At 35.0% G+C, this 144,179-nt stretch overlaps 6 protein-coding genes and 4 long non-coding RNA genes across 10 annotated transcripts in view; 6 read left to right on the top strand and 4 right to left on the bottom strand.

The window, feature by feature from the left end:
- Positions 1–3,995: 3,995 nt before the first annotated feature.
- On the top strand, positions 3,996–4,331 carry LOC138337443 (uncharacterized). The gene has a single exon (XM_069287354.1). The coding sequence runs from the start codon at positions 3,996–3,998 to the stop codon at positions 4,329–4,331; it is 336 nt and encodes a 111-aa protein (XP_069143455.1).
- Positions 4,332–64,793: 60,462 nt separating this feature from the next.
- LOC112941827 (uncharacterized) lies at positions 64,794–68,567 on the top strand. Its single transcript, XR_003247453.2, has 2 exons — positions 64,794–65,429; positions 66,658–68,567. It is a non-coding gene; the product is annotated as an uncharacterized lncRNA (long non-coding RNA).
- A 1,251-nt stretch (positions 68,568–69,818) lies between these two features.
- On the bottom strand, positions 69,819–73,207 carry LOC104648351 (uncharacterized). Its single transcript, XR_742364.4, has 5 exons — positions 73,082–73,207; positions 71,310–71,650; positions 70,838–71,047; positions 70,124–70,734; positions 69,819–70,024 (listed from the first exon to the last, which is right to left on the bottom strand). It is a non-coding gene; the product is annotated as an uncharacterized lncRNA (long non-coding RNA).
- Positions 73,208–74,642: 1,435 nt separating this feature from the next.
- Positions 74,643–79,806, top strand: LOC101244012 (aspartate aminotransferase, cytoplasmic). The gene is made up of 12 exons (NM_001321334.1): positions 74,643–74,878; positions 75,050–75,121; positions 76,108–76,169; positions 76,261–76,344; positions 77,045–77,144; positions 77,232–77,352; positions 77,625–77,788; positions 77,927–78,064; positions 78,386–78,507; positions 78,599–78,693; positions 78,845–78,965; positions 79,397–79,806. Exons 1-12 carry the CDS (start codon positions 74,822–74,824, stop codon positions 79,479–79,481), a joined length of 1,221 nt encoding a protein of 406 aa, NP_001308263.1. The 5' UTR covers positions 74,643–74,821; the 3' UTR covers positions 79,482–79,806.
- LOC101243725 (rho guanine nucleotide exchange factor 8-like) lies at positions 79,457–82,150 on the bottom strand. Its single transcript, XM_010325287.4, has 8 exons — positions 81,998–82,150; positions 81,617–81,862; positions 81,396–81,512; positions 81,165–81,319; positions 81,007–81,081; positions 80,656–80,922; positions 80,269–80,589; positions 79,457–80,191 (listed from the first exon to the last, which is right to left on the bottom strand). The coding sequence occupies exons 2-8, from the start codon at positions 81,843–81,845 to the stop codon at positions 79,865–79,867; spliced, it is 1,491 nt and encodes a 496-aa protein (XP_010323589.1). The 5' UTR covers positions 81,846–81,862; positions 81,998–82,150; the 3' UTR covers positions 79,457–79,864.
- A 2,893-nt stretch (positions 82,151–85,043) lies between these two features.
- On the top strand, positions 85,044–86,916 carry LOC104648367 (uncharacterized). Its single transcript, XM_010325286.1, has 5 exons — positions 85,044–85,392; positions 85,797–86,186; positions 86,268–86,386; positions 86,468–86,616; positions 86,730–86,916. The coding sequence occupies exons 1-5, from the start codon at positions 85,044–85,046 to the stop codon at positions 86,914–86,916; spliced, it is 1,194 nt and encodes a 397-aa protein (XP_010323588.1).
- A 180-nt stretch (positions 86,917–87,096) lies between these two features.
- LOC138337442 (uncharacterized) lies at positions 87,097–95,856 on the bottom strand. The gene is made up of 2 exons (XM_069287353.1): positions 95,352–95,856; positions 87,097–87,194 (listed from the first exon to the last, which is right to left on the bottom strand). The coding sequence occupies exons 1-2, from the start codon at positions 95,854–95,856 to the stop codon at positions 87,097–87,099; spliced, it is 603 nt and encodes a 200-aa protein (XP_069143454.1).
- A 23,536-nt stretch (positions 95,857–119,392) lies between these two features.
- Positions 119,393–123,747, top strand: TRM30/34A (TONNEAU1 recruiting motif 30/34a). The gene is made up of 3 exons (XM_004243108.5): positions 119,393–121,486; positions 121,686–121,830; positions 122,672–123,747. Exons 1-3 carry the CDS (start codon positions 119,771–119,773, stop codon positions 123,316–123,318), a joined length of 2,508 nt encoding a protein of 835 aa, XP_004243156.1. The 5' UTR covers positions 119,393–119,770; the 3' UTR covers positions 123,319–123,747.
- A 4,618-nt stretch (positions 123,748–128,365) lies between these two features.
- LOC104648350 (uncharacterized) lies at positions 128,366–131,125 on the bottom strand. Its single transcript, XR_742363.4, has 2 exons — positions 130,594–131,125; positions 128,366–128,658 (listed from the first exon to the last, which is right to left on the bottom strand). It is a non-coding gene; the product is annotated as an uncharacterized lncRNA (long non-coding RNA).
- A 10,070-nt stretch (positions 131,126–141,195) lies between these two features.
- The window catches only part of LOC138337605 (uncharacterized), a 6,299-nt gene continuing 3,315 nt past the window's right edge, over positions 141,196–144,179 (top strand). Inside the window, exons 1-2 of the long non-coding RNA XR_011210941.1 lie at positions 141,196–142,110; positions 142,189–142,295. This is a non-coding gene — a long non-coding RNA (uncharacterized lncRNA). The remainder of the gene's footprint in view (positions 142,111–142,188; positions 142,296–144,179) is intronic.

The following is a 144,179-nucleotide window of genomic DNA, read 5'->3' as shown; positions in this document are numbered from 1 at the left end:
CATCCAGATCACGCATATATCGATTTCCAATCTCCAGTTAGCAGATTTAGTGGTGAGTCCTCATTCTCCGAGGACAACAGTCAGGAGTTTCTTTTCTGTAATTAGCCTTTTAGTTTCAATTTTTTCTAGATTTAGCTGGGGGCTTGTACCAGTATTTCACGTCCAGTTTAAAGGCTTATTTCAGACATAGTTAGTTTCAACTTAGTATTAAGTTAGTAACTTCATTGTATTAAACTCATCAGTCTTCACATATATCAGCTTTAGCATATCGGTATTCCCCATCTTTTTATTATAAATTATGATTTAGATTCCGCATTAGTTTATTTTATATAGTATGCTCATGATTGTGCCAGTAGAGTTAGCTTGGGATCACTTATGGTCCTAGATTCCGTGTTCACGTCTCAGGGGTAGCTCGGGGCATGACAAAACTTGGTATCCGAGCACTAGGTTCAACATTTCTAGAATGTCTAAAAAAACGACCCTAATTAGAGTCCTTTTCATGGGTGTGAAGTGCACCACATCTAATGAGAGGGAGGCTATAAAGTGTTCTAGGAAAAACTTCACTTTCTTGTTAGTCTTATCGTGAGTAAGGTATGATCAAATTCCATTCTAACTTGACGTTTGGTGCTTAAGATTGGGCCTTGTCATAGAGCTTAGGCATGGAATGCTAATGGATGTAATGCTAACGCAGTTCCTCTAGCACCAGATTAGGAATTTCAAATAAAGAGTTTCAGAATGCCAATTCAGCTATTCGGCTCAGAGTATGACCAACCAGAACAATCAGCAGGTTCTAGTTCCTACTAATAGAAATGACCGATTTAGTGGCAGCAAGAGTTTGTAATTTTGTTAGGATGAACCTGCCTATGTTTTTAGGGTCGTAAGTTGGTTAGGACCCACAAAAATTCATAGATGAGATCAAGAAAATATTTGGTGTGATGCAAGTAAATGATAGTGATAGGTGAACATGGCCTTCTACCAGCTTAAGGATGTGACTCTCATATGGTTCACTCAATGTAAAGAAAATAGAGACTACTTTGTATTTTGTAACTCAATATAGCACTAAACTTAAATATTATTCCATAAACTCTCTTAGAACCTTTCTTAATCTCTACTCCAGTCGGTGACCCAGTTATAGCTAGACGGGTATACAAAAATTACCTTGTCACAGTATCTTAGAAATTCACCTCAGCAGATCTAGAATAGTTATAAATAATAGACTTTGATGTCATTCTAGTCATTGATTGGTTACATTCATGTTAAGCCTCAGTCGATTGTAGAAATAGAATTGTTCATTTTCAGTTTCTAGACGAACCAATCTTAGAAAGGAAGGTAGTAGCTTAGCGCCTATGGGTTGATTTATTTCTTACCTTGATTTATTTCTTGCATTAAGGCCAGAAAGATGATATCTAAGGTTTATCTATATCATCTAGTCCGGGTTAAGGATTCTAGCCTTGAAACCCCAACTCTTGAGTCAGTTTATTGTAATCTGTGAATTTCCAGAAGTATCTCCAGAAGATATTCCTGGAGTCCCTCCCGAAAGGGAAATCGACTTTGGAATTGATATCCTTCCAGATACCCAACCTATTTCTATTCCTCTTTATAGAATGGCTCCAGCAGAGCTTAAGGAATTCAGACCTAGTATTTCACCATGGGGTGCACTAGTTTTGTTCGTAAGGAAGGAAGATGCTTCCCTCAGAATAAGCATTAACTATAGATAGTTGAACAAGGTCACAATCAATAATAAGTATCCCATCCCAAGGATTGACGACTTGTTTGACCAACTTCTTGGTGCTAGCCATTTTTCAAGGATAGAGTCATAGATAGTGACATTCCGAAAATATCCTTTAGAACTCGATATGGTCATTATGAATTTGTAGTTATGTCGTCTGGACTAACCAATGCTCTTACAACTTTCATTGATTTGATGAACAGAGTTTTCAAATAGTACTTGGACTTGTTCGTTATCGTCTTCACTAATGATATCCTCATTTACTCTAGGAATGAGGAAGAACATGCTAGTCATTTGGGAATTGTTTTACAGAATCTCAAGGATCGCCAGTTATTCGCTAAGTTTAGCAAATGTGAGTTTTGGTTGCAATTAATTGCTTTCCTTGGTCACATTGTATCTAGCGAATGGATCCGAATAGATTCAAAAAAGATAAAAGCAGTGAAACAATGGCCCAGACCTACCTCTGCTATAGATATCAGAAATTTCTTAGGTCTAGCAGGTTATTACAGAAAGTTTGTGGAATGATTTTCATCCATAGCATCACCATTGACTAGGTCTACTCAGAAGATGGTCAAGTTTCAATGCTCAGATGATTGTGGGAAAAGCTTTGCAGAATTGAAAACACGATTGACTATAGCTCCTGTCTTTAATCTACCAGAGTGTTCAGATGGTTATGTGATCTATTGTGATGCATCTAGAGTTGGCCTAGGTTGTGTGTTGATGGAACGAGGTAAGGTAATATCTTATGCCTCTAGACAACTTAAGGTTCATGAGAAGAACTATCCAACTCATGACCTCGAGCTTGCAGCAGTGGTGTTTGCACTCAAGATCTGGAGACACTACTTGTATGGTGTTCACGTAGATGTGTTCATTGACCATAATAGTCTTCAGTATGTGTTCACCCAGAAAGAGTTGAATCTTCGCCAGGAGATGGCTAGAGTTCCTTAAGGATTATGATATGAGTGCACATTACCATCCTGGTAAGGCGAATGTAGTAGCAGATGCTCTTAGTAGATTATCTAGGGGTAGTGTAGCCCATGTTGAGGAATAAAGGAAGGAGCTAGTGAAGGATGTTCACAGGCTTTCTCGCTTGGGAGTTCACCTTATGAGCATATCAGATAGTTATGCAACAATTCAGAATGTGGAAGAATCTTCTTTGGTAGTCGAGGTTAAAGAAAATAAAGACAATGATCCAATTTTGGTTGAACTTAAGAATGTACTCCACAATCAGAAAGTGGAGGTTTTCTCCTAAAGGGGAGATGGTGTACTTCGCTGCCAGGGTAGATTGTGTCTTCCTAATGTGGTCGAGTTGAGGAAACATATTCTTGAATAATCCCATAACTTTAGGTATTCTTTTCATCCAGGTGCCACTAAGATGTATCGCGATTTGCGGGAAGTATATTAGTGGAATGGCATGAAGATAGATATAGCAGACATCGTGAGTAAGTTCCCTAATTTCCAGTAAGTCAAGGTAGAACATAAGAAACCAGGGGGTATGACTCAAGAGATCGACATTCCTACTTGGAAGTGGGAAGTGATCAATATGGATTTCATCACAGGGTTACCGCGTACTCGCAGACAACATGACTCCATTTGGGTGATAGTTAATAGGATGACTTAGTGTTCTCGCTTTTTGGCGGTCAAGACTACATATTCGACAGAGGACTATGCCAAGCTTTACATTAATGAAATTGTGAGGTTGCATGGGGTTCCTTTGTCTATCATTTCATATAGAGGTCCTCAGTTTACCTCTCATTTGTGGAAGTCCTTTCAGAAGGGTCTTGGTACTCAAGTTAACCTTAGTACAAAATTTCATCCACAGACGAATGGGCAGGCAGAGCATACCATTCAATCCTTCGAAGATATGTTGAGAGCTTGTGTTATCGATTTCAAAAGGTAGTTGGGATGATCACCTTTCTCTTATTGAGTTCGCGTACAACAATAGCTACCATTCCAGCATTCAGATGGCCCCTTATGAGGCTTTATATGGGCGTAGATTTAGATCTCCTGTTGGTTGGTTTGAAGTAGGTGAATCAGCTTTGATAGGGACAAACTCAGTCATTTGTGCTATGGGGAAAGTGCAACTCATTAGAGATAGACTTAAGACAGCCAAAGTCGTCAGAAATCTTTTGCAGATATAAGAAGAAGGGAACTAGAGTTCCGAGTTGATGATTGGGTTTTTCTAAAAATCTCACCTATGAAAGGGGTTAAGAGATTTGGGCAGAAAGGGAAGATCATTCCTAGATATGTAGGCCCTTAAAAGATCATGAAAAGGGTTGACAAGGTGGCATATGAGTTAGAGTTGCCAGCAGTATTAGCAGCAGTGCATTCGGTCTTCCACATCTTACTCTTGAAGAAGTGTGTGGGTGATCCAGCCTCTATAGTGCCATTGGAGAGTGTGGTGGTGAAAGATAGTCTTTCTTGTGAGGATGTACCAGTTGAGATTCTTGACCGTCAGTTCAGAAAGTTGAGAAACAAAGAAGTCGCTTCAGTTAAGGTTTTGTGCAGGAGTCAGTCCGTAGAGGGAGCTACTTGGGAAGAAAAAGCAGCCATGAAAGCCAAGTATCCTCACCTCTTTCCTTCCGATTCCACTCCATCTTGAGGTACTAGTTCTTCTTCGGTTTTCCAGTCATTCATATGTAAATTCAATGTTAGAATCGTGTTCCCTCAGTTTGTACTTGCATTTTCAGCATATTTGCATGTACTCAAAACTCAATTCAGTTAGAAACTCATTTCTTCATGTTTAGTAGTGGGGTTTACAACTCTCTCCCTTTATTTCAGTTAGATTAGTCTTCATTCGAGGACAAATGTTCCCAAGGGGGAGATAATGTAACACTCTGTAGCTAAAACAAAGAAAAAATCAGTTTTTCAGAAAATCTGCAGGTGAACAAGCGAGACCATCGACATATTGTAGCCTGACCCACGGTTCATCCTACACAACCGTCGATGGGATCAGACACTCCCAAAAACTCAGCCAGGAAAAAATTGGTAAGTCTTGATCGACAGACGGACCTACGGTCCATAGGTTAGACGACGGTCCGTAGTCCGTGACCGTCAATCGAGACCCCTATTCACCCACTCTTTGATAAGAGCTATTGATGATCAACACGGTCCGTAGGTGGAAAATTTGCATATAGTTAAGGGAAAATTAAGTTGGGTGAACTTCAAATGGTCATAACTCTTAGCACAAAATTAATGAGGTATCCCATTACCTACCCACAGATAGATAATTGAATTATCTTTCCATAGAAACCAAACTTGATAAAATCATACCTCCAAGTAAAAAGTTATGTTCATTTTAGTAAAGTCTTGTCGAACAGGCCCAGTCAACGGACCCAACGACGAGGCGTCGGTCAAACGATAGACCGTCAGTCCTGGCCGTCGTTTTGTCCGACAGTAAATTTTCCAGGGATCTTTTTGACCTTTCCCACTTCATTTTAACCTTAAGATACGTCGTTTTGACCCTCATTATATTTTAGTCATTTTAAGCCTAGAAACATAACTAAAACATATTTAAGTCAAATCATTATATCAAAACATAGAAAATTAAAAGGAAGAGAGGAGAAAAAGCTCAAGAACCCTAGTTAAAAAACACAGTTTCCAGCAGTTCCAGCCCGAAAACTTGAGTATTTTTTCGTGGATCATCACCAGGTATGTGGGATTTCACTAGTGGGTTCCTTTCACCCACTGGGTCCCTAGTTTTCAGTCAGATTCTTGATTCCCATATCATGATTAGATCTAGGGCTTCTAAAACTTCAACAGAACTTTATGAATTTATTAGTTTTATGTTCCAAATCAGATTATCATGTTATTATTCAGTTTATTGCATGAATTTTAAAACCCTAGCTTTGTATTTCTTTAGTTCTTGAATTGCACATGCTAGGTTAGATATTTCATACACTTCAGATATACTTGCCTCAGTTATAAATATATAGTTACCATATTAATTGTTGCATACCCAGTTTGCAAATTTAGTTTTGATCTATCCAGTATTTACAGAAACTCAGACATAATTAGTAAATTTATAGAATTCATGGGAGTAGCATAATACCGAGTTAGGCTAGTGTTCAGCGTACCCAATTAGTCCAAGAACTACTAGCAAGTAGGTTGTAAGTCCCCTCTGTCGGCAATCAGTATAGTGATTACACCAGCATCCCTTTATACCTTTGTCAGGGTATATTGGGTCCTTTCAATGGAGCGTATACATCGGACTCCACATTTAACTTATATGGTTTTATTATCGATTATTAGTGGCTCCCACAGATCAGTCAGACTCTCTGTATTGACCATTTATCATTATATTCAATATTCAGTTTTAGCATGTTATAGATTGGTTATTGCATCTAGTTAACTCAGAATTCAATGTATCATATCAAATTATTATACTTGCTTTTATGCTTGTTCAATTATGTTTTATTTCAGCTTTACTCTATCCTACATGCTGAGTACCTTTCAAGTACTGACACATACGTGCGCTACATCTTCCCATGATGTAGGTCAGGTTCTCAGCATCCAGATCACGCATATATCGATTTCCGATCTCCAGTTTAGCAGATTCACGGGTGAGTCCTCATTCTCCGAGGACAATAGCCAGGAGTTTCTTTTTTGTATTTAGCCTTTTAGTTTCAGTTTTTTCTAGATTTAGTTGGGGGCTTGTCACGTCCAGTTTAAAGGCTTATTTCAGACATAGTTAGTTTCAGCTTAGTATTAAGTTAGTAACTTCATTGTATTAAACTCATCAGTCTTCATATATATCAGCTTTAGCATATCGCTATTCCCCATCATTTCATTATAAGTTATCATGTAGATTCCGCATTAGTTTATTTTCTATAGTGTGCTCATGATTGTGCCAGCAGAGTTAGCTTGGGATCGCTTGTGGTCCTAAGTTTTGTGTCCGCGTCTCGGGTGTAGCTCGGGGCGTGACAGTATTTATCTTTTTATAATGTCTAGCTAAAACCTCAATTATTGGGGTGTTATAATGTTTATGGGTTTATTTAGCTTATGGGTACTGCTAATTGTTAGTTTAATGCTATTTAAAAGAATGTTTAACCATTAATTGTGGTTTAATATAAGAACTGTAGTTGCAAATGAAGTTCTATATTTGTGTTCTTGGTTTGCTTGAAAGAGAGATTTTAGAACTATGGTTTTTGATTGATGGTTTGTGGGTATAGGGTTGATATGGGTTTAGCTTGAGAGAGTAAATCCTAAACCTAATCTCACACATTTAGCTCGAGAGAGTGAATGAATTAAGATGTGGGCTGATCTTAATTTGCATGCACGTTTATTTTTGAGAGAAATCACCTGATTCGGGGTAATTGTTTGGGAGAAAATTCCCACCCACCCATTCTAGTCTAGCCTATCACTAATATCTAGCTATTTACAAATAGTTGCAATTATCGATATGTATATATTTGTCTATAATCGATCATATCCCAAGAAAATATCTCCCTATTATTATTTCATAGTTTTGTGACTGCTTCTAGGTATTAATCTAAACAAAAAAAAACTATATATCATATATGTCACTCCTTATATTTGATGTATCTTTTCCCGATAATGTTTATTCTTATGGCCTAATTGATCGCATTTATATTTCCTGATCAAATTTGAAACACGTACCACTCCGAGTGGGATTCGACCCTAACTCATTTAGTTGGATTTTATACTTATTTACGATCGTTGAACACCAAGAATTGGATTGGGTGTTCTTGAAATGTTTAGTCGGGGATATAATCCTAGTCGTTGAACACTTACATATCTGAAAAAACAAGGTTCTTAGTACTGCCCCGAGCCTACACCCTGTCGGGACTGGCACTCAAGAACCATTGTTTGCTCAAAACGAACCCTTGGCCTTGCTAGACTCTCAGCGGAAGACTATACGCATTAATGAAGAAATCAAATGCACTTAAATCAACTGTCTTAAAATAACACAGAATATTTTACATATAAACATTCGACTTAGTCAAACTGGCAAAGCAAGTCTTAGAACAAATAACTAAAAATGGAACGACTAGAGAGCTATAACTATCCGTCTATGAAGCCTTTAAAACTATGAGGGATGCCGAGAAAATACCGTCGATCATCCTAACAAATGAAATAACAAAGCAATAAAAAGGGGATCCTCTAGAAAGCAAAGAGGCTCACCAATTGACTTTGAGTTCTTAACTAGATCAACGAGGTGCTGGATGTTGATCCTGATTACATGTATATGCATCATAAAATGGAGCAAGCCAAATGACATCAATATATTGAATGTAAGAGCATGTGAGGGGAAAACTAAGCACGGCATAAGCTTGAGCTGAATTCTGAAAGAAACACTTAGCTCGGCTCAACTCATGGATACTCAACTCAAATGCAGAATTAAACAAAAGTTAAGGTGCAGTTTATATAAAGCATTTAAACAGTAAATAACAACTCAATGTATTTATGTTATAAATAAATATAGTTTTGTGGGAGTTTCTCTAATAAAAAATCATCTTTATGATATGTGTGATGATACAAAATCTCGCTCACGCTGCCAGAACATTCCTATAACTTGCATGGGTATAGAACGCCTCAACTAAGTGGATCGACTAGTCTATGCTAAAAAGTATTATGGAATAACCTAAAAAGTATGACCCGTTCTACCCATGTTAACTACATGATTTATAGAGAATTGAGTTATTATGAATTTATCCCCGTATCAGGCTCAATACTACTCCTAAAATACTCACCTGATATGTCTAAAAACATAAGTTTTTCTCTGTAATTTAAGGTTACTTCCCAAAAAGCTTATCTCATAAAAGATATTGAACTCAACGCTACTCATGAAAACTCATTTAAAAATCGGTGTTCTCTCATCTTAAATGTGAAAATATTTTCTTTTTGGGTGTACTTAGTCCCCATACTCATTTCTTAACTCTTTTAAAACAAGTTTAAAATGATTATAGAAGACTTTGAAAAGATTTAAGAACTCTCTTAACTTGATCCTTAACTTTACCTGGAATTTAATTTATGGATTCAAAGGTCATAATCTCATGTCAAAGATGACTTGGCGTCCCTGGCGCTCTGAGTGGCGCGGCTCCCCATGCCTTTTCCAAGATTTTTGATGAATTTTCTCGGTTGTTTTTCAACTATAAACTCTCTAACTTCAACACAATCCATCAAGAACTCAATTTCTATACTTTCAAGAACATAATTTCGCTGAATTAAATCATCATTGGTGTGTAGGTGAACTAACCTAATGCTATGTGATGTCACATACCTCGTAGGGATCAACCCTTGGAGGAATCCACAAGCTTAACTTAAAGAACGCGATGAATCCTTGCTTTCTTCCTCTCTTTTCTCCTCATCTTTTCTCTTCTCTCAAAATCTTAACTTAATATTGTGAAGCATTAAATGAACCACTACAATTTAGACCCCAACTTAATTATCAAAAACGAATTTAGTTAATTGGATAAGGAAAAGACCATAATCCACTTCTAACATTTGGTTTTACCTATCCTTATCTAGATATCCCCACTTCATATGGGCATATCTCCCTCATACAAACTTGAAAATGAGACATTTTGGTGGCGTTGGAAAGATAATCCAAATACCATACCTACGGTATCTTGTAGCACACCTAACTAATCATGTGCTAGGAGTTATGGTCATTTGAAGTTGATCCAAAACTCATACTTTTCTTAACTTTGTCAAACTTTCCAAATTTGACTATTTTCAAAAAATGATTTCTTTCTAGTTCTTTTAAACAATGAGGTGTCACATTATTAAAGAATTTTGAAGAAGAACTTCATTAGAAGCCTTGAAATCTTTACTTGAAGGTAAATAATCAAGATTTTTTTTTGAGATTCTTGAATTGGTTTCTTGAAATCTCAGTGTCTAAGAATTATGATTTTCGTTAGCGATTCATAATTTTATGGATCAATTTGAGTTGGAAAGAATGGAATTCTTGGAGAAAGACATATCTTGAAGAAGAATCTTGAAAAAGATTAAAAGAATTTTGAAACAGATTGAAAAAATCTAAATGGAATCTTATACTTTTGATTTTTCCATAGTGTTTTGCCTTAGGGTTTGAGATAGAAGAGATTAATGAACTAACAGATGAAAATCTGATTGTTTTGGGTCTATAATTAGTCAAGAGATTCGTTTAGGGTCTTTAGAGGTAAAAAGACACAAAAAAAACCTTTTCAATGTTTTGCCATCGATAAATTCGCCGCTGCACTATATCATGTTACTAAAATGATCATAACATTTTACTCGAAACTATGATTAATGAAATTGGTGGCATTCGAAAGAAGATTTGAATACTTAATTTGATAGACTATGGTCCACGTAACTCCTTGTAATCTAAGAGATATGGTAGTTTAAAGTTTACTCAAATAAACTCTTACATCAGAACTTAATCGGTAAGGAAACTTTCAACTAAACTTTGTGCTAAGAGTTTTCACGGACATTAATTGATATTCAAAATCATTCCCATAATAAAGAATTTATCTTTAACAATATGATCAATTTAAGAATAACCCGGTATATGCAAACAAAAAGTAGCTAGGGCCTTAGCTTAAAGCATTCCGGGGTGTTACACTAACTTTCAGAATCAGAGCACAAAAGAAGCAATTTCCCTTTGATCATATGATTACCACGACATTTTTCTACTGTTGGAATCGACTCATAACCTACTATTACAACATAATAAAAGAGATATATAGAAATAGAGACACATCGAGTTAACTAAATAAAAATCTACATACAACAATAATCTAACAGAATCTGAATAAGAACTTGCGTAAAGTAAGTACTCACATATAAAATATGTACAAAAGCATATTTTTTTTAAAAAAAAAGTCAGTGAAAGCATTAAGTTTAGTACGATTCAGTGAGCAGAAATTTGCATCAAAAACATAGTACTATAAACAAAAGTTGCTGAAGATAAAGTAGCACATTTCATATACTAGTCTGTGTCTATTTTGAATCCCTCATCGTCCTCCTATTCAGTTTCATCATTCCTTTCGCCTTCATCTTCTCTAGAGTCTTCTTCTAATTCATGGTGCTCTAACAACAAATTATCATACGTTGGCTCAACCATTTCATTTGCCTCCCAATTTGAATCACACAGAGGTATATTCTCATCAACAATAACATTCAAATCTATCTCATGGACTTCAAATTTTACAACTTGGAATGGGAGATTTGATTCAGCTATCATAATCCCTCACTTATCAAGTGATTCGATAACATCTCGAGGTTTGACTCTTAATACAGCTAACCAATCAGTTGTGCCCCTCTTTGTCCTAAGATAAGGCATATAACACACTTGCATTGCAAGAATAAAAGGTTCATATTTTTAAAATCGGTGACGATGATTAACATATACCAATTTATATCGATCGTGCTCCTTAAAACCAACATTCATTGTTGGATCATACCATTCACACTTGAATAATATAGCTTGCTTTAAAGATGCTATATGATATTCCAATTGTGTAATTTCGTGTATCCTTCCATAGTAATCAACAAAATTTGGATATGAAATACAAACTCCACTGTTCGTTGTTAATCTTATACTACCGTGATGTATTGTATGAAACTTGAATCCATTGACAAAATGCATTGGATAAGCACATGCACTTATTAATGATCCATGAGCAAGACTACTCAAATATTTTTTTTTGATATGGTTGGATCGAACCTAGTTAAAATACTATAAAATTTAGTCTAAATTCACAAGATAATTTTAAAAAATCATTTTATTAAAGAATAATGATTGTTTGAGGCTTACATATTCCTTGAACCGTATAGAAAAATATGATTCGGAACTCTCATCTATTTGATCTTGAGGTAGATTCGGAAAGTCTTCTTGCAAACGTTGTATGTACATGCTTCATAGCAACAAAATAAGCTATATAGAAAATCATAATGTATGATCAATTTTTTTTAAATCTTAAACAGGTACAATCTTAAATTGTCAACTTACAAACGGCTCAACATGTTGACAGTTTAGTAGAATATAAGTTTGGGCAGCCTTAAGTTCTTCAACGGATAAATCTCATTTATTTTTCCTTCGTCCGATTGCTTGGATGGGTGAATATGGATAAATTTCCTTCAAACATCTTTCATAGCACCAATATCATCACTATGGGTCACAATATAATGACGTGCCATAAGATGAGGTTAAAAATAATGAGAAAACAATTGTGTTGACTCTACCGTCAAGTATGCTTCACAAACACTAGCATTGTTTTAAATCATATTTTAAGAGTTCGGAGGTACCTTAAATTATAATGTTATTGTTATGCCGTAATTTTACTATCTTTAGAAAAATTACTTTTTGAAATGTTCTAAATATAAAACAATTGAGAAAAATACTTAAAAAAAGAGTTGACACTTAATTTTTTTACAAAACAATTAAGAAAACTTAATTTAAAGGACTTCAAGTGATTCAGTCTTCACGAATTTAGAGAAAATAGGCAAGTGATTCACATTTTCACTTTAAAATGGTTTTTAAAAATATTTAAAGTGTCCGCTAACAAGCGATTATCCAATAACTTGACTACAAAAATATGATTTTTTTTTTAGAAATTGACGATGTTCATTTATTGTACTTTTTGAGTCTTTAGAAAAGGGATGAAATATAACTTAAACCTTTGAAATAAATTAGAGGTGATTAAACTATTCTAAAAGAATAACTCTTTTTTTTAAAAAAAAAATAACGTTCAAACTAAATATAATAAACTATAACTTTAATAATAGACTCTGTAGGAAAAATGTCTGAAATATATCCAAACTTTGATCAAAGTTTCGCACAATACCTTTAAATGACATTTTACCTCTCTGCACTACTTAATAGTACATTATAAAGGTATATATATGTGCCCACGTGGATAACATAAATGTTGCTTAATTATAAATAATAATGTGTTCACGTGGACACATATATACCCTTAAAATACACTATTAAATAGTTTAGAGGGTAAAAGATCCTCCATAAAGTTTGATATTAACAACAATTTCGACCAAAGTTAGAGTAATTTTTCAGACCCTTTTCCCTAAAAATTTTGCGAAATCATTATAAAAGTAATAACCTCAACTAATTTAGTCAAATAAAGACAAGAAACTATCTTGAGTTAATTAAAAACAAGTGAAGATTTCGATTAAGAATTTTGATTAAGTAAATAAAGAAGGATAAAATTACATGGATTGGTACCTTTTAATAAATGATTATCAATTTTAGTGATATTTTTTATTTATTACCATTTACAGCAATGTATAACAATAATATGTTAAATCTGCAATGTGTATTAAAAATGAATAATGCATGCAATATATATGTATTACAACAGTTTTTAAAATATATTATGCTTCTTTGGTAAAAAATTGACACATTGAATTATAAGTGTATTAAAATGTGTAATAAATGTATTATCCATCAATAAAACTTGTATTATATGTGAATAATAAATTGTAATTTGTAATATGTATAAAAGTTATATTATAAATGTATTAAAGGTTATCAAATGAAACAAAATATTATTGCTATAAATAATAAATATTTTCTTGATATAGTATATTTATGCAAGTTTCTCAGTAAAGAAGAAAGAGTTGATAAAATAGAATGTGTTACAGTATACCAACATAAAGAAAACAGTTCATATTTTGGGAAATTCTATGAAGTTAATTAACAATTCTAAAGTTAGAGTTAAAAATTAAATAATAAATAATTTAAGGGTAAAGGAGAAATTAAATTTGGACATAGGCCCCAATTAGGCGTTTGAAATCCTGCATATACACCAAGTGTATACAGTTGTATATGGTTCGTGTCTTGACGAGAGTTCCTATATATTGAACCGTATACCAACTGTAGACCGTCCACTTTGAGCCCTGAAACCTGTATCTTCATTTTTAGCCACGTATTTATTGCACTAGATCTGTATACCAGTGTATACTTTGAGTATACACACTGTTTAGAGCTTTCCGAAGTGTATTTCAGTTTCCTTGTCCTGTATTTCAGCTTCCAACGAACTAAATAAAAGAGAGGCTGACTCGAGACAACAAGTGAATAAATAAAATAGTAGATATTTGAAATAGGACTCGACCAAACAAACACCGACTGAGCTAAATCGATATGACATGAATCAAGCGAGTTTGCCAAACTACACACGAATGCATTTAGAAGTTAACACCGTAATGCATTAAAATCATAACCAAAGATACTCTTGAGAGCATCGCTAGTGGAAGCTTAACAATCATCCATGGAACAAAGGAAATAACCAGAGAAGAGAGAATGCATTTGGGGAAAATCTATTAACTGATTTTCATTATGAGATCACATGTATTTATACAGGGAAATAAAAAAATTATCTACACTACAGAAATAACAGAATTCAAGCTACGCTAACTACCTACTCTAACTAATTGATCTAGCTGGCTAAGCTAACTAACCGGCTGAAGTAGTTAACTAACTATAATTAGGATTAATTGATCTCAACACCACCCCTATCAAGTGAGACGTGTGGAAAACATTGACAACTTGCTCAATGTTGCAGAATGTTTTTATGTCAGTTAGTTTTTTGGTCAATATCTGCTAATTGATTGTCTGAGCTTATGCGATGCAATGCAATGAGTCCTTCCTGGAAAAAATTTCTCACAAAGTTACAATCAACTTTAATGTGTTTGGTGTGTTCTTGAAACACTTGATTCCTAGCAATATGAAGGGCTGATTGACTCTCACAATACACCTCCATAGGGGTTGACATTGACGTTGTAAGCTGCACCAATAATCTATTGAGTAAAATCAATTTTCCTGTAACTTTTTTGAGTGCTCTATACGCTACCTCTGCTTAAAATAAAGATATAGTCTCTTGTTTCTTGGATTTCCAGCTGAGGGGACTATTGCCAAGCAACACAATATATGCACTCACTAATTTTCTAGAATCAGGACATGCAGTCCAATCAGAATAACAATAGGCTTTCGCATTGTATGATGGATCATGTGACATGAAAATGCCTAGAGTAGGATCTGTCTTGATGTATCTCAATAAGTGGAATGCAGCTTGGAAGTGTGGTTCTCTAGGATCTTGCATAAATAAACCAAAGTCTCATACACTGTATGATATGTCCATTCTAATATTGGTCAGAAAATTCAACTTGCCAATGAGCTTTCTATAAAATAAAGGATCTGATAAAAGAGCTCTTCTTTGGCATGAAGCTTCACTGCATGGTCTAGTGGGTATGTGCAGTTGTTCATGTTTGCAACATTGTAGGCTTTCAACATGTCAAGAATAAACTTCCTTTGTGATATGATGAGTCCATTGATGAGTCCATGATTCGGACTCACTAAAGGCTATATTTTGGTAGATTTAGTGTACTCAAATGCATATATTAACTTTAATAACGTTATTGAAATTTAGTCAACTATTCCGTGATTTTACTTTTCTTTTTTGTTTTTGTTTCTCTCGGTTCTAAATCTAGTGTAAGTACACGGAGCCAAAGAGAACCACTCACTCCATACGATCCTGAACTCAATCGAATTTTAAGACGAATGGAGAATCAATGTGTTCTAGCTAACCCTAACAAAGGGAATCTAGGTGATGGAGAAAGTCGTCAACCTCCTTTACCAGTTGAGGCAAACCACCAGGCACACGTTGAAAATCAGTTAGGTGATGCCTTGTGGGTGCAACCTCCAGCAGCCCCATGACTTCAGGATTACAATAGGGCCAATATGAACATTGCAGACTCCAGTTGACCTCTTATCCTACCCCCACTCCCCCTGTGCACACTTACGTGGTGACGAGTAGCTTGATGCATATGCTCACAGCGAGAGGCTTGTTCTCGGGACTGCCATCGAAAGACCCACATGCCCATATCGCTAAAGTGAGGTCTGTGTGCAAAAGTTGTGTTGGTAGAGCGGACCTTGATATGAACATCATCGGGTTGCGAGTGTTTCCTCTATCACTGACAGGAGATGTTGCTATATGGTTCACTAATATGCCTTACAAGTCTATCTATTCTTGGGATCAGTTGAGCGATGTGTTCTTAGCGAGGTATTATCCAGTTCCCGAGAAGCTCAACCACAAGGATAAAGTGAACAACCTTGTGGCATTACCTGGTGAGTCACTGAGTATCTCTTGGGACAAATTTACTGTGTTCGTGATAGACGTCCCAAACCACCACATTGATGATGAGTCACTAAAAAAGTACTTCTACATAGGCTAAGATGATAACAACAAGGCAGTGCTCGACACCATTGCTGGTGGCTCCCATAGGGAATGCACATATGTTGAGATTGCAGAGAAGTTGGAGAAGATATCTCGAGACAACAAAGCTTGGAGCACTAGAAAGTCGGAAACAAGGCAAGACACCTTCGCGATACAAGTGACAAGCAACTCAGTCACTAATCAAATCCGGGAAGAGATGACGCAGATGAGAACGTAATTAAGGTTGCTCTTGAAGCATGTGAGCGGAGGCATAGAAAAAGTGAATGTGGTGAAGTATTTGCCTAAACCACCAACACTGACAGATGCGTACTACTATGAAGAGGATACATATGCAGTCAATGATCAGATGGGGGGTTTCTGATGAAACACCTAAGGCTCCAATCAGGATAATTGGCGTCAACGGCTAGGTAACCAAGGTCGGAGCTATGGTAATTACAAACAAGGTGGTCACTATGTCCGAGATGGGAACTATAACCGCGACAACAACTTCAACTAGAACAACTATGGTAACAAGAATGAAAGGGGTGGTCCATATGTTCCACCTCAAAATAGGAAAGTTGCACCTAGGGACGGTAGAGGTAATATGGAGGGGGTTGAGGATATGTGGTAGAAGATGATGACGAGGTTTGATGCAACTGATGATAATGTCAAGGAGGTAAGAGGTGAACTATAAGGCATTGGACAAAACATGGATGCACATGCAGTCTCAATAAAGCACCTTGAGCTACAGATGAATCAATTGTCTACTACTGTGAACTCACGACAACCTGGCACTCTCCCAAGCAACACTATCTTGAATCCTAAAAATAATGGGCATTGCATGACAGTCACTACTCGAAGAGGTAAACAGACTATTGATCTACCCATGTCGTCTATAGATGAAGGAGATGTTAGAAAAGAAGATGAGGTTATAGAAGCTAGTGGAGAGTTGGGTGATGCACCGTCAAAATAAGCAGAATTATCTCGGAAACTGGTACCCATCCCTAGACCTCCACCACCATTCTCATAGAGATAAGAATAGAAGAGGGTAAATACCAGCAGTTTATCACTATGTTAAAACAACTTTCCATAAATGTCCTGTTGATAGAGGCTTTGGAGCAAATGTGCGGTTATGCTAAGTTTATGAAGGATATGGTGACAAAGAAGAGGTCGTTGAGTTTTTAAGATGATGACATAATGCAGCGTTGTAGTTATATTGCTACGAGGTCACTTATGAAAAAGAAAGAGGATACGGATGCTTTCACTATTCCATGTACTATAGAGTTGCTCCACTTTGCTAAGGCACCATGTGATCTTGGAGCGAGCATAAATCTCATGTCATTGTCCATTTATAAGAAGTTGGATTTGGGAGGCCCAAAACCTACTACGATGCGGTTATTTATGGTCGATCGAACTATGAAGAGGCCCTTAGATATACTCCATGATGTGCTTATGATAGTGGAGTCATTCATTTTTCTGGTCGATTTTGTGATTCTTGACTTTGAGATCCCCATCATTCTAGGAAAACCATTCCTTGCCACTAGGTGTGCACTAGTTGATATTGAAAAGAGGCAGATGACGTTTAGGCTGAATAATGAAGAAGCAACTTTCAACATTTTGTAGGTCCATGATGCAGAGTAGTGAACTGCAAACCGTATCTGTTATATCCTACAATGTTGAGAGTGTATGAGGTTCCAATCGGAGAGCGACTAGGTGTTGAGGCACTAGGAAGGGCCATCATGAATTTTGAGAGTTATGGTATTGAAAAGTATAATTCTTTGGTGGCTGCATTTGAATGAAACGACTATCGATCAAAGCCGAAGAAATTGGAGTTAGATATGAAGCATCCAGAGTCTCCGCCTTTAAGACCATTTATTATGGAGGCCCCAAAATTAGAGCTTAAAGCTCTACCACCTCATCTGAGGTATGTGTTCTTGATTACAGATGATACATTATCGTAATAATTGCATCAAAGTTAAATGGACAACAAGTAGAGTGCTTAGTGGCGATGTTGCAGAGGTTCAAGCGAGCCATTGGTTGGACTATTGCGGATATTATTGGGATCCCTCCCGGTATTTCTTTCCAAAAAATCCAACTCATGCTAGATCACAAACCGAGTATTAAGCACTAAAGAAGGTTGAATCCACCTATGCAATATGTAGTGAAAAAGGAGATCATCAAGTGGTTGGATGTGGGAGTCATTTATCCTATTGCAGACAGCAATTAGGTATGTCCTGTTCAGTGTGTGCCTAAAAAGGGTGGGATTATTGTGGTACCTAATGAATGGAACGAGTTTGTTCTGATGCGGACAATGACCATTTGGAGAGTTTTCATGGACTACCCAAAGTTGAATGCTTAGACTAAAAAGGACCATTTTCCTATGCCCTTCATGGATCAGATGTTAGACAGAATTGCAGTCAAGGGTTGGTATTGCCTTCTTGATATCTATTCGGGCTATAATCAGATCTGTATCGCTCTGGAAGATCAAGAAAAGACCACCTTCACTTGTCCCTATGGGACTTTTTAATTCAAAAAGATGTCATTGGGTTATGTAATGCACCGGCGACCTTCCACCGTCGTATGATGTCGATATTTTCTGATATGATGGAGGACACTATTGAGGTGCTCCTTGTTGATTTTTATGTAGTAGGCAACTCCTTTGATCGGTGCTTAAATAATTTGGTTGAGGTGCTCAAGAGATGTTTGGATTGTAATTTGGTGCTAAATTGGGAGAAATGTCACATTATGGTAAAAGAAAGTATAGTGTTTGGCCAACGCATCTCAGAGAAGAGGATAGAGGTTGATCGAGCCAATATGGAGTTGATAGAGAGGCTTCCTCCACCAATCTCTATTAAAGGTGTCTGGAGTTTTATTGGGCATGCTGGCTTTTATTAGAGGTTCATTAAGGATTTTTTGAAAATTGCACACCCTTTGTTTGAATTGCTCGAGAAGGAATGTAAGTTCTATTTTGATGAATCCTGTCCGAAAGCATTTGGAGAGTTGAAACAGAAGTTGGTGTCTACACCCATTATTATTTCACCATATTTGAGTGACACATTTAAGGTAATGTGTGATGCGAGTAAGGTTGCACTTGGTGTGGTATTGGGTAAGAGAAGGGACAAAATTCTTCCCATCTACTATGCAAGTAAAGCCCTTAATGAAGCGCAGAAGAACTACACATTAACAGAACAAGAACTTCTTGCGGTGGTGTTTGCATTCGAAAAATTTCGCTTCCTATCTGCTTGGCACGAGGGTCATAGTGCATACAAACTATTCTGTTTTGAGGTAAATGGCAAAGAAGGATGCGAAGCGAAGGTTGATCAGATGAGTATTGTTGCTGTAAGAGTTTGATTTTTAGGTGAAATATAGAAAGGGGACTGAGAATCAAGTTGTCGACCACTTGTCCAGATTAGAGGATGAAGCTATGTGTGAATTAGGAGAAAAAGCTGAAATTGATGATGCATTCCATATGAAAATGTATTAGCCGCTTCTCAAGATTTAATCCCATGGTTCTTGAATTTGTAAACAATCTTGGAAGTGATGTGGTTCCATCAGATCTTACCTTCCACAAAAGGAAAAAGTTCATGCATGATGTCAAAAAGTTCTTTGGGGATGAGCCTTATTTATATCGGAGTTGTGCTGATGGTATAATTCACCGTAGTGTACCTTAGGTTGAGAATTGAGTGTTTTGCAGGCATTTCACTCCTCGCCTGTTGGTGGGCACCTAGTGGTATCCGAACTGTGCATAAACTCATGTAGTGTGGGTATTATTGGTCAACCATTCACCAGTATGCTCACGATTTTGCCAAATCATGTGATCGATGACAAAAAGATGGAGGAATTTCAAAGAGACAAGATCTCCACTTGAATCCCATTGGTGATAGAGTTATTTAATGTATGGAGAACTAACTTCATGGGCCCATTTGTGACTTCTCTTGGGATGAAATATATACTTGTGGAGCTTAACGACGTGTAGAAAAGGGTGGAAGCAATTGCGCTCCCCAATAATGAAGGAAAGAGTTTCACCTCATTCCTTAAGAAGAATATATTCTCAAGATTTCGTACACCTAGGGCCATTATTAGTGATGGCAGCTTGTATTTTTGTGATAGAATGTTCAAAGGGTTGCTGGAAAAATATGGTGTTCGTCTTAATGTGGATACACCTTACCACCGACAGACTAGAGTGTGTCCAATCGGGAGATCAAACAGATTTTGGCAAAACCGGTGAATGGTAATAGAACAGACTGGTCAAGGAGGTTAGATGATGTTATTTGGCCTACTGACTTCATATAAGGATCCTATAGGTATGTCTCCATACAAACTTTTATATGGGAAGGCTTGTCACTTACCGGTCGAGCTAGAGCTGAGAGGATGTGGGCAATGAAAAAACTGAAGTTAAATTGGACCGGAGCATCAAAACAAAGACTCAATGAGTTGAATGAGCTTGAAGAGTTTCTCCTAAAGGCCTATGAACAAGGAGAAGATGAACAAGTACCACGACCAAAAAATTGAAAAGCGAGGATTTAGGATCGGTGATTTTGTGCTTCTGATGAACTCTACGTTGTGCTTGTTTCTGGGCAAACTCAAGTCCAAGTGAACTGGGCCATTTCTCATTACCAAAGTGTGTTAAAATGCATGTTTAACTTAATTGTGTAAAAAGGGGTCACTAAAGAAACTAAAAATTGAACATGAAAAAAAGTCCTGAATTCTGTATCAGGCCGACAGTACGAGACCCCGTCTACGGACCGTCAATCAGTCGACGGGCCATCGATGGGTCCATTGATTGAAACACGTATAAAAAATGCTTGCTTAAGTCGAAAACGACGGAAGTAGAATATGGTCCGTCGATTGATCAACAGCCCGTTTTGCACGTCTGTCGTTTTCATCAGAGATTTTGATTTTATCCCATTCTAAAATAAGTCTAAGTGTTAGACGACAGAAGTGGACTACGGTTTATTGATTCATCGATGGTTTGTTCTGCATGACAGTTGTTTCCATCAGAGAAGTCTTTTTTCCACCCATCCTTGAATAATTCTAAGTTTCAGACTATAGATTCTAAGGACCATCGATTGATCTATGGTTCATCGATGGTGTATGTCGATCTAACTCAGTAGAAATGATTTGTGTTCTAGATTTCCAAGTTTCATTTTTCTTGCAACTATGTTGTTATGTTTCTACAATACTAATAACTACTCACTGGTACCGATCGCTCCCAAAAAGGATATGTCTATGCCAAAAAGGGAAAATCTAAATCGGTCGCCCTCTATCTTCGGTTGATAAATGAAGACACGGATATTGATCAACATGCCGCTTATGTCCCTCCAGGTTCTGCAATGCCAACAACATCAGCGTAAGTCAATAGGGAAACACCCCCTTGGAAGGTGACTTCGGACGTAGTCACTGCTATGTGTGGCAGCGGAACCAGTACCTACCGGTTCCCGGTCCGGTACCGGTTCGGTACCGGTTAGTACCTGTTAGGACCCGAGTTTTCCAGTTTCGGGACAGGAACCGGGACGGAATTAGGTAAAATTTGGATTTTACCGGTTCCGGTAATTACCAGTCCTGTCCGGTTTAAATTTTTTTTAATAGAGTCGTTACTAGCCGTTGGGTAACGGCTAGTGGGCCCCCCAACGACTAGTTGAAGAGAAATTCATCCAATAGGGCCCCTACCCCACCCCTAAATTTTTTAATACCCTAAAGTTTTAAAAATTACACTTTAACCCATTTTTTTACTTATAAATATCCCTAAATTTCATTCTTTTAAATCACAATATCATCTATTCATCTTCTACTCTCTCAGCTCTCTACTCTCTATCTCTAATCTCTAATTCTATAATATATAATATCTTAAATTTTGGTGTTGCCTTACGTGGCCTTTGGAAATTAGATTTGGAGATTCAAAATTCAATTTTCAACTTTCCACGTTCGGCTTTCGGTGGTCATAAACGTCTAATTTTTGTAAGTAGACGTTCGGTACATTCGTTCTAACTTTTATTTACGTTTCATTTATATTTAAATAATTATTTATTTATTTGTGATTTATTATTTGCATAATTGCATAACATTTTTCTTATTATATTTAATCTCACGTTTAATTTTTTAATATGGATTTCGGAAAATGTTCAAAAAGGAAAGGGGAAAAAAGTGCATTAGAGCGTGTAAGAAATGTTTGTAACTTTACATCCTCCGATAATGCAAATACCGGTAGTTCTTCTAAATCAAAAACAAAAAAATCTACTATATTAAGAATAAATACGGATGATTATACACATGTTGATGATACGGTTTTTAATATTGATAGTAATTCAGGATTAGATCCTTATCATGAACATTTACAACGTCGCTTTGGTAATTTTGATGAGGATTTGCCTAGTGATAATGATAATGATAATGATATTGATAATTATACTGATACGCCTATTTTTGATGATGATGATGATGAAACTCAGCCACCTACGGCTACTACTACTCCTAGTCCCGCTCCCTTTCGTTGTCTTGCCCCAGTTCCCCAGTACATCCTAGGCCTAAGGTAGAACGTGTTAAAAAATCGGTTGTTTGGCAATTTATGACACAAAACGAAGATAAAACACAAGCTATTTGTAATAAATGTAAACATATATTAAATCATAAAACTGTGGGCAAATCTGGCGGGACGGAACATTTGAGTAGTCATTTAATGTCTAGTTGTAAAAATGAATTTTTGCATGCTAAAGCGGTAGCGGAAGCTAAAAAAAGGTACCCCCTTCCTGAAAATATAGGAGTAGGCGGCTCTAAAATGGTACAAACACAATTAAATCCGTCTAATGTTTCTGGCTCTAGTTTACTACCTTCATATAGTAGAGAAAAAGATCTTGAAGAACTTGCTGAAATGAAATGTGTTATGGGTTTGCCATTTAGTTTTGCTAAAAATCCCGGTTTTATATATTAAATTCAAATTGTATATAATCCAAATTTTAAAGGTTTTGCTAGAAATACAATAAAAAGGATGTATTTGATTATAATGCACAACATTTTCAATATCTTCGTTGTTTATTTTATTATAATACTTGTAAAATAGCTATTACTTCTGATATGGGTCGTAGTGTAAATGGTAACGATTATTTGATTGTTACTGCACATTGGATTGATGAAAATTTTTATATGCAAAAAAGAATTTTAGGTTATAAATGTTGTCAAATGCAAAAAAACCGGTAGTTATATTGCTTAAACTATTTTAGATATTTTACAAAGTTATGGAATATGTGATAAAATAAGTAGTATAACCTTAGATAATGCTTCAAGTAATAATTCTGTTGTTCAATATTTAAAAACTACACTTTGTCCTTTTTATGGTGATAATTATCATATTAAGTGTACTGCACATATATATAATTTGATAGTTAGAGATGGTGTAAATATGTATGATAACGGATGTACGAAAGTTGAAAATGCATGTCATTTTATATTTAAATGTCAAGTTAAGTTTCGGCGTAAAGATTTTCAAAATCGTTGTTTTGAAAATAATCTTCCACCTAGAAAAATTCCAAAAACAGTGGCTACTAGATGGAATACTTTATATGAAATGCTTGTAGTCGCTTATGAATATCGAATACCCTTACAAATGGTTTGGGATGCTCATAATTCTGACATGACATATAGATTAGATGATAATGATTGGCGTGATATAAATGAACTTATAGATTTCCTAAAAGTTTTTTACTTAACTACAAAAAGAATTTCTGTACTTTATAGTCCATCAATTTGTACTGTTTTGCCTGATATTTGTATGATTTCTTCTAAATTATATAAATTTAAAAATAAACCAAGATTTCAACAAATCATTGAAAAAATGATTATAAAATTTAAAAAATATTATATTCCTATTCCTCAAATTTATTTAACTACATGTTTGTTACATCCTAAGTATAAAGATTTTGGTTCATCAAGAATGGTTGAAAAAATATATTTTAACTTAGATATTAATGATGAATTAGAAGAAATTCCTAGTTGTCAACAAGTTAAAGATAGCTTAAAAATTGAAGCAAGAAAATTGTATGATTTATATAATGCTAATAAAAATTTATCAAGTGAAAATGAACCTGAAAGCTCTAGGGTTAGATTTGATGACAATAATATTGATAATTATTTAGAGGACTATCTTGAACTTTCTCACGATAATAGCAATGATTTTGATGCATATATTAATCAAATTACAGAACCTACTGAAGATGTTCTCAAATGGTGGAGAGAGCGCACCAAGGATTTTCAAAACTAGTACCGATGGTTCGAGATATATTAGCAATGCAAGCGTCGTCGGTAGCTTCGGAAGGCGTCTTTAGTGCAGCAAGGTTTCAACTTGGAGAACATAGGCATTCACTAGCAGATATCAGTATTATTTCGAGATTGGATTAATGCCGAGAGAAGAAATTTGGGTCGTGAACCACTACCGACCAAATTTCAAGATGACGTTGATGAAGTAATGCAGGATTATAGTGACGACAGGATTGAAGCAATGGAAGATCTTTCTATTCAACCTATTCCCGAATATGTTACTAAAGAAATGTTGAATGATTTACGAAGGGATTTATATGGTGGCACCAACTATTAATTCAAACTAATATTTTTGTAAATGTAATTGTAATATCAAAAATATATTAATAAAAATATAGGCTATTTGTAACGACCTGTTTAGTCGTTTTGAGCAGCAGATTTTATTCTGGAAAAACAGGCTGAGGCGACGGACCCAACGACGAACCGTCATGGGCACGACGGACCGTCGCAGGGTCTCGTTTCAAAACACTTAGAAAATTTGAAATTGGGTACTGAAAATCGACTTTCTGAACTTCGTAACGGAATGGCAGGACGGACCGTCACAGGCGTGACGGACCGTCGCAGGCGTGACGGACCGTCACAGATTATTCAGTGGAAATTGAGTCTCTGACCCTTGCGACGACCTGCAGAACGGACCGTCGCAGGCACGACGGGCCGTCGCAGGTTGCGCAATCCCAGTCTGGGTCGGATTTCTTGATACGTTTTAAGGGACGTTTTTTACTATTCTTGCCTTAATAATAAAGTTAGTGGGTTAATGTTAATAAGTCTAATTACTTGGGGGTTAAAAGAGGTAACCTTAAGTTAATTAGTGGGGTATTATTGCCATCTTTTATTCTTAATTATATACTAATTTTGGTAAAAGAAAGAGGATTTGAATAAGAAAACAGAAAGAACAAGAAGGGAGAGAGAGAAACAATCAAACGAAGAGGAAAACACAAAGCTTTGGGAATTTGCTTGCTTGATCACTAGTCTTCGGTGGAGGTAGGTTATGGTTTTCATGCTATTCGTAGTAAACTCTTAATAGTGAATGATATGTGTTAGTAGTATTGTAAACCCTTCTATATGCTTAATTGTATGCTTGCATGAATGATGTGATTATGTAATTATGAATAAATAAGCATAATGAAGCTATTGAATCCCAAATCTTGAAAAGAAACCCTAATCTACTTTGTTAATGATGATGCCTTGATATAAAAGAAGGCTTGATGAACGAAAGTGGTGAGATTAGGGGATCGGGTGCCACGTTCCGGTACCAGGATAGAATACAGATCGGGTGTCACGTTCCGACACCAGGATAGAATATGGATCGGGTGCCACGTTCCAGTTCCAGGATAGAATATGGATCGGGTGTCACGTTCCGACACCAGGATAGAATATGGATCGGGTGCCACGTTTCGGTACCAGGATAGAATATAAGGATCGGAGTGTCACGTTCCGACACAAGGATAGAATATGTATCGGGTGCCACGTTCCGGTACCAGGATAGAATATGAGGATCGGAGTGTCACGTTCCGACACCAGGATAGAATATGGATTGGGTGCCACGTTCCGGTACCAGGATAGAATGAGGATCAGAGTGTCACGTTCCGACACCAGGATAGTATATTGAGGAGCGGAGTGTCACGTACCGACACGAGGGGAATAATGATAATGAATCTTGAAATATGTTAATATATCCAATCTAATGAACTAAATTCCCAAATGAGTATGATGAGGAGGTGTGAGTCCTCATTGATGTACTTGGTGTTGTAACCAAGGGTTATGGTAACTGTAAATGCTGCATGCTAAGGATATTGGTTGATTTTATGATATTGCTTAATACATACTGTTTTCTATTTTGAGTTGGCCGATGATATCTACTCAGTACCCGTGTTTTGTACTGACCCCTACCTTTATTGTTTTCTTCTTGTTTATTTGTGGAGTGCAGCAAACGTGCCGTCATCTTTGACTCAACAGTAACTCAAGCCAGTCTTACTACATCGGAAATTCAGGGTGAGCTAATGCTTCTAGCTTGGACTGGATCTTCTTCTTCAAGTCTTGATGCCTTGAACTTCCGGCATGGACTAGCTTCTTATGTATTTTTAGCTTCTTAGAATACTCTTAGTTTAGTAATTTGATTATAGATGTTCTTGTGATGATGACTTCCAGATTTGGGGAATAATAATAGTTATTAATTTTATTAATGAGTTTAAGTCTTCCGCATTACTTTATGTTGATATTAACTTGAAATGTTAAGGTTTAGATGGGTTGGTTCGCTCACATAGGAGGGTAAGTGTGGGTGCCAGTCGCGGCCCGCATTTGGGTCGTGACAAACTTGGTATCAGAGCATTAGGTTCGTTGGTCTCATCACACAAGAACTAGTAGAGTCTTAAGGAACGGTAGGGGGACACCTTTACTTTTCCTTCAGAGGCTATAAGACTTTAGGAAAATTTCACTCTTTCATTCTTTCTTTCGTGCTACTACTTGAGTCCAATTGGTATCTAGGCGATACGAATTGTTATCTGACCATCTTCACTCTCTTTCGCAGATGGTTAGAACTAGAGCAACGACTACGCCAACACCAACACCGACCAGACAAGAAACAACTGAGCCAGCCACTGGGGCTGTGGCTCGAGGAAGAACAGCGGCAAGGGGCCGTGGTAGAGGTCGTGGGAGGACGTCCTCTAGGGGAAGAGGAAGAGCGCCTAGCCCATCTGATACTAGGGCAGTGACTCCTCCACCGACTGAGGAAGTAATAAGAGAAGGGGAGGATGGGGAAACTAAACAAGTGCAGAATGAGGGATTGCCACCCCAACCTACCCCAGAGATGATCAATCAGGTTCTGGCTTATCTTAGCGGGTTATCTGATCAGGGCCAGACACCCCCAGTGTTTTCTGCACCAGCACCTCAGGCTCCAGAGGTACAACATGCGGCTACTATGGCTCCCCGCATGGATGTTCCATTGGAAATAGGCACGTTTCCACGTCTGACTACTGGGCCTATAATGACAAATGATCAGCATGAACTTTTCAGTAAGTTCTTGAAATTGAAACCTCCGATCTTCAAGGGTGCTGAATCGGAGGATGCTTATGATTTTCTGGTTGACTGTCACGAGCTACTACACAAGATGGGTATCGTAGAACAGTTTGGTGTTGAGTTCGTGAGTTATCAGTTTCAAGGGAACGCCAAAATGTGGTGGCGGTCACATATTGAGTGTCAACCAACAGAGGCACCACCTATGACTTGGGCCTCATTCTCTAGCTTGTTTATGGAGAAGTATATCCCCCGAACTTTGAGGGATAGGAAAAGGGATGAGTTCTTGAGCCTAGAGCAAGGTAGGATGTCGGTCAATGCATATGAGGCTAAGTTTCGTGCATTATCCCGGTATGCCACCCAACTGTGTTTCAGTCCACAAGAGCGAATTCGCCGATTTGTAAAGGGGTTGAGGTCAGAATTGCGGATTTCGGCCTTACAGATAGCGGCAACGGCAAAATCCTTCCAAGAGGTGGTAGACTTTGTGATAGAAGTGGAAGGAGTGAAGCCAGACGACTTCACCCCGACATCGACATCAAAAAGGTTTCGAAAGGGAGGTGAGTTTAATTGTGCTTACACTAGAGGATAGAGTTCGGGAAGATACTCAGTCCGACCAATTCAATCTTCACTACAGACTGTAGTTGGGGGTCCACCTCCGACCGGTCAACACTTCTCTGAGAGACCTATGCATGAACCCAGAGAGTGCTATGGATGTGGGGAGATTGGACATATTAAGAGATATTGTCCAAAAAAGAGTTACAGACCTCCAAATGTTAGAGGTAGAGGTGGTCATGGCAGAGGCCGTTATTCTGGAGGACGTGGTGGTCGAGGAAATGGTGGTCACCAAAACGGCCGAGGTGATGGGCAAACTGGAGCCACTACATCACAACAAGGTAGGGGCAATGGACAGACGAACGATAGGGCCCATTGTTACGCTTTCCCTGGGCGGTCTGAAGCGGAGGCATCTGATGCTGTCATCACAGGTAATCTTTTGGTTTGTGATTGCATGGCTTCTGTATTGTTTGATCCTGGATCCACATTTTCTTATGTATCTTCCTCATTTGCTAATGGTCTAAATTTACATTGTGAATTACTTGATATGCCTATTCGTGTTTCTACTCCGGTGGGTGAGTCTGTGGTAGTTGAAAAGGTGTATAGGTCTTGTTTGGTGAACTTTGTGGGGAGCAACACTTATGTAGATTTGGTTATCTTAGAAATGGATGGTTTTGATGTAATTCTGGGTATGACTTGGCTTTCTCCACAATTTGCGATCTTGGATTGTAATGCTAAAACGGTGACGTTAGCCAAGCCTGGGACAGATCCGTTAGTGTGGGAGGGTGACTACACTTCCAATCCGGTGCGTATCATCTCCTTTCTTCGTGCTAAGAAAATGGTTAGTAAAGGGTGTTTAGCTTTATTGGCACATCTCAAGGATGACACTACCCAAGTGTCTTCGATTGAGTCGGTTTCAGTAGTCCGTGAGTTTCTGGATGTGTTCCCTGCAGATCTTCCTGGTATGCCACCAGATAGGGATATTGACTTCTGTATCGATCTCGAACCGGGCACACGCCCCATTTCTATACCCCCTTATAGAATGGCTCCCGCAGAGTTAAGAGAGTTAAAGGCACAACTTCAAGAGTTATTGAACAAAGGCTTTATTAGACCAAGTGCATCTCCTTGGGGTGCTCCGGTTTTTTTTGTAAAGAAGAAGGATGGGAGTTTTCGAATGTGTATAGACTACAGACAACTAAACAAGGTAACCATAAAGAACAAGTATCCTCTTCCCCGCATTGATGACTTGTTCGATCAGTTACAAGGTGCTTGTGTCTTCTCTAAGATTGACTTGAGATCCGATTATCATCAATAGAAAATACGGGCAACGGATGTGCCAAAGACTGCTTTTCGAACGAGGTATGGGCATTACGAATTTGTAGTGATGTCTTTTGGTCTTACGAATGCCCCTGCTGCGTTCATGAGCTTGATGAACGGGATTTTTAAGCCATATTTGGACCTCTTCGTGATCGTATTTATTGATGATATATTGGTATACTCAAAGAGCAAGAAGGAACATGAAGAGCATTTGAGAATGGTATTGGAAATGTTGAGGGAGAAAAAGCTTTATGCCAAGTTCTCTAAGTGTGAGTTTTGGCTAGATGCAGTGTCCTTCTTGGGGCACGTGGTTTCTAAGGATGGAGTGATGGTGGATCCTTCTAAGATTGAGACAGTGAAGAATCGGGTAAGACCTACTAATGTATCAGAAATAAGGAGCTTTGTTGGGTTAGCTAGCTACTACCGCCGATTCGTCAAGGGATTCTCTTCTATTGCTTCCCAACTGACAAACTTGACTAAGCAAAATGTTCCATTTGTATGGTCGGATGAGTGCGAGGAAAGCTTTCAGAAGCTCAAGACCTTGTTGACTACCGCACCTATCCTTACCTTGCCAGTAGAGGGTAAGAACTTCATTGTTTATTGTGATGCATCCTATTCTTGTTTGGGTGCAGTACTAATGCAAGAGAAGAGTGTGATTGCTTATGCTTCAAGGCAATTAAAGGTGCATGAACGTAACTATCCAACTCATGATTTGGAATTGGCTGCGATAGTGTTTGCATTAAAGCAATGGAGACACTATTTATATGGGGTTAAGTGTGAGATCTATACGGATCATCGTAGCCTACAGTATGTCTTTACTCAGAAAGATTTGAACTTGAGACAGAGGAGATGGATGGAGCTACTAAAGGACTACGATATCACTATCTTGTATCATCCGGGAAAGGCGAATGTTGTAGCGGATGCTTTAAGTAGAAAAGCGGGAAGCATGGGAAGTCTAGCTCACTTGCACGCCTCTAGACGCCCATTAGCTAGAGAGGTTCAGACTCTAGCTAACGACTTGATGAGATTAGAAGTAAATGAGAAGGGAGGATTGTTGGCTTGTGTAGAGGCAAGATCTTTCTTTCTTGACAAGATTAAGGGAAAACAGTTTGATGATGAGAAACTGCGCAGAATTCAAGATAAAGTATTGCGAGGAGAGGCTAAGGAAGCACAAATTGATGAGGAAGGTGTTTTGAGGATCAAGGGAAGGGTATGTGTACCCCGCGTCGATGATTTGATCGACACTATTCTGACAGAGGCTCATAGTTCAAGGTATTCTATACATCCGGGTGCAACCAAGATGTATCGTGACCTAAAGCAACACTTTTGGTGGAGTAGAATGAAGCGTGATGTTGTTGACTTTATTGCCAAGTGTCCAAACTGTCAACAAGTAAAGTATGAACACCAGAGGCCCAGAGGAACACTTCAGAGAATGCCCATTCCTGAATGGAAGTGGGAGAGAATTGCAATGGACTTTGTGGTTGGTCTTCCCAAGACATTGGGAAAGTTTGATTCTATTTGGGTAATTGTTGATAGGTTAACTAAGTCTGCTCACTTCATTCCGGTTAAGGTGACTTACAATGCCGAGAAGTTAGCCAAGATCTATATCTCAGAAATCGTTCGATTGCATGGGGTTCCACTATCCATCATATCAGATAGAGGTACGCAGTTTACTTCTAAGTTTTGGAAAACATTGCATGCGGAATTGGGTACTAGGTTGGACCTTAGTACTGTGTTCCATCCTCAGACCGATGGTCAGTCTGAGCGAACGATTCAAGTGTTGGAGGATATGCTTCGTGCATGTGTGATAGAGTTTGGTGGCCATTGGGATAGCTTCCTACCCTTAGTGGAGTTTTCATACAATAATAGCTATCACTCCAGTATTGATATGGCCCCATTTAAAGCATTGTATGGGAGGAGATGTAGGTCTCCCATTGGTTGGTTTGATGCATTCGAGGTTAGACCTTGGGGTACTGTCCTTTTGAGGGATTCGATAGAGAAAGTGAAGTCTATTCAAGAAAAGCTTCTAGCGACGCAAAGTAGACAAAAAGAATAAGCAGATCGAAAGGTTAGAGACTTAGAGTTCATGGAAGGTGAACAAGTCTTGTTGAAGGTTTTGCCCATTAAAAGGGTGATGCGGTTTGGAAAAAGGGGTAAGCTAAGTCCAAGGTACATTGGTCCCTTTGAAATACTTAAGCGAGTAGGAGAGGTGGCTTATGAGTTAGCCTTGCCTCCAGGGCTGTCTGGAGTACATCCGGTATTCCATGTGTCGATGTTGAAAAGATACCATGGGGATGGAAACTACATTATCCGTTGAGATTCAGTTTTGCTTGATGAGATACCATGGGGATGGAAACTACATTGGGTTCTCTACTTAATAACGATTGCTTATGCTTCTTTAGGAAGATATAATTTGAATGTAACAGTATGAAGAAAAACATAGGTGAGTTTGTGGCTAAGTGCCAAAACTGCCAACATGTAAAGTATGAGCACGAAAGTCTGGCAGGTTTGCTTGAGCGAATGTCAATTCCTGAATGAAAGTTGGAAAAGATATCTATGAATTTCGTGGTTGGTCTTCCCAAGACCTTAGGAAGTTTGACTCCATTTGGGTGGTGGTTGACAGACTGACTAAGTCACCTACTTCATTCCAATTAGAGTATACTATAATACTCAGCCATTGGCTAAGGTTTATATGTTAAAGATACTGAGGCTCTAAGGGGTGCCCCTTTTCATCATCTTGGACCTTGGTATGCAGGTCACATCCAAAGTTTTAGGGAATATTTCATGAGGAATTGGGTAATCAACTCACTTTTAGCACAACCTTCCATCCACAGACGGAGGACATGATGAAGGCCTTGGTGATTGACTTTGGAGGGCATTGGGATTATCTCCTACCTTTGTGTGAGTTCTCCTATAATAATAGTTACCACTCCAACATTGACATTGCACCGTTCGAGGAACTTTATGGGAGGGGATGTAGATCATCAGGGTTGTTTGAGACTGGAGATGTGAAACCTTTAGGGGTTGATTTGGTGAATGATGCTAATGAAAAGGTGAGAAGCATCCAAGATAAGCTTTTCACAGCCCAGAGTCGACATAAAAAGTATGTGGACCGTAAGATAAGGAACATGACATTTCAAATTGGTTAGGAAGTTCTTCTAAAAGTGTCATCCATAAAAGGGGTGATGAGATTTGGCAAGAAGGGTCAACTTAGTCCTTGATACATCGGGTCATTTGAGATTCTTGGTTGTGTATGGATAGTGACTTATGGGTTGGCTTTACCGCGTAACCTATCTAGAGTCACAAGTGTTTTATGTGTCCATATTGAAGAAGTATCACGGGGACAGAGATTACATCATAAAGACCTTGAGTATGAGAACAAACCAGCTGCAATTCTTGATCGCGATGTTCGGAATCTTAGGGACAAGTAGATAAAGTCTGTGAAATTTCAACGGAAACATTGTACGGTTGAGGAAGCTACTTGGGAAACTGAGAAGGACATGTGAGACAAGTATCCCCAGTTATTTGATGATTCTGGTACTACTCTATTCTAAAATAAAAGTCACCCTGAGATAATTATATCACTCTCACTTGCCACATCATAGTCATGTAAGTGCCACAACTTAATCATATCAGCACCATGTTATTAATTATTTTTTTTAAAATTATTTTCACTATATTTTCTTTAACACTTCTTAAAAATAATTTACACTAAGTAATTAATTACAAATTTTCTAAAATTAAAATTTAAAATGTGGATCCATTTTATTCCCTCATACAACCCCCACCCACACCCTTTTTATGCCCCCCTACCCAGCCCCCACCCACCTCCTTAACTTCTTTCTTCTTCACCATTTCTACCTCTTAATTGTTCATTTTTTTCCTCTTCATATTTTTCAATGAGTTCAACCACACCTCTTGTATATCTTCCTTTCTTCGTCTTATTCGGTGAAACATAATTTTTTTAGCTCTGATGAGTACCAATAAAATTTATATGTGTGAAATTGATGCCAATAATACGATGTTGATGTTTGATTTTGTGGATTACTAAAGAGATAGTGAAATTGAAGTAGTTACTAGAGTTGAAGATGAAGATGGAGGAAAAAAATGTGGAGAAGAAGCTTATTAGGAAAGACAATAAAATGAATAGAAAAAAATTAAAAGTTTTATGTCAATGAGAAAATTTATATCTAGTTTTATAAAAGAAATGTATTAAGAAAATAATACTTAAAATATAATCATATATTGACCTATAAAACATAGCATGTGTATCATTATATTTTTAAAAAAATCTTTTTTTAACTCCTTCTCACTCTATCAGGTGAGTGAACCCACTCTCTTTGTCAAACCACCCCTTTGGGTTGCATTTAGTTCACTTCAAAGATGTTAAGGGAGATACTTAAATGTCTGTGTAGGTTAAGGGGGGTTTATGATTTTTTCTAGTTTAAATATGTCATCGTTATACTTTTGGTCCAAAAATATCCTTGTTGTTATATTTTGGACCACATATATCCCTCTCCAAGAAATATTTGAATCTCGGTCTTAAAATAGACAAGTGGAGGGTTGGGATTAATTTGAAGTATCTATATCCTTTCTGTCCAAACCAACACCCAAAATAACCACTTAAACACTTTTTTGCCCAACCCCATTTACAAGAAAACAAAAAGCACAATCAATTGTTTGTCAAAAACATTACTACTTGGTTAGCTTCACGTAGTACATGAATTTGGTTTTAATCACTGTTATTTCTATTTGTTTTGTCAATCAAAAATACAAAATCTTGAAAAAAAAATTTAAACTTTTTAAAAATAGTTCATTGTATGTTGTTCTTATTAAGTTCATTGTCTGGATTTAATTCTGAAATTTTTTAAAGCTCAACTGATATGACGTTTGAGAATTCATTGGTTCGATTCAGCCGCTAAAATTATAAGGCACATTGGGTGGACAAGTTGGTGACAAAATTGTTGGGTCTTTGAATCGACATTCATCATATTTATGGCCGAATTACTTCTAAAATTTGTGAATGGAAGTTGCTGTAAATCAATGAAATATTGGAAATTATTATTTTCTTAGCTGAGATTTTCTCTTGCCTGGTAGTATTGAGCTAAATTCAGTTTTAGCCTTTTGGGTTCTTTAAATTTGGTAATAGCTTTAAAAAATTCAAAGTTCTTCAATAGTTTTTCACCGTTAACTCATCAAAATTTTCAAGTGGTTAAGATTTTCAAATGAATGTGTGTATTTAGATGTTGAGAATCATCAACTTAGATGAATAAAGTTATTATTGAAGGGGTCAAAATTGAATTGAATATTGTTATTTTTGTGGCATTACTCCATTGTTGTTTGTTGATATTAGATTCTTTATTTGGGTTAGGTTTTGAGCTATTTTGGGTGTTGGCAAGTACAAAAACGATATGGGTCCTTTGAGTTAATCTCAACTCTCCACTTGTCTATTTTAAGATTGAGATTTAAAGAGGGGTATATATTTGTCTCAAAGTATAATTATAATGATATATTTGGACTAAATGTATAATGAAAAACGTATTTTTAAATTATTTTTAATAGTATAGAGCTAAACATGATCTTTTTCAGTAAAATAAAACAACGCAAGAGAAGCAAAAAAAATGACCAACCGAAGAAACAAAAGAATGAGAATAAGAAACATGTAAATAAAATAATCTCAAAATAATTTTTTATAACATGATTTTAAGAAGTTATAAATTTGTATATTAAATAATTTGAAGGTAAGATATATGAAAGATAGGAGTTATAGACACTACTAAATTAGTTAAGAGCTGAATTCATGTAATTGAAGAGGCGTGGATTAAAAAGAAGATTTATAATATAAATTATTGAAAAAATTAGAGAAAACGTCAAAAACAAATAGAACTTTTGGCCATTAAGAGAGGTGTGACATTTACTTCCTCTATCTATCTATCTATCTATCTATCTATCTATCTATCTATCTATCTATCTATCTATCTATATATATATATATATATATATATATATATATATATATATATATATATATATATATATATATATATATATATATATATATATATATATATATATATATATATATATATATATATATATATATATATATATATATATATATATATATATATCATGTTATGAAATATAAGTTGTGATTAAATGTTAATATCTTCCCTATTTATTTATTTATTTATTTATTTATTTTTATCATTATGTATAGTAATACCCACATCTTCACCCAGGGGCGAACCTACTTGGTCTCGACGGGGTTCATCCGTAACCGCTCGATATATATATATATATATATCATGTTATGAAATATAAGTTGTGATTAAATGTTAATATCTTCCCTATTTATTTATTTATTTATTTATTTTTATCATTATGTATAGTAATACCCACATCTTCACCCAGGGGCGAACCTACTTGGTCTCGACGGGGTTCATCCGTAACCGCTCGATAAAAAATTACATTATATATAAGATAATATTTTTTGAATTTGTGTAGATATAATAATTTTGAACCTCTTGTAACCAAGATTTAGTTATAGAGCCTGTTTGGCTCAGCTTAAAAGCTGGTCAAACTGACTTAAAAGCTGGTTTTTGACTTATTTAGCTGTTTGGCAATACTCAAAATAACTTATTTTAAGTTAAAAAAAAAAACTTATTTTAAGCCAAAAGTTAGAAGCTGGGGTAGGGGTGTTTTTTTTTTTTATCTTATAAGCTGTTTTAAGTTGACCACATTTTTATGTTTTTGCCCTTAATATTTTTATACAATCTCCAAATTACCCATATAACCCTAACTTTTGTTTCTTCCATTTTTTCCTTTTCACGTTTGACAAAACAACTTCAGCACTTTTATCCAAACACATAACTGCTTATTTTAAAAATAAATTTCAACACTTTTAAAAGTATTTTTTTAAAGCTGCTTTTATTAAGCCCATCCAAACGGGCCAGCATAGCGGTAGGTTTCTTTTTAAATTAGTCCTCACATCTAGGGTTTGAATGCCATTGTGGTCATTTTATATTCTTTTACCTCTTCTTCATTTAGTTCCATGACCACTTTTTCACATATTTTATTTTTTAAAAAGATAAGATTTAAACCCAAAAAAAATTAAACATTCTTGCTTATTCAAACACTTATATTTTAATTTTTTGAATCCCTGAATGAAAATCTTAGAGCTGTCACTATCTGAATTAAGGCTGGCAATTGGGCAGGACCAGATCAACAGGATGATTTTTATCGGATCTTTTTATCGGAATCGAGTCTTATCGATAAATCCCAAAGGTTATACCCAGTTCCTTAGTAAGCGGATAGAAACCGGATCAGATCGGACTAGACCGGAACTGGGTCTTACCGGTTCAACCGATACCGGTAATTTTTTTTATTAACTTTAATTATTGTATAATATTATAATATTAAAAACTTCACTTCAAAACTTTAAACTTTAAAGTAAATTTAAAGTTTAAAGTTTATATTGAATTTAAAGTTTGAAATTGACTTTAAAGTTTATATTGAATTTAAAGTCTAAACTTTAAATCTTAAAATTCAATTCTATATTAATATTTAAACTTTAGACTAATATTAAGATAATTGACAATTAAATTTGTAAAATAACTTGAATTAAATAGAAGAGACTATTTTAAAAGAAAATCAGGGCGAATAGCCGTATATTTATTTAAATAAATAAATTGTATAATACAAATATTATAAAGAGATAAAGAGTACATAATCTAGGTATTGAATACTACTTATTGTGCTAACAATTGCATTTTTTAAATTCTTTTCGTAAATTTTGTATCATTCGAAAAGAAAGATTTTTGGAACTTGTATTTTTTGTTCTTCTTTCATTTGCTTCCATGTAATCATCACTATTTTCACCAAATATTTCATCTATTTGGACTTCTATTTAGCTACTTAATAGAGGTAGTCCGATATTTCTTCTTTCGGCATTGACCCATCTCGAAACAACACCGATATTTCCAAACTATCCTTTGCTAATGGATATCGATGGTCTCCAATCATAAGTCTCGCCGCACTAAATCTTGCTCTGAAGCGACCGATGATGCTTGAGTCGCTAGCTAGCACATCTCAAAGAATCCTAACAAGTGTCGAAAATTGATTTTCACGATTCTTCCACCATACTGATGTAGGTTGAAGTTGTCCTTCTTTTTCTGGTGACTGATTGGAATATAAATCAAAATCATCATTAGTTTTTAATGCTCATCTAGTGATACTTCTTATGAAACTTTTCTATATACAAGTCCACATTCTTTACAACGATTTTTAAATTCTATAATTCTAACTTTTACTTTAGCTTTAAATATCCAATTACAAGCACGTATAATTTTTTCACAAGAAACTCTAAATTGAGAAATATACCAGCTTTTACCATTGTATTATACACATGTGCAACACACTTAATATGAAAAGAACCATTATCAATTGGACAAAGTCTACATTTAAAATAATCAACTTCTTTTAAATTATTAGAAGCATTATCTAAAGTGACACTCATTATTTTATCACATATTCCATAATATTGTAAAATAGAGCTTACTTTTGTTGCTACATAAGAACCAATTTTAGTTTCTTCAACATATTTATACGCTAATATTCGTGTTTACATGTTCCATTCATGGTCAATCCAATTAACAATAAGTGTAAAATAATCATTACCATTAGAACTATGTCTCATATCAGAAGTAATAGATAAATTATCATCATAATAAGCAAATAAACAACAAAGAAAATGACAACATTCTTTTTGATATTTAAAAGATCACTTTTAATTATATTTCTTGGAATATCTTCATAATCTGGATTATATAATTCTCGAATACAATGAACAAAACTAGGATGTGAAGGGAATGAAAAAGACAAACTACAAACATCAACCATTTTAGCTAATTCTCTACAATCTTTTTCTTTACTATATGTGCAGTGTGTACTTCGACTATCCGGGTTAGACATATTTAATACACCTTGAACCATATTAGAACCTCCAACTCCCATAGAATTTTCGGTTATGCGTGTTTTATTTCTATTAGCTCTTTTCTATATCATCTAGGCGAGCAAATTCTCTATTATACTTTCGTAAATGTGTTCTTAGTCGTCCCGTTCCCCTTGTGTACTCGTAGTTACATGTTTCATGATCAATTTACGTTTAGTGCAAGTAACAGTTTTCGTCATTTTGTATCAAAAATTTCCATATTAAAGATCTTTTAACACGTAGGACGACGACATTTGAAAAAGTAGGTAAAGGAGGGACTTCATCTTGTTCCAGTAATTCAGTAACCAAACTAGTAGGGGTAGGAGTCTCTTCATCTTCCTCATTTGTTTCTACTTCATCTAATTCTTCCTCAAAATTAGTAAAACATCTATTAAAAATCTCATGATCTACTTCATTTACGGAGTTAAATTCAACAGGTCCTGGTGATATAAAACAAGTTCCATTAACATGAGTATAATTATTAGTATTAACTCTAAATCTAGGTGACAAATTTTTAGAACTAGAACTACTTACTCCTCCCCTATTATTTTTTCTTTTCAATATTGGTATTTTACCACTATTTCTTTCCAAATTCATGTTCAAGTTTAAAATAATTAAATATTATGAAAAAAAAAGCAAGATAATATGATAAAAAAACCAACAATGTAATATATAAACAAATAAAAAATTAAAGTTGGAAAGAATGTACCAAACGCCTACGTAAAAGTAGACGTATAGCCAAAGCTGGAATTGAGAGATGCCAATTGAAACTTCCGATTTACTTCAAATAAATCTCCAAAATCCAAACCTCAAGTCAATATCACAAAATAATAGTAATGAATTTATGAGAGATTTAAAATTGAGAGACTGTATAAGATGTTAATGAAAGAGTTTGTGAATTTGTGTAACGACACGTTTAGTCGTTTTGAGCAGCAGATTTTATTTCTGGAAAAACAGGCTGAGGCGACGGACCCCACGACGGACCGTCATGGGCACGACGGACCGTCGCAGGGTCTCGTTCCATAACACTTAGAAATTCTAAAATTGGGTACTGAAAATCGACTCTCTGAACTTCGTAACGGAATGGCAGGACGGACCGTCACAGGTGTGACGGACCGTCGTGAGCCCCCGTTTCAAAACACTTCAACTCTTGAGAATTTGGTACAGGGAACGATTCTCTGAACGTCGTGACGGAAGTGCAGGACGGACCGTCGTAGGCACGACGGGCCGTCACAGACTCCTTAAACAAATTGAGTCCATGACGAACCTGCATGACGGACCGTCGCAGGCACGACGGGCCGTCACTGGTTGCTTAATCCCAGTCTGGGTCGGATTTCTTTACACGTTTTAAGGGACGTTTTGGACTATTCCTACTTTAATTATAAAGTTAGAGGGTTAATGTTAATAAGTCTAATTACTTGGGGGTTAAAAGAGGTAACCTTAAGTTAATTAGTGGGTTATTATTGCCATCTTTTATTCTTAATTATATATTAATAGGGTAAAAGAAAGAGGATTTGAATAAGAAAATAGAAAGAACAAGAGAGAGAGAGAGAATTGAACGATAGAGAGGAGAAACGACGAGGATAAACACAAAGCTTGGGAATTTCTTGCTTGATCACTAGTCTTCGGTGGAGGTAGGTTATGGTTTTTATGCTATTCGTAGTAAACTCTTAATAGCGAATTGTATGTATTGATAGTATTGTAAACCCCTCTATATGCTTAATTGTATGCTTGCATGAATATGATTATGTAATTGTGAATAAATAAGCATGATGAAGTTATTGAATCTCAAATCTTGAAAAGAAACCCTAATTCACTTGTTAATGATGATGCCTTAGTATAAAAGAAGGCTTGATAAATTATATAATAAGATTGATGATGCCTTGGTACAAAAGAAGGCTTGATAAATTATATAATGAGATTGACGATGCCTTGGTGTAAAAGAAGGCTTGATGAATTAGGGGATCGGGTGCCAAGTTCCGGTACCAGGATAGAAATAGAGGATCGGGTGCCACGTTCCGGTACCAGGATAGAATGAGGATCGGAGTGTCACGTTCTGACACCAGGATAGAATATGGATCGGGTGCCACGTTCCGGTACCAGGATAATATATGAGGATCGGAGTGTCACGTTCCGACACCAGGATAGTATATGGATCGGGTGCCACGTTCCGGTACCAGGATAGAATATGGATTGAGTGTCACGTTCCGACACCAGGATAGAATGAGGATCGGAGTGTCACGTTCCGACACCAGGATAGTATATGTGGAGCGGAGTGTCACGTACCGACACGAGGGGAATAAAGATAATGAATCTTGAAAGATGATAATATATTGAATCTAATGAACATAATTCCCAAATGAGTATGGTATTGAGGCTTGAGTCCTCATGTGTGAACTTGACGGTAATTGTTAATGATATAGTACTTGCTGTTGCTACATGCTGAGTATCATAGTTGATTTTATGATATTACTTGATATATATTGATTTCTATTTTGAGTTGGCCGATGATATCTACTCAGTACCCATGTTTTGTACTGACCCCTACTTTTATGTTTTCTTCTTGTTATTTGTGGAGTGCAGCAAACGTGCCATCGTCTTCAACTCAACAATAATTCAAGCCAGTCTTACTACATCGGAAATTCAGGGTGAGCTAATGCTTCTAGCTTGGACTGGATCTTCTTCTTTAAGTCTTGATGCCTTGAACTTCCGGCATGGACTAGCTTCTTATGTACTTTTAGCTTCTTAGACATTTTTTAGTTAGTAAATTGATCATAGATGTTCTTGTGATGATGACTTCCAGATTTTGGGAATAATGATAATTTTTGAGTTATAGAAGTTGATTATTGATTTTACTTATGAGTTAAGTCTTCCGCATTATTTTCTGTTGATATATGTTGAAATGATAAGGGTTAGATTGGTTGGTTCACTCACATAGGTGGGTAAATGTGGGTGCCAGTCGCGGCTCCGATTTTGGGTCGTGACAATTTGTGATTTAAATGAAAGAAAGTAGTATATTTATAGTTTAAAGGGTTAGAGAGAGCTTGAGAATTTTTTGATCCGTTTTTGGCCCCAGCCCAACGGCTACAAGGGCCTAACGGTATAATCAAACAGTAACATTTAAAAAATTTAAAAAACCCGCTGAACCGATTTTTACCGAAGAGGACCGGACCGGACCGGAACCGGATCAACCGAATAAAAATTCGGGTTCCATTTTGGTACATGATCCGGTAACCTACAAGACCGGTTCCTTATCGGTTCAATCGGTACCGGATGAACCGATACGAAAAGCGAACCGAAGTCAGATTTCTACCATAAGTTTAAACTGAAAAACTTTTGGAAGGATAACGACCTTTTAAAATTGGAACTCGTTACTTCGTTTCGTCATTTCTGACTGCTTCAGAACTGTCAAAAACGACCATTCCCAAATTTTATTTTTATTTAGTTGAGTTTGACTAGTATACCAAATTTTCATGGGGGGTTGAGTGTTTTAAACTAACACTTAAAGCGTGCAGCCGTAAGTTTCAAAAAAAATCCTTCATCATTCAAGTTTAACCAGTTACATATAGCATTGCAAGTATGGTTTTATGAGTGTTGTCATCCATTTGACAACACAGTTGCTATCCATGCTTCAGATCGCACACCGCATATCGTGAATTGGAAGACAACAAATGATGTTATCTATTTTAATGATTTGAAGAAAATGATATTTAGAACACATGACGATTAGGTAATTTTTTAGTGAATGTTAGTAAAGTAATTATAAATTATTACACATTCTCATATTTTTCTTTTTGCAGAATAAATTCAAAAATATGGTTTTTACTAAAGAAGAGTTAAATGTCATGGATGGAACCATTTTTAATCAATCTCCAAGTCACCATGATTCTGAAGAGCAAGAAACCTCGAAAAAGCATCACGTTGATTTTGACAAAATTATGTAGAGTTGAATGCAGAAATTGCAAAAGTATAAATAAAAATTACAATTAAAATAGTTTTAAGATACTACGTTATACATATCAAACTTCTTACTGTTTAATGAACAGATTAAGGCGGAGTTGAAAGAGCTCAAAGTTAATATTAGTTTCAATCACATTTAAATTAACTAATATCATTACTGTATGTTTATTTTATTCTTCTAATATATATTTTTTCATATATTGATAAGGTTAACAAGCACATGAATGAAATAAAAACTTACGTCGATAACTCGACTGAGTTGACAGTTGAAGAAATTAGATTGTCAAGAGGTCAACCAACATCAAATGCACAACAACAGATATGGATTAATGTGTTTTCTGTGTATGAATGTTGTTGGATCATAGTATGTATTTGTATTTCTGTTATGTTTTATGATTCAGTATACGAATTTTATACGATTAATAGAAAAAAATTCATATATGTATTAATATTATAAAAATGTTGTATTAATTATGTATTGAACTGTGTTTTCATACATATATGAATAATGTATGAATATTGTATTAGAAATGTATGACACTTTGTTTTTCATATATGTATGAATAATGTAAAATGTTATAATAGAAATGTATGAAACTTTATTTTTATTATATGTATGAATATTGTATAAATGTTATATTAATTATCGTGAAACTGTATACTAATGAAAATGTTTTAATGTTTTGCGTTATTTTACATTTAGTTTAATTATTGTATAAATTAATGTGAAATTGTATACTAATGAAACTTTTATACTAATGTTAATTTAATTCATACAAAATATATTGACGTCGTCTGAAAATAAATATTAGGACGACATCACTCAAAAGGTTGCACAATATGATAAAACTCCATCGGATCAGCCTTCTGTTTCAATGAGTGAATACGTCCACATTTCAAACACCGATGGTATGATATAAACACTATTATGACATTTGTTTCCATTTACGAATTTGTTTTGACCTTACGATTTTTTTCTTATGTAGATAAAGCTCAAAAGTTAACTGGTGATTTTTTCAACGTTGACGTACCTAGATCATCAACTTCAAAACCACCAATTTTGGATGATTATTCTGATTTTACTATGACACAAGTCATTGTAATTGATCCAATTGTAAATGCTACCACAACTCCAGACGTGCAATCAAGATATAGGAATCCCATCAAATATGAATCTTCTCCTTATATTCAACTGTCGAAAGGCGAAATCAGTTCAAAGTGAGTTCTTATTTTCTTCCCACTCAAACATCCATTTGAAAGTCACAATGATTTTGAGGTTCTAGCTGATTTCATCGACGAGTTCAACCAATGGGTTATCAAAGAATTTTCAACAAGGCGTGGCAGGTATAAATGTCAATAAAGCAATTTAGTTTATTTGAATTTCAAAATATCAAATTTATACAATCTATTTTGCAATATTCACAGGAAAGCAACATATTAAAAGGTGAAAAATACCTTTCAACCTCAAATGGACTTTGGCGTAGTCAAAATCGCATAAATTTTTTTTTCATATACTGAGTTAACCAAGCCGACCTTGGGAGGATGGGGTAAGAAATACTTTAAATCAATATTGATTGATTTGTATATAACATACGAACAATTCTATATTGTAGGTTAGTATTTGTCTGAATTCTATGTTAATTGATGCATGCATTGTTGTATTTTAGTATTATATGATTAATGTATGCATTGATGTATATATTGAAGTATTAATAGACATAGTTTTCAGTAAAATGTTCTATGTATGTGAGTATGATTTCTTAGTTGTAAAGTCACAATGTATATTTTTTTATAACCATATTTTGTATTAGTATTTACTTGAATTTTATGTTATTTATGTATGAAATATTATTTTTGGTATTGTATGATTATGTATATTAATTGATATACAAATTAAAGTAGAGAAAAGACATAAAGTCATCACTGATGTTGTCTCGGATTTGTAAAAAAGACACCATAACTTTGCTACTGTCCTATTACCCCATTAAACAATTTTGAACATATATTATAATGTCATTTTTCGAGCAGCCCCAAGTTTTAAGAAGCAAGTGTGTTCACACACCAATTATTATATGACACAATTTAATTTAATTTAATTTAATTTTATCTTAAGTATCTTTTTTTTTAAACTTTATTTCTCTTTCTCTTAATTTTTGACTTTTACTTTAATTTATCTTAAATTTCACATCATCTCCCACCTCCCATTTTCAAGTGACTCATTCCTCCATTATATTTTTTTCTTCACCTCCTACACTCCATGTCAAATTGAGCCCTACTCCCATTTTTTTTATTTTCTTTTTCTTTTTCTTGTGGAATTCTTTATAAAATTTATATTATTTTTTTAGACTTTATTGAATTATTGATAGCAAATTTAATTATTTTTCTAAGAAAATTTAGAAGGTATCATAAACTACTCATTTTCATATAAATTCAAAATTAGAATGATAATTTTAAAAGAATCAATTAATTCTCAAAAATTGGAAGTACTTAATTGAAATCGGATAAAAAAAATCTATATGATACTTTCTATCATCTTGAAATCTAATGGTTTTATCAAATTGTTCGAAATTTAAGAAAATATTTAGATAAAATCTTAAAATTAAAGAGAGTAAAATTAATAGTAATAAAAAAGAAAGATGAAATTGTGATAAGTATGACAACATTGAAAATAAAAAACTTTAATGGATGGAGATGAGAATGGATTTTTGAAGAAGAAAGAAGAAAGAAGAAAGAACAAAGAACAAAGAACAAAGAGCAAGAAAAAATAAAAAGGAAAACAAGTTAAAATAACATGAAAAATAAGAAAATATATTTTACAATAAAATACTTCTAAAAAATAAAATTATATTATTTATTATAGGTTGCTCACTCTCTTTGAGAGAGTTCTGTAACGACCTGTTTAGTCGTTTTGAGCAGCAGATTTTATTCTGGAAAAACAGGCTGAGGCGACGGACCCAACGACGGACCGTCATGGGCACGACGGACCATCGCAGGGTCTCATTTCAAAACACTTAGAAAAACTGAAAATTGGGTACTGAAAATCGACTCTCTGAACTTCGTAACGAAATGGCAGGACGGACCGTCAAAGGTGTGACGGACCGTCACAAACCCTTGGTGGAAATTTGGGTCTCTGAACTTTGCGACGACCTGCAGGACGGACCGTCGCAGGCACGACGGCCCGTCACAGGTTGCGCAAATCCCAGTCTGGGTCGGATTTCTTCATACGTTTTAAGGGACGTTTTTGACTATTCTTGCCTTAATTATAAAGTTAGTGGGTTAATGTTAATAAGTCTAATTACTTGGGGGTTAAAAGAGGTAACCTTAAGTTAATTAGTGGGGCATTATTGCCATCTTTTATTCTTAATTATATGTTCATTAGGGTAAAAGAAAGAGGGTTTGAATAAGAAAAATAGAAAGAACAAGGAGAGACAGAAAAAGAAAGAGAACGAGTAGAGAGAGAGAGAAACGAAGAGGATAGCAAGGATTTTGAGAAGATAGCTTGCTGATCACTAGTCTTCGGTGGAGTTAGGTTATGGTTTTCATGCTTTCATAGTAAACTCTTAATAGAGAATGATATATATTGATAGTATTGTAAACCCTGCTATGTGCTTAATTGTATGCATGCATGAACGTGATTATATAATTGTGATTATATTAAGCATGATGAAGTTATTGAATCCCAAATCTTGATAAAAACCTAGTCTCTTTTTAATGATGATGCCTTGGTAAGGGAGAAGGCTTGATGAACCTTTTGATGAGATTGATGATGCCTTGGTAAGGGAGAAGGCTTGATGAGTTGATAGAATGAGATTAGGGGATCGGGTGTCACGAACCGACACGTAGAATTAGGGGATCGGGTGTCACGAACCGACACGTAGAATTAGGGGATCGGGTGTCACGAACCGACACGTAGAATTAGGGGATCGGGTGTCACGAACCGACACGTAGAATTAGGGGATCGTGTGTCACGAACCGACACGAAGATTTAGGGGATCGGGTGTCACGAACCGACGTGTAGATTTAGGGGATCGGGTGTCACGAACCGACACGTAGATTTAGAGGATCGGAGTGTCACGTACCGACACAAGAGTATTAATGAATATGAGGGAGCGGAGTGTCACGTGCCGACACAAGAGAAATAAAGATAATGAATCTTGAAAGATGTTAATATACTCAATCTAATGAACATGATTCCCAAATGTGTATGGTATTGAGGCTTGAGTCCTCATGTGTGAACTTTATGGTAATTGTTAATGATGTAGTGCTTGTTGTTGCTACATGTTGAGTATCATAGTTGATTTTATGATATTACTTGGTATATATTGTTTTCTATTTTGAGTTGGCCGATGATATCTACTCAGTACCCGTGTTTTGACCTGACCCCTACTTTTATGTTTTCTTCTTGTTTATTTGTGGAGTGCAGCAAACGTGCCATCGTCTTCAACTCAACAGTAATTCAAGCCAGTCTTACTACATCGAAAATTCAGGGTGAGCTAATGCTTCTAGCTTGGACTGGATCTTCTTCTTCAAGTCTTGATGCCTTGAACTTCCGGCATGGACTAGCTTCTTATGTTTTTTTTTTAGCTTTTAGAATAGTCTTAGTTTAGTCATTTGATCGTAGATGTTCTTGTGATGATGACTTTCATATTTTGGGGAATAATAGATGTTGAATTTAGAAGTTAATGAATTGGTCTTTATTTAATGAGTTTAAGTCTTCCGCATTTCTTTCTGTTGATATTATATTGAAATGTTAAGGTTTAGATTGATTGGTTCTCTCACATAGGAGGGTAAGTGTGGGTGCCAGTCGCGGCCCGGTTTGGGTCGTGACAAACTTGGTATTAGAGCATTAGGTTCGTTGGTCTCATCACACAAGAACAGGTCTAGTAGAGTCTTAAGGAACGGTAGGGGGACGCCTTTACTTTTCCTTTAGAGGCTATAAGACTTTAGGGAAATTTCACTCTTTCATTCTTTCTTTCGTGCTACTACTTGAGTCCAATTGGTATCTAGGCGATACGAATTGGTATCTGGCCATCTTCACTCTCTTTCGCAGATGGTTAGAACTAGAGCAACAACTACGCCAACACCAACACCGGCCAGACAAGAAACAACTGAGCCAGACACTGGGGCTGTGGCTCGAGAAAGAACAGCGGCAAGGGGCCGTGGTAGAGGTCGTGGGAGGACGTCCTCTAGGGGAAGAGGACGAGCACCTAGCCCATCTGATACTAGGGTAGTGACTCCTCCACCGACTGAGGAAGTAATAAGAGAAGGGGAGGATGGGGAAACTGAACAAGTGCAGAATGAGGGATTACCACCCCAACCTACCCCAGAGATGATCAATCAGGTTCTCGCCTATCTCAGTAGGTTGTCTGATCAAGGTCAGGCACCTCCAGTGTTTTCTACGCCAACACCTCCGGTTTCAGAAGTACAACATGCAGCCACTATGGCTCCTCGTATGGAGGCCTCATTGGACATAGGCACATTTCCACGTCTGACTACTGGGCCTATAATGACAAATGATCAGCATGAACTTTTCAGTAAGTTCTTGAAATTAAAACCTCCGATCTTCAAGGGTGCTGAATCGGAGGATGCTTATGATTTTCTGGTTGACTGTTTGTGACTTATCAGTTTCAAGGGAACGCCAAAATGTGGTGGCGGTCACATATTGAGTGTCAACAAACAGAGGCACCACCTATGACTTGGGCCTCATTCTCTAGCTTGTTTATGGAGAAGTATATCCCCCGAACTTTGAGGGATAGGAAAAGGGATGAGTTCTTGAGCCTAGAGCAAGGTAGGATGTCGGTCAATGCATATGAGGCTAAGTTTCGTGCATTATCCCGGTATGCCACCTAACTGTGTTTCAGTCCACAAGAGCGAATTCGCCGGTTTGTGAAGGGGTTGAGGTCAGAATTGCGGATTTCGGCCTTACAGATAGCGGCAACGGCAAAATCCTTCCAAGAGGTGGTCGACTTTGTGATAGAAGTGGAAGGAGTGAAGCCAGACGACTTCACTACGACATCGACATCAAAAAGGTTTCGAAAGGGAGGTGAGTTTAATGGTGCTTACACTAGAGGACAGGGTTCGGGAAGTTACTCAGTCCGACCAATTCAGTCTTCACTACAGACTGTAGTTGGGGGACCACCTCAGACCGGTCAACACTTCTCCGAGAGACCTATGCTTGACTCCAGAGAGTGTTACGGATGTGGGGAGACTGGACATATTAGGAGAAATTGTCCAAAACAGAGTTACAGACCCCCAATAGCTAGAGGTAGAGGTGGTCATGGTAGAGGCCGTTTTTCTGGAGGGCGTGGTGGTCGAGGAAATGGTGGTCACCAAAACGGACGAGGTGACGGGCATACTGGAGCCACTACATCACAACATGGTAGGGGCAACGGACAGACGAACGATAGGGCCCATTGTTACGCTTTCCCTGGGCGGTCTGAAGCGGAGGCATCTGATGTTGTCATCACAGGTAATCTTTTGGTTTGTGATTGCATGGCTTCTGTATTATTTGATCCCGGATCCACATTTTCTTATGTATCTTCCGCATTTGCTAATGGTCTTAACTTACATTGTGAATTGCTTGACATACCTATTCGTGTTTCTACTCCGGTGGGTGAGTCTGTGATAGTTAAAATGGTGTGTAGGTCTTGTCTTGTAACTTTTGTGGGGAGCAATACTTATGTAGACTTGGTTATCTTAGGAATTGTCGATTTTGATGTAATTCTGGGTATGACTTGGCTTTCTCCGCAATTTGCGATCTTGGATTGTAATGCTAAAACGGTGACGTTAGCCAAGCCTGGGACAGATCCGTTAGTGTGGGAGGGTGACTACACTTCCAATCCGGTGCGTATCATCTCCTTTCTTCGTGCTAAGAAAATGGTTAGTAAAGGGTGTTTAGCTTTCTTGGCACATCTCAAGGATAACACTACCCAAGTACCTTCGATTGAGTCGGTTTTGGTAGTCCGCGAGTTTTTGGATGTGTTCCCTGCAGATCTTCCTGGTATGCCACCAAATAGGGATATTGACTTCTGTATCGATCTTGAACCGGGTACTCGCCCCATTTCTATACCCCCTTATAGAATGGCTCCCGCGGAGTTAAGAGAGTTAAAAGCCCAACTTCAAGAGTTGTTAAACAAAGGCTTTATTAGACCAAGTGCATCTCCTTGGGGTGCTCCGGTTTTGTTTGTAAAGAAGAAGGATGGGAGTTTTCGAATGTGTATAGACTACAGACAACTAAACAAGGTAACCATAAAGAACAAGTATCCTCTTCCCCGCATTGATGATTTGTTCGATCAGTTACAAGGTGCTTGTGTCTTCTCTAAGATTGACTTGAGATCCGGTTATCATCAATTGAAAATACGGGCAACGGATGTGCCAAAGACTGCTTTTTGAACGAGGTATGGGCATTATGAATTTGTAGTGATGTCTTTTGGTCTTACGAATGCCCCTGCTGCGTTCATGAGCTTGATGAATGGTATTTTTAAGCCATATTTGGACCTCTTCGTGATCGTATTTATTGATGATATATTGGTATACTCAAAGAGAAGGAAGGAACATGAAGAGCATTTGAGAATGGTATTGGAAATGTTGAGGGAGAAAAATTTTTATGCCAAGTTCTCTAAGTGTGAGTTTTGGCTAGATGCAATGTCCTTCTTGGGACACGTGGTTTCTAAGGATGGAGTGATGGTGGATCCTTCTAAGATTGAGACAGTGAAGAATTGGGTAAGACCTACTAATGTATCAGAAATAAGGAGCTTTGTTGGGTTAGCTAGCTACTACCGCCGATTCGTCAAGGGATTCTTTTCTATTGCTTCCCAACTGACGAACTTGACTAAGCAAAATGTTCCATTTGTATGGTCAGATGAGTGTGAGGAAAGCTTTCAAAAGCTCAAGACTTTGTTGACTACCGCACCCATTCTCACCTTGCCAGTGGAAGGTAAGAATTTCATTGTCTATTGTGATGCATCTTATTCTGGTTTGGGTGCAGTGTTAATGCAAGAGAAGAATGTGATTGCTTATGCTTCGAGGCAATTAAAAGTGCATGAACGTAACTATCCAACTCATGATTTGGAATTGGCTGCGGTAGTGTTTGCATTAAAGCAATGGAGACACTATTTATATGGGGTTAAGTGTGAGGTCTACACGAATCATCGTAGTCTTCAGTATGTCTTTACTCAAAAAGATTTGAACTTAAGATAGAGGAGATGGATGGAGTTACTAAAGGACTACGTAATCACTTGTATCATCCGGGAAAAGCGAATGTTGTGGCAGATGCTTTAAGTAGAAAAGCGGGAAGCATGGGAAGTCTAGCTCACTTGCAAGTTTCTAGACGACCATTGGCTAGAGAGGTTCAGACTCTGGCTAACGACTTGATGAGGTTAGAAGTAAATGAGGAGGGAGGATTGTTGGCTAGTGTGGAGTCAAGATCTTCTTTTCTTGACAAAATTAAGGGAAAACAGTTTGATGATGAGAAACTAAGGCGAATCCAAGATAAAGTATTGCGAGGAGAGGCTAAGGAAGCACAAATCAATGAGGAAGGTGTTTTGAGAATCAATGGAAGGGTATGTGTACCCCGCGTCGATGATTTCATCAACACTATTCTGACAGAGGCTCATAGTTCAAGGTATTCTATACATCCGGGTGCAACCAAGATGTATCGTGACCTAAAGCAACACTTTTGGTGGAGTATAATGAAGCGTGATGTTGTTGACTTTATTGCCAAGTGTCCAAACTGTCAACAAGTAAAGTATGAACACCAAAGGCCTGGAGGAACACTTCAGAGAATGCCCATTCCTGAATGGAAGTGGGAGAGAATTGCAATGGACTTTGTGGTTGGTCTTCCCAAGACATTGGAAAAGTTTGATTCTATTTGGGTAATTGTTGATAGGTTAACTAAGTCTGCTCACTTCATTCCGGTCAAGGTGACTTACAATGCCTAGAAGTTAGCCAAACTTTACATCTCGGAAGTGGTGCGATTGCATGGGGTTCCACTATCCATCATATCAGATAAAGGTACGCAGTTTACTTCCAAGTTTTGGAAAACATTGCATGCGGATTTGGGTACTAGGTTGGACCTTAGTACTGCGTTCCATCCTCAGACCGATGGTCAGTCTGAGAGAACGATTCAAGTGTTGGAAGATATGCTTCGTGCATGTGTGATAGAGTTTGGTGGCCATTGGGATAGCTTCCTACCCTTAGCGGAGTTTTCATACAATAATAGCTATCACTCAAGCATTGATATGGCTCCATTTGAAGCATTGTATGGTAGGAGATGTAGGTCTCCCATTGGTTGGTTTGATGCATTTGAGGTTAGGCCTTGGGGTACCGAACTTTTGAGAAATTCGATAGAGAAAGTGAAGTCTATTCAAGAAAAGCTTCTAGCGGCGCAAAGTAGACAAAAAGAATATGCAGATCGAAAGGTTAGAGACTTAGAGTTCATGGAGGGTGAACAAGTCTTGTTGAAAGTTTCACCAATGAAAGGGGTGATGCGGTTTGGTAAAAGGGGTAAACTAAGTCCAAGGTACATTGGACCATTTGAAGTACTTAAGCGAGTAGGAGAGGTGGCTTATGAGTTAGCCTTGCCTCCAGGGCTGTCCGGAGTACATCCGGTATTCCATGTGTCGATGTTAAAAAGATACCATGGGGATGGAAACTACATTATCCGTTGGGATTCAGTTTTGCTTGATGAGAACTTGTCTTATGAGGAGGAGCCTGTTGCTATTTTAGATAGAGAAGTTCGCAAGTTGAGGTCAAGAGAGATTGCATCCATCAAGGTGCGATGGAAGAATCGACCCGTTTAAGAAGCCACTTGGGAGAAGGAGGCGGATATGCGAGAAAAATACCCACATCTGTTTACAGATTCAGGTACTCCTTTTTGCCCTTGTTTTCCTTCTTTTGATCGTTTGGGGACGAACGATGGGTAAATTGGTATCTATTGTAACGACCTGTTTAGTCGTTTTGAGCAGCAGATTTTATTCTGGAAAAATAGGCTGAGGCGATGGACCCAACGACGGACCGTCATGGGCACGACGGACCGTCGTAGGGTCTCGTTTCAAAACACTTAGAAAAACTGAAAATTGGGTACTGAAAATCGACTCTCTGAACTTCGTAAAGAAATGGCAGGATGGACCGTCACAGGTGTGACGGACCGTCACAGAACCTTGGTGGAAATTTGGGTCTCTGAACTTTGCGATGACCTGCAGGACGGACCGTCGCAGGCACGATGGCCCGTCACAGGTTGCGCAAATCCCAGTCTGGGTCGGATTTCTTCATACGTTTTAAGGGACGTTTTTGACTATTCTTGCCTTAATTATAAAGTTAGTGGGTTAATGTTAATAAGTCTAATTACTTGGGGGTTAAAAGAGGTAACCTTAAGATAATTAGTGGGGCATTATTGCCATATTTTATTCTTAATTATATGTTCATTAGGGTAAAAGAAAGAGGGTTTGAATAAGAAAAATAGAAAGAACAAGGAGAGACAGAAAAAGAAAGAGAACGAGTAGAGAGAGAGAGAAACGAAGAGGATAGCAAGGATTTTGAGAAGATAGCTTGTTGATCACTAGTCTTCGGTGGAGGTAGGTTATGATTTTCATGCTTTCATAGTAAACTCTTAATAGAGAATGATATATATTGATAGTATTGTAAACCCTGCTATGTTCTTAATTGTATGCATGCATGAACGTGATTATATAATTGTGATTATATTAAGCATGATGAAGTTATTGAATCACAAATCTTGATAAAAACCTAATCTCTTTTTAATGATGATGCCTTGGTAAGGGAGAAGGATTGATGAACCTTTTGATGAGATTGATGATGCCTTGGTAAGGGAGAAGGCTTGATGAGTTGATAGAATGAGATTAGGGGATCGGGTGTCACGAACCGACACGTAGAATTAGGGGATCGGGTGTTACGAACCGACACGTAGAATTACGGGATCGGGTGTCACGAACCGACACGTAGAATTAGGGGATCGGGTGTCACGAATCGACACGTAGAATTAGGGGATCGGGTGTCACGAACCGACACGTAGATTTAGGGGATCGGGTGTCACGAACCGACACGTAGATTTAGGGGATCGGGTGTCACGAACCGACACGTAGATTTAGGGGATCGGGTGTCACGAACCGACACGTAGATTTAGAGGATCGGAGTGTCACGTACCGACACAAGAGGATTAATGAATATGAGGGAGCGGAGTGTCACGTGCCGACACAAGAGAAATAAAGATAATGAATCTTGAAAGATGTTAATATACTCAATCTAATGAACATGATTCCCAAATGAGTATGGTATTGAGGCTTGAGTCCTCATGTGTGAACTTTATGGTAATTGTTAATGATGTAGTGCTTGTTGTTGCTACATGTTGAGTATCATAGTTGATTTTATGATATTACTTGGTATATATTGTTTTCTATTTTGAGTTGGCCGATGATATCTACTCAGTACCCGTGTTTTGTACTGACCCCTACTTTTATGTTTTCTTCTTGTTTATTTGTGGAGTGCAGCAAACATGACATCGTCTTCAACTCAACAGTAATTCAAGTCAGTCTTACTACATCAGAAATTCAGGGTGAGCTAATGCTTGTAGCTTGGACTGGATCTTCTTCTTCAAGTCTTGATGCCTTGAACTTCCGGCATGGACTAGCTTCTTATGTATTTTTTTTAGCTTTTAGAATAGTCTTAGTTTAGTCATTTGATCGTAGATGTTCTTGTGATGATGACTTTCAGATTTTGGGGAATAATAGATGTTGAATTTAGAAGTTAATGAATTTGTCTTTATTTAATGAGTTTAAGTCTTCCGCATTTCTTTCTGTTGATATTATATTGAAATGTTAAGGTTTAGATTGGTTGGTTCGCTTACATAGGAGGGTAAGTGTGGGTGCCAGTCGCGGCCCGGTTTGGGTCGTGACAAGTTCACACCACTCTCTATGTTAGGTGGGCGAAAAATGATATAATTATATCTATTTAAAATTGTTTAATGGGATAATAGGACGGTTGCAAAGTTAAGGTGTCTTTTTGAAAATTCGGGACAACTTCAGTGTTGACTTTACGTCTTTTTTCATCAAAGTAAGAATTAATGTATTAATATTATATGAATTATGTATGAAATAATTTATTATGTTTGTATGATTTGTGTATAAATTGGTCGTGAAACATCTTTATACATTTTTTATATAATTTGTCTATGAATTGTTGTAGTTGTTTCAATGTATGACACTGTATGAAGTATCAATTTTTTATTATTTATTCTTTTTTTTATAACAGCATATTAATACAATTGTGTATTATATGCGAAAAAAGGCAAAGTACTCCCAAACATCAATTTCATACAGCATGGTTGATTGTTGACTTTGAAGATTGATAACATTGAGAACAGTGGAGACAGTCAGATTGTGACGTGAGATCCATTGCCCCCGACCACGATGTTGGACAGTGCATTAGAGGATTTAATTGCTTGCTAACATTGATTGGGACAGAGTTGACGAAGTCATTATTCCTGTCAATATTAATGAGAAATTCCATTGGTTGCTTGTTTTATTCTAAATCAAGCTTAGATGTCTACATGTATACGATTTAATGAGGGGAGGAGCTGACCAAAACAAAAAAGTGAAAGAAGCTGTTGATAAACTTGCAACCATGACTCCATTATTTTTGGCAAGCACAGAGTTTTATGGCAAAATGCTTGATCTGTATCCCAACAATCTCCCTGAATATCAACACAAGTCTCAATCTAAACCTCTCGACATCAAGCATGTGACAGATGTTCCTCAACAAAAAGATAGTTTCAATTATTTATTTACTATACTCTAATTATTTCATCTAAAGTGACATCATTATTTAGTTATTATAAATTTTTTCTACTTTAAAATTGTTTACAGCGGTTCATACACATCTCTTTTTGCTGAATATATCAAAAATGGTATTTTTGATGTGTCTAATATTGATATCGATGCAACATATAATCGTCAGAGGTATGCCACATTACTTTGGCATTATGCAAAATCAAATAATGAAGAGGGCGCAATAAGTGATAGTGAAGTTATGGTACAGTTGCTAGCAAGTATGGTGGACCTCGCACGCCAAAAGAACAAGTTCTGGACATTACCAATTATCCTACTTCAAGACCACGAAAAAGAAATTAGAAAAAGTTCATTGCACCCTTTACCTTCTTTATGACTACATTTTTTTTAACTATTGAACGGTTTATGCTTTTTTCAATTTTTTCTTCTTAATATGAATTATAGATTGGTTTATATATTTTATCAATGTTAACCTTATTTTAAATGAACTATGTATTAACTCTGATTAATATGTTTATACACATGACATCACACGTTTGATTTCTTATCTTTCTAGTACGACAAATATCATACATTTTTTGATCCACGTATATTAAATTTTGTATAAACTATGTATGAACTATGTATTCATATTCTATGAAATATATTTTAACTTTATATGAACTAGTTTAACAATACATTCATGTACCAAAATATGTTAAAAATAATTTCTCCTTATGTATGAACCTTGTAAGAATCATGTATGCTATATGTACTTTTATATATATGGATGAGATGTGAATTGATATATGATTTATTGTATTTAGTACTTGTATGAGTTTTGTCTCAATGGGGATTCATTGTACCTTTAGATATGTTTAAAATAGTTGATCCATCTGGTATGGATTTTGTATGCAACTATGTACTATGTGTTGTTCAACTTGTATTTCAAACATATTTAGAACAAAACTTTGAACATCTTTGTAAGACAACAAAGTTTAAGAACATTTTAACAACTAGAAAAATAAAACTAGTAGCGAAACTAGAATCAGAAACAGATTTACAAAAAAATATATGAAATATTTTTCTTAAAGAAGAATTGTTGTTAATATGTGTCTAAAGAATCTTACTTATTCCAACAAACTTTGCAGAAACACGAAGTTACCAAGTTTATTGAACAAGTGAAGAACAAAAGAATAGAAGAACTGAAATTAATTCACAAATCTAAAATTTATAAAACACGTACCAGAATCTGCAAAATTTTTAATAGGAAAAAGATCAAGTCCACTGACCTCACAGTGTCCCCTTAAGGACTTTATTCCCCTCTAGTATCCGACGTTTGATTTGGAATATGACCTCCCAGGGTAAAATGATCTCAATCACCAGAGTATAGATACCAAAAACTTCGGTGTCAATGAACCACTCAATGGTAGTAAAGTACACTAAGAATACTAGATTTAGTAGTTGAAGAAGAAGTCCATGAATTATATATTAAAATAAGAGGAAATTCCTCAATTCATAAAAAACAAATGGTAGTGCAAAAAGGTTCTTATTGTGCCTTACCGAAAAGGTCACAAACCTTTAAAAAGTCATAATCTTTCAGAAAGGTCGTCATCTTTCATTAAAGTCACAAATTTCCCTAAAAGTCATAATTTTTCATAAAAGTCGTAACTTTTCATAAAAGTCGCAACATGTCATAAAAGTTACAACTCTTCATAAAAGTCGCAACTCTTCATTTTCCATTCACACCTTTTTAAAATCCAACAATCCCCCGTATGAATGGGAAATGACTCGAAAACAGAGAAACGGACAAGTATGTGTACTTTACAAGCAAGAATTAATTGTATCTGGATAAGTAGGTTTCTCCTTGTACTTTCCGTAGTGAACATATGTCGAATATATTCGGTCAATCGGTAGATGCGATATCTTTGAATCGTCAAACTTTGGTGTATACCTAGACAACCATATGTCACACAATTAACCCTTTACCATTTATGGTTCTTACGATTGTCTTCGTTTTATCCATGAGCACCCCCTGATTTCACGAGTGTATAGAGAGATGGGCTTTTGACAATCATCTTCTGTAAAGAGGCTTACACTTCACACTCACATAGATGATTCCTAACCGTGTTATCGCGTAGATACACTATTTGGTTAACTTTAGCAAACTTAGCAAATCATTAAAACCATTAAGCTTTATTAACTCATTAACAAGCCTTAATGTTGTATCCTTGTCCCTGAGCATTGTCTTAATCATGAGAATGGATTGAGTTTGTTAACAATGCTGAACCGTCATTCACAACTTTGTTTTTCACCTTGAATCTAGATCTTGGGGATCTGCAGTCTGCTAGATAGAGTTACCGCCATGATGACTTGTCCGAAGCCATAAATTCATTCCATTAGATGATCTTTTAACTTCCTTTCTAGTTAGGCCTTTTTGTAAGTGGATTCGACACATTATCCTTTGACTTTACATAGTCAATTCTGATAATTCTACTAGAGAGTAGTTTGTTAACAATATCATGTCTATGTCGTATATGAAGAGACTTTTTGTTTTGTCATGCTCCATGCCCTACCTATTGCATCTTGATTGTGAAAGTGTATGCATACTAATGCCAATGGTTTGGGTCAAAATATAATATATATAAAGAAATTTTGGAGTCTTTCAACTTATTCACCGACCTTATCTAGAGCACCTAGCTCAAAGATCATTATAGAGCTAGCGATATATGTCTCTTTTGAAATATTTCTAAGAGACTGCTCCTCTACCAATAGTAAATACATATCCACTCGTGAATTTTACTTCATTCGTCCAATGATTCAATTTGCATCACTATATTTTTTAATATTATTGTATATTGTTATAATGCAAGACATAGTTTTAAGTATTAATTTAAATACTCCAAAACTCTATTTATTGTCATCTAATAAATTTATTTGGGATCACTTGTGAACCGACTCAGCTTAAAATAGCAAATGCTATATCTGACTGCACACACTATATGACATACCTCATGCTTCCAAAAACTCTAGTACAATTCAATTGTGAGTCACTTTTATTTTCACTCTTTCGAAATGCATAGCTCACATTTATTGGAGAGTTGACAATTTTGACACCCAAATATTTTAACTAGTTAAGTACCTTTTCAATGCAATGAGACCTTGAAAATGATAAACATTATGGAGTTCTACGAATTCTTATATCTAAGATCGCATTAGCATACATTTAATAGCATTTATGTCATCAGTGTCTCTATTGATAATCAACATATCACCAATATACAAACAAACAATGACCTTATGATTTTAATGTGAACACATTTATCACTTCCATCATTCTTCAATTCATTTGTCGACATGGTTTGATCAAATTATGTCATTGTTTTGGTGCTTGCATAATGTGACTTAACAAGTTCACACACTTTTTTTTATTTATCAGGAACCACAAAACCCTTGGGTTATTCCATGTAAATTTCTTCCTCCAATTCTAAATTTAAGAAAGTTCTTTTCACATTCATTTGATGAATTTGGAGGTCGTATACCACACTAATAATTTTTGCATCCGAATGGATGTAATTCTAATTACTAACGAGTATATATATATTGACAAGATCAAAACCTTATTTTTTTGTCTAAAGCCTTTGACAAAAAGTCGTGCTTTATATTTTTCAACAGTTCCATTAACTGTTAGTTTCCTTCTAAAGATTCACTTTGAACCTAAAGGTTTATTTTCTTGAAAATGATCAATTAACCTTCCAATATTGTTTATTGACACCATCTTTCCAAAGAATGAGTCTACAGAAGACACATGAAATGTTACAAGATCATATTCAAAGGAAGTAAATGTCCTTTAACATTTACTAAGCCTCTGAATCTCTTTATTAAGTACATTATCCTTTTCGTTTCCTAGGCCTTTTAGAGCCTTTTCTAGACTAGTCAACTCTAATTTTATAGTCCACAGTCGTAGGTCCTATTTTAATTCTTTCAGGAATAGGAACTTGGACTTTGACTAGATACTCCCACACTTTGAAATATTTCAAGTTGGATTTTCTTTCTTTTCATTTCTCATATGGAAAAGATTGTATTCTGATCAAACAAAATCACTTTCTTTCTAAAAAGACAAAACTTTTTGTTGTTCCCTTTTACAGTTAGGATAGTTCCTCCATACGAGTTTTGTATAAACCCGAACTTATAAATAATGCATCCATCATTTCTTTCAATGTTCGGTTTTTCATTAGATTGAGGTGAATATAGCAGTAGTTTGATGGATATTCCACTTTCCAAACATATTTCTGCACAATGAGATATATACTCTCCATTCTTATCACTTCTTATATTTTTTAACACCGATTTTCAACTTCGATAGCACATTGTCTAGACATTTCTATTGCTTCATCCTTATCATTCCGCAAATAGACATAGTCATTTCTAATGGAATTCTCAATAAAAGTAACAAATACTTTTTTCCACCATGAGATGATGTTAACTTCATATCACAAATGTCAGTGTAAATTATTATTAAGGGATTAAAATTCCTTTCAACAGATTTATAAGAATGCTCAACATACTTAGATTCCACAAAAACTTGACATTTTTATTTATTGCACTCAAAGTTAGGCAAAACTTCTAAGTTAATCAGTTTTCCTTACAAGGTTTTGTAATTGAATGCCCCAAGTGCTTATGTCACAAACATTGACTCAAGCAAGTAAGAACAAATAAAACATTGAATTTGAAAAGCTCTTCCGAGGTAGCTTTTTCCTCACTAATATTTTGTTCCTATTTCTTATAATTTTGTTTGGTACAAACATTGTTTATATTGTCAAATGGCCTTTTCAGAAGGACATTTCCAAAACTTTCAATATGATTGTTATAGAACTACCCATGAACAAAGTTTCATCGGGTTCAATAAATACAATATAGTCCAAATGTTATTTTTACAAAAGCATAACAAATGACTATTGATATGCTCAAATTTACTTCTCAAATAAGAAGTAAAGCGGTCGTATAGAGTAAAGAACCTAACTAATGAGGTTGGGATCGTTCCCACGAGGAAAATAGTTCAGACTTAACTTCAATCTATTATTACTATTATTTAGTCAATTATTTCCTTGGAAAGCAAAGACAATAAAAGGGAGATTTTTATTTCTAAATGAATGAAAATAATTAGCTAAATCAAAGTAGACCACTAACCGATTCAAATGTTGGATTTTAATAAGTTAATAAAAGTAACTAGGGTTTACGTGTTCCCCACAGGTTCCTAACTTGATAATTCTAACTATAACAATTCTTTCCTAGTATCTTGCATTTAAGTGATAAGTTATGTATTTCTAAATCCTTGGTCCGGCATCTAGAAAATTTCACTCCGCATCTTGGTCCGGCTACGTGTGTTGCTATACTAACCCTTACCTTTACCTCATATTAAGCATCATATTCGATATTTGACTAAGTTATTACCTCGTACCAATCCATACTAGCCTATTAGATAGTATACACTAAATCTATGTTGATAATTCTTTTCCTATTATCTACCTCCTTGGTCCGGCAAGTAGCATTAAGGCGAGTTCTAACGTTGGCCATACGTTAAAAAGACTTCTAAGCGAAAGAATTATCAATACATTCAAGACACTAATCTAGAATTGTTATTTTAGTTAGATTTTACCTCATTATTCACCCATGGTTCCCACAATCCTAGTAATGTAGTTTAGTTACCCATAGTCATAATCACAATATTTATATATTTAATATAAGAATTGATGCACTTACTTTGATGAGAAAGAATAAATTCCAGAAATTCACTTGATTAATCAACAAACACACCAACAATCAATTCTCGAAAAAGTGTAACAATCAAAAAGTCTAATATCAAAGAGTTTACTAACAAAAAGTCTAACACCAAAAATGAGTTTTTTCGAACTATTTATACAAAAACAAAAACCTAATAAAAGAAGAACTCTAATTACTGAAAATCTGTCAAAATGCGGCTGGGTCGACGGACCTCGTGACGGACCGTCATGGCCTCCGTCGTCCCATACTTCACAAATTCTTCTGCTGCTCTCTTCATTACCCTCAACGGCTGGTATTACGGACTATTCCAAGCACGACGGTCCATCGAGGGTCTTCGTTCCATAAAACTTAAACTTCTTGAAAATTGGTGCTGGTACTATTCTTTGATCATCGCGACGAACCAGCAGGTGGCTATGACGGTCCGTCATGAACTTCCGTGATTCCACCAGACTTCCCCATCTTCCTTCAGCAACTTCACTAGGTTGCCACCTACGGACCATCGCAAGCTCAACGGACCATCATAAGCTCCGTAGGTGGTAACTTTTCTGCATTTCTTGCTCAAAAACTTCCGCGTTTATCTTTGGACAAATTTCCTGCAAATAAAGAGAAACTTGCATAAAAAATCAATACAAAAAGTCTTTTGCACACACACTAAACTTAAGGAAAAAGCATTAAAAATACCGTGAAACCACGGTATATCAACTAAAGAATTTTAAAAGCAATAATATTTGCGAAGTAAAATTTATTCCACAACATATGGTTTGCAGATCTTTTTCCAAAGATATACATAATAAAAAAAATCAAAGGTTATAACTCTTAGAAACTATTTTCCTCCTTAGATAATTTAATAAGAAGGTTACCTGTTATTTTTAAACGGAATACCATAAAAATTTTCTGTTACATTATCACTTCGACCTTGCTAAACAAGGCAAAGAATTATGGAGAAGTAATGCATTTATCTTCTACTTCCATGATCAAATTCTCTCAATCAGTAGAATACAAAAAATACTAACAGTATATTAATTTTCTTAAGATTATATTTTAACTTCCTCTCTAGTCAGGCCTTTTTGTAAATGGATCCGACACATTATCCTTTGACTTTACATAGTCTATTCCGATAATTCCACTAGAGAGTAGTTTTCTAACGGTATCATGTCTATGTCGTATATAACGAGACTTTACATTATACGTCATGCTCCATGCCCTACCTATTGCATCTTGACTGTGAAAGTGTATGCATACTAATGCCAATGGTTTGGGCCAAAATAGAATATCTATCAAAAAATTCCGAAGTCTTTCAACTTATTCACCGACCTTATCTAGAGCACCTAGGTAAAAGATCATTGTAGAGCTAGCGATACATGTCTCTTTTGAAATATTTCTGAGAGACTGTTCTTCTATCAATAGTAAATACATATCCACTCGTGAATTTTACATCATCCGTTCGATGATTTAATTTGCATCACTATATTTTTCAATATTGTTGGATATTGTTATAATGCAAGACATAGTTTTAAGTATTATTTTAAATACTCCAAAACTCTATTTATTGTCATCTAATGAATTTATTTGGGATCAATTGTGAATTGACTCAGTTTAAATAGCAAATGATATATCTGATCGCACACACTATATTATATACATCATGCTTCCCAAAACTCTAGCACAATCCAATTGTGAGTCACTTTTGTTTTCACTCTTTTGAAATGCAAAGCTCACAATTATTGGAGACTTGACAATATTGACATCCAAATATTTGAACTAGTTAAGTACCTTTTCAATGAAATGAGACTGTGAAACTGCTATACATTATAGAGTTCTACGAATTCTTATATCTAAGATCGCATTAACAACTCCAATAATTTTCATTCCACTTGCGTTATAGCATACATTTAGTAGCATTTATGTCATTAGTTTCTCTATTGATGATCAACAAATCACCAATATACAAAAATAAACAATGACCTTATGATTTTAATGTGAAAACATTTATCACTTCCATCATTCTTCAATCCATTTACCGACATGGTTTGATTAAATTATGTCATTGTTTGGGTGCTTCCATAATGTGACTTAACAAGTTCACACACTTTCTTTTATTTACCAGGAACCACAAAACCATCGGGTTGTTCTATATAAATTTCTTCCTCCAATTCTAACATTTAAGAAAGTTCTTTTCACATTCATGTGATGAATTTGGAGGTCATATACCACACTAATAATTTTTGCATTCGAATGGATGTAATTCTAATTACTAACGAGTGTATATATCGACAAGATCAAAACCTTATTTTTTTTATCTAAAGTCTTTGACACGAAGTCTTGTTTTATATTTTTCAACAATTCCATCAACTGTTATTTTCCTTCTAAAAATTCACTTTGAACCCAAAGGTTTAGTTTCTTGAAGAAGATCAATTAACTTTCAATATTGTTTATTGACACTATTTTTCCAAAGAATGAGTCTACAGAAGACACAGAAAATGTTACAAAATCATATTCAAAGAAACTAAATGTCCTTTAACATTTACTAAGCCTCTGAATCTCTTTATTAAGTACATTATCCTTTTCATTTCCTAGCCTTTTAGAACCTTCTCTAGACCACTCAAGTCTAATTTTACAGTCCACGTTCATAGATCCTATTTTAATTCTTTTAGGAGTAGGAACTTGGACTTTGACTAGATACTCTCACACTTTGAAATATTTCAAGTTGGATTTCTTTCCTTTTCATTTCTCATATGAAAAAGATTATATTCTGATCAAACAAAATCGCTTTCTTCCTAAGAAGACAAAAAAAAATTGTCGTTCCCTTTTGAAGTATAGATAGTTTCTCCACACAAGTTTTGTGTAAACCCGAAATTATAAATAATGCATCCATCATTTATTTCAATGTTCGGTTTTTCATTAGATTGAGGTGAATATGACAATAGTTTGATGGATATTCCACTTTCCAAACTTATTTCTGCACAATGAGATTTATACTCTCCATTCTTATCACTTCTATTTTTTCACACTGATTTTCAACTTCAATATTACATTGACTAGACATTTCTATTGTTTCATCCTTACCATTCAGCAAATAGACATAGTCATTTCTAATGCATTTCTCAATAAAAGTAACAAATACTTTTTTCCACCATCAGATGGTGTTAAATTCATATCACAAATGTCAGTGTAAACCAATTCTAAGTTCTAAGGGATTAGAATTCCTTTCAACAGTTTTATAAGAATGCTCAACATACTTAGATTCCACAAAAACTTGACATTTTTATTTATTGCACTCAAAGTTAGACAAAACTTATAAGTTGATCAGTTTTTGTTACAAGGTTTTGTAATTGACATGCCCCAAGTGCTCATATCACAAACATTGACTCAAGCAAGTAAGAACAAATAAAAACATTGAGTTCAAAAAGCTCTTCGCGAGGTAGCTTTTTCCTCACTAATATTTTGTTTCTATTTCTTATAATTTTGTGTGATACAAACATTGTTTAGATTGTCAAATGTCCTTTTCAGAAGGACATTTCCATAACTTTCAATATGATTATTATAGAACTACCCTTGAACAATGTTTTATTAGGTTCAATAAAGACATTATAGTCCAAATATTATATTTACGAAAACATAGCAAATGACTATTCACCAATATTTATGTCTATGTAAATACTTTTATTATAATAGACATGTTGACACCCAATTTTGACCGACCTTTAAACATTTTTAGGATTATATTCGACTAAATACGTATTTTAAAATTTACTTAAATTTTAAAGTTTTAGTCGATTTTTCTCAAAAATCATATATTTTAGTATGTTTACTTTATAAATTTATTATAAATATTATTATATTTTAAATTTTTAATGAATTTCAAATGTTTTAAAATTTAAATGATTTTCAATTATACAAAAATATTTTAGAAATTATTTAAGTTCTAGCCTATTTTATTCTAATTTCTTTCAAGTCTAGCCACTCCAATTAAAATTTTATTACAATCATAGTCATCTCTTCCTTTCAATTCTAGCCAATTTTATTTGCAATTTTAGCCATTCCGTATCTAACTCATCTAATTTCAAGAAATCATCTTTTGATCTCATCGTCTATTTAATTAATAAATCCTAGATCGAATCCTAACCCTTCATCTCTATCTAAACCGACGGTTGTGATTAAATCTCCCATTCTCTTTCTTCAACAACAAAAAGACCCTAAAAACCTAAAATTCTAATTCATTCTCTTCCTCCCCCCTCTCAAAGCCGCCTCTCCCATCATCTTCGCTCCTCTCTCTTCAGCCGTCTTCCCCCTCCCCCTGTTTTCTCAGCGAGCCTCCCCTCTCTCCTTTTTCCGACCAGCCGTCCTCCTCCCCTCTCCTCTCTCTTCAGTCGCCGGACCCCGTCTCTCGCCTCTCCACCAGCAGACCGACGAGAGCTCTGGCGAAGGCTGCTCCAACTAATGCTTTCTCTCCTCCCCATTTCCCTCTCCCCCGCTCTCTTTAGCTCTCCTCATTTTTCTCTTCTCCTCTCTCCCCCTCCCGTCTCTTCTCTCCCCCTTCTTCTTCTCTTTTCTCTTTTTATTTTTTTTATGAAGGGATGCAATAGCAACACCAGCATCCACGACGAGCAACTGCTCCGGCCAGCATGAACAAGCAACCCGTCATTCTCCGGCAATGACCAACAGGCAGCAGCCCGCGAAGCAGCAGCAACCAGCGCCTCCCACCGGCCAGCCATCTCTGTCGGAAACTCAACATTAACAACAATCAATCTCCACTCCAGTAAGTTGGATCTAGAATTAAAAATCAAGGCATTATTATAAGGACAGATCTATCCCAGGTATGAACTATCATCTTTTTTTAAGCTGTAATATCCACGTGTATGGGTTGCTGGTTCATTAATATTTGTGACTTTCCAATTTTCTCGTGTGCTCAAGACATTACAATATGTTAGTTTGCTTATAGTGTTTCATTAGATTGTGTTGCTAATCTACTAATTTACGTGGCAGAATTTTGATGTCGAAATATTTATCTGTAAAAGTCTTGATTGATCTATGCATGCTCTTGCTAAACTTGAAAATCTGGTGGACTCAATTATGTTAATTTTGTGTTAATCAACTAATTATATATGTGAATGATGTTGTTTGCTTGAATGACGATCTAATATGGGATCTGTTAGGTCAATTATGTTTATCTAATTGCTGGAGATCACCTTTAAAAGTGTGGGGTACTTGATCTTTTGGGAAATGTAATTAATTATATGAATGACCCTTGGTTTTTACTTGTTTTGATTATAGTAAGTAACTATAATGAAGTAATATGGTTTGGACTTATTTGGTGCCCTTTTCTTTTTAACAAATCATTTGCTTTGGCAGATTTCCTATAATTTTATCAATTTGCTGACTTGTGTTAATTGATTTTCTACCTTAGGTAAAATATTTACTAAGTTGCTTATTTGATTATTTTGGTTAATTTTTTGTTCGGTTATGATAAGAAATAAAGATGAGTGATTTTACTCTTTGCTTATTAAGGAAGATATTTGATTAAGCTAAGAATAAATTTTCTGATTTGGCCTTTTTTAAAAGGAAAAACTGATATATAATTGGTCCTTTAGAATAATTGGATTTTAAAATTTATTCTTACATGTTTATTTTTGAAAAAATCTTTATTAGTTTAGTAAATATTACTGATTTTGTGCTTCTTTGGTTAAGGAAAACTATATTTAATTAATCATAAATGTTTTCTTTACTTATATTATATACCCTCTTCTCTGCTAGAAAAGTGACCATTTTTATCTCATTAATTTGAACACCTTACACATGTTTACACACACATGGTTGAACATTCTTCAACTCATACACTCATTCACTCTCAAAATCACAAGTTCTCATCACTCTTCATTCTCATTGCTCTCTTGCTACTCTAATTACATTAATATTTCGATAAACATTCAAGTGCTCTTCTTCGCTACCTTGCTTTTTGCTTTTGTTCGAGTAAAGGTTGGATCAACTTGCTTTTCATTGCTACCATTTCTAATCTACTCAAACGTTATTTGACTGCTTTAACAGGTTTCAAACTTGAAGTTCAAGTTGAAGATTAATTGAAGAAAGATTTATTTGTTTATTTGAATGTATATGTATTTATTTATTTTTTCTCCTATTTTATTTATTCGAATGTTGTAACAATTGTAACTCTAAAGATCATATAATAAATTCATTTGGGGGAGTCGTCTAGGGGAGGGGGATTTATATGCCTAGTTGTTCATTATAAATTTTTAGAAATCATGCCTATAGGTTTGCCTTTAACCACCTAGAACTATTGTTTGTAGGTGTTATAATCCAATCAATTGTTTGATGCTTTGTTAATAAGTCTAAAAAATATTAAACTAGATTCCGTTAATTTTAAAATAAAATCATAATAGGCTGATAGGTGTTTTATCAATGTTATAATTTTAGCATCATCTTGTCATGTAGAAACCATGTCTAAGGTTTAATTTGTTCATAACATTTAAATTTACAAAATTATGCATATATGTGTTACTTTTTTTTTGAACACCTAGAAATCATGTCTATAGGCTTGTAAATAAACTCTTAACATATTCGTAAAAATAAAATTTGTTTGTGCATATTTGTGTCCTTCCCCCAAAATTGGTTGATATTAATTCTATTTGTCTTCCTCATTCATGATGCAATATGTTTTTTAAAAAAAAAATAAATTAGAATCATTTCACGCATTTAGCAAATTACTTGGCTTTCAAAAAAAATTATTTCATATCAAAACCTTGCAACATAATTTTCTTAAAAAGTCATTATTCAATCTTTCTTTAAAACTTTGGATTGATTATGACATTGTTTATTTTTAAAAAAAATTATAAGCACTATCTCCTAACCTATCATTAGTGGGAAAGTCAAAGGAACTACGAGGTCTAGTTCCAACTTTTTAAACCCGACGCGTCCCCGGAAGTACCACCTACCCATGAATTTCAAAAGAAATTATATGCATTTATATGTAAATGTTTATATGCCTACGTGTAAACTAAATCATTTTTCAAAAACATAAACTATTTTTAGACCAACCTCAAATCAAAATTGTTTCTATGGTGGAGAAGCACGATCAATAATATCGTGGCATCATCCCTATAAAGAAACAAATATTTTTTAAAATAAAAATTCATATTCAAAACTTGCTCAATTTTCAAAACATTACTTTCTCACATATTAATTGTTTAATATTTATAAATTTTGTTTATAACTTAGTCTCATGCTTAAATATAAATAAAACTTGATTGTTTATTTATTGCTATCACCTAGCCTTGCATGCTTAAATTAATAGTATTAAGTGTTTTATATTTGTTATCACTTAGTAAGATCAAATAAATTAATAAATTAAACGACCTTGATTGCTACTTGTACCCCCACATAGATTGCATGAGATACGGCCGGGACCCACACTTGTGGACCTCGAGGGATGCCTAACACCTTCCCCTCGAGGTAATTTGAACCCTTACCCTAATCTCTGGCCCGTTGACCTTAGTTAGATTTAGTTAGGTTAAATAGGTGCCCTAACGCGCCTTAATTCGTTAGGTGGCGACTCCAAACTCGAAAATCCCAAAAGAGTTGTTAGGTCGTGCACAAAACCTGTTTTCTGCGAAAATGGAGCGCGACAAGACATATATTCCAAACATACTTAGAACAAAACTTTGAACATCTTTGTAAGACAACAAAGTTTAAGAACATTTTCACAACTAGAAAATTAAAACTAGTAGCGAAACTAGAATCAGAAACAGATTAAAGAAAATATACAAAATATTTTTTAAAGATGAATTGTTGTTAAATATGTGTCTAAAGAATCTTACTGATTCCAATAAACTTTGCAGAAACACGAAGTTACCACGTTTATTGAACCAGTGAAGAATAGAAGAACTGGAATTAATTTCCAAATCTAATATTTGTAAAATACGTACCAGAATCTCGAAAAATTTTAATAGGAAAAAGATCAAGTCCACTGAACTCACAGTGTCCCCTTAAGGAAATTATTCCCCTCTAGTACTCCGAGGTTTGATTTGGAATATGACCTCCCAGGGTAAAATGATCTCAATAACCAGAGTATAGATATCAAAAACTCCATCAGTGAACCACTCAACGATAGTAAAGTACACTTAGAATACTAGATTTAGTAGTTGAAGAAGAAGTCCATGAATTCTATATTAAAATGAGAGGAAATCCCTCAATTTATAGAAAACAAAGGGTAGTGCGAAAAGGTTCTTATTGTGCCTTATCAAAAAGGTCACAAACCTTTGAAAAAGTCACAATCTTTCAGAAAGGTCGTCATTTATCATAAAAGTCACAACTTTCCATAAAAGTCACAACTTTTCATAAAAGTCACAACTTTTCATAAAAGTTGCAACATTTCATAAAAGTCACAACTCTTCATAAAAATCGCAACTCTTCATTTTCCATAGACACCTTTTTAAAATCCAACACTATGTAAGGAATTTGAATAGTACTTGTATACGGTGGTTCACATTTATACAAAGCGTATTTCAATGTTATTTATAGTTGGACAATTTTCACAAAATCAGAATTTATCAATGTTAATAATACCAAATACACTCCATAAAATAAAATTTGTGTTTAACAGTCAAAACAACATAAAATATTTGTAACAATAAGTACTTGTGTGAATATTGTATGAACTCGAAATGAATTTTGTATAAATGGGGATTCATTGTACCTTTAGATATATTTAAAATCGTTGATCCATCTGGTATGAATTTTGTATGAACTATGAACTATGTATGGAATTTGAATAATACTTGTATACAGTAGTTCACATTTATATAAAGTGTGTTTCAATGTTATTTATAGTTGGACAATTTTCACAAAATTAGAATTTATCAATGTTAATGATACCAAATGCACTCCATAAAACAAAACTTGCGTCTAACATTCCAAGCAACATAAAAATATGTGTAGCAATAAGTAAAAATAGTAAATTGTTTTTTACAAAGAATAATTTGAACAGTCTTCCTGTTGTGTCCAACTTGACGACATCTACTGCAAGTAATTTTTAACCTTTTGAATTTTACATCAGCAAACCCCTTCGAGCGTTTAAGTTTTGGTCTTCCCGCTAATCAATTTGGACTAGGTGACATCAATTTAGGTTCTGAAATATAACTTTGTATATCTCATGTACACTCGCATGGGATAGGTTCAACAACAATGACATATGCATCTTTGAAATTCTTCAGGCTATAAAAAGCAGAACAAAAATATGCTTCATGCAATTTTCTGTATCTAAGAACTACAATTACATAACCACATGGTATATAATAATGTTGAAATCTCCCGTAACTATACATCTTTGTGTTCAAGTTTACTATGTACTTCTTTGCTCCTTCAGCTACAATATGCATATCAACTGTTCAAGGTATCACTAAATAACAAATTCAATGTGAAATTGTTAATATATATGTCATTAAAAATTGGGAAGTAAAATACAGTTAATTATTGTTGAATAGAGTAAAAGACATACCTTCATATTGCAAGAAAAAACAATACTTTTCTGGAGATAAAGATCATATTTTTTTGTCAGCACAGATGTTGTTTTATCAGCCTCCTCATTGTGCTTGTGAATCCATCTTTGAATTTTTATCCTCATAAATTCAATAAGTGAAATCACTAGTAATCTCCTTGCTATCTTGTTAATTATTCAATAACTCGGCAATGTTTGAAGTCATGGTCCATGCGCGCTTACAATTCGAGTAAGCTCTTGACCATTTGCTAGAATCGATATCAAATAAGTAATGTCTTATTTGCGGATCTATCTGGTTTATTCTTCTCATAATCATCTCAAATTGTTGTTTTGTATAAGCCTTTGCAAGTGTAAAAAAAATAAAATCTTCAAATCTTCAGTATTCCTATTGAAATTCTTCAACACATTACAGGTTAGGTGCCATATGCAGGCATAATGTTTGAATTCGGGATATACAGTAACAGTCTCTTTTCATATGCTCTCATTTCAATCTGACATAAAACACATGTTTTGCTTAACTCCATAGGCTTTTTTAAACTATTCAAAGAACCAAGTCCATAAAGCGTCATTTTCAGAATCCACTATTGAATACGCCAACAGAAGTATATGACCTGATTCATTTTTTGAAAAAAATATCACACAAATTGAAAACATACTTTATATCATATTTTATTATATTGTATAAGCGTAAAAATCTATGGGATCAAAAATTACCTCATGGATTCATAGTGCTGGCAGTCAACATTGTACCACCATATGAATATTTTAAACATGCCCCATCAACAACTACAATTGGCCTACAATACTCCCAGCCTCTAATACAAGCTTCTAATGCAACAAATGTGTATAAGAATTTATCACATTCCTTCCTTTCTATTTTCAAAACCGATCCAGGATATGTTTGCTCCAATATGTATGCATAACCTAAATTTTTTATAATTATATAATAAGCGAGTTTAATATTATAAAACATCATATATATAACTAAATGGATATATATATAAAAAAAAAAGGATACCTACTTTAATACCTATGTAACTATATTACATACAGAAATGATATAAAAGTGATACATCAAGGATACTAAACAGACAATTTCAATTCATTCAGAAAACAAACTGTATGCTAGTTTTTTTTATTTTTACAATTAAAAACATTTTTAGTTCATAATTTACATCAAAATTACCTGGTAGTTTGGCATATGATTCGGTTGGATCTCCACGCATCAATTTCATCGCTTTTTCTTTAGCTCTCCAAGCATGTATGTATGTTAGCGAAACACCATGCAATTTCAACATATCCTCCACTATATTCTTTGGAGTGTATACGGTACATGAATCAATATACTTATCCATTATTAAGACAGCTACAATGACAGTTATTTCTTGACGTCTTGCATAAACTCTATCTTTAACTGAACAAGTGTGTTCAGCATTGTACTTTCTGACTTTGAATAAATTTGATCTATTCAAACATGATGCTCTCATCATCCAAGAGCAAGTATCAGAAAGACAATTCAGGTAATAACTGTTTCACAAATTAAAAAAATATAAATTTGAATTTTATAAACTAAAATCAATCGAATAAAAAACACAAATTAAAAGAATGATGTGTACTTATTTAGATGTATTACAACGTGATATACGAAAATTGAATTTTTTAAAGTCCAACATGCCTCATCACCTCCTTAAGTATTTCCTTATTCTTGTAAGTTTGATTATTAACTACAAATAGGTTAGAATGATCACTTATTACATAATTATCTTCTTCACTATTCCCATCGACATCTCCGTCTAAATTCACTCCGATCAAAGGATGGAATTGTTAGAGCATAAATCAACGTTAGTTTGTGTTAAGATAACTTCAGAATATCTCCTATTAGTAACAACTCCAGAATCTTGATTATACATCTCAAAATCTTTCAAAGAGATGCACAATGGATATTTTGTAAAGAAATCTAAATTTGCTTTCTTTTGACTAGAAAAACCCTCATCCCAACATCATTGTGAATGCTAACAGGTGGACACATATCACTAACAATATATTTTATCTCAATAGCGCTTATATTAACATTTATATTAAGTTGCGATGTTATCGCACTAACTAGACCACTATACAGAGTAAAGACATCATATATGATGCCCTCCATCTGAAAATCGACATATTTCCTTGTTTCATAACATTAAAATAATAATTAATATACCATAATACATATTAATTGTAAAATAATTTATACACACTTCATACATATTTAATATACCTTTCAACAACCTATACCATAACGAAATTACCCTTGAAAAGATACTTCATACAATAAAATACAAATTTCATACCCATTTCATACACAATTAGCATAGCTTTCATCATCACATGTCATATCGAAATTGCTCTTCAGAACATACTAACTACGAAAATAATACAAATTTCATACAAACTTAATACAACATTTACCATCCCGTACCAAATAGAAATAACTATTCAAAACATACTAACTACGAACATGATACATAATACATATACTTCATAAACACTTAATAAAACTTTTTCCATCATGTAACATACAAAAAATGCTATTCAAAACATAATTCATATATAAAAAAAATCAGGATTCCATCATCCAAAATATACAAAACAATGTTTATCAAAACAAAATTCATACAAACAAAAAACAATAGCTATTCATATGCGTTTAATACAAATGTCATACAACAATGGTCCACAACGTTATAAATAATTCGTTCTTGATTAGTTACTAAACGCACTATAAATTAATTTTATTTTTTCATAAAACACATATTAATCGAATCTTCAATTTTAATAAAACTAAGACTTCTATACTGCTCTGTACTGTTGCACATATGGTACATATCAAAACACGGTGTGAAACAAAAAATGCAATAATCTGTATATTGAATAAAATTACCAAAAACAAACCAACAAACTATAATAAATACTAACCTGACGGATTCCACTTTTCACCATGTTTAATTTATATAGATACAATGTTGTCCATCACAATAAATCACGTTTTTTTCAACAGCAAAATATCTTCAATCACTAAAAAAAATGAAAATGCAATCTGCAAACAAGAGAGAAACATGATATCTGGAAAAAAATAACAGATTTTAATGTGATTTCGTTTTATTAGATCGTTTTAAGGAATTAAATCACAATTTAATTTGATTTCAACTAAATTGAGCTTTTTAAGGTAACCAATTAATCTGATTTTTAAAAAAGTTCCTTAATAGACGCTAATCAGTAATTATATTTATTAAATTTAATTATTTTAAATAATGAAACATGATATTTTCCATTTAAAAACTGATCCGTTATTTTTCTTTTTTGAAAAATGTTTTAAATTATTGGGAAAATGCACAAGTACCACCTCAACCTATGCCCGAAATCTCAGAGATAAACTTATACTATACTAAGGTCCTATTACCCCCCTAAACTTATTTTATTAATAAATTTCTACCCTTTATTGGCCTACATGACACTATATTTTGGGCCCAACGCTGGTTGACTTTTTTTTTCAAACTAGTGCCACGTCGGCTGAAAAGGGTAGAAAATTACTTATAAAATAAGTTCGGGGGAGGATAATAAGACCTCAGTATAGTATAAGTGTGTCTCTGAGATTTCAGACATAGGTTGACGGGGTACTTGAACATTATCCCTAAATTATTTAAAATCAATCTTTAATTTATAATAATATATTATAACTTGATATATTAAATGCTATATATTAAAAGATAAAATCTAATGCTATAACTTGAAAATATTACTATAAAAAATGCTACATCATAATTTTCCCTTTATGTTGTACACATTTGAAAGAATAAATAATAATCTCTTTGATCTCTATTTATATTATCTTCATCTTCATATTGTTCTAACTTAATTTATAACATATTGATTGAAAATTTTTAACTTTATTTATTAATTTTAATTAAATGAAGTAAAAACTTAATTAAGTTCATAATAGTTATGTAACATATTTTTTCTATAAAATAATATGAAGTAAATGTGTACTTTTCATAATTCGATGCACAAAAGTAATTTTTAGGAAAATAAGTCAAATAAAATTAAGTATCAAAAATAATTTTCCAAATGAACTAGTCAAACAGACATAATGTAATTATCAAACATACTTTAAAAATGGATTAGTCAAATAAAATCATTTTTCTTCGTAAAAATTATTTTTCTAATTTTAAAAAAAATAGAAGTGTGTCCAAATAAGCCCTTTTTAAAATACTTCATCAAACATTAATTATTATGAAAAAATATATTTAAAATTAATTAGCAAATACTACAATTTATTTCTTAGCAAAATTTCAAAATAAATTGATTTTAGAAGTATAAATCATGAAAAAATCTCAGTGAGGTAAAAGTTAAAACTGAAAGTAAATAATGTTAAAGTCTGTATTACTTTTTCTTTTTTAGAATTAAATTTAAAAAAGAAAAAGAAAAAGAAAAAAAAAAAGGAAGTTGTATTATAGAGCAAGAAAGAAAAGTTTGTAGTGTGCGCAGTCCCCCTGGTTTTGAACCGCCCACTGTGTCATAGAGATACAGGTGGCGTATTCCACGCAGTTCCCAAAGAAGCGAACAATACTTACTTTTTATTCATTAATTAAAGGAGGAAGGTGTACTGAACTCACCTCCATAACACCGTTGAACTTGTACTCTAAAATTCCAACTCTAATGGCAGATTCTGTTTTTGCTCATGTTGTTCGTGCTCCTGAAGATCCCATCTTAGGGGTGGGTATATACCTCTCTGCTCCTCTTTGTTTTTGTTCTTAAGACTTATAAAAATTAATAATCAGTTGATGATTTGATCTTCGACATCATTTGATTTGATTGATAGCTGTGTGCTTTTAGATTCTATTGCATGGATCTAGGTTTTAATCTTATTTTGATTCAATAATACAGGTAACAGTTGCTTATAACAATGATAGCAGCCCAGTCAAAGTGAATTTGGGTGTTGGCGCATATCGAACTGAGGTCTCTCTCACTCACTCACTCACTCTTTTCCTTCCTATTTCTTTAATTAATCTACATAAAACTTGTTCATTCAATGAATCTTTATTCCATCTCCTCCCTTTTATGTATAATGAATAAAATTAAATCAATTATATTTGTTTCCATTATTTAGGGATGGCAATGGGATTTTGGAGTGGGGGGGGGGGGGAGGTCTAAGGCTATGCGGGGCGGAGCGGGTTGAAGTGTGCCTTTTGAAAACTAACGTGCGGCGGGGCGGGTTCAGGTGTTTTTTTTGAAAACTAACGCGGGGCGGTGCGGGTTCAAGTGTTTTTTTTATAAAACTAACGGTGGGCGGGGCGAGTTGAAGTGGTTTTTTTGAAAACTAACGCGGGGCGGGGCAGGTTCAAGTGTTTTTTTTTTAAACTAACGTGGGCAGGGCGAGTTGAAGTGATTTTTTTGAAAACTAACGCAGGGCGGGTTGAAGTGGTTTTTTTAGAAAACTAACGTGGGGCGGGACGGGTTGTAGGTAGATGCAATTTTATATGGGTTGAGCATTATTTAAGATAAATTTCTTTAAACTATTCAAGATAGTAAATGAAAATGGTTCATTTCCAATTGTCCTCTAAAAAATATATTTTTTAAAATTCAGTATCGTATTAAATTAATACAACTTAATAAAAAAATGTATTTATTTTTATGAGATATAATTTTAGTATCAAACTTAACTAGAAAAAGGATGTATTAAAAAATTATGCGATGCAGGTCTATGCGGGCGGGGTGGGGCAGTTAATTGTTATGCGGGGCGGGTGGATTGAAATTTTGCTGGTTAAGCTCAACCCGACAGCTCCATTGCCATCCCTATCATTATTGCCATCTCTACGAATGTTGCAATGATACAAATAAAGATATTTTCTCACTGCTACCTTTTTTTTAGTGATTGTTTCTTTATAAGCTAAATTGTTATTGTAAAGCTTGAAGAATCATTATTCTAATGCCAACTATGACAGGAAGGAAAACCTCTTGTTCCTAATGTGGTGAGACGAGCTGAACAAATGCTTGTCAATGACACGTGAGTTGGTTGCTGAATTAGACACTTATCTTATGAGAAGATATAATCACTTGAAACCATCATATTAATTTAAGGCTACTATATAATGTAGGTCTCGTGTGAAGGAATATCTCTCAATTACTGGAATAGCCGATTTTAACAAATTGAGTGCCAAGCTCATATTTGGTGCTGACAGGTTTGGAGATTTTCCTCTCTTCCTAAATATTGCTGGAGTTTAAATGGGTGCATTTTCTAGTACGAGACAGTCCATACATATCTGTTTCTATCTCTTTTCTTCTGTAAGTTCATGTCTTTTTCACGTTTGCTTATTGGAAGGTGAAAATTGTGGTAGTGTCTTCTTGAAGCACCTTTTCTTTTACATAATCCATACATGTCGTGCATACATCCTTTTCTTATTGATAGTAAAGGGCTGCTCACCACTTATCATCAACAACTACTACGCTTCGATGCCAAGCTAGCTACTGAATTATCACTGTGCATGTCCATTCCATTTAGACCTGTCTGGCTTAACCAGTTATCTCTTTAAAGAGAAGAAATGCTGCTGAACCTTCAAAGTTCTTCCTTCAGTCTTGCTTGATATTTGGATGAGAGTTGCATTATCCCTGCAATATAGAGAAACTGATGAGCTTTATTTGGTATTTCATCTTATTATCACGGCCTTGCATCATAAGAAAATTGTTCTAAGACTTCTTTTTCCCTCCTTTTTGTGGTACTGATTATCTGTGCATGGTGAATGTGATATCAAGAATTCTGTTTCTTTTATCATGATTACTCCTTGTTTAATTGAGTTATGAGTTATTAATTTACTTTTAAGGACATCAGCAGATATATTTAAATGTATCTATGCTTATGTATTTGTTCCGTTGCTGATACAGCCCTGCCATTAAAGAGAATAGGGTGACCACTGTTCAGTGTTTGTCGGGCACTGGTTCTCTGAGGGTTGGTGCTGAGTTTCTGGCCAGGCATTATCATGAAGTAAGTATTCCTTACTGTCTTTTCCCTTTATATGTCTGAATCAAAATGACACTTGAATGAACATTCTACTGTTTGTCTTGTTTCCAGCATACTATATATATACCACAGCCAACATGGGGAAACCATCCTAAGATTTTCACTTTAGCTGGGCTTTCAGTAAAATATTATCGTTACTATGACCCAGCAACGCGAGGCCTGGATTTTCAAGGTACCACTGTTACCAATGTACTTCAGTACTCTTGTAAATAAGAACAGACTCTAAAAAGAATAAAGAAAAATAACTGACTCTTTTTATGCAGTAACTTTCTCCTTGTCATGTTTGGATAGTTCTATAATTTATGTGTACCTAGAACAAGATCTTTGTTCCTTTTATTTAATTTTGCTTTTCTTTGCTATAGACATAATCACCTTATCTGTGACTTCCCCTGCTTTTGGTGTTGAGTAGACTTAAAAAAGGTGGGCTTATTATGACCCCTGCAGGATTATTGGATGATCTTACTGCTGCACCCGTTGGTGCAATAGTTCTTCTCCATGCTTGTGCTCATAACCCAACTGGCGTTGATCCAACAATTGACCAGTGGGAGAAAATCAGGCAGTTGATGAGGTCCAAGGGGTTGTTACCTTTCTTTGACAGTGCTTATCAGGTTAAGCTTAAGATGGGATTCTGAGATTCAAGTGATCTTCGTTTAGAATGATTGCTAAATAATTTGAAGCCCACAACCTATGTACTAATGGGCTGCTTAACTGACCCTACTGTATTACATTTTTTCTTGATATTGCAGGGTTTTGCCAGTGGCAAACTAGATGCAGATGCACAATCTGTCCGCATGTTTGTGGCTGATGGTGGTGAATGTCTTGCAGCTCAGAGTTATGCCAAAAACATGGGACTGTATGGAGAGCGTGTCGGTGCCCTTAGCATTGTAAGTCTTTCCACAGTTTAGTTACTTTCCCTTTTTATTAAGTGATACAATTGGGGGCTGAAGAATTATCCTACTATTTTTGTCTTAAAGATGCTGTTTTTCTTTAAATACACTATTCAAGTTGTATTCCCTGAAAAGCTAAAAAGCTCTGCAGCACAGTGAACAGAGTCTCTAAAGATTCACAGCCAGTTTTGAAAGATATGAAGGATGCTTTGTTTGGTAGTGTGCACTTGTTTACTTGGTGTTGCGGCCTTGATACAATTCTGGGATTTTGTTATCCTCTCTCTTCTTTTGTGTGTGGCCATGATGTTTTTATTGTAGGTTTGCAAAGATAGCGATGTTGCAAGCAAAGTCGAAAGCCAGCTAAAGATGGTTATAAGGCCAATGTACTCAAATCCGCCGATTCATGGTGCGTCTATTGTTGCCACTATACTCAAGGACAGGTTTGTGCAGCTATTTCAATATTCTCTTCACGTGTCAGTAGATAGTATATAGCTTCTGCATTTTGATGTGGTTGTTATCTATTCGTAATAGACAAATGTATGATGAATGGACTGTTGAGCTGAAAGCAATGGCTGACAGAATTATTAGCATGCGCCAGCAACTCTATGCTGCCATGCAAGCTCGAGGTATCTGATTTACTGATTTGTTCTTTCTAGTGAGACGTGCTGTGTCTGTCTGATTGGTGTGACTGGTACTGCTATGAGAACTTTTTCTGGAGAAAACACATGTAATTGTTCAGTTTAGTATTATTAATGCAATTTTAATTCTATTTTGCAGGTACTCCAGGTGATTGGAGTCATATCATCAAGCAAATTGGGATGTTTACTTTCACAGGATTGAATGCTGAGCAAGTCTCATTCATGACTAGCGAGTATCACATTTACATGACATCTGATGGGTAAGGACACCAGACTGTTGATGGTGGTTTCATTCTTTAGTTTGTTACGGTGGATCACTTGGGAACTTAATGAATTCAAACTTAGAAGTGCTTATTGTTGATTGTTTCGGCTTGAATTCTTTAGTAAGGAGAAATTTCAAACTAGAAGTTTCAGTTTGGAAAATAAGCATAAGAAAGTTCAGCTCTGTCATCCATATCAGTACTTAAGTTTACCGAAGAGATTGTAGCTACTGTTTTTCTTCCCCTCCTTCCTAATTATACCGCTTTTCTAAAAGCATTACATCCAATCCATGGCATATTCACTTCTCTGGTATGAGTTGGAACATCTTTGTTGAAGTTGGATTTGGTTAAAATAGATGCTCATTAGTAGTGACATTTTTCTCCTAGAAGTTTTTGAAAGAGGAATCATTTTTCTTCTTTCTCATTTGCAGGAGAATTAGCATGGCAGGTCTTAGTTCTCGGACAGTTCCTCATCTTGCTGATGCCATGCATGCTGCTATTACTAGGGTGGCCTAGACTAGTTGCATTCAAGAGCAGTTTAACTGAAGATATTAAATCTACTTTCCATGATCGCGTCCTTGTCCTTTGATGCTAAATAAGACTAATGTGTCTATGTGGACATAATGTTTCGGAATTTCATTCTAAAGGAATTTGATGAGGTCTTCTGCGCAGGCGAAATGTCATGAATTTCTTATTTTCTTGCACATGTTTGTTGATTGATGAATTAGAAATATTGGACTCACATACTTGGGAAAATAATAATAATCCTAGGTTGCTTGCTATTGTGAATGATTTTTCTACTTAAAACTATGAAGTGAGTTATGGTGCTTTACAAGATGAACATGAAGTGTTCCGTCCAAACTTGGATGTGTTTCTTCTTGTGGTTATGGTTTTTTTTCTCATGTTTGGGGAAGAGCCTCCAAGTTAGTCTTATTTACGTCTCCGTCTCCTTGTTCCATATTCCAGCCCATGAAGTCAAATAAAGTCATTGAGTTAGGTGTTTCTGCTGTACAACTCAACCTCTCGAACTCTTCTTTAGGAGTGGACACAACACTTTGTCGTTTTTGAGGTGATGAATTAGCTGAACGGTTCCACTTTGCTATTGCAAGTGATGGATCTTGTGCAACAGAGTCTGCGTATAGGACATCTTCGATGCGTGATGTAACTGTGTAGGCTAGACTCTCTAGCACTCTTGAATAGCTCTCTAGAACAGAATGTCCCACATCCTATAGTCACAAAGATACTAATTGATAACATGTTCAATCAATATTATTATCATAATGAGTATGATACTACTACTTACTTTGTTATATTGAATTTTACTTATCTCAAGGGAAGATTGAGGGATTTCAGGAAATCTGTGTTTTATCAAGAGTAAGACGGTCTCTGCTCTCTCTTCAAACAGCTCCCTCTTCTCAAAACTCACAGCTGGAACCCATGAAGATTTTGCATCTTTTTGGTGCATCTTTCTCTTCCAAATCACAATAGATGCTTCAATTCTGTCTTTCAAGTTAACAACTTTGTGTTCCGATGACATGTCCATTGTTGAAAGGAATTGTTCTGGGTCAAAAAACTCAACCGTGATGTTCTTGTAGATTGAATCACCAAGACTTGATCTACCATTCTACAAAAACCAAACAATGTCGTTAAAATGTCTCTTCAATGAGTGAATGAATATAATGGTTGTCACCTTGGGGAGAGAGTCAATGTAGTTTTCAGGGACTTCCATTTCTGCTAGTATTTGGGCATTAATGGCCATGGATGCTTTGAGTACTTGGTTCACACAATCCTTCTGATATTGTAGCCATCTTCTCGATTCATCTGAGAGACCCTCGGGTGGAACCTTGATGGTAGGAAGCCACCACTTATCACTTCTCTGGACACCTTTTTCAGAATCATCAGCATCTTTTGAGACATACCAAAATTCTTTTGCATCTTTGAAATTATCTAAGCAATCCTGATTCATATATTTACTATGTAGAATTAGAGTTGATCCTGATTCATTTATTTAAACAGTTATAGGGTAGGGTAGGGTTCTCACAATGAGCATTGCATCGAGCTTCTTTAGAGCAGGGATGTTCATGAGCAAATCTTTTCTTTGTTGAGTAATCATTATCTGTCAAAACAGTTTTATTATTTCAGTGTTTGAGGCAGTGTTGTGGGCGGGAGGGGGGGGGGGGAAGATGGTGAAATACATACCTCCATGTTTGTTCCATCTTTTGATTTTTGTTGTCCAGGGACAAATTCAACAATGTAATTCGTGACAGATAAAAGCCAGTCAATTTCTTTTCTCCATCTCTCTTTTCTCTTTTGAGACATGGGCTCCAATTTTGATTGTTCTCCAAAAATAGAAGCTATAATAATAACATATGAGTTAGAGAAAGTATAACTTGTGTGTGTTTTCGATTATATTATATTATATTATATTACCAGCTAGATTGGTAATGGCATTTGATAAAGCAAGAGCTGATGAAACACCTTTGCCTCCTCCTGACATATCTTCTCCTAAAAGCATCTTTGAAAACCTTTCTTTCATCAATTCCATGTCTGGATAACAAGAAAAATGTAGTTGCACCAACTTCAAGCATGTTGTGTACAATTCAAATATAATAATAATAATAATAATAATAATAATGTGAAGAATGAATTACCTGAAGGTTTGGGTTTTGGTACCTTGGTTGAAACAAGTGATGGATCAAAAGCAGTACTACTATCTATCTGTTGATTTTGTAAAGGTATTATTCCTCCAATCTCCGCTTCTTCGTCGTCATCACTACTACTCTCCCCTCCAATGCTATGTGCCAATCTACTTGGAAGTTCAAGTATCTTCCTAAAATTGAACGACCGAGACTTCTGATACTTACTCTCTTCCTTCACCATTTTTCTCTTCCAATTCCCTAATTATCACCACATACATACAATCAATAAACAACTTTCCCTTCAACAATTCATAAATGCGTGAATCCTTTTTTACCCTATGATAATGAATAGTTTTTACAGAAAGAGATTCAATATTGAATAGTACTACTTACTAGCTAATGGCACATCCCCTAAATTAGTGTTTGCAATTTTCCTACATAGATTTTTGCCATCTGAGAAAACCCCTCCTTTTTGGTCTGAAATGAGAATAATGAATGTGTAAAAAGGTTTCTTATTTTCCTGAATTTTCTCGAGGGGTTTGAGAAAATAAGGGAAACAATAATAAACAACACATAATAGTTCTTGGTCTGTTTTAATAGAATGTGGTTGAATTTTCACATGTAGCAAAAAGCCCGGGAAACCCAACAATTGACAACTAACTATATTTTATTTTGAGATGGGAGCCATAAAATAGAAACAAGACAACAATAGAGTCAACCCTTAGTCATACTACATTTTACAAAAATTTCATAGTGTCATCACTATTTTTTAAAAAAATTACAAATTAAATTTGGTGGAATCTGAATCCATCTCAAAACATCTCGATATATTGTATCTTGATTTCAGATACGTTCCTCACACATACGCCTCGATATATCGTAAAGTGATGTATTCAATTGATACATGGCATATAAAGTGATGTATTCGACTAATACATCGTGTAGATTAGGGATTTTTGTAATTTTTTAACAGGAAAAAAACCTAAAATACCCTCAAAGTATTTAAAATGATACACAACTACCCGACCCCATCCACTTATTGGCTCCCAAATACTCTTCTCATCCACATTTGAGTCCAATTTTAGCCACTTCTTTAATAGACTATCATTTAAAATAATTAAATAAATCCTTTTTATTACAAAGCGCTCAATTATTGCTTGCAATTCAGTTATTTAATATAATTTTAAATCCATTCATTACCCACCCATTTATAAATAAACCCGCCCTAATACTTACCAAACCCACCAACCACAATACAAAAAGAACTCGTCTAATAAAAACAACTCTTCGTTCCCAACACTTCATTTTCCTAATTTAATTCAATTTTCTTTCAATTTATAAGATCAGTGTTCTTAGACTTTGTTTTTTAAAATTGCTAGCATCTTATTCGATTTCTTCTCCCCAAGAACTTCAATCTCGTACGTGTAAGTGCGGAATTATAGAAAGAGATTATATTGCTATAACTCTTAAGAATGGTGAACTTCGATTCAACAAATGTCGTCGTCTTGGGTCAAATTCTTGTGGTTATTGCAACTGGATTTGAAAACATCAACATCATGTGTCAACCATGATTCATAATAATGAAATGCATATATACCAACATTTCTCCACTTATTTTAATATTAAATAAGAGAATTCACCAATTCAGTTAAAGGCTGACTATTATGCATAATGAAGGTGTGCTCTACATTGAACTTTCACTTAGTAAAACAATAACCTTTACTCCAGAGTTAGTAATGGTCTCAAACTTGAACTATGAATGCTTAATGGAAATAAATTATCATTTCTTACATAAAACAATCAACGTGTTGATATAAGCTTTGATAGTCAACATATTACTACCTTGTGCTATCTCAGTTTTCATAAGTGTTTTTTTTAAAAATAAGCTAATTCGCATATAAAATGGATTACTTTCATATTCATGTAGGTGAAATTTGTCGTGGATGCTCCTATAATTTAACACCCCACTCATACGAGATACAAGGTAGAGTTTCCTCATATATGACTTAGTAATTTGGACTTCAATTTTTATCCCCTTGATGTTCTTTAGACTTTTATGTCATAACTAGCCACTTTGTCCTTCAAATTTAACATAATAAAGAAGGAAGAATCGGTGATATGAAAGGCGAGCTCCTCATCGCCTTTCATCACTGAGGCGAGGCGAGGCGAGATCAAAATGGCGATGTATGGCGACATATGGCGAGGTAATGGCGACAGAAAAGGCGCCGCCTTTTTATTTAAATTTTTTAAAAAAAATATTTGACTTAACAATATTAGTCAAAATTAAGGCTTTTTTTAAAAATAATTTTTAAATCTGCTGCTGCTGTCTTCTTGTCGCTGTCTTCTCCCTCGCACTCTTCTCCCTCGCTCTCTTCTCCCTCGCTGTCTTCTCCCTCGCGAGTCGCGACTCTCTTCTCCCTCGCTCTCTTCTCCCTCGCGACCCTCGTCTCCCCTCGCGACTCTCTGCTGCTTCGACTTGCGAGTTGCTGGCTTGCTGCTGCAGTGCTACCTGCTGCTCTCTGTTGCAGACCTGAGGTATATCGTATACCTCTTTTTTTCTGTTCTTCTTCTTCAATTTTTTTTCAGTTAATGTATTTTCCTTCTAGTCATTAGACTCATCAGTGATGATTAATGACTGCTTTTTTTTTCTTTTATTGACTATTGACTGCCAATAATTTTTTTTTTTAAAAAATTCTTTCTAGTTTCCTAATTATTTATTCCTAAACAGTGAATTGATTGAATTGAATAACCAATGGCGGATGCTAGAAAAAAGAGGGACATTGGATGGAATTATGGCACTCAAGGAGCGACGAAAGATTCAGTTAATTGTTACTTTTGTGGGAGTACTTTTAATGGTGGAATAACTCGACACAAACAACATTTAGTTGGTGATTTCAAGAATGTTAAACAATATACCGCTTGTCCATCAGAGATTAGAGAAGAAATAAGGGCTAATATGCAAAACAAGATCGCTAATAATCCCAAATTCAAAGTAAGGCAGCCGGAAGAATATATTGATATTGATGATCTTGATCAAATGGATGATTATGAGGAAATGATGCCTCCCTCCAAAACTCAAAAGATATCTTCTAGTTCTAGTGGAGGTGCATCATCCACCGCAGGGAATGTGACGAAAGGCCCTTTGAATCTCTATTTTTCATAGAAACCAACACAAAAAGGAGGCTTTGAAAAAAGAGGAGGAATTGATGAAACAAAGAAAATACTAAGAGAGCGTGCGGTAAGTGCTTTTGCAATTTGGATGTATAATGCGTGGCTCCCTTTTAATTGCGTCAATCACAAATCATTTGATAAATTAATTGAGGCGGTAGGACAACATGGCCCCGGAATGAAGCCTCCTACATTCCATGAAGTTAGAGTCACTCACCTAAAAAAAGAGGTGGAGAAAGTAGAAAAAAATTGTTGATGAGCATAAAATGCAATGGACAAAATTTGGATGTTCCATTATGATGGACAAATGGACGACACGAAATGGAAAAATGATCATCAATATTTTGGTGATTCTCCAATGGGTAGTGTATTTCTTGGTTCTGTTGATGCTAGCAATGAATCTACCGATTCCACCAAAATGTACAAGTTATTTGAAAACACTATTGAAAGAATTGGGCCGGAAAATATTGTACAAGTTGTCACCGATAATGGTAGTGAGAATGTTGAGGCGGGAAGTAGGATGAAGGGTGTGTACCCACACATTTATTGGACTCCATGTGCCGCTCATTGCATCAACTTGATATTTGGTGACATATTTAAACTTAAGCCATATGCTTCCGGTAATATCACTCTCATATCAACCTATCATTTAACTTTTTATAGTCAATAATTCATTAGCTACTAATTAATATAATCTAATCTTTCTGTAACAATTTTTAAGAAGGCCATTAGAATCCATTCTTACATTAGTCAAAGGCCATTGTTGTTAAACTTGATGAGAAAATTCACCAAACAAAGAAATTTGGTGAAACCAACCAAGACAAGATTTGCAATGACATTCTTAAATTTGAGAGTTATGTACATACAAAGAAAAACTTGAGAACTTTAGTCCTCTCAACCGAATGGAATTCAAGTAAATTTGCAAAGGGAACTTCGAAGAAAGAAGTTGTCAATCTTATTATTTCTGTCCACTTTTGGAATGATGTTATTCGAGCACTTACAATTTGTGGACCTTTGACTAAAGTGCTTCATTTGGTGGATGGGGAGAAAAACCACCAATATTATATTTATGAAGCAATGGATAGAGCCAAAGAAGATATTTCACATGGTTTTCATGGAGTTAAGAAGCAATATGAGAAAGTGTTTCAAATTATTGATGCAAGGTGGTCAGAACAACTCCATCGGCCATTGCATGCTGTAGGACATGTCTTGAACCCAGGATTATATTATAAAGCTCAAGAAGATAGAACTATAGCACATACTTTGTGGACCGAGTATTATGCATGTGTTGAGAAGTTGGTCCATGATACAACAATACAAGATTCACTAGTCGCTGAGCTTCCTAGGTACAAAATGGCAGATGGACTATTTGGTTGTGGTCCAGCTAAAAGAGCTAAAAACACAAGGTCACGGGGTAAGTGGGTTGAGCTTACATTCTTACTTAAATTATTTGACTTATTTATAGTCAATAACCTTTAAATTTATTTTATTATAGTTGAATGGTGGTCACTATTTGGTAGTGAAACACCAAACTTGCAAAAGTTTGCCATGAAAGTATTAAGCCTAACTTGTAGCTCATCCGGATGTAAGCGAAATTGGAGTGTGTTTGAACATGTAAGTAAAAACTTTATATCCTAATTTCCATATTATATTATTATCAATATCTATTAGCTAATATCAATAACTTATGCACAGATTCATTCCAAAAAGAGGAATAGGATAACACTATCGCGTCTCAATGATCTAGTGTACAATAAGTACAATAGAACATTGAAACGTCATTATGATGCTCATGATCTTATTGATCCAATTCGCTTGGATACCAATGATGATTCAAATGAATGGTTAGTTGGATGCCCCAAAGATCAAGATGATGAACTAGTACATGAGGATGACGATCTTACTTGGGTAGTGTTGCTACGACAATTGGAGCGGATGAGAATATCTATTATCTTAGGGGACTTTCTTCAAGATCAAGAGCACTTGACAAGGGCAAAGGACTAGAAAGTACATCTACAAGTTCATCTTCAAGTAGGAATCAAACACTAATTGATGAGGAATACGTGGAGGAAGAAAATGAAGAGCAATATAATGATGTAGAGGATTTTGATCTTCAAGAGTTGGATAGTTTTGAAGAAGAATAGACTTGTAACGTTTTAGTTTATTGTATTTTGAATTATTTGGTCTTTAAAGTTTTAGACTTTTTAGTATCTACTATTGGTTTTTGAATTGAATATTTGCTAATATGTGTTATTACTATTAAGATTTTGGATAAAATATGCAATTAAATATTTTTAATATTTGGTATTAATTGGCGCCTTTATTCAAAAAGGCAAGCGCCTCGCCGCTCGCCTTGTCGCGTGGCGAGGCATGCCCTTGTCACCTTTTGTCGCCTTTCGCCGTCCAAAACACTGGGAAGAATCTAGAGTTATTGAGAGAGCTTAGTGGAAGACTCTAGAATTCCTTAGAGCATATCTTATAAAGGTTTAGAATTCTTTAAAACGTGTAGAGAATTCTGGAATAGGACTAAAGGGTAAATATTATAGGCATTTGCAAAGTAAATATTATTTACATTTAGATTAGTAAATCATTTAACAAAGTGTAAGTATTCCACAAGCAATACAAAGTCTTCTTCCAAAAGCTTTCTAAGTCTTTCCTAATTTTCTCTCAGCGTTCTTAGTTTCAAAGAGCTTACTTAAGCTTACAAGATCTTGAAATATTAGTGAGTTAATTATCAAGTGCCACACGGAGCTTTAGTGACACTCTAAGTTCGTGACACTTATCTTTCTAAGGTCTTAGTTTATGAATCTCCAAGGTTATCACAAGTTTTAACACAAGTAATGTTGATGGTATACCAATTATCAATATGATGTCACAATATCATTTTTTCTTCTTATGAGTTTGAATTTATCGGCAACACCTCGAATTTGAGAAAATAGAAAAAAGTGCATCTTTTTATATTCTGGTGTAAGAACCATCGTTGGGCACCAAATATTTATGGTCTTTAACCCCACCCACGGTCGATCAGGATGATCCGTGGTTGGACTTACAAATCGTAAGTTTGACCGTTAGTGAGGGTTAACAACCAATTGAAGGGAATTGGTTGTTGTATTAATTTCAAATGGTCATATCTTTTATCATAAAATGAATTAGGTGGCTCATAACTTATAAATTAAATATAATTGAATCATCTTCCAAACACCACCGAGTTTGCTATTATCTTATGTCCGAGTAACAGGTTATGCTCATTTTAGTGAAGCCCTGTTGGGAAGATCATGTACGACTACCAGTAATCCAAATAACGGACCGTCGTTCCCCCTGTAGATGGGCTTCGTCAAATTTGTGTCAGGTTCGTTATGATCCTTTCTCCTATGCCTGGGAATTTAAACTGTCACAACCGGGTTTACCCCCTAGACGTAACCGGTGTCACCGTCCTTTTCAAGGACTAAGACTAGCCTCTTAGTTTCATGTCATTACATTCATAGGTTGAAAATGCGAAAAAAATTAAAACTTTCATTATAGACCTCTAAATAAACATAATATATATTCATATCGAGTATACATAGACCCTTCTTATAGGAAGGTTACATAACCTTCTACTTTTATTGCACATACATATATAAAAATATAGAATTATTCTCAATGATTGTATTATCTCATACAATCTAAATGAATATCACAATATGCGCATAGCCCTTACATCAATTCAATTAGACCATGTATAAGTCATATTCCATTAAAATAAAAGGAATAAAAGAGTCAATATGCTCATAGCAGAATCCGTAAGCTAGAGTATGACATTTCCCTTGAAAGTTGAGGACCTACCCCACTTGGATGAAAGGAAGAACCCAAGCCTTCAACAATGTCGCCTTCTAAACTCTTCAACGATCTGGGAAAAGGGAAGAATATGGGGTTAGTACTCCACATGTACTAAGTATGAGATCTTATGCACATACACAAGCAAAACATGATACAAAGGACTTTTTATCAAAACATGTCATTTTACCCCTTTAAGGACTTAAAGGAAAGTCAAGTAAGTCATATCAATAAACCAAACATGCTTACTATCTCAATAATTAATAATTTATCCCAACATACTTTAAAACATGATTTACTACAACCCTAACATCAAGGAATAATATCATAAGAATGAATAAGAGGTAAACATATCATAATAAGCAAGACAACTACTTACAAGTCCTTATCAAGTCAACAAGTGCAATGACCAAGCAAAGCCCCATAACCTTACTCAATCAAGTATTTCAACAAGAAAGCATGACCAATGTCCAACTTTACATATCATGAAATTTAGGTTTACATTTCATCATATATTAACATTATAACCCAAGGCATATTCATTAATGAATTACTCAACATATAATATCAACAATGTTCCATGTTCATCATATATACATCATATATTATCATAACATAATCATATATATGAACCTCCTCTTAAGACTCCTTTAAAAGCTAACTAGTGCAATATTTAGGTAGAGTCCCATAACCCTACCTAGACTAAGCTAGACCCCTTAGGTTATTCAAGTTAGAATTCAAGTCCTTTAAGTCGTTTTACCTTTTGGGAACATCTTGCCCTAACCGACATAGACAACGTGAGCTAGTGTGGAATCCGGTGTCATAAAACCCTACACTGAAAGAAGGCGGACTACTTTCCAAGGTTGTACCAAAACATGAAACATAGCAACTACGTGAATCCAATAGCTAGTATTCCTATGGGGGGCAACATAGTTGAAGAACTAGGAGATATAGTTGGGACCCTCTTTATGCGCCATTCATTATAGTCTCCAATCTCAAGAGTAATGTAGTATTCCTACCTTCTCTATGTGGGAAGGGACACTCCTCAATATAGTTCGCTCGGTGCTAAGGTAGAGTCCCTTTTTGAAATGTCTTTAAGACTTTAATTATCAATCATAGCTTAGTTTAAGCCATAGGGTCTACCCCTTGTATAATCATCATCATCAATATCTCAATGAGAATTGTATGAGTATAAGTCCTTTCATCACAATTCATATAAGTGAGGTTAACACATTAGCATTTTTCATAGCATATTAAGGCATTTTGATAGTTTTCACCATCCTTATATCACATACATCTTAATCAACCTTACAACATAGTCAAGACACTTCAATTCAACATCATACCACCCTATAATCCTAGTGTAAGGCATACTCCAATGTAATATCATGACTTAACAACCTTTAATCAGAATTGGATGTAAAGATAGAGATTCTAAGACTTACCAAGTCTTCCTCATAGTCTATAATCAAGGTCTTACCATCAACCCCTAAATCAACCCAACTTGGGGAGTAACATCATCACACAATGATAATCAATAGTATAACAAGGTCAATTTCATCTCTATAACACAATTTATCCTTAGATCACAACTTGAGACAAGATACATAGGTTAATTTCACATTATAATTCATAACCTAAATCACATCTCTAGGACTAGCATGATAGGCCTATAATTCATCTTAATTTAATTATAATAACACCATGGGATAGTAATCTAATCAACAACCAACTCAATTGAATGATAACAGTACAATATAAGTCAAGATCACTACCTAGGGTTAGGGATAGATGAGCATATTCTTCAATTTAGACCAAACCATCAACAATTACCATAAAAAAGTTGAATTACATGTTACTATACTCAATATAACCCTAAGAATTCATTAACAAGTCAATCCATAACTTCAACTTTGTAATTGAATGAAACCTATAAGAAAACTCAACTTTTTGAAATCTATTTTGAAGGAACCCTTTGAGGAAAGAGTCTCAAAGGTGAATAGAACCCATAGCTTAATGTTTTGTCAATAATTTTATGGTGAATTCGTCCCATTCTATCCCCCAAACCCTAATCCTTGCTAGTCTTTAATAAGAAAGAAGGAAGAGAATTTATTTCAGAGTTGTGTTAGACTAATGTGGGTTGGGTGTATTTATAAAGGGTCTTAATCAACTTAATTAACTCCTTTAACTCCTAATTAAACCACCTAACCCCCTAACTAATTAAATGAAATAATTTAAAATTTGGCAATGAAACTCGACCCTCACAGACGAGATCCCGAACAACGAGCCATCTGTGAGTCGACAAACAGCCCCCCCTCCGTCCTATACTCCATCATCTTGGTCAAACACTGTGCAGGCGAGGGCTTCCTCCAAATTGTCTAGGTGTGGGACGACGGTGGTATCGACGTCTCGTCGATACACACATGGACCGTAACCTGCACCTCTTCACTCCATCGATGATTTCAGAGGCTGTGCAGGTGAAGAGACCTTCTCCAACGGATTAACTGTGGGACAACAGTGGCATCGACGCCCGTTGATACACACACGGTCCGTCTTCTGTCTCGTCGATGCACACTGCCAGGTAGTGTTGCATCAAACTACAGTAGTCCTACTCAAGGGCCCTTGGTTGTCCTCGGGAAGTCGTACTCGGACATTTCAACCATGAAACAACTCAAACACCTATTAGCTAACTTTCCACCAATTTTAGTACATTTCTGACTTCTAAAAGTTAGTCAAATAGTCTAAGGCACACTAACATCCCTTTGAACCAACTTCCCGAACGTCATGGATGTTTTTGGAAGTTTTGGATCTTAAACCTCCTAAATGACCTATATTCATTAAAAATGGACTTAGAAACAGTGCTTAGACTTTATGACACCTATGTTAGGCTTTACAATGTGTCTTGGATTTTCAAGGTGTTATATTATCCCCCCCCCCTTAGGAACATTCATCCCCGAATGACACTAAAATTCTTTTAAAGGAAGGAATAGACTCAAGACTAGAAGCCTAACAAATCAACAATATCAAATCAACATAAATCATGTCATTTCAACAACGCAAACATGAAAACTCATATTACCACACATAAGTCTCAAAACACTTCATAATGAGGCATTGCATTCTCACAACACTTATGAACTCAACATACATTACATGAGCCAATTAGCACAAGGTTCAACTTAACAACATGCTACCTATTATTTATAAAGACTCACCATATCAAAATGCACATCATAACTCAAAACAAGCAAAAAGCAAAATTTCAAGTTTTTAAGAGAAATACTACAGTAACTTAATTGAAAATGCATAATGTGCAAAATTTCACCCAAAAAATCAAGAAACTACAATTTTTTAGTCATATTTATATTATTAAAAGGAATGACTAACCTTAATTCTCAAAAAGATGAGGGTAACGGGACATTATGCCGGCCTCGGCCTCCCACGTTGCACCCTCAACTAGATGATTTTTCCATAACACCTTTACGGAAACCACTTCTTTATTCCTCAACTTCTTGACTTACATATCAATAATTTGAACCAGATTTTTTTCATAATAGAGGTTATCCTTGACACCAAGAACCTCAATAGGAAGAATGGACTGGGGATCACCGATACACTTTTTCAACATGGAAACATGATTAACCAGATGAATCGAAGCCAATTCACTAGGAAGTTTCAATTCATAGGCAACCTTACCAACCCTTTGCAAGATTTCATAAGGACCCATATAGCGAGGACTCAATTTCCCTTTATTTCCAAATCTAAACACCCCTTTCATTGGTGAAATTTTCAAATACACCATATCACCTTCTTCAAACTCCAAATACCTTATCCTATGATTGGCATAAGACTTTTGCCAACTATAGGCCGTTTGCAACCGGTTCCTTATGATATGAACCTTTTCCAAAGTCTTATAAATCAACTCGGGACCAAGAATAGATGGCTCACCCACTTCAAACCATCCAATCGGAGACCTACTCCTCCTACCGTACAAGGCTTCATAGGGAGCCATGGAAATGGATGAATGAAAACTACTATTGTAGGCAAACTCCACCAAAGGCAAATGTCTATCCCAACCCCCTTTAAAATTAATGATGCACGCCCTAAGCATATCTTCAAGGGTTTGTATCGTACGCTCCAATTGACCATCCATTTAGGGATGAAAAGCGGTGCTCAACTTCACCGTAGTACCTAACCCTTTTTGGAACGAACTCTAAAATCCAGATGTGAATTGTACGCCCCGACCCGATATGATGGATAACGGAATGACATGGTGTCACACAATCTCATCTAGGAAGATTCTTGCATAATCATTCGCCAAATATGAAGACTAGACGGGATAAAGCGAGCGGACTTAGTCAATCGATCCACAACAACCCATATGGAATCATATGACTTTTGAGTCTGAGGTAAACCTACTACAAAATACATATTGATTTCTTCCCACTTCCAAGTAGGAATTTAGATCTCCTCTAGTAAACCACCCGACTTTAGGTGTTTGGCCTTGACTTGTTGGCAATTTGGACACTTAGCGACAAACTCTGCTGTCCCTTTTTAGACCTTCCCACCAAATATCTCCCTTAGGTCATGGTACATTTTTGTCGATCCCGGATGAATTGAGTAGCGGGACCCATGTGCTTCTTCTAGGATCTGATCCCTCAACCCATCTACATCGGGAACACATAATCTCCCTTGGTACCTTAACACACCATCCCTCACAAGGAGAATGATTCATTCAACTTGCCGAGAACCTATTATTTTAACTCCATTAAGGCTAAATCAAGGTGTTGTTTGGAATTCACCTCAACCACTAAATATGACTCGAAGTTATGATGAACTATAGCACCCCCATCCGGAGAACTCTCAAACCTCACCCCCAACCTCGCCAACCTATGTACTTCCCTTGCTAGGTCCTTTTTGTCTTCGTCAAGATGGGATACACTACCCATAGTCATATAACTTAGGGCATCTGCAACTACATTAGCCTTGTCTGGGTGATAAAGGACACTCATATCATAATCTTTCAACAACTCTAGCCACCTTCTTTGTCGGAGATTCAACTCATTTTGGGTAAACACATATTGGTGACTCTTATGATCAGTAAAAACATCAATATGAACCCCATACAAGCAATGCCTCCAAATTTTCAAAGCAAACACTATGACCACTAATTCAAGGTCATAAGTAGGATAGTTTCTCTCATGTACCTTTAGTTTCCTAGAGGCATAGGACATCACTTTTCCGTGTTGCATAAGCACACACCTCAAACCCACACGAGATGCGTCACAATACACTACAAAACCCTTTGTGCCCTGCGGTAAGGTCAACATCGGAGCGAAAGTAAGCCTATCTTTCAACAATTGGAAACTTTTCTCACAGGCATCCGACTACTCAAACTTCTTACTCTTTTGAGTCAAAGTAGTCAAAGGAGACGCAATGGACGCGAAACCATCCACGAACCTCCGATAATAACCCACTAGACCCAAGAAACTCCTAATGTCAATCGGAATCAATGGTCTAGGCCATTTTTTCACCACTTTCGTTTTCCTTGGATCTACCTCAACTCCCTCACTAGAGATGATGTGACCAAGAAATGTCACCGACCTCAACCAAAACTCACACTTGCTATATTTGGCATAAATTGATGTTCTCTAAGGGTTTGCAATACTACCCTCAAATGACCCATATGATCATCCTCATTCTTCGAATATACCAAGATATCGTCAATGAAGACAATAACAAATGAATCCGGTAATTTTGAAATACTCTATTCATTAGGTCCATAAATGTCGTCGGAGTATTAGTGAGACTGAAAGACATGACCAAGAACTCATATTGCCCATACCTAGTCCGAAAAGCCGTCTTTGGTATATCCTTCCTCTCACCCTAATTTGATGATACCCCGACCTCAAGTCTATCTTTGAAAAGTAACTCGCCCCTTGGTCAAATAAGTCACCAATCCGAGGGAGAGGGTACTTATTCTTAATGATAACCTTGTTGAGTTGGCGGTAATCAATACACATTCTCAAGGACCCATCTTTCTTTTTCACAAACAAAACCAGAGCACCCCACGGTGAAATACTAGGACTTATTAAACCTTATCTAGTAAATCCTTGAGTTAAGTCTTCAACTCTTTCAACTCGGTCGGATCCATCCGATACGGAAGAATTGATATGAGATTTGAATCTGGTAGAAAATCAATGCCAAAGTCAATTTCCCTTTCGGGAGGAATACTAGCAAGGTCATTAGGGAAGACCTCCGAAAACTCACTTACTACGGGTACGACTCAAAGGGAGGAACTTCGGATTCTAGATCTTAGACTCTTACTATATGATATAGACAACCTTTTGAGATCATTTTGCATGCTTTTAGATTAGAAATAATACAATCTCTAGAAATAGAATTTCCCCCTTCCACTCAACAATCGGTTCATTTGGGAAGTTAAACCTCACCACTCTTTTCCTACAATCAATGGATGCAAAACATGCATGCAACCAATCCATACCCAATATAATATCAAAATCAAGCATATCGAGTTGTACTAGATCAACATAAGAAACTCTATTGGGAAACATTATAGGACAATTTCTATACACCCTTTTTGCAACAACCAACTCACTAACCGGAGTAGACTTTATAAAAGGTTCATGCAAAATATCGAGTAAAATTTCAAACTTTTTAGCTACTAGAGGTGTAAGAAATAATAAAGTAGTGTCGGGATAAAGTATGGCATATACATCAAGAGAGAAAACTTTCAACATACCGGTCACCACATCGGGAGAGGTCTCTTGCTCACCCCTAGAGCGGAGAGCATAGAAGCGGTTCTTCTTTGGAGCATCACTAGAACCACTTGCTTGAGCTTGGACACTACCCTTGTCTTGACTCTTAAAGTTTGGACAATCTCTCATCTTGTGACCACTTTTGCCACAATCAAAGCAATTATCCGTCCCCTTAAGGCAATCACCATAGTGCTTTTTACAACATTTTCCACAAGTTGTCTTCTCATTTGGTGAGTTAGTACCTTTTCCCTTCTTTAATTTAGGGTTGGGCACCCTATCACCACTAGCTCTTGGGAATCTGGAAGGGACTTGATTAGAATCCCGCTTCTTAAATCTAGGCTTGTCTTGTATCTCAAGCCTATTCTTTGAAGAACCTCCATCAAATGACCTTGCTCTCTTAGCATCTCTAATTTTTTGCTTAAACCTTGCCTCCTCAACCCTTCTTGCATACACCATAAGACGGGAAATGTTCATGTTGTCATGTAGCATGGCCGATTAGCACTCCTCTTGTAAGTCTTCCGACACCCCCGTCATGAAATGGCTCATTTGGTATCTAGGATATGACACCAAATAAGGAGCATATTTGGACAACTTAATGAATTCCAAAGAGTACTCATGGACACTCTTTCCTCCTTGGCAAAGATTGATAAACTTCATCACTTTCTCCGCCCTCATCTCCCTAGGGAAGAACCGATCTAGAAAAGCCGCCTTAAAGATCTTCCAAGTCATCAGACCAACCCTCAATGGCCTAATATCCCTCCATTGCACATACTAAGTTTGAGCCACATACTTGAGTTGGTATGTGGACAATTCGACCTTCTCACTTGAAGACACCCCCATAGCATATAGTATCTTGTAGAACTCATAGATGAATTCTTGGGGGTCTTCATTAACATTAGACCCATAGAATGTAGGAGGGTTCATTCGAGATAAGTCCCTTAGACGGGAAACCACAGTATTGACTTGTTGATGAAAACGAGGAGCAATATCTCGATTGGCTTGGTCCATCAGAGCTTGGGCTTGAACCCTCACTGCTTGTGCTTGAGTAGTCATGGCTTGGGCCATTTGAGAACGAATAGCCCTCATCTCAGCTTCCGTCATAAATGGAGGGTTATCCCGGGCTTGATCCACATTAGCATCTTCGTCAAGTAGAGGAACTTGCTCATCATGGGGAGGAGCTCCCGCATTAGCAACTTCCTCCTCAAGTCTTAGAGACACATTCATTCGAGTGTTCATGCTTCATATAAGCACAACAATAGGATTAGATGCAGAAGCACACCATAAGTATACTCTATTAGCACTATATAAGATTTCCAAGAAAGAGAGTGATTCCTAAGCATCATATAGGCTCCAACTCATAAGTGTGGCGCGCTTCACAATTATGAATATAAACCTACATAGACGTGGTAGAGACGTGGTAGAGAGAGAGACATTAATCAACGATATTAAACATCATGCTCTGATATTAAGTTTGTCACATCCGGGTTTACCCCTTAGACGTAACCGGTGTCATCATCCTTTTCAAGGACTAAGACTAGCCTCTTAGTTTCATGTCATTACATTCATAGGTTGAAAAATGCAAAAAAAATTAGAACTTTCATTATCACTACTTGGAGGTTTACATAGATCTCTAAATACACATAATATATATTCATATTGAGTATACATAGACCCTTATTGTAGGAAGGTTACATAGCCTTCTACTTTTATTGCAAATACATATATAAAAATATAGAATTATTCTCAACGATTGTCTCATCTCATAAAATCTAAACGAATATCAAAATATGGGCATAGACCTTACATCAATTTAATAAGACCATGTATAGGTCATACGAAAGTACAATACTCCATTAAAAGAAAAGGAATAAAAGAGTCAATAAGCTCATAGCAAAATCCGTAAGCTAGAGTATGCCATCGCCCTCGAAAGTTGAGGACCTACCCCACTTGGATGAAAGGGACAATCCAAGCCTTCAACAATGTCGCCTTCTAAACTCTTCAATGACCGGAACCTAAAATGTTTGGGAAAAGGGAAGAAAATGGGGTTAGTACTCCACATGTACTAAGTGTGTGATCTTATGCAGATACACAAGCAAAACATGCTTAGAAATGACTTTTTCTTATCAAAACATGTCATGTTACCCCTTTAAGGACTTAATGCAGAGTCAAGTAAGTCATATCAATCAACCAAACATGCTTACTATCTCAATAAGTAATACTTATCCCAACATACTTTGAAACATGATTTAGTACAACCCTAACATCAAGGAATAATATCATAAGAATGAATAAGAGGTAAACATATCATAATAAGCAAGACAACTACTCACAAGTACTTATCAAGTCAACAAGTGCAATGACCAAGCAAAGCCCCATAACCTTACTCAATCAGGTATTTCAACAAGAAAACATGACCAATGTCCAACTTTACATATCATGACATTTAGGTTTACATTTCATCATATATTAACATTATAAACCAAGGCATATTCATAAATGAACTAATCTACATATAATATCAACAATGTGCCATGGTCATCATATATACATCATATATTATCATAACATAATCATATATAAGAACCACCTCCTAAGACTCCCCTAAAGGCTAATTAGTGCAATGCTTAGGTAGAGTCACATACCCTGACCTAGACTAAGCTAGACCCCTTAGGTTATTCAAGTTAGAGTTCAAGTTCTTTAATTCGTTTTACCTTTTGGGAACATCTTGCCCTAACCAATATAGACCACATGAGCTAGACTGGAATCCGATGTCATAAACCTTACACCGAAAGAAGGTGGAATACTTGCCAAGGTAGTACCAAAACATGAAACATAGCAACTACGTTGATCCACTAGCTAGTATTCCTATGGGAGCAACATTGTTCAAGAACTAGGAGATATAGTTGGGCCCCTCTTTATGCTCCATGCATTATAGTCTCCAATCTCAAGAGTAATGTAGTGTACCTACCTTCCTTATGTGAAAGGGACACTCCTCTATCTAGTTCACTCGGTGCTAAGCTAGAGTCCCTTTTTGAAATGTCTTTTAAGACTTTAATTATCAATCATAGCTTAATTTAGGCCATAGGGTCTACCTCTTGTATAATCATCATCATCAATACCTCAATAATAATTATATGAGTATAAGTCCTTTCATCACAATTCATATAAGTGAGGTTAACACATTAGCATTTCATAGCATATTAAGGCACATTGATAGTTTTCACCATTCTTATATCACATACACTTTAGTCAATCTTACAACATAGTCAAGACATTTCAATTCAACATCATGCCACCCTATAATCCTAGTATAAGGCATACTCCAATGTAATATCATGACTTAAGAACAATTAATCACAATTGGAAGTAAAAATGGAGATTCTAAGACTTACCAAGTCTTCCTCATAGTCTATCATCAAGGTCTTACCATCAACACATAACTCAACCCAACTTGGGGAGTAACATCATCACACAATAATAATCAATGAAATAAGAAAGGCCTATTTCATCTCTATAAGACAATTCATCTTTAGATCACAACTTGAGACAAGATACATAGTCCAATTTAAAATTATAATTCATAACCTAAATCACATCTCCAGAACTAGCATGATATGCCTATAATTCATCTTAATTTAATCATAATAACACCATAGGATAGTAATCTAATCAACAACCAACTCAACTGAATGATCACAATACAATATAGGTCAAGATCACTACCTAGGGTTAGGGGTAGAGGATCATATTCTTAAATTTATACCAAACCATCAACAATTACCATAAAGAAGTTGAATTACATGTTAATCTACTCAATATAACCATAAGAATTCTTAACGACCGGAATCTAGACCCCAGACAAGACCGGCGTCATTGACCTCTCAGAGGTCGCTAACCAGCCTACTTACGTCATTCTTACTTTACATAGGTTAATTTTAGCAGAAAATTTGAAATTTTTTATTCTTTAATCATACTTGCTAAACATTCGTTATATTTCGTAATCGTCCATCATCAACCATTTAACATTTAAGAGATAAGCAACTGAAAGAAATAATTCATTAAGTATTAATTGTAATAGCACCAATACAATGTCTGAACCAAAACAGTAAAGAAACACTAGTGGAACATGCTCCACTAGTTCAACTCTAAAACTACGCTAGAATGTAAAATAGTAGCATCCTCGAAAGCATGAGGACCTACCAAACTCTGGATGAATGCTGACATCTGGATAGCTGCAACAACGAACCTGTAGCTCTACCGTCCACCTGTGCCTGCACCTAAAAGTTGATGTTTGTATGGAATTAGTACACACTTGTACTAAGTATGGGTATATGCAAGCACACACCAGGGACATGCATAAGAAAGAATAACTCTTTCCTAACAACATGATTTTTGGAAGTCAAGTTAGTGGACTTGTTAAATTGAGATTGGGAAAGTTATGCCATGAGAGTGACATGCATCATCATGATTATCAAATTGCACACAACACATAACATCTGCATATAGCACATAACATATGACACATAGCTTCTTTCATATTATTCATTCATATGCCATGAGACTTTGTTATCATGGACATGACCTTAAGACTTTCCAAAATGAGGGCACAACATATAGGACCTCAACTAGGGAGGTTTCTTTAGCAAACAAAGAGTCTGCTTCATTCATTCATACGTACCTCATTTCAGTTCATTCATAGGCCAGTGTGAACACCAGTTATACCCAGGATGTAGTTTAAGACTTTCATCGGGTTTGTTGTGCCATGATCAAGAATAACCTAATGTCATTACCTGAATCTAGGTCACCTCTTGATTATTCTATCCTAAAACCTTCGGTATCATTCATTTCTTTATATGATTCATTTGAGGCTGGCCTCATTCATTCATTGAGAACTTTAACTTTAACCAACATAGATCATGTGAGCATCATGAAATCCAGTGTCTCCCCCACACCAAAAAGAGGTTGAAATACCGGCTAAAGTGACTCAATAACATGCTAGCGTATATGGGAATTTAACCCCGCCAGATCCCTATAGTGGCAGTATAGGTTCAAAGACTAGGAGATGTATGGAGACCCATACCCACAAGCCGGACAGTCTCATCTCATGAGAGTTACATGAACCTCCTCCCTTACCAAAAGAAGGCACACCGCTCATAGCTAGTCTATCGGTGCTCAGTATAAAGTTCCATTACATTCAACTCATACATCATGGAAGGTGGCTTCTAGTATGAGGACATCATAGCTAAATTGATGATTTCTCATCTCATCATTAGTATTAAGTGTTTTAGACTCAATATTTTCATTAGAGTGTTCATAGAGACTGGTCTCTTCATTATCTTACACTCTCCTTGGTGAGTACGTATTGGTAACATTTAGTTAGGCTCATTTGAGATTGCTCTCATCATATACATTAGCCTTACATCATGATTGTCACCACATTCTTCATTATTAGCACCTTTATTTTTCATAGTTACTCACCTCTTATTATGTGAATGATCATTTCTTCATTTCGTTACGTATATCTTAGGTTCACTTATTTTTGAACGTATGTTAGACTTATGAGTCTATACATACAAGCCATGGGGCTTCATTTATAGTTCGTTAAGTGATTCTTACTTTCCTATGATTATGCATTACAAGACTTATGTATCTTGTATATATGACAAGATCTTGATTTTTGATCTAAGTAGATGACAATATTCTTGAATATTTTACTCACGTATGACTTATGTATCAATATGGAGGTTTGGGCACGAGAACCCAAATCTTGAATTACTTGGATATCATTTATATTTTTCATTGATTTTATTTCTAATATTCATAACATTAGAACTCTAAATTAAATCTCAACATTTTCATGAAATAATTAATTTTTCTATTTTAATTAGAATTCTAAATTAAATCTCCATATTTGCATGAAAGAATTAATTTTCTATTTTTGATTAGAATTTTAAGTTAAATCTCAATATATACATGAAAGAATTAATTTTTTATTTTAATTAGAATTCTAAATTAAATCTCCATATTTACATGAAAGAATTAATTTTCTATTTTCATTAGAATTCTAATTTAAATCTCAATATTCACATGAAGGGATAAATTTTCTATTTTAATTTTGACTATTAATTAACCGAAAGGTTGGGGGTTCGAGTCCCCACAACCCCTTTGATATATATATATATATATTTCGCTGAGGAGGTTGTGAGGTGGTGGTTCGAACCCCCACATCCCCTCTATCTTTTATTTATTTAAATGGGGCAAGCAACAGTGAGGTTGTGGGATCGAATCCCCACAGCCTCACTTCTTTTCTTAATTAATTTCACCCATCCTTCAGCCTTGAGGTCATGGGATCCATTCCCACGCCTCGCGTCTCCTTTTCCCTATCTTTTTCCTTTCTGTCGCGCGTAGCTGGAGGTCGTGGGTTCGAATCCCACGCCTCCCATTTATTTTCTGAACTAATTTCCTCCTCCTTCTTTCCCCCAGGTCGCGTGTTCGACACCCCCCCCTCCAACCCCCATTTATTTTCCTTGTTCTTTTTTTTTTCGCGCAATACAGGGGCCAAGGTTTCGATTCCCCCCAGCCCCGTTTTTTTAAGCATGTTGTAGTAAGGTCCTGGGTTCGATCCCTGCAGGACTCACTTATTATAATTATTTTTTTCAGTTTCTTTCACAGGTGAGGTCTTGGGTTCGATTCCCATTGACCTAACTTAATTTATTTTATTTTAAAAACTCAGAATTTTACACTTTTGAAGGGTACAAAAATCTGGAAATTTTTGTCCTTCTCCAACCAATTTTAGATTTTTTTTTGCATAAGTTTAAATAGTTATAAGATGGTTATTCAATTCACTATACTTCATCATAATGAACATCACATTGTACACCGATTACACACAATAAATACACAACTTATACACCCTTAAACAGTGACTAAAACACTGCCCTGTACATGCCTATACATCAACTTTTCCGGTCATATTTTGATGATCATTATCGTGATTTCTCTCACTTAAACACATTCATATTTAATTTAAACACATCATTTATGCAAAAATCTAGCAGCACAACATACCCATCCTACAAATTTGTTAGGAAACTAAGGACAAGGACATACAAAGGTGAAACCTTAGTTGCAAGAGTTTAAGAAACGTTCGAAAGAAAGTACTCTTGGAGAAAGAATTCTATGAGAGAAACTCATACCTTTATTAATATTCAAACGAAGAATTTGCTGCCCAAAACCAAAAATCAGTCCAAGTTACCTCAACGTCCACACCACTAAACGAACAACTTCTCTTCGCCTTAATATTTTTTGTTGCTTTGTTTTTCTTAAAATTTCATGTGAGTTCTTCAAGTGTGAAGAACTCTTGATGTATTCTCTGGTTTTTGTTGTGCTTGGCATAATAACGTGAGAGAGATTGAGAACGTGAGAGAGAGTAAGGAGCGTGAGAGAGAAAGAGAGAGCTATTAGGGTTAGGAGACTAAATTCAAGACTTTGTCAAATAGAATTTAAATCAAATTAATACAAAAATGGTTTATTTTTATTAATATGAGAAAGGACCATTATGCCCTTAAAATTTTAGATTTTAAATTAATAATTAAATCACCTTAAGTACCTATTTATTTGATTTATTTTTCCCTTTTTTTTAGATCGTTAAAATTAATAACTCAATCCATAACTTCAATTTCGTAATTGAATGAAGCCCATAAGAAAATTCAACTTTTTGAAATCCATTTTGAAGGAACTCTCTGAGGAAAGAGTCTCAAAGGTGAATAGAACCCATAGCTTAATGTTTTGTGAACAATTTGATGATGAATTCGTCCCTTTCTAGCCCCCTAACCCTTATCCTTGGTAGTCTTCAATGGTGAGTTCATGTAGAGAGAGAAATAAGAGAGAAGGAAGAGATTTTATTTCAGAGTTATGTTAGACTAATGTTGGTTGGGAGTATTTATAAAGGGTCTTAATCAACTTAATTAACTCCTTTAACCCCTAATTAAACCACCTAACACCCTAACTAATTAAATGAAATTATTTGAAATTTGGCAGTGAAACTCGACCCTCAAAAATAAGACCCCGAAAGACGGGCCGTCTCTGAGTTGATGGACAGCCCCCCCCTTCGTCCTACACTCCGTAGACTTGTTCAAAGATTGTGCAGGAGAGGGCTTCCTCCAAATTTTCCAATTGTGGGACGACCGTGGAATCGATGCCCCGTCGATACACACACGGACCGTATCCTGCACCTCTTCACTCCGTCGATGAGTTCAGAGGTTGTGCATGTGAAGGGTCCTTCTCCACCTCCCTAAATGTGTGACGAAGGTGGCATCGACTCCCCATCGATCCACACACGGTCTGTCTTATGTCTCATCGATGCACACTACCAGGCAGTGTTGCATCAAACTACAGGGGTCCTCCTCAAGGGCCCTTGGTTGGTCCTTGCGAAGTCGTACCCGAATGTTTCAACCACGAAACAACTCAAACACCTATTAGCTACCTTTCCACCAATTTTCATACATTTTCAACTCCTAAAAGTTAGTAAAATAGGCTAAGGTACTCTTACATCCCTTTGAACCAACTTCCCGGACGTTTTTGGATGTTTTGGTTCTTAAACCTCCTAAGTGACCTATATTCATTAAAAATGGACATAGAAACAGTGCTTAGACTTTGAGATACCTATGTTAGGCTTTACAATATGTCTTGGATTTTCAAGGTGTTACATTATGCCATTTTATGCCTAAAGTATGTCATTTTACTTAGTTTAAACCTAATAACTTAGTCAAACATACCCAAAACCTTTATTCATAAAAAATATCCAAACTTAGAGCAAAAAGAGAAAGAAAAGGTGCTTGTTTTCTCAGGAACACGCAACAATTTTTTTTTCAAGTTTCAGCCCCAAAATTGAAGGATTTTTTGAAGATTTTTTCACCATGTATGTGGGATTTCACTACTCCACCCTTTCACCTATTAGGTCCCTAGAATTCAGTCAGATTCTCGATTTGCTATATCTTTCATAGAACTAGGGTTTCTAAAAGCCTTAGATATTAGTTGTGATTTAGTTGTTAGTGCATTCCTAATTAGATTATCATATTTTTTGGAATCATTGCTTAGTTCTTTGCACAAAATTGAGAACCCTATTGTTTAGATTCTCTTAGTTTATGAATTACACATGCTAGGTCAGTAAGTATATATACATGCTTCAGTTTTAGAATGTCACATTATTAGTATGTAAATGTTACATTCTTAGAGTTGCAATCGGCAAGGTAAACAGTTCATAACGTAAAGCACGGGTAGTGAAATCATATTTTTCTTTTCATATTGGAAATACGGATCAAGTATCTACAATATGTGTAAAAATCACAGCCAAAAGTTTCATGGATTTTTACAAGACACTTCAAAGTCAGCCCACAATTCTACCTTGCTCGATGTTTCAATGTTGCGCGTTTGTGTCAAAAAATCATAATTTAAAGTAGGAGTTCCTGAATCTCGAGGTTCTTCTTTTGTTACGGTGAGGGCTTCATGAACTTCAATGTATGTAAAAATAATGATCATATCAAGATTTTTATGAACTTTCACAAATAGGCCTTTGACATGCTAAGATCAACTTCAAAATATGATGATTTTGTTTTCACGTTTGAGTGGTTGTGGTATAAAATTCATAACTTAGCGTAGAAACTTTTGAATAATGAAATGATTTTTACGTTGTAAAGTAGACTCCAAGAACTGCAATATATGTAAAAATCATGGTTAAAATCTTTGAGTATTTTTACAAATGTGCCTTTAAAGTTAGCTAAGATGCCTCGCTTAAATCTTCTCTTTTGCTCCTCTGTGATGCATTTGAACTTATGTGCTAGGTATATAATTTTAAAAAGTTAGTGTGATGATCACGCAATGCCACCAAAAAACCATTATTTCTACTCGTGTGACTGAGCTTAGAGTGATTAAACCAAGTACCTATGTACCTCGGTGAAGAGATCAAGTCATATTATAGTTCAAGATGATGAGTTTTTTTTCTATTTTGGGGTCGTACACTATTTATACTTTTGCGGTCTAGGATTACTACACAGTTTATACTCAAACATTAAGAAGCATTGTAACGTGCATTTTAGGCTTGTACATTGATGAGGATTTCAACTTGTAGTTTAGGCTCGTGCGTCGATGAATATTTCACATGCAGTTTAGGCTCGTATGTAGATGAGCATTTTGAGTTGCAGTTTAGGCTCGTGCATCGAGGAGAGTTTCAACTTACAGTGTAGGCTTGTGTGTTGAGGAGCATTTCAATTTGCAATTTAGGCTTGTACATCAAGGAGCGTTGCAACTTATAGTTTAGGATCGTGTGTCAAGAAACATTTCAACTTGGAGTTTAGGCTAGTACATCAAGAAGCATTGCAGGAAAGAATTTCATCAACGTAACTGCCCCTCTAACCTTTTGTGATGAAGCACTTATATACTTTGATTTGGTGTTGGATTTTATACTTTCGCATTGTTGAAGTTGTTTTGTACTTGATTTTGTGTCAACTTTTGAAAGTCAGAGTTTAAAAGTCCATTGATGCTTTTGCCTTTTGAGAGCGATCAAAGTCCAAGTATCACCACTCTATTCTTTGGAGAATTCATCTATATTGGATATTTTTTTTGTTTTCTTCAAGGTGGAAACTTCAACTGGTTCAAAGTTCTCAAACTGTAGTATGATGACACCTTCCTAAATTTTTTGGCGATACCACAAGACATAGAATTTCTAAAATTATATCATTTTTATGATCAAGTCTTACACGAACATGGTTTGTCTCATCTGTCTCACCATCATCGATGATGACCTTTCCCTTACATACCGATGTCATGATCTTTTCCTTTAGAATGTAGTATTTTATAGTGTCATGAATGATGATGCGGTGAAATTTAAAATACATAGAAACATCAACTTTATTGGATTCTTTAGGTCGCTTTGACTCGGCAATGCAATAACTTTCTTGGTTAGAAGCTCATCAAGAATCACAGGAACATCAAATTCCGAAAAGGGATACTCTTTTTATTGTAACTCCTTCAATGTCGATTGATATTTATTTCTTGCATTTGTTGATGCGCCTCGATCTCTTTCAACGTTTTTCTCGTGGAGGTCTTCATAAAAGTCGTTGTACCGCCAAGGACTCATTAGTTGTGTAGTCTAACGATTCTTTGAATTGTGTATCTTCTTCTCTTGGATCAAAGACATGAGATGTCTTCATGGCTTGCAATACTCAACTCCATGTCATGAGTGCGTGTAGCTAATTCTTCAAAACTTTGAGTCTTAATTCCCTGAAGGATATATACAAGGCCTCAATACATTTCTTGTATACAAATTTCTATTGTGGAGATTTCAGAATGTTGGTCCTTGCAATCTAAGCTCAATATTCGCCAATTATTGATATAGTCCACTACAGGTTCATCCTTACTTTACTTATTGTTTGTCAATTTCATCATGCTCACTGTACGACGAGTACTATAAAAACAATTGAGAAATTAATTTTCTGGTTGCTCCTAGCTATCAATTAGTTCTGGCTCCAAGTTCATATACCAATCAAAGACGTTTCTATTAAAGAACAAACAAACTGCTGGAAAAGAAGATCACTATGTGTACTAACACTACTACAATTCTCAACAAAATGAGCAATCCTTCTATCAAATTGTTGCAATTTTGATGGTTGATATCCAGTTGACATCAGTAGACCCTCAATTTTCTTAGAATATGATTTTGAATATCCTAAGGAACTTAGTGGTGGGCCACCATATTGAGCTTTAATGGTGTTTGTGATCATGTCTTATAGTTGTTGAACTGTTAAGTGGCCACTAAAGTAGATCACTTTGCGCTTTAAGAGTCAATTGGCTTGGTGGGAGAATCAATATCAACTATTTCTTTTATTATTAGAATATGATGTGACTCTCTAAAGTTGTAGAGATCTAAGTTGCTTGTAAGTTGGGTGATTTAGAGATTTTTTATTATCAATAGACTTCTTCAAGGCTTCTATGATTTGATCCATTATTGCAAACATCTCGTCCATGTCAGTTGCGTCAATCATCAAGGAGTTAACCTTTGTTCAAATTAAAGAGTCTATTCAATTCTTAGATTCACAAAAATTGAAACCAAAGTGAGAAAGTTCATCAAAAAACTTAGATGCAATGTTTCCCCATGGATTGCAGTTGAGTGCCATTTGAGACTAAATGTCCAAGAAGGTGAAATATTCAGATCCACTCAATGTTCTTGTCTTGAACTCGCGTCGAATGATTGAATCAACATTTGAAGTCAACAAATGTGGCAATAGTAGAGTCCTCACATGAAACATCATTGATCTTCTTGAAGACCATTGCAAATTTGAACTTTTTTGTTTTTTGATTTGTAGGAGGAGAGCAGAATTGGTTCCCCTAGATGTGCCAATTTATTTGCAACAAATTTCCTTACAACATAATTGATCCTACGGAGCGTGCCGAATTTGTTAATAACAAATTTTTGTAAGTACTGAAAATTAACTACACGAAAAAAAATGTGATTTTACTAATGAATCATGTGAGTAAAATTCTGGTGTTCTCTTGATTCTTCTCTCCTAAATTTCTTCGTGATTCGAGGGTCTTTAGTAGCGTACTTCTCGAATTGTTGGATGTTGCAGACCTCTTGAGATGTTGATTTTCAAGAACGTCGAAAAGTGTTTCGTCGTTTCAAGTTGATCTCCGTGAAGAACTTCGTTGATCACTCGTTCGAAGAATTATGTACATAGTTGATGTTATAGCTTTCTCCAATTGAAAAATGCTTGTTGAAGAGTTTTCTTCATCCTTTTGAATGTCATATCTATCCCCTATTTATAGTTGTAGGGAGTGGACAAAGTTGCAAGTGATTGGTCAAAGGATGTCATTTTGACACTTGACGCATTGTGATTGGTCTTGTATTTGACCGAGACTACCACCTCATTTTGACAGTGGCGTCACATTGTTGATCTTGGATTCCTACTCACTGTGACATGTGGCATGTGTTTGGGCTTCCAGGTGAAATTGATCTTGGACTTGAATTTAATAATAATGAATTTATTTATTTGTGAAGCCGAAATAATCATTCTACCCAAATAAACATGGATTTAAACAAAATTTTATATGAATTAAATCCAATTAAATTTGTGTGTCTACATATGTATTTGACATGATAATTATATTTGCAACTCCATAATTTTGGCGATAACTAGTTGATTAAACTGCTAATGTGATGATTAGGCTATATATGAACCTTCGTAGAAATATTCTAACTTTGTGAAGTAGCGTCACTTGAATTGTTGCGACTTTTCATGAAAATAAGTATCTGTTGTAAGATAACTTTTGTATAGACATGACCATCATACATAGATGAATTGATGCATTGGTGTATAAACAATAAATCTTCTGTGATAATAATGATAATAAAATCCATTTAAGTTGGACTGTAACATTCACGAAGGTGTCATAAGTTTTGCATCAAAAAAGGCTTAAATTCCATAGTGGAGTAAGAATATATCATGGTTTATGAAAAAAAACATGATTTGAAATGTTGTGGCCACACCTGATGCAACCCTACTAAGATATTGATATAACGATGATATTTTTGATATGCCTATATAAAATAATTGTTTATGATTTATATTGATCTTGTAAAATCTATTTTTAAAAGATGCAGTATGTATAATAGATGTGTGAATAAATAAGGCTAAAAAGTCCTTAAACTAAACACAAGTGATGGAAACCTAACTTTGAGTTACTATACACTCGAACAATACAAGTTGAATGGATAATAACAAGCTACTTTGTGTTGCTAAAGCACGGGTCTTCTTTTTAGATCCTTGATTTAAGTTTACTGCATACTGTTATGTGATAAGTTGAGGAGTTGCTAAATGCTTGAAATAACAGAGGCATAGTAACAAACTCCATAGTGTATCTGTTACACGAAGGTTGAATCAATTGTTAATGAAATTAGTATATGTCTACAGGAATAAGGACATAATAGCTAATTTCACCTATATGTACATTGAAGTGCTGCCGCTTCTAGAAATATCTTAAGGTCTGGTCTTGTAAATATTCATGAGATCAAGATGAGCACCTGGTCAGAAATGTGTTAAAGCAAATACTGGGGTTTCTAAGCTAAAATAATGTGTGTGATATTTTGAGTTTGACACAAAATCTTTAAAGATATCAATTACTTCATCAGAACTTTTTACTTAAAGATCAAATCTTTTATAAGATACTCTCTGGTAAGCATGATGTTATGAGAAATATGATAAACTAATGGGGGATTGTTGGATTTCGTAATATATAAAGGTCTTAAATTGAACAAAGACATTTTGTTCCTGAAAGAACATGACTGTTTTGAAGAGTCATTTGTTCATGAATGAACATGACCATTATGAATAGTCATTTGTTCATGCAAGAACATGACTCTTATGAAAAATCATCTCTTAAGTTCTATAAATATAAGGACTCTCTAGAAGAAGCCTTAGAGAATATGCATGTATAAACAAAAGATTTTGTTGTATCTTTGAAGAGAATTGTTTGTATTCACCAAAATATGTGTATGAGTAATAACTCTCTAAAGAAATTGATTACACGTCACAAAGTCATCTTCTTCTTCAATTTATACTTCCTATGATTTTCTAACCGACTTGTTGAATCTTGGGAAATATAACTTAACCGGTGAAATATCCTTAAAAATAATGTCGTAGGCACACCTCAAGCTAAAAGATTTCCATGATTTCTACTATTTTTCCAACAATCTTTATGTATTATGCCTAAGGATGGTTCTTGTTTTATCAAGTCACGTTGAAATAGAAGGAATATCCGTTATTGTCTTCTCTATTTTTTTTAAATGCAATTATGAAAGCGATTGATTGATGGTACATTTCAATCTTGCTTCTTTCTTCAGTTGGATCATTTATAGCTTGGCCACACCTAAGCAACGGTTGCGTTTACATTAAACAACTCCACATGGTACAACAACTCAAATGGTAATGCAAGTTCAAAAAACACAATTCCTTCCCAAATAATTGTTGCATATTTCATGTAACAATAAATCAATCTTTTTTTGAATAATTTTATAATATTTCTTTTGAGCAATTAAATATTTATACACAACTAATATTATTTTAAAACTTGTAAAATTATACTTAATATGTTATTATTATAATTGATATTTTTTAACTAAGGGACAACTAGAAGTGATGTAGCGAATATATATTTATATGCTTTGCCGGCCATGTCGTTCAAGTTATATCATACATGCATTTTGGTGGGAATTGAAGAAAGATTATTATACTTCACAATTATCAACCATTCAAGCTTTTATCTTAAATTACTAATTTTTGATTTCTAATTACCATTTGAACATGAAATGTCGTTTTAAAATTTAAAAAGGTCTAAAAAGTGGAATTTTATATGCAAATTATTTTAAAATGTAAAACTTCATCCATAAGTTTATTTATTATAAAGAAAATTACATCTTGAAAGAGACTGTATATCCCATGTAAACTGCAGATTATATTAAACAACATCTAATTATTGTTGTTGATTAGTGGAACTTTAAAATTAAGAGATAAGTTATATGAGTGCATAAAACATCAAACCAATTTAATTTCACATCATAGGGCTAGAAGTACTAATGCAGGAAAAGAGAAGCATGCTACAATCTCTCGAATCAAAAATTTAATACAGATTTTCTTTTAAAATAATTTGTTTGCATGAGAGTGATGAGCTTTTTAAAAAAAAATGCACAAGTACCCCTTAGACTATGATCGAAATTTCAGAAACACACCTTAATTAAACTAAGGTCCTATTACCCCTGAATACTTTATTTGAAAAAAATTTGCACCTTTTTGACTTACATGGCATCCAAATATCTCTCACGCGCCTCAATTGCGTGAAGTCACACAGTGTGCCACGTAAAAAAATGTGTATAAAATTACAAAAAAATAAGTTTGTGGGGTGTGGTAATAGGGCATTAGTTTAGTTAAAATATATCTCTCAAATTTCAGTCATAATCTAGGGGGTACTTCTACATTTTTCCAATAAAATAAAATCTCACCTGGTGTTAGTACCCTTTATTGGAGCATTGACTAAATTTAGATCCCACACTGCATAGCTCATTCATGACTGATAATTTCAACATGATTTTCTCGCTCAAACTTTAGATTACTGATTAATGATAGAGCAGCCCCACGACTTCCACGCTCCAGCAAAATCCATATTGATGAGAGTGATAAGCTATACACCCATGTTAACATGAAGTTAGAATCACCACCATTCATTCATTTACTCATCGAGAAGTATTCACCAGTGATGAAGTCAAATTAATGGGGGTAAATATGTTTGGGACTATCGAATAGTTAAAGCATAAAAAATAACAAGAATTACTAAATATTATTCTCTCCATCTCATATTAATTGATTAAATGGATGTGTATTCTTTAATACTGTCCAAAATTTTAGAGACACTTAAATTATGCTAATGTCTTATTACCTCCCGAACTTATTTTATAAATAATTTTTTATCTTTTCTCGATCTACGTGACTCTATCTTCTAGGGCCAGCGTATGTTGACAATTTTTTCAAGCTTTCTGGTTGATAGTGTCACGTAGGTCGAAAAGGGTACAAAATTATTAATAAAATAAATTGGGGGAGGGCGGATAATAGGACCTTAGTATATACTATAAGTGTATCTCTGAGATTTCAGGTATAGATCGGAGGATGGGTACTTATATATTTTCTCTTTTTTATTTTTTATGGTGCTTAAGAAATCATAACTAAGAAGATAACTTTACTAATTCACCTATTAATTATTTTTTATTTTTTTGAGAATTTACAAATAAATATGAATACTTGAATACTTTTAAAATCAATTAATTGTGAGGATAATATAAAAAAAAAACATGTAATGCTTTCTTGATTTGGTAAGGTGATCAACTAATGTTAGATGACAACTACTCACTCCGTCTAGAGTTGTCAAAAAGGGCAGGTCAGACCCATCGGACCCAAGCCTCATGGGCAAGGAAATTTGATGGACTACGGCGGGCCGACCCTTCATTTGGAATGGCCTGAAAATGATAGACTCTATAAGGGTTGAGGGATAGGGTGGGCTAGCACTTCTTTTTTTTTTTTTTTATTTTTTTCTTTCAAACTTAAAATTCTATAACATCAAAAAATGAGAAGACTTTCAAATCAAATATGTCAAACAATGGTGTTGTTTCAATAATTCTAGCAAAAAATCTAGTGTTGTTGGGAAGTAGTAGAACAAATAAAGTAGTTTTGATGATTGATAAAGTGAAGACATGGTGTCGTATGTGTACAATTATGAGAGATTGTGGCGAAGAAGAAGGCAGAATTGTAAAGAAGGAAAAGAAGGAAACAAATATGGAAATAAATCAAGAAGGAAAGAAATAAAAAAGTAGCAATTCAAGCCAAAGAAGGAAAGAAATAAAAAAGTAGCAATCCAAGCCAAAGAAGGAAAGAAATAAAGAAATTACAATTCAAGTCAAATAAGGAAAGAAGTAAATACAGACAAGTTCAAGAAGAAAAATGATTTGTAATTTCTTTCCTTGTAGAAGTTGAAAGCTAATCAAATCTATAAAAGGATCAAGAAGTTGAAGGGAAAAAGTGTCTTTGCAATTACAAAAATCGAGAGAATTTTTCCAGCAAAGCCAGAAGGATAGGTATGGCATATTCACGAAATATATCATCTTGAGAGCAGTATTTTATGGAGAAAAAATGCAGGCCTTTGTTACAGAAACGCAAGGACCAGGTTCACCTTCATCACAACAAAATAAGGACCAGGTTCACGAGACCTGTTCTGCTCAGAATTATTGGATATTGAAGTTTGATCAATTAAAGTCTAGGGTTATTAGTCTTTATTGATTTGTTCTAGGTTTATTATTGAGTTGTAATAATTCCTAGATTTGTAACAAAAAGTGGGTTTGACTTCTTGGGAGTTGAATCTTGAGAGAATTGTAACAAGAAGTGGGTTTGACTTCTTGGGAGAGAGGTTGTGAGAATTGTAAACAAGAAGTGGGTTTGACTTCTTGGGTGGTTAGAGTTAACAAGAGTTGAGAGATTTTGTAAACAAGAAGAGAGTTTGACTTCATGTTGAGTGGAGAGTTTTCGATTATAGTTAATCGAAAAGGGTAGAAGTTTAGAGTTAGATTCATTGATTAACTGAGTTGTAAATCTTGAATTAATAGAAAACTGCGGTGTGGTTTTTCCCTTCCTTGAGTTAGGAAGGTTTCCACGATAAATCTTTTTTTTATTGTGTTACGACAAAATTACAAGAACCTGGTTCATGTTTTAGGGGTAAGGTTTCTTCAATTGGTATCAAAGCAGGTCTTTTCATTAAAAAACTAACATCTTGAAAAGTATCAATGGTTGCACCACCTACACCACAGGAAGGAGCTTCACAAACTCGACCACCACTGTTTAATGGAAAGTATTATGGATGGTGGTAGAATCGCATGATGGATCATTTACTAGGATAAAATTCAGACCTATGGGGAGTCGTGTTGGACGGTCCAACCATACCCATGAAGAATGGAATTGATGGAACCACTCAAGTACCAAAAGATAGAAAAGAATGGAATGTTGCAGATAAACTTGCAATTCAGAACAATGCTAAAGCAAAAAAGATCTTGATATGCGGAATAGGTCCAGATGAATACAATCGAATATCATCATGTCAAGATGCTAAAGCAATATGGGAAACTTTGCAAACTGCGCCTGAAGGAACAACTCAGGTAAAGAAGTCTAAAATAGATAACTTGAACAGACAATACGAACTGTTTCGAATGACAGAAGGTGAAACAATCCAAGAGATGCATACCAGGTTCACTGCTATCATTAATGAAATCTACTCACTAGATGAAATAATTCCCAATGGGAAAGTAGTCAGAAAACTTTTGAGTGTTCGTCCAGAATCTTTGGAAAGTAAAGTAGAAGCCATTACTGAAGCCCGTGATCTACATAAGTTAGCTATGGATGAACTCATTGGAAATCTCATGACCTATGAACTCAAGAAAAAACAAGAAAAGGAAATTGGAGGCAAAAGAAAAGAGAAGAACCTGGTTCTTACAGGCACAATACCAGAAAATGTTGAGGACGAAAACATTGCGTTAATGACCAAAAGGTTCTCAAGAATGTTAAAAAAGGGACAGGTGTACCACAAAAGGAACTCTCCGAAAATCACTAAAAATCCAATAGAGTATGTCACAAGTGTGGAAGTCCGGATCACTTTGTCAAGTTTTGTCCATTAAATGCTCTTGAGAAAAAGAGGAATAGTTCAGAAAAAAAAAAAGGAAATCAAGAATGATAAGTACATTCCCACAAACAGAAGAATGACCAATCAAGAAGCGGATCTTTCAACGAGAAGACCCTTTGACGCTATGGGGGACTTATCTGAAGAAGAATTTGAGGATGAAGGGTTCGAAAATCATTCACTACTTGCAATAGAACAATCAAATAAATATGATTTTCGGTGAAGAAGAATTTGAGGATGGAGGGTTCGAAAATCAGTCACTACTTGCAATAGAACAATCAAATAAATATGATTTTCTTGCACTCATTGCTGAAACAGATTCTGAAGATGATGAAGAAGATGACAAACAAAGCAAGGTAAGTTTTCATCACATCAAAGTAAATATTGAATCATATTCTAAAAAGGAACTAGAGTCCTTATTGAGTACTCTTATAGATGCATATCAGTCTGTCAATTCTGAAAGAGAACAAGTGATGGAAAACTATGCATCTTTAAGAGAAGTCAATGACAATCTTGAGAAACACAATCACTTTCTTCAAAATAAATTAAAAGAACAGATTAAAATCTCAGAGTTAAGTCACAAGGGCAAAAACTCTGCTAGTGAACTTCAATTAGCTCTAGAAGAAAAAATAAAATTGTTAACCATAAAATGTCAAGCTTTAACAGAAAGGAATAGGTTGCTACAAGAAAATCTTGATCATACCAAACTGGATCTGGAAAGAAATCTTAGATGGACCAGGTCCTCTGAAATTTTAACTCAGATTCAAGAAAGGAAAACCACTAGTCAAAGTGGGATAGGTTTTGAAAAACAGAATAATCTTGTGTCACACACTATTCACATGTATAAAAGTTTATGCACTCATTGTGGAAACTCAGGTCATTTACAGAATCAATGTAAAGCTTTATTTGAGGCTTTTCAGAAAAATTTTAAGTTCACCAAAAAAGAAAAGACTGATACAGCTAAGAACCTGGTTCGAAATAAAAATGCTCCAAATAAAAGGTTTTCTTATTTGCCTTTATGGGCTAGAAGAAATCTTATTCATCCTTTTAATCACATAAAGGGGCCCAAGCTAATCTGGGTTCCCAAGACTAATGTTTGACTAGTGTTTCAGGTGAAGGTGAGAGGGAAAAGGCCAACTTGGTACATGAATAGTGCATGCTCCAAACATATGCTAAAAATGGTAGAAAATTTCCTCTCGCTCTTTGATTTTCAAGGAGGCAGTTTATTCCTTGAAAAGGATGAGAAAAAATGAAAGAGACAAAAAAAAAGTTGAAGAAAGTGACATGATATCAAACATCTTTAATGATGCAAATTTAGGGAACACTGCATATGAACCTGGTTCACATTTAACAATCATTGATGCAACTGCAACATGAATTACTACTAATCTATGGTTCTGGAGATTGGGGAAATAATAGAGCAATCGGGACTGTAAGAGTATGCTACCTTTAGGGGGAACTTTGTTGTGTGAACATGGTCCTTGTTGTTCATTGGAAGGTATTTAAAATTGACAAGGGTTGGTTCTCTATGACAACTTGAGATTCGTTTGATCTTGGAGAATATGATGATGTGACATTCTCATAGGGCCTTGAATATGAAAAACTTGAGAAAAATCAGTCAAAGCATGGTCTTATCGAAACAAGTACACACTCAAATCACATCTCAAACAAAGTTTAGAAAGTCTGCGGATGTTATCTCTTCTCTTTGCTAACACCATTAAGTAAATCATGAAGAAACACAAAAAAAAGGGAACCTGGTTTCTCTGTAATACTCAGGTATGTACCATCCTTTTTCAATGCATTAATTTCCTGAGTTTGGGTCAAACATAAGCACTAATGAACCTGGTCGATCATCAAAAATTCAACTTTCTTAAAGATCACCAAGAACTCTCTTTGACAATAAGCATCGTTCAATCTCAAACTGCTCTAATGATGAAAATCTCAATATTGAAGTCACTCATGCTTTAATTTAGGGGAAACCTTGCTTTACCACCCACATCTGGACCAGGTTCACAAACTCCAAATTGATATTTCATTCATTCCAAGTGTATAACTTGTCTATCTCTCAGGGGGAACAATTCTCACATAAATAAATTGTTGCTTGCTTTCATTATTGATAAACACATCTCTTTGTGCACCAAAATGTGATGAATCTCTTACTGGTAGTTGGTACTCCTTCAAAGTTGTCATCAAGAAAAAGGCTATAAAAAAAAGGAAAGAAAATCATGGAGGAATGAAAATGTTACGCAGTAGAGTTTAACAAAAAAAAGGTGATGATGTATCTCATGTTTCTCTTGATGAAATTTCACATTCTAAGAAAACTGATCAGAATAAAGAAGCTGGTGCACAATGGGCATACTGAAAAAAAATTATCAATGGCAGTAAATATCCCTTTCTTCCTCACTTTAGTAATCTTTATCCCAATCCTTATCCTCAAATTTTAGACTCTTTTGACTCTTTGATGTGCTTATGTTTGTCTCATACTCATGATATTATATGTTTTTGATTAAGGGCATAAACTGGTACATATTTATTTATTTCGTTTCTCATTGAAGATCTTAATTGTGTATGAGTTTAAGATGACTAATATCCTCAGATTAACTAACCATTTTGTTAGCAGAAGTGTACTTGAAAGTGTTGCCCAAGTGGCTATGAGTTAAAAATGATATTACACTCATTGAATGTTATTCGAGTTCTTTGGTTATTGGTTTTCAATGATGCCAAAAGGGGGAAATTATATAATGTGGATAGACATATGCATAGTTTGTCATCATCAAAAAGGGGGAAATTGTTGGGGAATGAGAAAACATGAAGTTTGTAGTTTTGATGGATGACAAAGAATTGAAGTTTTGATCACAAACAAAGAGTCTTGATGTGTAACAAATCATTGGTTATCATCATCAAAAAGGGGGAAAATGTTGGGAAGTAGTAGAACAAATAAAGTAGTTTTGATGATTTATAAAGTGAAGGCATGGTGTCGTATGTGTACAATTATGAGAGATTGCGGCGAAGAAGAAAAAGTATTGAGGCAGAATTGTAAAGAAGGAAAAGAAGGAAACAAATATGAAAATAAATGAAGAAGGAAAGAAATTAAAAAGTAGCAATTCAAGCCAAAGAAGGAAAGAAATAAAAAAGTAGCAATTCAAGTCAAAGAAGGAAAGAAATAAAAAAGTAGCAATCCAAGCCAAAGAAGGAAAGAAATAAAGAAATTACAATTCAAGTCAAATAAGAAAAGAAGTAAATATAGACAAGTTCAACAAGAAAAAAGATTTGTAATTCCTTTCCTTGTAGAAGTTGAAAGCAAATCAAATCTATAAAAGGATCAAGAAGTTGAAGGAAAAAAGTGTCTTTGCAATCACAAAAATCGAGAGAATTTTTCCAGCAAAGCCAGAAGGATAGGTATGGCATATTCACGAAATATATCATCTTGAGAGCAGTATTTTATGGAGAAAAAACGCAGGCCTTTGTTACAGAAACGCAAGGACCAGGTTCACCTTCATCACAACAAAATAAGGACCAGGTTCACGAAACCTGTTTTACTCAGAACTATTGGATATTGAAGTTTGATCAATTAAAGTCTAGGGTTATTAGTCTTTATTGATTTGTTCTAGGTTTATTATTGAGTTGTAATAACTCCTAGATTTGTAACAAGAAGTGGGTTTGACTTCTTGGGAGTTGAATCTTGAGAGAATTGTAACAAGAAGTGGGTTTGACTTCTTGGGAGAGAGGTTGTGAGAATTGTAAACAAGAAGTGAGTTTGACTTCTTGGGTGGTTAGATTTAACAAGAGTTGAGAGCTTTTGTAAACAAGAAGCGAGTTTGACTTCTTGTTGAGTGGAGAGTTTTCGATTATAGTTAATCGAAAAGGGTAGAAGTTTAAAGTTAGATTCATTGATTAACTGAGTTGTAAATCTTGAATAATAGAAAACTGCGGTGTTGTTTTTCCCTTCCTTGAGTTAGGAAGGTTTCCACGATAAATCTTTGTTTTATTGTGTTACGACAAAATTACAAGAACCTGGTTCTTGTTCTAGGGGTAAGGTTTCTTCAAGTGTGATTAGCATGTATGTACGATACTAGATACGCGATACATGTATATGATGTGATGCATCCCAAATATACGAGCGAGATAAGAGAGTGGCGAGCAAGATGGGAGGAAGGCGAGGGCGCGAGATTTGTCACATGTGAATCCATTTGAATAGAGTGTATTTAGAACAAATCTAATTTTGGGTTCATGTATCTGAATTACCAAATTTTTGTAAGATTCGTAATATTACGATATAGCAAGTCATAATCAAGCCTTAAGAGCCAAAGATTTATATGAATCGGACTTGTAACTTGAAAAATTCTGCCTCAACTCTACCCCAATAAATATAATAGATTGGATTGGGCCAGCCTCATGGGTTAAGCCCATTTCGGAGGTTCTACTCCTTTCCAACAATAGTTGTTTACTTTATGAAATCAAAGAATAATTTTTTACTTAGTTCCTAATTTATCTTTATCGTCAATTATTATTATTTTCGTATCATATTTTTTCAAGACATTGTCTTTATTATATTTAAAACACGATATAGTAAAATTAATTTTATTTATAATTTCTTAAGAAATGTGCAAAGTCAATAATAAAAAAACATTTTAAATATCGTAATCAACTAATAACACAAGAATAATGATACCAAATGGTTTTATAAATTTCTTTTTTTTAAAAAAAAAGTGTTTTAAAAAATAAAAAATATAGATAAATAATTGGAGCAGTGGAAGGAATGGTCGTCAAACGAAAACAACAAGAGTAGGTAGCAGAGGAAAGGAAAGAGACAATTTAATAAATTCACGGGCATTTTCTCTTTGTTAGTAACTGCACAGTGCAGAGAAGCAGTGTCTGTGATCCAACGCCCCTTCACCTCTTTTTCTTCAACTACCACATTTAAATCCTTTTTCCTAATTCAACTTCATCCTTGGAATAATCTGTTTATTGATGTGGGATCTGACCTAGTAGTAGCAGCAGCAGCTACTATCATAAGTGAAGAGGAGCGAGCAGTTATTGTGTTTGTTCCTTTTTTCTTCATTTCCACTTCCATACACAAGTTGAAGTCTTAATCCATTTGTCTTGTAGATTTGAAGCAACATCCCGTAGCTACTTGGACATGCCTCCAGACAGCCTGAGATCAGCCGTGTACAGATCCTTTATAACCTGTGATGATCCCAAAGGTGTTGTGGAATGTAGCACAATCAGAAAATCACACATGGAAAAAAATACGCCTTGTTCATCACACAAGGATGAAGGAAGACAAACAGTCAATCACACATCTTCCTTCCACCTAATGGAGGTGTCCAGGGAAGCTCAAAAGCTGAACCAAGTGATCGACTCATGGTCTAAGGGTATGACCATAGAAAGGCATTCGAATGATATCGCTAAAGATTTGTTGAAAGGAGCCCTTGAATTACAGGAATCACTTGTGATGCTAGGAAAGCTGCAACATATAGCAAAGTTGAAGAAGAAATATAAGCATGAACTTGATGGAATACCCATCCAAAGAACCAAGTCTGAAAGGATTTCAGAACACAGGTTAAACAGGTTTGAGTTTCAAAAACCAAGATTTTCTGTTGATGGGGATTGTTTTGATGAGCTTAGGGAAGTCATAAGAGATAACTTTGCTAGACAACCAAATTCTGCTTTACAGTTTCAAACAAATAGTGAAAAGGCATCTGTTGGTACAAGGATTAAATCATCACATGTCCCATCCACTAGTTCAAGCCACTCCTCCATTGTTCAATCCCAACAAGTTTCCCCGCCACTGGACGGGCCAAATTTAATTGCCAGACTGATGGGTCTTGAAGAGATTCCTAGCAAGTCCCAACACCAAACTACCCACAAGGTTGTCAAGCAGATGAGACCTATATTTGAAATAGATTTGCCAAAAGCAAAGAAGCCAACATTCATCAGTCATAAGGTGGATCCAAAACGAAAAACATTTGATGAAATAATTGAAACCATGTATTTCAAGGGGCTTTTGAGAAGCAAGTCTACACATAAGTTTGTTGATTCTCCACCCATTGTGATCATGAAGCCTTTATATGAACAAAATCCATCAGACTCTAGAAACAAATGTGAAGAAATTTCACCTGATGATCACAAGGGAGCATCCATATATAGGAAAACGCAGGCAGGAAAAGATCATAATAATAGATTCAGCAAAGAAAGAGGTGAAGCACCTTCAAAATCAAAGACTCTTCAAGTTTTGATTCAGCCTAATACAAAGATTATAGCTTCTTCTCCTGGAAAGCACCGTGGTGAAGCAAATGCAAAATCAAAAACATTGGATTTCGTGAGTCAAGAAAAACAGCATAATAAAAACATTAGAGCTTCTTCTCCAGGCAAGGATCTTGGTGAAGCACCTGCAAACTCAAAGACGCTTAAACTTCTTCTTCAAGAAAAATATCCTAATGCAATGATCAAAGCTTCTTCTCATCGCAAGTATCTTGGTGACGCAACAGTTAAAGTTTTCATTCAGGAAAAACAGCCTAATACAAGGACTAGAGCTTCTTCTCCTGAAAAGACTCCGCAAACAAAGAAAGAACCAATTGGAAAAAGAGAGGACGGGACTCAACGAGTAGCTCCTGCTATCAGAAACTCTAAAGAAATGAAAAATGCCAAAATAGACGACAGTGCTAAATTTCAGGACCAAAGCAAGATGAGCACTCTGAAAGTGAGAAAACCAGAGAGAAAGCCATTGGCTGCACAAGCAAAAAGTACTATATATGATCTTAAGCGTATCACAACCACTGCATCTCATAACTCCATTAAGAGGAAGAAGAATGTTAAAGCTAACAAGCCCATCAAGAGTACCCCCATTGCTACAGTGAGTACATAGTTATAACTTATATTTTTGAGTTTTAACCATCTTTATTCTGGAAGCTATGTTTCTCATTTCTCATGTTATTATTTATTGTCCTAGTTCCCTTCTTAATTTTAACACATGTTTAGGGGACACTATTCTGTACATGTTGGTCCTCATGTGGAATTAACTATGGAGGTTTTCATTTTATATATTGATACAGGTTGCCGATATAAAACACAAGGATGAAAGTAAAGAAATGGTGCAGGCAGAAGATAAAGACACAGATAGAGCCATAACCAATGTTACATCCTCAGAAGAGCTTCAGTTAGAAAAAAGGGCTAATATCTTTGAGGATCTTGTCACCGGTAAGGCACACACTTCATTATTTAGCAAGTTTCATGCAAACGTTCTGGTAAGTTTAGAAACAATTTTTCAACTATTCATCATACATAGGCTTGTCGAGTGACTATAACATTGAGTGTTGCAATGGGGTTAGATATATATTCTAGACATTGTTCAGCAAACAAGAATTATATTATCTCGATATCTAGGAGACCAAATATGAATGGTATTTATATTCTACTTTTGCAGCTTAGAATATTTTCTTTCTTCTGAACTTGGGAATAATGATATATACGATGATAATATAGTAGTTTAGTCGACAGCACAGCAGCTTTGTATAACCATAACATTAAATGAAAGATTTGGCGGACTCAAAAGCTTCCAGAAACTCTTTATGTATATGTGCAGTTGAGAATGAAGATGATGTTCTGATATTCTTGAGAAGCTGTTTTCTAGTAAGACTTATGAATTATATCTTGATAACTCGATTACTGTCTTTCTGTGTGGAAGTTCCAAATCTGTAATGAGATACAATCTGGTAGCTAGATTCTTAGAGAACAAGTGTTGAAATAACCTGCTAGAAGTAATTGAAGTGGTCTAACACACTTCAACCTTTTGAAGCCACACAGAGTGTTATATTAATGGTACTTTCTAACATCTGTCTCTTTCTTCTTCCATACCTTAAGAACCATGATAGAAGCTATAACACATGGATGTAGCTACTTATAGTCATCACTCAAGCTTCAAACAGCCCTTTAGTTATCTTTTAGGAAATAAATTCTGCACACAACTTGTGGTTGATCCAAGAAGATTTATCAGTTGACATTGTGAAAATATTCTAAAATATTACTTCTTCAATTGCAGATAATGCTGTCAATGGTGAAAATGTCCCTTGTGAATCCAGCGTTCTATCAACCTATTGTCTCGGTGACATCAAATTAGTGGAGCAGATTAACTGTAACATCAATCTAGACTTCACTGAGAATGTAAACTTCAATTCCGGAGCAACTACAAGGTATTTACTTTTGAGCAGTGAATCGTTCCTCTGTCAGTCCAAGGAGCTTTTTGAAACAGATGTGTGGGAACCAACTGTATGGCAGACAACTAGCGTAGATCATGAAATTGCTGATAGCACACTCTTACTTGATTGTGCAAATGAGTTATTAGAAAATAAAAGGTCCCAATGTGCACTGGCAGTTAATCCGTTATCAATGAAGGCCATTAAGATGAGAAAATTTTATGTATCCTTTGAAAAGTTGGTGAAAGAAATTTGTGATGGGATTGAAGTTCTGCGAAGTTACAACAAGGTAGCTGGCAAGAACCTTTCAGCTGATGCTCTTTATCCACTGCTAGAAAGAGATCTATGGTGCAAGGGGGTTGCCGGCAGTGCATGGGATCTGGCCTGGAGAACTGGATTAACTAAAAATGAAGTTGAACAAGTGCTAAATGACATAGAGAAGTATCTTTTAGCTGCATTTATTGATGATTTGTTGACGGACTTCATGCTATAGCACTAGTACGTATTCAGGTCGGCCATTTAGGAACTTGACTTATATAATATGTAAAGTTTGAGAAACTTTAAAGTTGTCTCTGTGTGATCTATTGGTCATGGGTTCGAGCCACGGAAGCAGCCAGTGTAGGTCTACATCACACCCCTTGGGTTGCGGCCATCCCTGGACCCTGCTAAGGCAGAATGCTTTGTGCACTGAACTGCCCTGCCCTGCCCCGTCCCGTCCTGCCCCACTTATATAATTTGTAAATAATAATCCAATAGAGGAGTTGAAAAAGGGTTTTAAGAAGCTGAGGAGTTGAAGGTACTAGATTAAATTACGTTTCAATGCTGAGTTGATATTATATTTGTACATTTCTTGCTGATATAGTTATGTAAATGTAGTGAATCTAGATATGATTTGTTCTATTGCAATTTTGAAACTTGATCAGCTTTGTAGAGTTTATCGAAGCAACCAAACATCACAATCTTGATGAGAAACCACGTTTCTGCAATAAAACAATTTAATTACAACTTCATTTAGAAGGATGCAATATAATTTTTAGTTATATAACTTGTAAGAGTTGGTGTTTCAATTAATTTTGAAACAAATTCATCTGTTACAAGTTTTGAAATAACAAAATACATGAATGAAAATTGTAATATTCATTTTGTGTTAATTCTAGGGAGAAGATACAAGTACCTCTAGACTATGACCGAAATTCCAGAGACACGCAATCTTAACGAAATTAAGGTCCTATTACCCCTGACTCATTCTTTTTTGTAATTTTGTACACCTTTTGGCATATGTGTCACATCCTGTGAGTCCATGCAGTTGAGGCGCGTGGGAGATATTTGAATGCCACGTAAAACAAAAAGATATAGAAAATTACAAAAATATTGAGTTCGGGGGGGGGGGGGGGGGATAGTCTAGAGAGGTACTTTTACCTTTTTCCTTGATTCCACATTATAGATTTTTTAAAAGATAATTCTACGTTTGAAGCTTTTGAAAGATAAGTTTTTCTTTCAATTGATGAACCTATAATAAACACTATTTAATTAAAAGTCTTTTCTAGCAAAACTTTTGTACTATAAATTGAGTTTCTTTTGATTGAAAAGAGAAGCACTCAATAATTACTTTCCCTTGAAAAACATTTGTGAGACGTTAATCAAAAGGTGAAGTCACCAATTCAAGAATAAAAGAGCAACAATCCTGAATGCTACTTGTTTTGTGACTTGGTTGAATTCCGAAGATAGAGTTGTTATTTATTCTTCCGTTTGCTTGTGGAGAGACTCCAACAATCTTCAAGAAACGTATTAATGTTTCTCTAAGCCAAGCAAGTTTTGTTTTGAGTTCCTTGTATTTTTATCTTTATTATTCAGTTGTTCGAAAGGAAGTTTTTTTTTTGGATTCCTTGTATTTTTATCATTCTTATTCAGTTGTTCCAATAATTTGAACATAATTGTTTCTATGAAATCAACATCATTACCAAACACTGTTCCAAATTTGCCTAATCCTAATTTTGAAATATTTGATGGTAAGGACTTTTTCAAAATGGTGTGGAAAGATGTAATTATTTTTAAGAAGATTAAAGTAGTCATATGTTCTTGAGAAACCTTGTCATGAGGCTGCTAGTTCTAAGGTACCAACGGAAGAGGCTACATTAATTAAAGAACAAATTGTCAAATGGCAAGATGATGATTACTTATGCAAGAATTATATCCTTGGAGGAATGTCCAATAAATATTATGATTAATTAATATTATATTAAGTGCAAATTTGCTGAGGAGACTTGTGATACTCTTAAAGCTATCCATTTAGCAGAAGAGGCGAGTTCAAAGAAATTTCTTGTCTCAAATTATATGGAGTTTGAAATATTGGATGATAAGTCAATCACTGAAAAAGTAGACAAATTTCAACTTATAGCTAATAAAATTGCTATATATGGAATTGCTCTTTATGAAAACTTTCTATATTGGTGCTATTGTTTCAAAACTTACTCCATCTTGTAAAGAGTACAAAAGTAACTCTTACACAAGAAGGAAGGTTTGACTCTTGAACAATTATTGTAGCACTTGCAAATTGAACAAGAGACACGACATCATGACGACAATAACATCTTCAAAGAACCTATCATGAAAGCTCATGTTGTTGAAAAAAAATCGACCAAGAAGAACCTCACAATATTAAATTTTTGAAGGCAAAAAAGAGTATGAATTTAAACCGTACTAATTCCAATTCGAAGTGGAATGAATGTTATTATTGTCATAAAAGTGGCTAACATGCACGTGAAAATTTTTACGACTAGAAGAAAGAAAACAAAAATAACAAAAAAGAAAAAAGAACTTGTGGCAATGGTCACAAAAACATTTATAGCGAGGGATCAAGTGGAATGGTGGATAGACACTGGTACAACTCGTCATATATCATGTAATCGAAATTCTTGCACGACCTACGATTAATGTGTGTGTGTGTGGGGGGGGGGGGGGATAAAGTTTTGGATATGGGAAACTCATCTTTTGCTAAGTTGTGGGAAAAGGAACTGATGAACTGAAATTCACTTCTGAAAGGATGATCACATTGATAGACACATTGCATGTTTTGGATATTCGAAAAAGTTTGGTTTCAGGTACACTTATTTTGAAGTATGGTTTTAAAATAATTTTTGAAGCAGATATGTTTGTTAAAAAAAATTATGCTACAAATGGATTTTTTATATTCAATATTGAAAATGAAAATATTTCTGCTTGTGGAGTCTTTAGAGCTATGACAGCAGCGTCTTGGTTATGTGAATTTTAGATCCATTCAATTTATTATGAATATTTTTCCACGATACTAATATCATTAATAATTTTTCTCTCTCTCAGTTTAGGCGCACATTTAGTGTGCACTAACTTACACCTTGCCGGAAATGGGGAGGGGACGACTACACAGAGCAGCGCAAAGACATCGCTAGGAAGAAATACTTCATGGAACTAGCACTATGACTAATAAAACAACGCATGCTGCAAAATAAAGGTCCGAGACAGCTCCGAACACACCAGAAGAAACCAACAATATTTCGGAGGTGAAGTCAGTCAAGAGCAAAGGGGAAACTGCAAGGGAGGAACAATAGCCGGAACTAACGCAATATAGAGGAACTAGAGGAAACAACATCCAATCCTTGCAAGGAATGAAAGAAATAGTAGTAGAGGACAGATCTGCAATTAAGCTGAAATGCCTGAAAAAACACCAGAGAAACCATGGGTGAACTTGTTTGCTACGAACCGTATGGCTGCTAGAGGTATGAATTTAACGTACATACCTCCAATAATTGTCGAAGGAGAAAAGTTAGTGGAAATACTGGCTGAGGATATAGCTCAGGATGAAGTGAAATGGAAACCTTCAATGGTTGTCTATGTGGTGGGTACTGCACCATCAATAGGATCTATGGAGAGATTCATTCTAGGTTAGGGTAATTTCTCTAGTAAACAAGTGGTACTGTATCATGCTGATGGATACTTGGTCTTAAGGTTTGCAAATGAGGAAGAAAGGGATAGAGTGATATGTTCAGGACCTCATTATTTACTAAGGAGACTAGTTATTATGAAGCCATGGAATTCAGATTTTAACTTTTAAGGAGGAAATCCTTACTACAATTCCATTGTGGGTCAAGCTTCCGAACCTGCCTTTGAACTGCTGGAACTCTGTTGTGCTTAGTAAAATAGGTAGTAGTTTGGGGAAGCCTTTGTATGCAGATGAATGTACAACACAAACTAGTAGAATCTCCTTTGCTCGAATATCTAATGTGATCAAGATTCAGGATCCAAAGGGGAGAATTGTTGAGCAACAAGTGGAAGCCATTTTTCTGCGAGAAATGCTTACAAGTGGGACGTTGTTGTGATAAATCAGGAGTACCGCCACCAATGAAAGGGCAGGCCCAAGGGCCAAGAAAGGAATGGAAGCCAGCAGTAGGAAAGGAGCTGGTTAAGGACAGTGATCAACAGAAAATTGGAAAATTGACACCGGACCAGGAAGAATGACAAACTGTGAGGCGTATAGCAGCAAAGAAAGGAGTAACGCAGACAGTGTATACTGGGCATGATGAAAATACAAATACTGAGGTCAATGTCTGTGGAACTGGGCAACATTGTGGAAGACTAAAGGTTGTTACTCATGAGGCACCCCAAAAACCCCTTAATATAATATGCTAGTAGCATGTGTGTGTTGAGAATATGTCTCACGATATTATATTGCAGTAATAAATCAGTTAGCAATTTTTAGGATTTTAAATTTATTTTATTAGAGTCCTATGTGACTTGAATTTAAGAGTTAGCTCTTTTATTTATTACTAGTTTCCGAGCGCGCCGAGCACGCTCTTTGCGCGTGTAACCTATCAGTATATTATTTCTTAAAAGATAATATTACTAAATAATAAAATATGTCTAATTAAGATTTCTTACTTTGTTTAACTATTAATTGTGACACTCCAATTTTCTGACCTCCTAGTGAATGCATCGAAATAATAATATGAAAAATTAATAAAATAAACTTCATTTATAATTCAAAAATAAGTTTACAAAGCAAAAAGGAAAAATAACAACTATCTAAATTAAATTTCTCGATAGTTCAGTTTTATTGGTAGAATAATGTTAGAAGAAATAGTGTAAGATTAACTTTGAGTGAAAGGAAAACAAAACCTTTCAATTTTTTACTTTGCCTTTTGAATCTCATGACTATTATAATGAATGTGTTTAAAGTATTGTATTAAATTTTTATCCACAAACACTTTAAACTAATTAGTTAACTATAAATATTTAAAACTGTGATGTAAAAAGTCTTATTATTTATATTTTGAAAATCAGAATATTTATGAATAACTACTATTTTTATAAAAAAATTAATTTTCTCTTCATACATAACTTATTCACCATTAATCTAATATTATATGTTTCACCTTTTTTTTCCATAAAAAGAAAAGAAAAGAGTAAACATCCTATTTTATCACATTCATTCTTAAAGATGAAAAATAATGTATATGTAAAATTATAAGTACGAAGCAAAAAAAAAAGAAAAGAAAAGATACAAATGAGCAAGATAATTAGGCATTTCATTTTATTTTTGTCTCCATAGTGAAACTGAACATTTGAGCATACAAAATACAAATATGAATTTAGAGCAATTTGCTAATAAAATAAGAATTCAGCTATATGAAGAGAGACAAAAAAGTCTTATTATAATTCTTACTACAAATAAGTATAGAACTAACACATCGAGCTCCGATGCTTCAGTAATTGAATTCTTGTCTATTCTCGTGACTGCAGAAGGGAATCTCACAACTTTCACCACAAATTGTGACATTATTTCACATGTTTAGAGTTCCTACACCAAGAATTGTAGGAGTGGTAAATAAAAGTTTTTCTTGAAAAAGTTAAATTTATAGAACAAAATTTTGGAAACATGAAAAGTCACATGAATTATTGTTAAAATAAATATAAAAAAGATAGAGATGAAATTTAATTTTAAAGATACATGAATCTACTTTGTTAAAATAAATATAAAAAAGATAGAGATGAAATTTAATTTTAAAGATACATGAATCTACTTTAATTTCTTGTCTATAAGGAATAATTACTCATTTTTATTTTATTTACATTTGTGTTAGAAATTTGAAAGATCATGATTAGGGAATGAGAATAAGAAGATTATATATATGAAAATTATAAAAGTTTTAATTTATTAGAGGGGCAAAATAGTAATTCAACTTTTAAATTTTGAGCTTCATGCTTATAATAATATATGATTTGAATTTTACTGATAAGTTAGTAACATATTTTTATATTTTTAGTTAAAAATTATATCTATAAATGTAAGTCTTTTGATTATTAATAAAATAATTCCTTTTGATAATACTGAAGTATTTTTCTCTCAAAATCTTTGTCTCTTATTTTCTTAATTTCTTTATTAAAAAAACAACAGCCTGGAATGTTAGGGGGTTCAACAAAAAGTCAAACACCAGGAGCTAAGGTTGTTTGTTAAGAGGAATAAAGTAACCATTATAGCAATTTTCAAACATAGAGTTAAAAAAGAGAAAGTTGGGAGTATTATCAATAAAATAATGCCAGGATTGTTGTGGTGCACAAATGCTACAAATGAAGTTAGAGGCAAAAATTGGATTGTATGGAAAATAGTATGGTCAAATTCACAAGGGTGGAATCATCAATTCAATATGTACATTGCATGGTAGATATGCAACAAAGTGGTTTTAAATTTTTGTTAACAGCAGTATATGGCTTGCAAAGCATAGCTACCAGTAGCTCATTATGGGAAAAGGTAAACCAACTGAGCACACACATCAGGAAACCATGGCTGATCATGGGAGATTTTAACTCAATTTTGGCATAAGAGGATAGACCCATTGGGAGTCAAGTACAACTGGCAGAAACCAATGATTTTAGAGAATTCATGATTCACAGTAATATCAGAGAACTACACACAGTAGGGAGACAATATACATGGAATAATGGGCATGTATTTAGCAGGATAGACAGAGCACTGGTGAATGATGAATGGGTAATCAGAATGCCACCATTACAAGTGATGGTGATCGACCTCCTCTTTTCAGACCACTCCCCTTTGAGTATGGAAGTAGAATCACAAAGGGACGTAAGGAAGAAGCCATTTAGATTTTATTACTGCTTAGCACAACACCCTGATTTCAAACCCAAAATACAGACAAGCTGGCAGAGACAAAATGGAGGAATGCAGGGGGTGTGGAATAATCTGAAGATTGTAAGAAGAGAATTGCAACATTTAAGCAAAAAGGAGTTTGCAGGGGTCACAGGAAAGGTTCAGCAGATACGAAGAGCACTTGTGGCTAAACAGAATCAAATGCAAAATACACCTATTCCACAACACATGATAGAAGAAGAGAACGAGATGAGGGCACAATTGACCAAATGGAGCTTGATTGAAGAGTCCATCTATAAGTAAAAGTCTCGAATGCAATGGCTCAAATTGGTTGACTCAAATACTGCATATTTCTTTGCAAGTATGAAAGGAAGGAAAGCTCAGAATCAAATCATCGAAGATGCCATAAACAACAGATCATACAATTGAGTTTTGCTGATGATCTTCTTTTGTTTAGCAGAGGAGATGCCCAATCAACTGTCCTATTGTAAGAATGCTTTCAGCAATTTTCACAAGCATCAGGTTTAATAGCAAATCAGGCCAAAAGTTGTGTATATTTGGGTGGAGTGTCAGAACAAGAACAACATTTGATATTGCAACATACAGGCTTCGTAAAAGGAAATTTACCATTTAGATATCTTGGAGTCCCTCTAAGCTCCAAAAATTGTCAATAAGCCAATGTCAACCACTTCTAGACAGGACGCTAGGAAGAAAAAACACATGGACTACGAAATTTCTATCTTATGCAGAGAGGCTTTATCTGGCACAAACTTTGCTAACTTCCATTCAAGCATTCTGGGCGCAAATATTCTTACTCCCCAAAAAGTGTTGCAGTAGGTAGAAGCGATATGCAAGAGATTCCTATGGAATGGTGATACACAAACTAAAGGGAAAGCTCTTGTAGCATGGGATACAATTTGTTAACCAAAAGTTGTTGGAGGCCTGGATATTACAGATGTGTATGTGTGGAACAAAGAAGTAATACTCAACTATCTGTGGGATTTGGCTAAGAGATAGGATAAGTTACGGACTGTATGGGTCCATACTTACTACATCAAAGATAGGAGACATTAGAAGTACAAGCTAATCAAGCCTTTTGGGTTGTGAGCGTGGAGTTCCTACCCAATATAGTTTTTTTCTCAAAGTCCTAATTTGGTACAACAATATACCAACTAAATCTTATCAAGATAATACCTAAGTTGCAATTAAGTATTTTTTATGATGTCATTGGTGACATCATTAGTTGTAAATTTCTTCTATAATAGAACATTCTTGCTCATTTGTAGAACACCAAATTAGAGAAAAAAATCATTTTGAGAGCAAAGTGAGATATTCCATAGACTATACAAGGAAAATAGTCTGTGAAGAAAAATAGAGTGTGAGCAATATTTTAGTAAGGTGGAAATCAAAAGAGTGTTGTTCCTTTAGAGTGTGTAGTAGTCACTTTGAGTATTGTATTTGTGATTACACGGTGTAAAATTTCTTACTGATATCAGCTGCTCCTCTTGGCCCGTGATTTTTCCCTTATTGAGAAGGGTTTTCACGTAAAATTCTTGTTGTCATTATTTTCCCATTTTATTTCCTTTACTTTTACCATATATATTTTTGTGTTTATTTGTGTTTTCCCAACAAACTGGTATCAGAGTCAAGGTTTTATCTGAGTGTGCTCTGTGGTTGCAGCACAGTCTGAACTTCCACATTGGAAAAAATTTACTTTGATTTGCGATAAGTATATTTTTTGGGGAAAACGATGGAAGTCAACACAAGTAGAATAGTTACTTTGAATGGTTATGCCATGTGGAAGGGAAAATGGAAGATCTAATTTATGTTAATAGTTTTTTCAAAGCAGTATTTACCACTGTAAAGCCTGATAATAAAACAGATGAAGAGTTGAATCTGTTGCACAGACAGATTTGTGGATTCATTAGGCAATGGGTCGACGATAATGTGTTGAACCATATTTCTGGGGAAACACAAGCTCGAACCCTATGGGAGCATCTTGAAAGTTTATATGCTCGGAAGACTGTCAACAACAAAATGTTCATAATAAAGAAGATGTTGAGTTAAAAGTATCATGATAGTTCTCCGATGACAGACCATATAAATAATTTTCAGGGGATCATGAATCAGTTATCTGCAATGGGCATCAAATTTGATGAAGAAATTCAATGCTTGCTTCTACTTGGTTCCCTACCAGACTCTTGGGAAACATTTAGAATGTCATTGTCAAATTATGCTCCGGATGGTGTGATCGCTATGATTCCGCCAAGAGTAGTGTCTTGAACGAAGAGATGAGAAGAAAAACTCAAGGTTCTTCTTCTTCGGATGTCCTGATAACTGGCCCCAGGGGGAGAAACGAAACTTGTGGTTCTCATTATAGAGAACAAAATAGGAGAAAATCCAGAGGCAGACTTAAGGATATTGAGTGTTATCATTGTGGTATGAAAGGGCACACAAAGAAATTCTGCAGGAAGTTGAAGAGGGAGAACAAAATCAAAGAGGAAACTAAAGAAGATGACAATGAAAATTGCCTAGCCACCATCACCACCGAAGATCTTTTTACCATTCTTGATGCAGACATGATAAATATTGCTTGTGATGAGTCAAGCTGGATTGTGGACACTGGTGCCGCATATCATGTGACATCATGGAAGGATTTTTTTCTTCATATACTCCTGGTGATTTTGGAACCTTGAGTATGGGTAATGAGACTGTTTCTAGGGTGGTTGGTATTGGTACAATTTGTTTGGAAACTAGTGTTGGAAGTAAACTAGTTTTGAACAATTTGAAACATGCTCCTAATGTTCGTCTGCATTTAATTGTTGTTTGTTTTTTAGACGAAGAAGGATATGTTAGTACCAACAGTGATGGAAAATAAAAGCTCATTATGGGGTTCCTTGGTTGTGGCTCGTGGTAATAAACGTCATGGTCTATACTAGACTACGACCTCTGCTTCTATTGATATGGTGAATGCGGTTGAGATTTATATCTCCTCAACATTATGGCACAAGAGACTTAGCCACATCAGCGAGAAAGGACTTAATGTTCTAGCCAAGAAGAATTTTTTGTCAAATTACAAAAGTGCTAAATTAGAAAAGTGTGAGCACTGCTTGGGTGGTAAACAAAATAGAGTTTCCTTTAAGTCCTACCCCCTTCGAGAAAGACAGAGTTGCTTGAGTTGGTGCACTCTGATTTATGTGATCCAATGAAGACAAAGACATTGGGTGGTGCACTCTACTTTGTCACTTTTATTGACGATTGCTCGAGAAAACTTTGGGTCTATGTCTTGAAGACTAAAGACCAATTGTTAGGTGTCTTCAATCAGTTTTAGGCTTCAGTTGAAAGAGAAACTGGAAATAAACTGAAATGTATTCGTACTGATAATGGTAGTGAATATTGTGGACCATTTGATGAATACTTCAAGCATCAAGGTATTAGACACCAGAAGGCTTTCTCCTAAGACTCCTCAGCTTAATGGTTTGGCTGAGAGTATGAACAGGATCTTGATGGAAAAAGTTAGATGTTTGCTTTCTAAAGCAAAGTTGCCGAACTCATTTTGGGGTGAGACTTTATTGACCGCTGCACATGTTATTAATCTATATCCTGCTATTGCTTTGCAAAGTGATGTTCCAAATAGTGTTTGGTATGGAAAGGATGTTTCCTATGACCATTTGACAGTATTTGGTTGAAAAGCTTTTGTACATGTGCCGAAATATGAGAGGTAAAAGTTAGATTCCAAGACAAGGCAATGCATCTTCATTGGATATGAACTAGATGAATTTGGTTACAGGCTATATGATTTTATTGAAAAGAAACTTGTGAGAAGCCGTGATATTATTTTCAAGGAGAATCAAACAATTAAAGATATTGACAAAGCGGAGAAGGTAGAATCTTCAAGTTTTGATGGTATAGTTCATCGTGATGAAGTTCCTCACACAAGTGTGCATGATGTTGTTGGGATTGATGATCATGGTAACGCCCATAATCATGCATCGGATAAACATGTTAATGTTGATAATAACAATGATATTGTTATTTATGATCCTGTTGCTCATGAAGTTTTGGACGAATCAAATATTCCAGTTCGGAGGTCCACAAGGCAACTGTTTCCTTCCTTCCGTTATTCACCCGATGATTATGTGTTATTCACTGATGGGGGAGAACCTGAATGTTATGAGGAGGCCATGGAAGATGAGAACAAGGATAAAGTGATTGAAGCCATGCAAGATGAGATGAAATCTTTGCATGAGAAACATACTTATGAGTTGGTAAAATTGCCCAAGGGCATGAGATTTGAAGAACAAGTGGGTGTTCAAATTTAAAGTTGAAGAACACAACTTGAAGCCCATGTACAAAGCTAGATTGATTGTTAAGGGATTTGGTACAAACAAAGGGCATTGACTTTGACGAAATATTTTCTCCTGTTGTGGAAATGTCCTCAATTCTCATAGTTCTAGGTTTGACTGTTAGTCTTAATTTAGAGATTGAGCAGATGGATGTGAAGACAACTTTCCTTCACGGTGACCTAGAAGAAGAGATTTATATGGAACAACCTGAGGGCTTCAAAGTAGATGGTAAAGAAAATTTTGTGTGCAAACTCAGAAAGAGTCTATATGGCCTAAAGCAAGCTCCTAGACAGTGCTACAAGAAATTTGAATATGTTATGGGGGAGCAAGGCTATAAGAAGACGTCTTCAGATCATTGTGTATTTGTATAAAAAATTTCTGACAATGATTTTATCATCCTTTTGTTGTATGTAGATGATATGTTGATTGTGGGCAAGAATACTTCCAAAATTTACGAGTTGAAGAAAGAGTTGTGTAAGTCTTTTTCTATGAAAGACTTGGGTCATGCCAAACAAATTTTGGTCATAAGTCAGAGATGAAAGGAAGATTTATTTGTCCTAGAAGAAGTACATTGAACGTGTACTGGAGCGCTTTAATATGAAGAATGTTAAGCCTGTTAGTATACCTCTTACGGGTCAAATGAAGTTGAGCAAGAAGATATGTCCTACAGCTAGGGAGGACAACGAGAACATGTCCAAAAATCCATATTCCTCCGTCGTTGGAAGTCTAATGTATCAAATGGTATGCACTAGAACTGATATTGCTCACGCAGTTGGCGTTGTGAGTAGATTTCTCAAAAATCCAGGAAAAGAGCACTGAGAAACTTTGAAGTGGATACACAGACATCTTAGAAGAATCTCAGATGAATGCTTGTGTTTTGGAGCATCAAATCCAATCTTGAAAGGCTATACAAATTTTGATATGGCAGGTGACCTTGATAACAAAAAATCCACTATTGGATATTTGTTTACTTTTTCAGGGGGAGCTATATCATGGCAGTTGAAGTTGTAGAAGTGTGTTGCACTATCTACAACTGATGTTGAGTATATTGTGGCTACTGAAGTCAGCAAGGACGTGATATGGCTAAAGCGAGTTCTTCAAGAACTTGGTTTGTATCTGATAGAGTACATTGTCTATTGTGACAACCAAAATGCAATAGACTTGAGTAAGAACTCCTCGTACCATGCAAGAACAAAATACATTGATGTAAGATATCATTGGATTCGTGAGGAAGTGGAGAGTGAACATTCACATAAAAAAGATTCACACAAGTGAAAATCTTGCAGATATGTTGACCAAGACGATACCGAAAGACAAGTTTGAGTTATGCAAACAACTTGTGGGTATGAGCTCTCTCTAGAAGATAAAGATACCTCCTTCCAATGAATGGGTCTGGAGGGGGAGATTTGTGGGGTTCCAGCCCCATATTGTTTTTACTCAAAGTCCTAATCTGGTACAACAACATACCAACTAAATCTTATCAAGATAATACCTAAGTTGCAAAGTGTGAAACTTAAGTATTTTTTATGATGTCATTGGTGACATCATTAGTTCTAAATTTCTTTTATAATAGAACATTCTTGATCATTTGTAGAACACACCAAATTAGAGAAGAAAACCATTTTGAGAGCAAAGTGAGGTATTCCATAGACTATACAAAAAAAATAATATATGAAGAAAAATAAAGTGTGAGCGATATTTTAATAAGGTGGAAATCAAAAGAGTGTTGTTCCTTTTGAGTGTGTATTAGTCATTTTGAGTATTGTATTTGTGACTACACGGTGTAAAATTCCTTACTATAGTGATATAAGTTACTCCTCTTGGCCCGTGGTTTTTCCCTTATTGAGAAGGAATTCCACGTAAAATTCTTGGTGTCGTTATTTTCCCATTTTATTTCCTTTACTTTTACCATATATATTTTTGTGTTTATCCGCATTTTCCCAACAGTGAGGAAAATACTACAAGCAGGGCATTGGATCTTAGAAGCTTGATTATAAGTGACAGAGGTGATGGAGGCAGAAACATTTGCAATCAAGGATATGTACAAAAAACTTAGAAGTGAACTACGCAAGGTCCATGGAGAAGAATGATATGCAATAACCAAGGGAGTCCTAAATGGATCTTCATCCTATACTTGGAAATATTAAGGATACTGTACACAAAAGACAAGCTAGACAAACGGGGGATTAACATTGATTCAATTTGCTCACTGTGTAAAGCAAAACTTGTAACACATCAGCACCTCTTTTTTGCATGTAATATGACACAGGTGAAATGAAAAAGATCACTTCATTGGTTCTCCATCAATAGAAGTAGTGCAGGATGGAATGAAGAGCTAGAATAGACTACAATGCATGCTAACAGGAAAACTATACAAGATCAAGTGTACAGAATGATCTTGGCTACAATTGTTTACTACATTTGGTAAGATAGGAATTACAAAATTTTCCAGCGAAGGGAGAGGACCATAGAGGAGATCTCAAAACAAACATTTCAGGAAATCCATTGTAGAAGTAGCATGATTCCTAGATTGGCTAATGCAATGCAGAATTTAAATTTCTATCCTTAGTAATTTTTATAGCATAAGAGCCTGGTTAAGGCAAGGGTGATGGGCTTTGTGACTTGGGAATATGTCCATGTTTTAAGCTTCAAATTTGTACATCTTGAGAATCTGGTAATATAATTACAGTTACTAAAAAACATAAGGTGAAAAATAGACTAATGAATGATTGTGGAAAGGTTTATGTTGCTAAGTGTATTATCTGTAGTATATGTAAAATGACAAAGAAACCTTTGAATCAGTTGAAAGGATATTGGAATTAATCCACACTGATATTTGTGAGATGAATTGCTTCTCACGTCATGGAAACATATTTTATCACTTTCAATGACGATCACTCAAGGTATAAATATGTCTAACAATAAAAGATGAGCCATTTAAGACTTTCAAAACATATAAAGTAGAAGTTGAAAATAAATTGAGTTTGAAGATTAAATCAATTAGATCTGATAGAGGCGGAGAGTATTTAAAATTATATTTTATTGATTTTTGTGAAAAAAGAAGGCATTCAGAAACAATTGACTATGTCTTATACACCAAACAAAATGGTGTAAAAGAAAGAAAAATAGAACTTTCGTCAAAATGGTTAGATCTATGGTTTATGAATCTGGTATCACTGATAATTTGTGGAGTGAAGCTTTATTTTCTGCATTTCATATTTTGAATCGAATTCTTTCCAAGAAACCTGATTCATCTCCAGATGAACTTTGGAATAATCAAAAGCCAAATATAAAATATTTTAAAATGTGGGGTTGTTTGACTCATGTTGGATTACAAAATCAAAATTTGACTAAGATAGGATATAAAAGAGTAGATTGTGTATTTATTCGTTATTCACAAACCAGTAAGGCTTATAAATTTTTGAATCTTGAGACCCCAAGTCCTTACACAATTATTGAATCGTTGCATGCTAATTTTTTTTAGCATATACTTCGTAAAAGAATCTTTGGAACAATCAACAAATTCTTCTATATCTCCTCTTAAAAGGAAATAATTGAGCCTTTGGAAGAAAGTCAACCAAGACGTAGTGCAATATCAATCACCAAGAGATTTTGAACCTAATTTTTAAGTCTATTTAGTTGAAAAGGATCTTAAAAGTTGTTGACACAATTTCTTCACATGATGCTCCTTTCTGGAGTGAAGCTATTGATGATGAAGTGCACTCTATTATGTCAAATAATACATTGATTTTACTAGACCTCCCTCCTGGATATGAGCTTATTGGTTTTAAATGGATCTTAAGAAGAAATTGAAATCTGATGGTACCTTAGATAAGTAGAAAGCTTGCTTGGTAGCAAAAGGTATTACTCAATTGAAAGATATTGATTATTTTTATACCTATCACTACTAAAAAATAGTTTTTAGCAATCGATATTAGCAATGAACGCTATTCCGTTACTATATAACAACAAATTTGCAACGACATTACCATTTAATTACAAAATTGACAAATAATTTTTTGAGTAATAAAATAGTGACAGATTGACAACAAAATATCTATTTTATCGCTAAATGTTAGCACAAAATTTTGGCGCCTAATATTTTCTACGGATTTAGTAACAAAGTACAGGTGACAAAATTAATAAATATCGGGGGTGACGAAATTAGTGACGAAAAAAATGTTGCTAAATTTTTTGATATAATTTTAAAAAATTTATATTGCATAGTGATGGAAATATCCGTCATTATATTTCTTTCTAAATAAATACATTAATTTGAAAGTGACGAATGCTAAAATCAGTAAATTCGTTGAAAAATATTTTAAAAGACATATATTCTAGGGCACAAATTCATTTCAAAATTTTCAACCTCCCGTTCCAAAGAAACCTCTCTCAAGCTCCATACCATTAAAGCTTTCCATATCTCACTCCAAGCTCCATTGAATGTTTTCAAAGTCTCGCCGCAAGCTTGATTTAAGCTTTCCAAGTCTCCAGTGCTAGCTTTATAAGTCTCCATTGTAAGTTCAATCTCCCATCTCGACTTCAACTTCGTTTAGATCTCCGTATCAATAGGGTTGTGGTATTTTCAAAATGAGTAGTTTAAACTTTTCTTTCTACAAAATAAGAACCCCAACTCGTTTTTGCATTTGAATGTGAGATATGGTGGATTTGGGTATCAGTTGATTTACTTGAAAAAATCATTGTTTTCTGGTTCAACTCGTTTTCTAAAAATAGATATTTTGGTGGTTTGGGTGTATGAAAATATGATATTTTAACTTTTAACTCTTTCCCTTAATTGCTTGAAGTAGGATTGGTATTTTCTCAAAAATAAGGGTTTTAGAAATTCAAGTGTTCTGGAAATATGATTTTTTCTAGAAATTATGTTTTCCCTAAAACGTCATGAGAGAAGGAAATTATATAAATACATTTTCCCTAAAATGAAAGTAATCGGTAATTTTTTGCACACTAAGCAACACAAAGGAATGAGAATAGTTTTAGTACGACTTACCTGTTGAGAGTTGCGTTGAATCTTCTGAACTTTCAAGTATTTCTCTGATTGAAGAGATAGAGTAATTATCTCATGTTGATGCTTGCTGAAGTTATCTTCCTCTTTTTGTTTTTCAGAAAAATAAAACAAAAATCAGATTCACTTCTTAATATTGTATCATTGACTGATTACTCTTAACCATCATAGAGAGTAGTACATTTAGAAGGAAGCATACGTGTAGCAGTAAATAATCATTTTGACAAGGGTGTCTTTTTCATCCAAACTGTTGACTCTGGCTCATCTTAAACAAATGTCTGCCCGCAATCTAACTTAGGTTGTGAATGTCCACAATTTGATAGATTATGTGAATGAACAAACTTGACAAGACTTTATTTTCTTATTAGAGTTGTATAGATGTATAGTTCTTATGATTTACTATAGTGTTGCAGATTAAAGTTGTATAGAGAGAAATAACAAAGGATCATAGTTAGATTTGAAAGTCAAATTGTATGCATAATACAAAAGTTTCTATGTTTTATTTTGTATGTGTTTTTGACATAGTTACACACTCTATATTAGTTAAAAGAAAAGAATGAAGTAATATCTAATACTTAACAACTACTTCTGATTGATTATGGTATTCTGACTAAGATGGTCAACAAAAATAGATCTTCTTTGGATGAAGTTTTTGTTATCATTTGGATCCATGTATAGGTAATTGAAGAAACTTAAATCACTATCCAGACAACTAGATAGTGAGTCTTATAAAAGGACTATGTATAAACTGAATACATCCAAACAACAACTCATTCATATTAAGTGTTTAGTTTTTATTTATACTATTACAGTTTCATATTCTTGCTAATAACCAAGGTAATGAAATTTTAAAAGTTGCAGGCTCCTGCTGTTATAACCTTACCACCAAGGCCTAGTTGATATTCACTTGAAGTAAGCCTCACTCTTCATTTCTATCTCTGATTTAGCTCAAGATTTAAGTTTTGAGGTATTCTGTTTACTCAATCTAACTATGATGAAGATTTTTGTCATTATCTTGAGACTATTCGAGTTAAAGCTTTTTTTATGAGATTAGTGGAAATTTTGGAGAATTTTGATTCTTTTCTCGTGGGTGTTTCAAGGATTAGTTCTTGTTGGAGGAAAACATTCTAAATTTTAACTTGTTAATGAATTTTAGACTTTAAACTTTTTCTTTGATTTTATTTGTGAGAGGAATTGTTGTACTTATTGAAAGTCATGTGGTTTCTTACAATTTGTCTTTTTGAAATAAAGATTCTTTCTACATGCTTGTTTAGTAGATTAAATTATTAAAAAAATCAAATCAAAGCAACTACGTAATCGTCAAGGACCTCCTAGATTAAATTTATTAGCTAACTGCTTATTTAGTAGAAAGTTTTTCGTGTAATGTCCTTCTATTTTTTGCTGATGAAATGAAGTATTGGCTCCAAATTATTTTCTTTTCTAGTTTCTCACACACTGGAAAGTGTTGTTTGTATTGTATATTAATTGCAATGCTTAAATCCGTTTTGTTTGTCATCAATTCTTTGAGATTAATATAATAATTAGATAGTTTCAATAAGTTCACTTTAACTAGAATGCTTTGGTAAGTTGATTTAAATCAGAATGCTTTTTTGGTTCTATAAGTTTACTAAAATTAGAATGTTCCAGTAACTGTTTTGTAAGTTGATTTTATTTAATAATTGCTTTAATAGTTTGTAAGTTTTTTTAAGTCTACCTAGTGAAAAACTTTAGCAATTGTTCTTGTTTTACCAATATGCATGTTTTGTTCGAATTTAATGAATATGAAGTGAGTACCTTTTGTTCCATGGTTTGTGCTTGTTACTAATTTTTTTTTGTAAATTTTAACAATATTAGGAATATGATAATCTAGAGAGTGATTGGATGTATGATAGGTTGGATGGCCAACTCAAACTATCAGCCCAACCATCTCTAAGACACCTCCAGCTACACCAAATCAAAGTAACCTAGTAGGTTAGGGTCTTTCTACTCATACCAATGTTCCAACAGGTCATACTAATGCAGTTGCTGAAGGTTAATCCAACACTAGTCATACAAGGACCCTTGTCTTTCTAACTTCTGCAGGGTTAGTCCATTCTTTTGATATTATTCCTAAACTTTTTTCTACTTATTGTGTTGGACAAATTGAAGATATCTGGATAGTATTTCACTATAACATTGCCAAATGTTGGTCCTTTAAGAATAATATTTAATCTAGAGAACATGAAATTCTGTCTGTTGAATTTGGTAACATTGAAATACGGTTATTTCTTCAAATTTATACAGGTTGGAACCTTCTAAAATATGCTCTAGTTTATATCCAAATCTTTCGAAAGTGATGTTGATCCTAATGGAATCAATTGGAAAGGTGTCTCAAATGATGTGAGAAATGGTTATTTCAAGGTATAACTTTTCATCGTAAGTGAGTTCAGCAAGTGTATTCACATATATAGATAGGACATTAATGTATTACTTTCAAAACATATTTCTAAAAAAATTCTACTTGGATGTTTTCATCAGTGAAAATGATATCAAAAGACACTGGATAGCTAAGGAAACATTGAAATATAAGAATTCCATTTCTAAAATTTAAAAGGATGGAGGTAGGACAGGTTATGTTACAGAAAATATGTGGGAAAGATTGATGCAACTTTGGGGATGTGCAAAGTCTATTAGAAAGTCAAAAGTTAATTCGAAAAATCGTCGTGGTGGCCGTGAAACGCTGTTGGGACACACACAGGCAGCTCTATTTCAATTGGATCACATCGCAGGAAACTTGTGAGTATATATATTTTACAAACTCTATAACTAACATCGTCTATTGTGTGATATATATAACGTGATTTCTTTGTATAGGATATTGAAAAAAGTCGAGATCCAAGCCAAATGAGTTACACCTGCATGTTCATACACATGGATATGATGGGAAATCATTTGTTGGTGAGCGTTCTTAAGATGTCCATGTAAGTCTAAAACTCAGAGGTGTTTCAATTCTTTCCTACTGTTGCTTTTGGTGCAATTTTAGTCTTGTTTTAAAGTGTACATGTTGCTGCTATTTGGTAAAATTTTAATGATGTTTTGAGACTTTTCGATATAATTTTAGTGTTGTTTTGACGTGATTCTAGTGTCGCTTTTGTGTGACTAGTGAAGTTATTTTTGGTGCAATTGTAGTTCTGTTTTAGAGAGAAACTACTACTACTATTTTGGTGTAATTCAAATATTGTTGTTTGAGGCTTTCTCGGTGCAATTTTAGTGTTGTTTTGGTTAGGCTAGTAAGTGTCCTGCCATCATGAATATTACTGTTGTTATTGTCGTCAGGCTAGTAAGTGTTTTGCCATGCGCTTCCTGGTGGGTTGAAACCTGCTTGATAAGTTGTTTTTACAATTAAAATATCTTTCACAAGAATAGTGTCTTAATTTTCTTTGACAATCTTTGGTTTTATTATACTTTGAGAAATTTTGAAGTTTCTTAACACTAGATAAAGGCTGGTCCCTTGTTTGTTCACGCCTGGATTGTTCATTTGATGGATCTTGAAATGGAACAACCAATACTTGCAAGTTTGTTGTTCAAAGATACTTGCCTCTTACTACTTAGTTGAGACAATAAGATGCAAAACAGTGTTTCATTGTATATCCTTCTTGTTTAAAAGATCATACTTATTAAAATTCTTCAGGTTGTCAATTAATAAATTGAATTCTTCAAACTGATGACTCTTGACAGCTAAACGAAGGCAAGTCTAGTCATGAGCAGTCACTTCTTCTGCTGAGTCTGGCGAAGCCACAGGAAGCTCCTTCATGATATGTTCTCAGCCTTTGATTACTACATATTAATACCTCATGATCATGAATAGGCACCAATAACTACATAACATTCTTCTTATTTGAGTTTTGATAGATAACTTTACAGTTTTTGCATCTAGAAGAAACGAATAACATGCAAATTTTAGTCTCTGTTTTTCTTGGATGTGCAATTTATTGCAGTATTTAAAAGTTCACAGATCCATCTAAAGTTTTCTTATTTGCTATGTACACTTTTTGAGCTTATTCACTTCGTATTTTACAGAGCTATAGAAAGGTAATGATCAAAAGGCAGATGATAAGTGTGTTTAGTTACTTGATTTCGTAGAAGCAGGATGTCATTTTTTATTTTTATAGACTCCCTGTAATGATTTCAAACAAAAACACTCTGAAGTCATACACATCCAACTTATCTTCGTATTTACCCTATTTTTTTTTTGCTAAATATCATGTATTGCAAAAGTTAAAAATTATAGGTGGAAACTCAGTAAGTGTGTTACAATCTCGATGGTGTTTGATTTAATGCGGTGGCCTTTATGGTTGAAGATTTATTTGTCCTTCTAAAATTTGTTATGGTTTATGGTCGAAGATAGGGTATTAGAAGAATTAAATGAACTTTTATATGTTCATAGATTATTATATGCACATGGAAATCAGATAGCCTATCTTGCTGCAACAACACAGTTCTTTCCTGGGACAACAAAGGACTTGTCCTTTAAGCTTAAGAACTTGTGTACTTTTCTGCATTTTCCTTCAAAATTTGTTTTGTTCCTTATCTTTAATGCTTTCTCATTTTCTTTACTTATTACAAGAAAAATATGAAGAAATATTATGGGAAAAAGTAGCGTCTCAAACTGATATTAATCAATATGAAGCATATTACCAAGCTGTGGGGGAGAAAAGAAAGGAAGGATATACGGTCTTGGATTTGAAGCAAAAATTACTATGAGCAGAATCTTTGTGGCTCATCATCATTACCACCTCCATTTTCTCAATCAATATCGATAACAAATATGGATGAGTTTGTAAAAAAAATTATGTCTCCACTAA

Source organism: Solanum lycopersicum, chromosome 7, assembly GCF_036512215.1.
Source record: "Solanum lycopersicum chromosome 7, SLM_r2.1".
Classification (NCBI taxonomy): Eukaryota; Viridiplantae; Streptophyta; class Magnoliopsida; order Solanales; family Solanaceae; genus Solanum; species Solanum lycopersicum.
This window is presented reverse-complemented; position numbering and strand designations above follow the sequence as displayed.

Bases quoted from the DNA above. Each gene is read 5' to 3' on its own strand.
- LOC138337442 (XM_069287353.1), bottom strand. From the start codon at position 95,856: ATGCTACATGACAACATGAACATTTCCCGTCTTATGGTGTATGCAAGA. The intron at 87,195-95,351 runs GTATGTTGAAAG...CAATAACTCTAG, and splicing joins CTCTCCCGATGTGGTGACCG to ATTCTTCCCAGTGTTTTGGA.
- LOC104648367 (XM_010325286.1), top strand. From the start codon at position 85,044: ATGGACAAAATTTGGATGTTCCATTATGATGGACAAATGGACGACACG. The intron at 85,393-85,796 runs GTAATATCACTC...CTTTGACTAAAG, and splicing joins ACTTAAGCCATATGCTTCCG to TGCTTCATTTGGTGGATGGG. The intron at 86,387-86,467 runs GTAAGTAAAAAC...ACTTATGCACAG, and splicing joins ATTGGAGTGTGTTTGAACAT to ATTCATTCCAAAAAGAGGAA.
- LOC138337443 (XM_069287354.1), top strand. From the start codon at position 3,996: ATGAAAAGGGTTGACAAGGTGGCATATGAGTTAGAGTTGCCAGCAGTA.
- LOC101244012 (NM_001321334.1), top strand. From the start codon at position 74,822: ATGGCAGATTCTGTTTTTGCTCATGTTGTTCGTGCTCCTGAAGATCCC. The intron at 77,145-77,231 runs GTAAGTATTCCT...TCTTGTTTCCAG, and splicing joins TGGCCAGGCATTATCATGAA to CATACTATATATATACCACA. The intron at 77,353-77,624 runs GTACCACTGTTA...TGACCCCTGCAG, and splicing joins GCGAGGCCTGGATTTTCAAG to GATTATTGGATGATCTTACT.
- TRM30/34A (XM_004243108.5), top strand. From the start codon at position 119,771: ATGCCTCCAGACAGCCTGAGATCAGCCGTGTACAGATCCTTTATAACC. The intron at 121,487-121,685 runs GTGAGTACATAG...ATATTGATACAG, and splicing joins AGAGTACCCCCATTGCTACA to GTTGCCGATATAAAACACAA. The intron at 121,831-122,671 runs GTAAGGCACACA...CTTCAATTGCAG, and splicing joins CTTTGAGGATCTTGTCACCG to ATAATGCTGTCAATGGTGAA.
- LOC101243725 (XM_010325287.4), bottom strand. From the start codon at position 81,845: ATGGTGAAGGAAGAGAGTAAGTATCAGAAGTCTCGGTCGTTCAATTTT. The intron at 81,320-81,395 runs GTAATATAATAT...TTATTATTATAG, and splicing joins TGCCATTACCAATCTAGCTG to CTTCTATTTTTGGAGAACAA. The intron at 80,192-80,268 runs GTAAGTAGTAGT...TTGTGACTATAG, and splicing joins GTAAAATTCAATATAACAAA to GATGTGGGACATTCTGTTCT.